This window comes from Pagrus major, chromosome 19, assembly GCF_040436345.1.
Source record: "Pagrus major chromosome 19, Pma_NU_1.0".
Taxonomy (NCBI): domain Eukaryota; kingdom Metazoa; phylum Chordata; class Actinopteri; order Spariformes; family Sparidae; genus Pagrus; species Pagrus major.
This window is the reverse complement of record NC_133233.1, coordinates 28,087,395-28,213,150: the sequence shown is the minus strand read 5'-3', so window position 1 is coordinate 28,213,150 and position 125,756 is coordinate 28,087,395. Positions and strand designations below refer to the sequence as shown.

General features: G+C 41.8%; 6 protein-coding genes across 8 annotated transcripts in view; all 6 read right to left on the bottom strand.

Moving 5' to 3' along the window:
* Window positions 1-20,190: 20,190 nt before the first annotated feature.
* On the bottom strand, window positions 20,191-24,372 carry LOC141014125 (protein NLRC3-like). Of its 2 annotated transcripts, XM_073487784.1 has the most exons (4): window positions 24,181-24,372; window positions 23,721-23,837; window positions 22,179-22,411; window positions 20,191-22,066 (listed from the first exon to the last, which is right to left on the bottom strand). In XM_073487784.1, the coding sequence occupies exons 1-4, from the start codon at window positions 24,351-24,353 to the stop codon at window positions 20,205-20,207; spliced, it is 2,385 nt and encodes a 794-aa protein (XP_073343885.1). In that variant the 5' UTR covers window positions 24,354-24,372; the 3' UTR covers window positions 20,191-20,204. The 2 variants fall into 2 exon arrangements, with proteins under 2 accessions (XP_073343885.1, XP_073343884.1); XM_073487783.1 differs by lacking the exons at window positions 23,721-23,837; window positions 24,181-24,372 and adding an exon at window positions 23,967-24,080.
* Window positions 24,373-31,104: 6,732 nt separating this feature from the next.
* On the bottom strand, window positions 31,105-48,286 carry LOC141014365 (protein NLRC3-like). Its single transcript, XM_073488104.1, has 10 exons — window positions 48,118-48,286; window positions 45,835-45,985; window positions 45,621-45,740; window positions 45,375-45,494; window positions 42,730-42,809; window positions 40,784-42,617; window positions 39,210-39,383; window positions 33,874-34,047; window positions 33,025-33,198; window positions 31,105-31,990 (listed from the first exon to the last, which is right to left on the bottom strand). The coding sequence occupies exons 1-10, from the start codon at window positions 48,284-48,286 to the stop codon at window positions 31,984-31,986; spliced, it is 3,003 nt and encodes a 1,000-aa protein (XP_073344205.1). The 3' UTR covers window positions 31,105-31,983.
* Window positions 48,287-52,618: 4,332 nt separating this feature from the next.
* LOC141014364 (protein NLRC3-like) lies at window positions 52,619-65,884 on the bottom strand. Its single transcript, XM_073488103.1, has 9 exons — window positions 65,817-65,884; window positions 65,571-65,690; window positions 64,386-64,465; window positions 62,416-64,273; window positions 60,624-60,797; window positions 57,759-57,932; window positions 57,243-57,267; window positions 53,347-53,462; window positions 52,619-52,631 (listed from the first exon to the last, which is right to left on the bottom strand). The coding sequence occupies exons 1-9, from the start codon at window positions 65,882-65,884 to the stop codon at window positions 52,619-52,621; spliced, it is 2,628 nt and encodes an 875-aa protein (XP_073344204.1).
* A 7,976-nt stretch (window positions 65,885-73,860) lies between these two features.
* Window positions 73,861-91,996, bottom strand: LOC141014276 (protein NLRC3-like). The gene is made up of 10 exons (XM_073488013.1): window positions 91,928-91,996; window positions 90,990-91,140; window positions 90,174-90,253; window positions 88,192-90,061; window positions 87,097-87,270; window positions 82,393-82,569; window positions 77,016-77,189; window positions 76,066-76,248; window positions 75,224-75,388; window positions 73,861-74,189 (listed from the first exon to the last, which is right to left on the bottom strand). Exons 2-10 carry the CDS (start codon window positions 91,118-91,120, stop codon window positions 74,183-74,185), a joined length of 2,961 nt encoding a protein of 986 aa, XP_073344114.1. The 5' UTR covers window positions 91,121-91,140; window positions 91,928-91,996; the 3' UTR covers window positions 73,861-74,182.
* A 6,720-nt stretch (window positions 91,997-98,716) lies between these two features.
* The window catches only part of LOC141014275 (protein NLRC3-like), a 59,052-nt gene continuing 32,012 nt past the window's right edge, over window positions 98,717-125,756 (bottom strand). The window contains 1 exon segment of the mRNA XM_073488012.1: window positions 98,717-98,867. Coding sequence (XP_073344113.1) covers window positions 98,846-98,867 — 22 coding nt within the window. The 3' untranslated portion in view covers window positions 98,717-98,845.
* Window positions 111,787-116,931, bottom strand: LOC141014250 (protein NLRC3-like). 2 transcript variants are annotated; one of them, XM_073487971.1, is made up of 4 exons: window positions 116,896-116,931; window positions 115,074-115,224; window positions 113,788-113,867; window positions 111,787-113,675 (listed from the first exon to the last, which is right to left on the bottom strand). In XM_073487971.1, exons 2-4 carry the CDS (start codon window positions 115,202-115,204, stop codon window positions 111,787-111,789), a joined length of 2,100 nt encoding a protein of 699 aa, XP_073344072.1. In that variant the 5' UTR covers window positions 115,205-115,224; window positions 116,896-116,931. The 2 variants fall into 2 exon arrangements, with proteins under 2 accessions (XP_073344072.1, XP_073344071.1); XM_073487970.1 differs by lacking the exon at window positions 116,896-116,931 and having other exon boundaries at window positions 115,074-115,385.

Here is a 125,756-nt window from a genome sequence, read left to right as displayed (position 1 = left end):
TCTTTATTGTTGTCCTGTACCTGGATCACTGCTCAGGTTTTTAGTGAGGTCACTTTATGACAATAATTGTTTTGTCTACTTTAAATGTGTTGAATAGTCCTACAATAAATAACAGCTTTTAATACGTTTTTAAATACAAACAAGTTTTATAACAACTCATGTTAAATTGGAAATTATGTAAATAAAATCTAATAAAATGATTGTTCTGGCATCTTTCACTTGAGATTTCTACAGAAAACATTTTGTGTCTTTGCAACTGGGTTTCATCTTTTAAATGTCAGAGGTTAAATGTCTAACAGAATCTAGTTCTTAGTGTTAAGTTATAACAAAATATGTTAATACTTAAATAGCAATCTGGATCCTTCTGACCAACAGGACAGTACAGGATCTACTGTGGTACAACACAATATCTTCAATGAGTGAACAGTGAAGTCCAAGTCCATGAAACAGACTTTAATCGAGGCTTCATTAGTGAAAACTTTTACTCTTAAACTATTTTGTCAGGTGAACCTGAAGTGGGAGACAAAATATTGACAATAAAATTCATAAAACAAAACTGCTGTCGTCTTCTGGACTTGAGTCAGTCTGAGAAATAAGCAACATAACACTGACTGAGCTCAGAGCACAAGAGTCACGAGAAAAGTCTGTCAAGTTTTAATCATTTCATACTTCTTCTTTTCTCAACCCAGACTGAGAAAAGAGGAAGCAACACACACAGACACAGTAAAAAACATCCAGCCTCTTGTCAGTTTTCTTTAAATATGAGCTTGTTGTCTCTTGTTCAATGTGAATTTTGTAGCCGATCCCGCTGTTCTCACAGATGAATCAGAGACTTTGACTGTAAAACAATAATGTAGAAATAAAACTCACCTCTGCCTCAGACGTCTTTTCCTCCTCCTGCTGCTGTCGATGCAAAATGGAGTCTGAACACTTTCACTTTCATATCTCCTCCCTGTTCTCAGGTGTTGCTCCTCCTCTTGTCATTTACCTGAAGTCACATGTACTTTATCTGTTGAGGTGTCTCCATGATGACCTCCCTCTGCTTGAACAGCTCAGACTAACACAGATAAACCAAACACAGCAAACTGAGTTCAGATCAGTGTCAGACAAACTTCCCCTGGTCAGCTGAGTTCACCTCCCTTGAACAATGTTTGTGGTTGTGGATCAGCTGAAGAAGTGTTTGGTACCGTTCAGCTCTTCAACGTGAGCTTTGTCCTGGAGCAGCTTCTTCACAGACATGTTGCTGCTGCAGTCGTCTTTGTGACACCAGAACAACTTTGTCACTTTCCTGATCGACTCTTTCCATAAAAACACACATCATCACAAACTCATGTGGAAGATGGAAGCTACGTTTCAGGACATCTCTTCACGTTTCACTCAGATAACTAAACTAAATAAACTCAAAAATATGCGGAGAAGAGAAACATTCACATATATGTTTTATCTATTTTAAATAAAGAGAGAAATCCAACCGTCCAGCTTCTGGGTTCAAGTTTCTCTCTTCTCCAGAACTGAGGCGACCGCCGGTGGCGCCAGAGCCTGACGCAGGCTACAGCTAGCTAGCTAGCTAGCAGCACCCGCAGCCGCTGACGGCTTTTTCTACATGTTGAACTAAAAACAGACGCTTTGTCGCTAAACGTCCATCAGCTGGTGAGCACTGCATCACTTCACATCACCTGGTTCTGGTTCTGGTGCTTCCTCAGCCTCTTCCTCCTCCTTTTCTCGCCGCCTGACGCTTTGATCCTTCGACGCATCTTCGCCGTCCAACTCGGACAGACGTTGACGCTCTGGCCCCGCCCACCGGCCACGGGCCACGTTACGTACGTACGTCACCGTCACGGTCATTGTTGCCAGGTTTGGATGAGACAAACATGATGAGCCTGTCAACAACAAGCAGCTCCGGTGATGAGGTGCAGATCAGACGGAGGAGAAACATTTCAATCCCTCTCCCTCCTCAGCTGAAGGAGCTGAACTTCAACATCTTCACTGAGATTCATCAAACAAACCGATTCTTGAGACTGAGGTTTAACTTTGATGTGAATAACTGTGGTTTGAACGTTTGGATCACATGTTGTTTCACTGTGAATCAGTCCAACTGTTCTGGACCGACATGCAGGGCTGGCTACAGTCCAAGAGGACCGAACCATCACCACTGACACAGGAAACTGTCAAGTCTGGACTTTCTGACCAAAGTCGGGATTTGGATTTTGTTATCGATATTTTACTGTTATTAAGTCAATTCTTGAAACATAAATGCAGATACTTCAAAACTAAACCCTGTCTGATAAACATGAAGAATGAGTTAAAAGTGCAAAGTAAATCTGTCGATTATGAAGATAAAACAGCTGTCAAAGTTTCTCTTTATTCACTCTGTACACATTCATTTGAGATGAGCCTGCTTCCTTTATTCTTTATCTTATCTATTTATTATGATTATTTTACATTTGTTATTTGTTTTATTCATCTGCGTCCTTTTTACTCGTCTCTGAACGAGTTGTATTTCATTTCATACACTCTGAACCTTTTCTCTGTCTCTCTTGCTCAAACAGAAACTGAATTTGTGACATGATGGTTGAAAGTGTCTTTTTATGTCTACATTTGCCTTGTTGAATAAATATATATAAAAATTAAAAATAAAAACAAGCAGGCTGCGGGTCACTGTAGATACCTGGGTTGCCAGGTCAGAGCAGAGGTCAGACGTTCAGTCAGTTCAGTAAATGTTGACATGGTCCAAGTCTCTGATATGAAATCAATCAAATGATTCATGTTGAAACTATAAATACATGTCCATGTTGATCTGAAAGTTCATTCATCCTTAAAGGCACCCTGTGGTGTTTGTGACCACTCGTAGTGCAATGGGCCGATGTTTCTACAAGTGGGCCGCATGAGGAAGTAAATACATGTGTGCTGACTGACACTTTCTGGTGGTAACACACCAACAGATGCAGCCATGTGTCAGGAAACACAGTTGTAGGTGCAACAAGCTGTGCAACAAGCTGAGATGTTGATGTTTCTGACACAGCCTCCACCCAGTCTGACTCTGAACAACAAAGATCTTCCTCAGAGCAGGAGAATGGAGTGGTCAAAGACCTGGCATTGAGAGGTTTGCTCACAGTAGATGAATTGCTGGATGCTGAGAAGGAAATCATCAGATTTTGTCAGAAGAAGAGGTTTCCTGATGAACCTTCTAGTCTACAGAATGGCATAAGTGTGAAAAAGAATAGTCACATCTTCAAGCTTTCTCCTGTGTTGGAGGATGGTATTCTGAGGGTTGGTGGACGATTAGGTAGGGCAGCTCTACCTGAAGATGCAAAACACCCTGCTATCCTGGCCAAAGAGCTTCACATCTCAGATATTCTCCTAAGGCACGTACATCAACAAGTTGGTCATGGAGGACGCAACTACATGTTGTCCAAATTGCGTCAAAGGTACTGGATTCCAGGGGTTGGCACAGCCATAAGGAGGATTTTGTGTTGTCTGCCGTAGGCTGCAAGCTGCTCCAGGGTGCCAGCTGATGGCGGATCTCCCAGTTGACAGGGTCTGCGCCCAGACAAAGCTCCATTCACCAGAGTCGGCGTGGACTACTTTGGACCCTTTGAGGTCAAGAGCCGGAGGAGCGTAGTAAAAAGATATGGAGTCATATTCACCTGTTTGGCAATGCGAGCTATCCATATCGAAGTGGCTTCTTCTCTGGATACAGATTCTTTTATCAACGCACTACGACGATTCATAACAAGGCGTGGCCAAGTCCAGGAAATACGGTCTAATGGAACAAACTTCATTGGAGGAGAACGTGAGTTGAGAGAGGCCATTAAAGGTTGGAATCAAGGCCAGATAAATGACGTTCTTCTTCAGAAAGAGATAAAGTGGATTTTCAACCCTCCAGCTGGATCCCACCATGGTGGTGCCTGGGAAAGATTGATCAGATCTGTGCGGAAGGTCTTGAATGCCATCCTTAAAGTGCAACATCTTGATGAGGAGGGACTGCACACTGTCCTCTGCGAGGTAGAAGCCATCATTAATGGTCGTCCAATCACCAAGGCCTCAACTGACCCGAATGATCTGGAAGCTTTAACACCTAATCATCTCTTGCTGTTGAAAACCTCCCCTTCCCTACCACCAGGGGAATTTCAAAGAAATGACATCTACGCTCATCGACGCTGGAAGCAAGTCCAGTATATGTCCAATTTATTCTGGAAGCGATGGACCAAGGAATATTTACCACAGTTGCAGGAACGTCAGAAGTGGACTGGTATCAAGCGCAACTTTGTGGTTGGGGACATCATGCTTATTGTGGATGAGACAGCACCGCGGAACTCATGGGTCATGGGAAGAGTCATCCAAACGTTCCCAGACAGAAGAGGATTCGTGCGACGGTTGCTGATCAAAACCAAGACCAGCACCTTGGAAAGACCCATAACTAAAATCTATCTTCTGCAGGAAGCAGAAGCCTGACCCCTCAGTTCTGAGAGGACAATTGTGCTGGGACAGTTAGACTGACTTTACTGACTGACAGTGTGACATGGTCAAGATTACTCCATGAAGCTGTAAACTGTTGGACTCGACTAGACTTGACTTGTGTTCCAGGTAGAAGAGCACATTAATGAACTATACTGATGGACTATAAACAAGGACAAGTATGGATTTCGTGCTTTCATGTTTCTTGTTTATTTGTTATAATGTAATTATTACAGTGATAATAATTAGGGGCTGGGTTGTAGGTGCAACAAGCTGAGATGTTGATGTTTAGGTTTGTGTTGGCATCAGCTGTTTGACACATTTCACCTATGTCACGGGGGGTGTGCTTAAGGAGCAGCGATTGATTGAGTGAATGAATGAGCATATATTCACCTGTTCACCGCGGCGGCTGCATGGAGAGGGGGTGAGTAGGGAGAGCATATTTTTTGTTGACCGCTTAATCCTACTGAAAACTGAGTAGTTTGAACACCTTGCCTTGCTTGTATGTTTGTTGGCGTTGGAAATAAATACGGGCAGACTCGAAAATTACGGAATGGCTTTGTCGTTTGTGTTGCGAGTCAGCAGGCAATGCTCCCTCACTTAGCCTCTCAGTGACTTCGCTTCTTTGTTTGAGGTCACTATACTATGTTTTATTGTTGATGGTCCCAGTGGGACTGAAACTGTAACTGCATCACAACCTTGTTCTGTGTTGTTGGACACATTTGAAGTGTGTTTCTGCTGTGAGGAAATCAAGTTTTTTAAATGCTCACTTTGTCTACATGGAAACAATGTTTTTCAATTCAATTCAAAGCAGAGCTGAGACAGAATTTACAGCATTAATAAAAGACATTACCACCAAAATATGTGACTCTGGGGTTTAATATTTGTGCATTGTTTGTTTGTTTTACAACATTTCCATCATATGAGAAGACTGTGTTACAAAACTATAAAAATACTAAATAACATCGGTGAAATCAACATGTTCTTCCTTTCATGGTCATCAGTTACAGCAACAAAACAATGCCATCATTTATTACATCATAAATTCATCTGTTAAATGTTGATTTTACATTAAAATGAATGTCAGTTAACATCTACAACATCTCTGATGTCTTATTCAGTGGCAGTACACACAGAGTACTGCATTAATCTCCACTGTTACTCAGGAATATGTGGAGATGAACTGCACCAAGGAAATATCCAATTAAAAGTGTCAATGTACGATTATGTGGTGATAAACACGCCTCGATAGATTAATCTGTTGAGGCTCTTTGTGTTGAGAAGATGTGAGTGAATAAAAGAATAAAGATCCAGGTTCCAGGTGGAGGAGGTGTCTGAGTGTGGAGCAGAAGGAGTGGAGGAGCGTCAGTGTGTCTGCAGAGACTGTGTAGAAGGACAGAGCAGCAGCAGAGCAGTCCAGATACACTGATGATACTCTGTCACATCCAGAGGAACACAGGGACGATGCTGGACTGGACATTGTGTGTGACAGTGGAGCTGATCTCAGAGCAGTTCACACTGCAGCACTGACAGTCATCTCCACTTGTTGTGATTGGTCCGTCAGTCACTGCTGGATGAAGCTCTCCTCTCCACTCCACCTCCCAGTAACACGGCCCAGTCAGAGCCTCTCCACCCACCAGCTGATGGTGCTGCTTCAACCTCTCTGGATCATCAGGACACAGCTGATCCTCTCAACACCTCCACCTTCCTCATCACTCTGACTGAGATCACGGCCTCCAGCTGATGAGAGAAGCAGAGAGACAGTAAAGTGATAAATGAGTGTTGACAGAGACTCCCTCCTGCAGACACTTTGGACATCAAGTCTGTTTACTCTGCAGGTTTCACTGAAGGACACAGTGGAAATAAACTGCTGACAGTCCCTGAACGCATCATGACTGCAGGAACAGAGAGATTCTCACAGCTCACTTTAATGGTGATTTACTGCTGTTAAAAACCAGAGTCTCACTCACATTTAAATATTTCATCTACTTTGGAAACATCACATGACAAATATGTAAATATGGAGTCTGTTATAAAAATATTTGGACAAATCAAATGACACATGGGCAGATATAAATATAACGTTAAAGGTCCTACACTGAACAGTCAAACATCAGCTGTGGTTTGTGGACTTCAGCAGAGGTTCTGGTCCGTATACAGACCACATGGTTACTAAATGTAATGATGGTTCTCTGAAATAAGAGCCAGTGATTTGCAGGCTTCAGTCAGACTGATCTGAGAGCTGTGACAAAGATGAACTGATCAGTTGTTCAGTGTTGAAATGAGAGAGGCTGACGGCTCTCTCTCTGTCTTTCTGTCCAATCATGAAGCCTGTCACCGTTCTCCTCTCACAGCTTCACTGAGGAAAGCAGGAAATACTGGATCTTTACTTTTTGATACTGTGTTTAGTACAATACTGCTGAAACCAGCATGAACTGACTCCAACCCTCTACTGACCTCAGAGTCTTCAGTCTACAGTCTGGACTCTCCTTCAGATCACACAGCAGCTTCATGTCTGAATCCTTCAGGTTGTTGTTCCTCAGCTCCAGCACTCTCAGATGGGAGGGGTTGGACTTCAGAGCTGAGGCCAGAGAAGCACAGCTGATCTCTGACAAACTGCATCTCCACAAACTGTATAAAGAATAAATGACGGAGATAAAAATCCATTTATAATCCAATCAGATTTGTTCAGGTTTTAAATGTGTAGCTCAACATTACTGTGTCCTCATCAATGAGCTTTTCTCTAAAATGAGCGGAGTGACTTTGTCATTGTGTTATTGTGGATCATCATCAGCCTTCTACAGACATCATCCACATGTCAGCACAACATTCATACAGCTGTTCATGTCAACACAGATTAATAACATGCTGCTGATCTCAGTCAGGTCTGTTATTAGAGGAGAAAAAACTGAATTCTCTTTTAAACATCTTCTTTTGAAAATATGCTTTGATCTGTGTGTGTTCTGTAGGATCAATATCAATGATCAGACATTATTTGTGAAAACACATTGACATCAACAGAAATCTAAATATTTCTACTTCAGCTTCTCAACTTTATCAATTTAAATCAAATGTTAGTTCAGTTCTTCTGTTAACAGATTAAATTATAAACATTAATTAACTTTAACAACTAACTGAACATTTTCTACAGTTTCTTGAAGAAACAGAAGTCTTTTGTGACTGAAGAAGAAATTTATTTAAGAAAATTGAAAATATGAACCAAAGGAAATCTATAACTTTATCAATGTAAGTTATGTATGATTGTAAACTCAAATATTAGTTAGCAGTAACAGAGTCAGTGAACTGACCTCAGACTCTCCAGTCTACAGTTTGGACTCTGCAGAAAATCACACAGCAGCTTCACTCCTGAATCCTGCAGCTTGTTGTTATTCAGGTTCAGATGTCTCAGATGGGAGGAGTTGGACTTCAGAGCTGAGGCCAGAGAAGCACAGCTGATCTCTGACAAACTGCAGCCACTCAATCTGAATAAAGAATAAATGATGTAAGTTTAGAAGACAATGTTCCTGCTTGAAATCATTCAGTGTTTAATAATCTGTTCAGAGCTGAAGAAGGTTCAGAATGTAGAAGTTTAGAAAATGGAAACTCCAAACACCTGAACCCAACAGGATGCAGGTTCAATACTGTCAAATACACAAAGTGACAAAACAAGTAAATGGTTACTCAAGGTGCCTAAATGTGTCCAGTTCATTACTGAGGAAGTCAGTGGTAGAGTTTATGATTTGAATTCTTGGATATTAAAAAAGCTGGTGTGCAAATTTTTATTATGGTCCCAGTAATATTTGTTGTTAGCGTGCACTGAAGTAGCAGATCACATGATATTTTAATGCAGTTTTAATCAGAAAGGTTATATCCTGACACGTCAGAGTGAGTAAAAAGACTTCATGTAAGTCTTCAAGTCAAAAAAGTCAAACTAAGTCCACAAAAGTGATCAAAAGTCAACATGTTACATTTCAAGCACATAAAATGTCTTTCACTTAAATTCTGCTCCTCGGCTCTTTTCTAATTAGACGTACACGTAGAGCATCTTTATAATAAAGATCATGAATTGATAACATGAAGCCTTTTATGTGATAAGCAGGACGCTGCTTCTTCTGTAACAGTGAAGTTAAAAGGACCATAGACTTGTGTGATTATATGTGGGGAGGGGTTTTCTTAAGCCTGTGGTCTGTGCCTGTGTGTGTTTGCTGCACATCTCTGAGGAACAAATACAGAAAAACACAATCACAAACAGCAGCGACACTATTTCTAGTAAATTACCAGTGTTTTGTCAGATTCACTCACAGAATCCTGCCAAAATAGGACAGATGGTGAAAGGATATGGAGCCAGTTCAAGGCCAAAAGGTTTGTTCATTTGGAGAAAAATAATAAAATTTGAACTTGAAAGTTTAAGTTTTGATCTTGAATCATAAAAAAATCAAAAACATTTTCAAAATAAAAATAAGTGAAGGAAAAGGTTCATTTCAATCTAAATGATTTGGATTTAATTCTGATATTCTTTTGAATAAATTATTTATTTTCTATTTTCACTTATATCATTTCATATTTGAGGTGTTATTTTTTCATCTGGCTCCATAAAAGGATCAGTAGAAATCATAAGCTGGCCATGGAGGACCACAGCACGGGGCACTCTGTCTGGACAGCCCAGTTGGACACCTAAAACAAGCAGGTAGCACTTGGCAGCACGTCAGCCTCCTGCGTGTCCCACACAAGTGAGAGAGGAGACAATTATCAATAAAGGGGAAAGTTTCACACAAAGTTATGTGAATTTTGGAAGCAATGTTTTCTTTTGGCAGCTGTTTCACCCATTTTCAGGGGCAAAGTGAGTGGAGCAGAGCATTAGTGACACAGGGACGAGTGGCAAACGTCAGGCAGGGTTGTTTGCACATGCTCAACTCTCCCTCTGAGTTGGGTTGCCAGGTACCACAACACATACCCCCACACAGGACCTGAGAAGACCTTTTTGATCTGTATCACTATGAAAATGGGAGATTAATAGAGGCGTGACGATACACTCAGCTCACGAGATGAGATGACATACGATGTTGGGTTCATGAGAACGAGATGAGATTTTAACACCAATTTTAAAAAAAACTCTTAAAAATTTAATTTGATCAAAAGTTACAAAATGCAAAACAATGCAGGTCCATTTTGAAATGTTTTAACTAGTAATCATCTTGTAATGAATGTGACTTCAGCTCTACTTTGTGACTGAGTATGAATTATCATATGCAGTAAAAGACACAAACAATATGTAAGAACTGTAAAAGGTTTCACCACAAACTCAACTGACTGGCTTCTCTCCTGTATGATTTCTCATGAGTCTCTTCAGACCTTATAACTGTGCATGAACTATGTGTGAGCTTCTAACTTCTAATTGAAGCTGTGTGACCTTCTAACTGAACTCCTCTCCACAAATTCAAAGTGAAAAATAAAAACAGTATAAATAACAATAATGAATAACAAAGTTTTTCTTAGTCTTCTTGTTTTAAGTGCAAACAATAATCAAAGTAGTTCTCTCTCAATACTTAAAGTGCAAACAGAGACTGACATGATTTCCCTCCAAGCATGATACAGAGCTGAGAGCTGGCTACAACTACACTGCCCAGCCTAAGATATGGTCACGTTCTTGTTCAAGAATATGAGCATGTCTACGTTTCCTGGCAGCAGTTGAGACCTTTGGGCACTAACTATGTCTCCTGCAGTTGAAAAGACACGCTCACTTGGAGCGGAGGTAGCAGGGATGGAAAGGTATGCTATCTGTGTAGAGGTTCAGGACCACTGGGATGGTGAACTTTGATTCCAATGTGTGGAGGAGTCGCCAGTTTTCCACCATGGGAAATGGCCTCATGTCAGCTGCAATGAAAACACTGATGTCTTTTGTTATTGCTGTGGCTCGAGCACTTGACTGTGGAAGTTGAGATGTAAAAGCATTTGTCAGTGTTGTCCGGCCTTTCAGTGTTTTCTTCACAGGCACGGTTGATTTCAGTAGAGAGCTGTGGTGGTGCTGTAGGTGTCTTTGCATAGTGCTCGTGTTAGCCGCGGTGTACGGCACTATTTTCTTACAGTTCTTACATATTGTTCGTGTCTTGTCTGTAAGTCTGTCGCCGTTTATTGTTTCCATCAGGCACCAAAATGCTGCCACACAAACGATTTAAAAGTGGCGGGGGCATCTTCTATGTTAATTTCGAGTTCAGCGTCAGACACGTTTTAATATCATGAGATCTCGTGCCACAAGATCTCGTCACACCCCGAGATATTAACAGGAGAAATGACCAAACGGCAGCACAGCAGGTGAAAGGCTTAAAAATAGGGAAAGACTCCTGTCTCACTTCCTGGTAGACAGGACGTAGACACCTGAACACAACAAGATGGAAGTTAAAATACAACTATTAGTTATGTAAAGATATAGTGGAGTCATGGTGTCCTGAACACAGAATGACGTCACACTCTCAGTGTGTGTGTTGTGATCTGAGCTGTGTGCATGTTAGTGCCTCCCTGTCGCCTCATTTTGGATCCCACTGCTTATCTTGCTAAGATTGGCCCTAGTCTGCCTCTGATTATCTTACCCTGATATTCTTACCCTAACCCAAACCAGTCTCACTCCTCATGTCTAAACCAACAAAGGCAACAGCAGTAGGATCCATAATAACGCCTCTCTGTCGTCCCTGGTACTTTCTTAACATGGTGGCAGGGACACAAACTTTATCATATTACAGCTAAACAGTGAAAATATATTTCTGAGAGAACGAGGAACTTGATTCATATTTGGTCAACACTGCCTCAACACTGACAAACTGCAGCCCCTCAATCTGAATAAAGAATAAATGATGGAGATGAAAATTAATTTATAATCCAATCAGATGTGTTCAGATTTTAAATGTGTAGCTCAACATTACTGTGTCCTCATCAATGAGCTTTTCTCTAAAATGAGTACAGATGAGATGAACCTTTCTTGATCCCTGTAGGAGAAATTCAATTTGACACGGCAGCACAAAGGAACAGTGTGCAAACAATAACAGATAATAGCAGCTCGAGGTCGGAAGTGACTAAGAAAAATAAAATAGAGTAAAATGAAAACATACTTCAAAACACACACACACGCACACACACACACAATGTATCTTTGTCATTGTGTTATTGTGGATCATCATCAGCCTTCTACAGACATCATCCACATGTCAGCACAACATTCATACAGCTGTTCATATCAACACAGATTAATAACATGCTGCTGATCTCAGTCAGGTCTGTTATTAGAGGAGAAAAAACTGAATTGTCTTTTAAACATCTTTTGAAAATATGCTTTGATCTGTGTGTGTTCTGTAGGATCAATATCAATGATCAGACATTATTTGTGAAAACACATTGACATCAACAGAAATCAAAATATTTCTACTTCAGCTTCTCAACTTCATCAATTTAAATCAAATGTTAGTTCAGTTCTTCTGTTAACAGATTAAATTATAAACATGAATTAACTTTAACAACTAACTGAACATTTTCTACAGTTTCTTGAAGAAACAGAAGTCTTTTGTGACCGAAGAAGAAATTTAGTTCAAGAAAACTGAAAATATGAACCAAAGGAAATCTATAACTTTATCAATGTAAGTTATGTATGAATGTAAACTCAAATATTAGTTAGCAGTAACAGAGTCAGTGAACTGACCTCAGAGTCTCCAGTCTACAGTTTGGACTCTGTAGAAAATCACACAGCAGCTTCACTCCTGAATCCTGCAGCTTGTTGTTATTCAGCTCCAGCGCTCTCAGATGGGAGGGGTTGGACTTCAGAGCTGAGGCCAGAGAAGCACAGCTGATCTCTGACAAACTGCAGCCAAACAATCTGAATAAAGAATAAACGATGTAAGTTTAGAAGACAATGTTCCTGCTTGAAATCATTCAGTGTTTAATAATCTGTTCAGAGCTGAAGAAGGTTCAGAATGTAGAAGTTTAGAAAATGGAAACTCCAGACACCTGAACTCAACAGGATGCAGGTTCAACACTGTCAAATACTCAAAGTGACAAAACAAGTATATGGTTACTCAAGGTGCCTAAATGTGTCCAGTTCATTACTGAGGAAGTCAGTGGTAGAGTTTATGATTTGAATTCTTGGATATTAAAAAAGCTGGTGTGCAAATTTTTATTATGGTCCCAGTAATATTTGTTGTTAGCGTGCACTGAAGTAGCAGATCACATGATATTTTAATGCTGTTTAAATCAAAAAGGTTATATCCTGACACGTCAGAGTGAGTAAAAAGACTTCATGCAAGTCCTCAAGTCAAACAAGTCAAACTAAGTCCACAAAAGTGATCAAAAGTCAACATGTAACATTTCAAGCACATCAAATGTCTTTCACTTAAATTCTGCTCCTCGGCTCTTTTCTAATTAGACGTACACGTAGAGCATCTTTATAATAAAGATCATGAATTGATAACATGAAGCCTTTTATGTGATAAGCAGGACGCTGCTTCTTCTGTAACAATGAAGTTAAAAGGACCATAGACTTGTGTGATTATATGTGGGGAGGGGTTTTCTTAAGCCTGTGGTCTGTGCCTGTGTGTGTTTGCTGCACATCTCTGAGGAACAAATACAGAAACACACAATCACAAACAGCAGCGACACTATTTCTAGTAAATTACCAGTGTTTTGTCAGATTCACTCACAGAATCCTGCCAAAATAGGACAGATGGTGAAAGGATATGGAGCCAGATCAAGGCCAAGAGGTTTGTTCATTTGGAGAAATAAATGTATTGAAAAAATTAAATTTGAACTTGAAAGTTCAAGTTTTGATCTTGAATCATAAAATGTTTTTAAAACATTTTCAAAATAAAAGAAGTGAAGGAAAAGGTTCATTTCAATCTAAATTATTTGGATTTAATTCTGATATTCTTTTGAATAAATTATTTATTTTCTGTTTTCACTTCTATCATTTCATATTTGAGGTGTTGTTTTTTCATCTGGCTCCATGAAAGGATCAGTAGAAATCATAAGCTGGCCATGGAGGACCACAGCACGGGGCGCTCGGTCTGGACAGCCCAGTTGGACACCTAAAAGAAGCAGGTAGCACTTGGCAGCACGTCAGCCTCCTGCGTGTCCCACACAAGTGAGAGAGGAGACAATTATCAATAAAGGGGAAAGTTTCACACAAAGTTATGTGAATTTTGGAAGCAATGTTTTCTTTTTGGCAGCTGTTTCACCCATTTTCAGGGGCAAAGTGAGTGGAGCAGAGCATTAGTGACACAGGGACGAGTGGCAAACGTCAGGCAGGGTTGTTGGCACATGCTCAACTCTCCCTCTGAGTTGGGTTGCCAGGTACCACGACACATACCCCCACACAGGACCTGAGAAGACCTTTTTGATCTGTATCACTATGAAAATGGGAGATTAATTGAGATGTGACGATACACTCAGCTCATGAGTTGAGACGTTAACACTATTTATTTTTTTTAAGTTACAAAATGCAAAACAATGCAGGTCCATTTTGAAATGTTTTAACTAGTAATCATCTTGTAATGAATGTGACTTCAGCTCTACTTTGTGACTGAGTATGAATTATCATATGCAGTAAAAGACACAAACAATATGTAAGAACTGTAAAAGGTTTCACCACAAACTCAACTGACTGGCTTCTCTCCTGTATGATTTCTCATGAGTCTCTTCAGACCTTATAACTGTGCATGAACTATGTGTGAGCTTCTAACTTCTAATTGAAGCTGTGTGACCTTCTAACTGAACTCCTCTCCACAAACTGAAAGTGAAAAATAAAAACTGCATAAATGACAAAAATTAATTACAGTAAGCTTTTCTTAGTCGTCTTGTTTTAAGTGCAAACAATAATCAAAGTAGTTCTCTCTCAATACTTAAAGTGCAAACAGAGACTGACATGATTTCCCTCCAAGCATGATACAGAGCTGAGAGCTGGCTACAACTACACTGCCCAGCCTAAGATATGGTCACGTTCTTGTTCAAGAATATGAGCATGTCTACGTTTTCTGGCAGCAGTTGAGACCTTTGGGCACTAACTATGTCTCCTGCAGTTGAAAAGACACGCTCACTTGGAGCGGAGGTAGCAGGGATGGAAAGGTATGCTATCTGTGTAGAGGTTCAGGACCACTGGGATGGTGTACTTTGATTCCCATGTGTGGAGGAGTCGCCAGTTTTCCACCATGGGAAATGGCCTCAAGTCTGCTGCAATGAAAACACTGATGTCTTTCGTTATTGCTGTGGCTCGAGCACTTGACTGTGGAAGTTGAGATGTAAAAGCATTTGTCAGTGTTGTCCGGCCCTTCAGTGTTTTCTTCACAGGCACGGTTGATTTCAGTAGAGAGCTGTGGTGGTTCTGTAGGTGTCTTTGCATAGTGCTCGTGTTAGCCGCGGTGTACGGCACTATTTTCTTACAGTTCTTACATATTGTTCGTGTCTTGTCTGTCAGTCTGTCACCACTTATTGTTTCCATCAGGCACCAAAATGCTGCCACACAAACGATTTAAAAGTGGCGGGGGCATCTTCTATGCTAATTTCGAGTTCAGCGTCAGACACGTTTTAATATCTCGAGATCTCAGGTCACAAGATCTCGTCACACCCCGAGATATTAACAGGAGAAATTACCAAACGGGAGCACAGCAGGTGAAAGGCTTAAAAATAGGGAAAGACTCCTGTCTCACTTCCTGGTAGACAGGACGTAGACACCTGAACACAACAAGATGGAAGTTAAAATACAACTATTAGTTATGTAAAGATATAGTGGAGTCATGGTGTCCTGAACACAGAATGACGTCACACTCTCAGTGTGTGTGTTGTGATCTGAGCTGTGTGCATGTTAGTGCATGTGAGTGCCTCCCTGTCGCCTGATTTTGGATCCCACTGCTTATCTTGCTAAGATTGGCCCTAGTCTGCCTCTGATTATCTAACCCTGATATTCTTACCCTAACCCAAACCAGTCTCACTCCTCATGTCTGAACCAACAAAGGCAACAGCAGTAGGATCCATAATAACGCCTCTCTGTCGTCCCTGGTACTTTCTTAACATGGTGGCAGGGACACAAACTTTATCATATTACAGCTAAACAGTGAAAATATATTTCTGAGAGAACGAGGAACTTGATTCATATTTGGTCAACACTGCCTCAACACTGACAAACTGCAGCCCCTCAATCTGTATAAAGAATAAATGATGGAGATGAAAATTAATTTATAATCCAATCAGATGTGTTCAGGTTTTAAATGTGTAGCTCAACATTACTGTGTCCTCATCAATGAGCTTTTCTCTAAAATGAGTACAGATAAGATGAACTTTTCTTGATCCCTGTAGGAGAAATTCAATTTGACACTGCAGCACAAAGGAACAGTGTGCAAAAAATAACAGATAATAGCAGCTCGAGGTCGGAAGTGACTAAGAGAAAAATAAAATAGAGTAAAATGAAAACATACTCCAAACACACACACACACACACACACACACACACACACACACAGTAACTTTGTCATTGTGTTATTGTGGATCATCAGACTTCTACAGACATCATCCACATGTCAGCACAACATTCATACAGCTGTTCATGTCAACACAGATTAATAACATGCTGCTGATCTCAGTCAGGTCTGGAACTAGAGATCATCATTAAATAAGACATGTAGGGCTGTATAGCCTGTGTAATTAAAGGAGAGGTCCACATTCACTCAAGTCTGTATAAAATAAAAAAAAGCCCTTAAAGCAACACTAGGTAGTTTGGACTCATTACTACCCCAAGATGGTTGAGAAGCACAATCATCTGTTACCAGTGTTGTAAATACTATGACTGTATGAGCATCCCTGGGGAAATGAATACACGTGAATTTGTTGACGGAACCAGCGAATCACGAAATCGTCTGAAAAAACCTCAATTGAGTGCCAACAACAAGCTAGATTCAGAGATAGCAGTTGGTAGTTTGTTAGCATATAGGCTGCACAGCACATTAGCATGCTGGAATTATTCTCATACTGAGTTGGTTATAGTGACTGCACCGACTAAGTTACTTCCAAAACACGACGCTTGGGCGTGAATGTGTTTAGTAATGTCTGAAAATATAACTATGTTTTCGAGAGTTACTAAATACAATCGCAAGTTGATGTTGTGTTCAGTCAACTCAGTACGACAACAGTAAGTAGCATGCTAACGTTACCAATAACAACAATAGCCTAACGTTACCTCCCGACCACACTGTTCAACAATTACATTGATTATCTGCATGAACTAAGGAATCTGCAACTTTTCAAGACAAGACGTTCATAGTGTTTTAGTAAGTTAGTCATCGTTTACAGTCACTACATGAAAACGTTCAAGCTATCGAAACGGACAGCATTAGATTATCTCCTGGCTTTATTACGGTTATAAACTGTGGACAAATAGAGCCCCAATGAACACCACATAACAACAAATCAACTCAAAGTAAAAGTTGGTAAGATAATAAATATGTATATATGTAATATATGACTTACAAATCCAGTAGCATCAAGACTAGGTCGCCATCAGTCTTGAAACCCATTTCTTCTTTCAGCTCGTGCCACCAAGTGTAAGCTGGTCCAATATTTATCTGTGTCCGGGCTCCTGTTCTATCACTTTCTCTTTTTCTTTTCTTCACCTCCTCAGACAATACCTTCTTGGCTTTTTTAGCTGGCTCGGCCATGGCGTTGGTTTATGAAAAATCCAAGTAGCTGCTGGCTAATCCACCGATGAATAAACGTTTGACGTATGCCGTAAAGCAGGTCGCACTAGACGCCTTTACGTCAGATAGGTTCCTACCCGCTCTGGGAAGTTACACAGTGTGGTTTCTGCCGGCGCGACCCCCCCTCAGGCTGCAGAGACGTCACCGTTCATCCTATTAACCGTTTTTCTACCACTTAACTGAATTTAGAAACATTATTTTAAGGTTGAAAAACTACCTAGTGTTGCTTTAAAAGTAAAGTTGGTGATTTAGGTAATTTGTTAAAAGTTCAAAAGTGAGTTGTGTGAGTTAAAATACACCTTAAAACATTTACAAACATTTGATTTATTTGCAATGAATCATATTTAATGTTGCACTGGTCAGCAGTAATTCACAGTCAACAAAATTCTTCAGCCTTGGAGACAATTAGTCTGTAAGTAATGTGTATAAATAATTATCAAACATTTTTAAAGGAATGTCAGGTAACACATGAACTGGTAAGAAATCTTTTTTCTTTTTTTTGAGGGTCGCTTTGGTTTCAGAACAAACTGAACTGAACTGTCTACTGTAGCACTTGATCAATAGCCATGTTTCCATCCAAAGTGATTCGCATTACTGGGCAATGCGCATTAAAAGAAATTCGAATCATGTGTGTTTCCATCAAAAGAACGGACTTTGGTGAAAACTACAAATTCGCGCGAGTTTTCTAAGTCACGCGAGATTTTCCGCGGGTTGGCATGGCAACCAGCCTGTAAACATTCCGTCGTCTTCCTGCCGGTGTTTTGATGTGGTGTTTTAATGGTTTACAATGGAGAGAGGACTTCAGTCATTAATTAATTACACTCATTAATTACACTCGCTCAAGTGGTGCTCGATCTTTCGGCGCAGTTGGTCCTGGCCATTAGAGGGGCTGTCAGGAGGAGAAGACAGCAAGCTGCCTTAATTAATGCCCTGGCCCAGCGAGAGAACCGTCTCCGCCGCCGACGGCCCTATGAGTGGGAAAGGAGGCGTCAGAGGGACTTTTGGAGTGTGGTGGTGGGCCAGCATTTCACACCTAACCTTTGGCTGTCACACTTTCTTGTATCCGCCATGTTGTTTGTTGTCTTCTGAGTGACCCGCAAACACCGGAAGCAGTCGGGGTGAAAGTGCGCTACGTCACTCTTGATTCGCATACAGCTGTTTCCATCCCATTCGAATCAACCAAAACCCGGCCATAGCGAGCGTATTTCATTTTGTGCGAATCAGGGGATTTTAATGCGAATCACGGCGTTTCCATCACCATTTTCCCGATGCGATACATCTAGATGCGCATCTAAACAGCTGATGGAAACGCACCTAATGACTATTACTTTGACTTAAACTTAAAAAAGAAACCTGGAAAAAAAGTCCTTTGTTTTGTGGATTTTGTGTGTTTTTATGAGTATTTAAATATATGCATGAGAACGAGCTCGACCCTCCCTACACACTCAAAACTCCTCAACACTGAACGGACAGTGACTGATGTCAGTCTGATGTTTCCATAAACTTTTGGTATACCAACACCTCTGGAAGTACTCGAGTAGTTCCAGTGAAACTGTCCGTTCTAAATTAATGATCCTGTTTCTAAAATGAGTGGGACTGGCATCAGCTGGATGCTAACACTTACAAGTTAGAAATAAACTGAATAAAATAAATAAAAACACTGAATAGAGTCCTTCAGTGCAGCCTCCTCTGAACACCACAGGATGGAGCCACTTGGATACACAGAAAATGTCTCAAAGAACATTTCTTCAGATTTATGCTGCTGCTAATCTTCAGAGTTAATTAACTAAACTGTTTAAGTCTCAGTGAAGGGATTGAATTGAATATATGGAAAAACAAGACAATGAACTGACCTCAGACTCTCTAGAGCACAGTTTTGACTCTTCAGTCCAACAGACAGGAGCTTCACTCCTGAATCCTTCAGGCTGTTGAAACTCAGGTTCAGCTGTCTCAGATGGGAGGGGTTGGACTTCAGAGCTGAGGCCACAACTTCACAGTGAGTCTCCGAGAGTCCACAGCGATAAAGTCTGTCATGACACAGATATTACAAAAATGTTATTATGAAAGAGGAAACTTTATATTTACTACATGCATTTGATGTCAAAACAGAAACAGACATCTACATTTAAATGATTAATATTTTGCCAGCTAATTCAGATGTGATTCAGAACAGTTGACTTCTATAAAGACTTGTATGATTTACACTTTTATGGTGTTGCCATTGGTGATTTTGATTTATACACCTTCTGTCTTTTCAGATGCTATTGTACATTGCAGTCCTGACCATTCACAATTCTTTATTCTTCACGTTTCATCTAGTTGTTGGTTCAGTTTTGGTGTTTTCCTTTCTAGCTGTATGTCTCTTCTGTGTAACTACACTGAGAGCAATGATGAACTGGAGTCAGATTCCTTGTATGTCAACACATATTTGGCCGAATAAAGCTGATTCTGATTCTACAGAACAAAAATACATAAAGATTAAAACTAAATAAGAGTCAATCCAGAAAAAGATCTCATGTCATGTATAAAAGGTAAAGTAGAAGCTTTAATTTGAGCTGGAACTTTTTGGTCCATTTGCTCACTGTGAAATGTCTCTAAACCGACATAATGATTACAATAACTGCATGAAAGAAATTCTCAAGGACTTTAGAAACATCACATGAAAAATGATACAGATCTTATTTTAAACTCTTCAGTATAGTGGTTAAAAAACCTCTTTCATTAGTTTCACCAGGGTTTCTTCTGTCACCCAAAGAAAGATTCATAGAAGAAAAACTGTCACATTTAATGATCATTAGAAATAAATGGAATAACTGAGTTCAACAACCTGACAGCTATAAACACATCCAACTGAAACATCTACATTGTTGCACTCATGGTAAGTGAAACATTTTTTAAAAATAATCACAATTGTATTTAAAAATGTAAGAGCTATTTCAAAATAAATTATTTTATAGTTTGTATATCTGAAGAATTAAACTGCTAATCTACACTGATTTATAATGTTGATAATCACATCTGGACTCACACAGCCGTCCTGCAGTTCCTCACAGCTGGAATCAGTCTCAGTCGTCCCTCCTCTGATGTGTTGTACTTCTGCAGGTCAAACTCATCCAGAACCTCCTCTGACATCTGCAGCATGTAGGCCAGAGCTGAGCAGTGGATCACAGAGAGTTTCTTCTCTGATCTGTTCTCTGACTTCAGGAACTCTTGGATCTCCTGATGAACTGAGTGGTCGTTCATCTCCATCAGACAGTGGAAGATGTTGATGCTTCTGTCAGGAGAGACATCATCTCTGTTCATCTCCTTCAGGTTGTTGATGGCTCTCTGGATGATTTCTGGACTCTTGTGTGTCTGACCCAGCAGACCTCCTAAGAGACTCTGGTTGGACTTCAGAGAAAGGCCATGAAGGAAGCGAACAAACAGGTCCAGGTGGCCATTTTTACTGTCGAGGGATTTCTCCATGGCGCTCCTCAGGAAGTCACCCAGGGATAATCCAAAAAAACCCTCAGAAATCTTCCCCAAAACAGATTTTGGTTTTGAGTCCCTGAGTGTTAAGTCTTTTAGAAAAGCCTTCAGGACCTTTGTGTTCCTGTTGGTGTAACAGTGGAACATGTAGACTGCAGCCAGAAACTCCTGAACGCTCAGATGAACAAAGCAGTAGACTGTTTTCTGGAAGATCACACTCTCTCTTCTGAAGATCTCTGTACAAACTCCTGAGTACACCGAGGCCTCTGTGACATTAAGACCACACCGCTCCAGGTCTTCTTGGTAGAACATGATGTTTCCTGTCTCCAGATGTTCAAACGCCAGCCTCCCCAGCTTCAGAAGAACTTCCCTGTCAGCTTTCGTCAGCTCCTGTGGACTCTTCTCACGTCGCTCATCGTACTTCTGCTTCTTCCTCTTTGTCTGAACCAGCAGGAAGTGTGAGTACATGTCAGTCAGGGTCTTGGGCAGCTCTCCTCTCTGGTCTGTAGTCAACATGTGCTCCAGAACTGTAGCAGTGATCCAGCAGAAGACTGGGATCAGACACATGATGTGGAGGCTCCTGGAGGTCTTGATGTGTGAGATGATTCTGCTGGACAGATCTTCATCACTGAACCTCCTCCTGAAGTACTCCTCCTTCTGGGCGTCAGTGAAGCCTCGTACTTCTGTTACCCTGTCAACACATGAAGGAGGGATCTGATTGGCTGCTGCAGGTCGGGAAGTTATCCAGACGAGAGCCGAGGGAAGCAGCTTCCCCTCGATGAGGTTTGTCAGCAGCACGCTGACTGATGACTTCTGTGTGACATCAGACACGACCTCATGGTTCTTGAAATCCAGTGAAAGTCTGCTTTCATCCAGGCCGTCAAAGATGAACAGAAGTTTACAGACAGCGAGCTTCTCTGCTGTCACCTTCTGTAATGTTGGATGGAAAACATGGAGCAGCCTGAGAAGACTGTACTGCTCATCTCTGATCAGGTTCAGCTCCCTGAACGAAAACAGTACCAGCAGACGGACATCTTGGTTTTCGGAGCCCTCTGCCCAGTCCAGAGTGAACTTCTGCACTGAGAAGGTTTTTCCAACTCCAGCGACGCCGTTGGTCAGAACGACTCTGATGCGTCTCTGTTGGTCAGGTGAGGCTTTAAAGATGTCGCTGCACTTGATTGGATCGTCATGGAGGGTCTCCATCTTGGAAGCTGTCTCTAGCTGTCTCACCTCATGTTGGGTATTAACCTCTTCACTCTGTCCCTCTGTGATGTAGAGCTCAGTGTAGATCCTGTTGAGGAGGGTTCCACTTCCTGTTTCATCACTTCCTGTTTCATCACTTCCTTCAGTCACATGTTCACATCTCCTCCTCAGACTGATCTTATGTTCATCTAAAGCCTCCTGCAGAACACTATCAGCTGAAAGAGAAGAAAATATTCTGGGATTAAATTGAGAGCAAGAATCTTGATTAAATCAAAACGTTCCTGTTTTCAGACATGAAGACATCAGCAGACAGATGTTCAGTCTTACTTTGTACAGTGTTGGTCTGACTGACTGTCTGCAGTCCAGCTCTTGTCCTGGATCTTTCTCCACACTGGGGACAGGAGGAGTCTCCTGATGAAGCAGACTGGTCCCAGTATGAGGTGATGCACTGTCTGCAGAACCAGTGTCCACAGCTGGTAGAGACTGGATCCCTCAGGACGTCCTCACACAAAGTACAGCAGGACAGCTGCTCCTCCACAGAAACACTTCCCTCTGTCTTTCTGAAGAGATAAAGGAAAATCAACCTGATTAGAAACCATAGTTTTATTAATGTTTAGCTTTGACTAAATCAAACTAGGAGATACTCTCCTCTTGATAAGACAACAATCTCAGTCACAGCAGGTCGAGCCTCACAACGCAGTGACTGATGTTTCAAACTGTAAATGCTTTTATTGATAAAGATGTTTAACCTCATTAGTCACAACAGATCTATGTTGAGGATGACAGAAGCTGAAACCTGTTTTCTGTAGGATGGCTTTGGGTTTTGTAAACAGCAGGGTGACTGACTTTGGCTGCGTCTGATATTTACTGACCACCCTGCTGTTTAGTTCACTAACATAGTGGGCAGTGATTTTTAGGATGTCTCAAACCTTTGTAGAAAACCAATAACCCGTGAACTTCATACTGTCTGAGGAAATATTAAAGCATGCATTCTTTGATTCCCAAATTATTATTAATTATAATATTTTGTATAACAAGCGCTTTGCTTGTTAGCTCGATGCTAAGACATAATGGATAATTATATTAATTACTTAATGCAGCAGGAACAGCTTAATGTCGCTGTTTACTTGAAAAATAGTCTATTTACGCAGTATAGCAAGACACTGCTGAAATAAAACTGACTCACATCAACGTACATTGCTATTGGAAATATGACTCATGATATATTGTCTCTAAAGTGACTCGATTTAACAGCTTAGAACTGAATTTACATGTTTTGTTATTAGATAGAGAGTAAAGTATCAAAAGGTACCGTTGGGTCCTGGTATCGGTTCAGATGTGAACAGTATCCTACTCTTGTCAGACTTGCAGAAGCAAACAAATACATTTTCTCTGGCCGCATGACATCATTTTTCAGACTTTATCTTTGTGCTCGTCCTCATCCGGACGTTCCAGTGGTGATTCTCGGCTTTTCAACAGATCATTTGATCCTTTGACAGTAAAGATGTTGGGAAACTTTCTGGCTCGTTGTCAAACTCAGGAATTTATTTCTTCCATCGCAAAAAAACACACTGTATGAGTCATCATCAACGTTTAGGACTGACTGACTAACAAACACCATGAATGGACTTGAGCAACTCAGTATCCAACATTAACACTACAGACAACCCATAATGCAACACTCTGTAGGAGCCACTGTCACACCAGTTCATTCAAGAACAATCTGATGCTGCTGATATGTAATTGTATAAAGTATAAAACACAAACCACTTTTTCTAATGTAATGTCCAGTAAAACAAATAATTCACTACAACCATTTAATGGTAATAATAAAACTATATAATATATATATTTATACACATCTCTTACTGTGTGTCTGAGGGTCCAGGTTCATTACTGAAGTTCAGAGGAAAACCTTTGGACCAGTCACTCTTCATAGACAGACAGCTGGAGACTGGAGACTCTTCTCTCCGTCTGTGGTACTGACTTCTGGAAACACCAACATCTTTTTATTCATTTCATGTGAATCACTGTTAATTATCAATACACATCTAAATACACAAACTGGTGATACTGAAAGTTTGGTGGTTAAAAAGTAACTGGCAGTCTTCTTACTGTGTGTCTGAGGGTCCAGGTTCAGTACTGAAGTCTGGAACTAAACCTTTGGACCGGTCACTCTTCATAGACAGACAGCTGGAGACTGAAGACTCTTCTCTCCGTCTGTGGTACTGACTTCTGGAAACACCAACATGTTTGTATTTATTTCATGTCAATACATAAATTGCTGATACTGACAGTTTGGTGATTAAAAACATGGCAGTCTTCTTACTGTGTGTCTGAGGGTCCAGGTTCAGTCCTGAAGTCTGGAGGTAAACTTCTGGACCAGTCACTCTTCATAGACAGACAGCTGGAGACTGGAGACTCTGCTCCGTCCTCCTCTTCCTCCACACAATCACTCATCTTCTGCACTTCAGAAAGCACTGAGGTAAATATGTAGCACATGGAAGGAGAACAACATGAAGACAAGGAGGACAAACAGGTGAAACAAGATGCAGAGGAGGAGGCTGTAAAATGGAGATGGTGAAGCCTGCAGACTCATCACCCAATGTGACGCTAAACAAAAGTGACATTTACAAAGATCGGCCTTGTCTCTGTCTAATTAAAGGGACGTCGCTCAGTATGATGTCCTGCTCTGTCCACTCAAAGTCTCCACTTCCTGCCTGCAGACGTTATTTCTTTATTGTTGTCCTGTACCTGGATCACTGCTCAGGTTTTTAGTGAGGTCACTTTATGACAATAATTGTTTTGTCTACTTTAAATGTGTTGAATAGTCCTACAATAAATATATTGTAATATTATTGTTAAGTTATAACAAAATATGTTAATACTGAAACAGCAATCTGGATCCTTCTGACCAACAGGACAGTCCAGGATCTACTGTGGTACAACACAATATCTTCAATGAGTGAACAGTGAAGTCCAAGTCCATGAAACAGACTTTAATCGAGGCTTCATTAGTAGAGGTGGGAATCTCTCATCACCTCACGGTTCGATTACGATGATAAAACGATAATCGATGCATCTTTTTTTTCTATACAGGATTTCTGTTTTCCTCACTGTGACTACTAAAGCAAAGTATCTGTAATGATCCATTCTGAATTAAATCCAATATCTTTTAATAATAAAACAAATGGAAGAGATGTGCCAAGTCAATTGGAAGGTTACATTTGCGAGCAGATCCCCAGCTTTGACCCAACAGGAAAAGAAAAGTGTGCCTGCAGCAGCAAACGTGTAGTAAATTAATACAGCTTCAGCATATTCTGAATCACTAACATAAAAAAACAGACCAACATCCTGTTATGTGCAATGAACAATATAATTCTTCAGACAAAAACCCCAAAACATTTTGCTTTAACCAAAATCACAAACAGCTCTCAAACAAAAATAAGTAAATAAACAACATCTGAGCATAAAATCCCTCAGACCAAAAAACAAACAAAACATTTTGACAACACTTTTAATGCAGAGGGTGACGGTCTGATTTCGCGCCGTGTCCTTGTTATGTGCAGCCATCGACTGTCCGGGCGCTGCACTTCCGCACTTCTGCGTTCCGTCAACATGACGTCATCATTTAACATTTAGAAAATCGATTTTTGACATTTGAGAATCGATTCAGACTCGTCCACGTCCGCATTGCGATGCACATGAGAAGCGATTCGTTTTCAGCCATCAGTACTGAACTGCAGTGAAAACTTTTACTGAAAACTTTTTAAAACTATTTTGTCAGGTGAACCTGAAGTGGCAGAGAAAATATTGACAATAAAATTCATAAAACAAAACTGCTGTCGTCTTCTGGACTTGAGTCAGTCTGAGAAATAAGCAACATAACACTGACTGAGCTCAGAGCACAAGAGTCACGAGAAAAGTCTGTTGAAGAGTCTGTAAACACACACACACACACACACACACACACACACACACACACACACACACACACACACACACCGTAAAAAACATCCAGCTCCTGGTCAGTTTTCGTTAAATATGAGCTTGTTGTCTCTTGTTAAAGAGAATAAAACTCACCCTGCCTCAGACGTCTTTTCTCTGTTGGCTCAAAATGGAGTCTGAACACCTTTCTTGTCCCCACATGAGAATCAAGACAAACCAGTTTGTTGAGGATGAAACAAACACACACACACACACACACACACACACACACACACACACACACCGTATACAGTATAAAGAAACAGTCCAGCATCTTGTCAGTTTTCTTGAATCTGGGCTTGTTTTCTAGCGTTCTCACAGATAAATCAGAGACTTTGACTGTAAAACAATAATGTAGAAATAAAACTCACCTCTGCCTCAGACGTCTTTTCCTCCTCCTGCTGCTGCTGTCGACTCAAAATGGAGTCTGAACACTTTCACTTTCATGTCTCCTCCCTGTTCTCAGGTGTCTTACCTGAACCACCTGGTCAGTGTTGCTCCTCCTCTTGTCATTTACTGGAAATCACATGTGAACTTTAATCACAGTTTCTCCGTGACTGTCTCCCTCATAAGTAAGATACATAAACCAAACACAGCAAACTGAGTTCAGATCAGTGTCAGACAAACTTCCCCTGGTCAGCTGAGTTCACCTCCCTTGAACAATGTTTGTGGTTGTGGATCAGCTGAAGAAGTGTTTGGTACCGTTCAGCTCTTCAACGTGAGCTTTGTCCTGGAGCAGCTTCTTCACAGACATGTTGCTGCTGCAGTCGTCTTTGTGACACCAGAACAACTTTGTCACTTTCCTGATCGACTCTTTCCATAAAAACACACATCATCACAAACTCATGTGGAAGATGGAAGCTACGTTTCAGGACATCTCTTCACGTTTCACTCAGATAACTAAACTAAATAAACTCACAGAGTTATTTTCTGGACTAAACAGAACAATTCACCCGTCCAGCTTCTGGGTTCAAGTTTCTCTCTGACAGAACCGAGACGAGCTTCATCACCTTGTTAACTCTGTTAAAACACTTCATTCAAACTGGACACACATGAAATCAAACTCACCAAGTCTCGCTTTGTCTTTGCACAACCACGTCTGCTTTGGTGAAAATCAATCATCAGCTCACAGAGTAAAAATGTGGAAATATTCAGGCTCCGCGCCGTTTTCGTTTCGCCGCCACTGATGCCCGACTCGTCCTCTCTCCTCTGCCGCTTCACGTCTCTCCTGTCCCCGCCTGTCGTCTCTTCTCGTCCCCGGAGTCATAGTCCTGATCGGATCCACACCGTCCCCCCTGTCTTCACACTGACCTCTGTCGGCCTCAGAGCTTGTGTCTGGTCCCGGTCCGGTGTTCACTGGGAGGTGGTTGAGCCCGGTTGAACTGAGCCCCGTTGCCCGCAGCGACTCCCCTCGTGCCCCGCGGTCCAGGCAGTAACGGCCCGCTGAGCTAATGAGCTAACGGCAGCGAGCTAAAGCCAAGAACAGCTGCTACAGCCGCTGCTGCTCACTCCGCTGCTGCTGTCTGACTATATTTGTTGAGCCGTCTTACAATTCTGCTCATATTTTACAAAAATCACACGTTTATCTGCGCAGCGACCAGAGTTTGTTGGTTAATGCTACAACGGTTATTTCAGCCGCTCGGCCGCCATCTTGGCCGCAGCCGCCGGTTCAGTCCCGTCTCATCCAGCCAGCGAGCGAGTCACGAATACAGTCCTGAATTAGTTTTCCTCCGAGTCACACTGAGCTCAGCTTTAATAGAATAAAACAGCAGCGGACTCACAGCAGCCTCGTTTCTTTCTGTCAGCACGAAGCTTCAAATGTTGAACTTTCTCTCATCTTTTCTTCTGTCAGTCCAGAGGCAGCAGGGGAGAGGAGCTGCGCATGCGCGTCACCTGCACCTGCAGGAACAGGAAGTAATAATTACTAAATAAAATGAAAACAGTCTTTCTGTCGACTCAATATTTCTTTTGATCATTTGTATTTTATTATAATACAGTCTGTGTTATTTTCAGTGGGTGCTGATTGTTTGAGGAAAGGATTTATGTGTTAAAAGGCCTCATAACTGAGGCGATGAAGGCAGCAGCCACTGTGGTAACAAGCAGCAGTTTGAAGGATTGTTACTGTGAACCAGCAAAGTCCAACAAAGCCTCCACCACATTTCTGAACCCTGGTTTCGGTCCGGTGCCTCTTTATCCACCGACAGATTCTCTGAGAAATTATAAAAGAGGACGACATCGATTTTGTTTTTTGTCTCACTTGATGTTCTTCATGGTGTTGGTGACACACATCAGTCATTTGAAGTAAATACATGTGTGCTGACCGACACTTTCTGGTGGTAACACACCAACAGATGCAGCCACGTGTCAGGAAACACAGTGAAGAAGACGACTGGCAGCGAGCAAACATGGATATTGTTGTGGAGACAGAATGAAGACTGAGGAACCAGAGAAAACATCAACATGTTTTGTATTTAAGAAACAAACAGGAGAGAGAAATATTATTTTAAGATGCCACAAATGTCCACCAGACTAATTCCTGCTGAGTGTTCTGGTGTCTGAACAAGATTGATGTGAAACATTTCTTTAAATCTTTAGTTTTCTCTAAACAGTTTAGTGTCAGCTGCTGCTCCACACTTTTACTCTCATGTTGGATCGAGCTCAAAATGACAGTCCAGCTGCTTTTATTTGACACAAACTGATCTTTCATGTGGATTTAGCAAAGTGACACTTGGCCTGCTCAAGTTTTATTAAAAGTCAGAACAAACCCAGAGAATAGTCCAGTCACTTTTATTTCTATAGAGACAGATGATAACAGAAGTGATCTCAGGGCTCTTTTCATACAGAGCAGGTCTGAACTGGCTCTTTATAACATTAACAAAGACTCAATAGTTCATAAAAACAGTGGCAACACTTTACACTTGATCTCAGTTCTCATGTAACTGCATGTAGTGATCACGGCTCCATACTGATCATTTCAACTGGGACTTTAACTTTGTTGTTGTTGTGAAGGGAAAAAGCCTGAAGAAGCACTCAACACAAACAGACGTGAACATAAAACACATCAAAATATAATAAAAAGATGTCAAACAAACACTAAAACCCAGCACGAGCTCACCAAAACAATCTGTATCGAAAGACGGTTAAAAAATCATTTTAAATCAAGTTCAATTAAATTACAATGACACTTGAGATGTTTGTAAAATGACGTCAGTCAGAAAGAAAGTACTGACGTCACCAGTTCAGTTCTCACCGCACACAGAACCTGGATCCATTCACACAAACCAGTCTGGGTCCAAACAGTGGAAATGGTGACATCTGCTGGCAGGAAGCAGCTCCAGCAGGACCAGCAGAACATGAACGGTGCTGATGACGTCAGCTTCAACAATGATTTGTGAGAGAAAAAGCTCCACAGGTTGACTTCATGTGTCTGTGCTGATCATGTGATGTGAAAACCAGCAGGGTCTCACACAAAACTCTGATCAACTTCACATACTTTACAGTCAAACACAGGATTTGTTTGTTTTCTGTCAAAATCCAGACAGTTTTATATTTCTGTGTACTTGTAATTGTTTTACAGACATGATTAATGAACATAAAGTGTAGAATCAGCATGTTAAACACATCTTTTTAATATCAAACGTTATAGAAAGATGAAATATGAAGCTGCTGACTTTGCACCAAAATCCAGACACAAGTCAGTCCAGAAGATTCAGTAAAGCCTCGATTGAATCAGACTGTGTTCAGATTTGATCCACTTCATTTATTATGAAATGACAAACAGCTGATATTAGTGGTAATAAGCAGAACTTCACTCTGCAACATCAACTTCTACTGTTCATCAGAAACATGTGGAAATTAACTGCACTACTCCATCGCTCCACAGGGTGGAGCTGCAACAGGAAGCAGAACACAAAGATCCAATTAAATGTGTTAATCTGCAGTTATGTTGTCATAAAGACAGCTGATCTGGAGACAGTGAGGGATGTAACTAAGTACATTTACTCAACAACTTTAGTTACTTTGCAGATTACATGCTGCATCAGAGCCAAAGAGGAAGCTGCATGTAATCTGATAAACTGCCTCCAGTGATGTCACTCAGTGGCTAAGTTGCATTGTGGGTAATGTAGGCACCAGGTTTAGAGAAGGAAGAAGAACGTGTGGAATAAAAAAGGTGATATCTCTGGTTCTGCTGGGTCGATTTGGATCAGTTGTCTTTTAAACTGTCCATAATGAGTCCAGCAGTGTCATTACCCACAATGCCACTTTCCACTCTTTACACTAAGATGACAACTGCTGGTGAGAAAGCACATTTCCCAAAATGTTGAACCATTTTCTATTAGTCTTTGTTTAATTTTCCATTTCAGGAGTTCCTCCCATTTACAAATTACATCTAACTAATTTAAATGCAATTTGTCAAATTTCCTTTTTAAGGTTGTTTTTTCTCTTCAACATGTAATTATGAGCCAAATATCTGACTAATACAATAAAACAACTGTTTATGTGCCACTTTGTGTTTAATTGTAATTCTTGGTGAAATCATGGTCCATAGAAAAAGCTTCAGCTCTCAGTGACACAGTAGATCTGGAAGATGAGTCTGATGAACTGGTAGATTTGTCTGTTTTATGGCCTCATGCAGAACTTAATATCACATGTGCTGATCTTTAAATTTAACTTCAGACTTGTGTGCGTGAGAACGAGCAGTAAAGGACATCCTCCACATTTCTAGATTCAGTCCTGAACTGTAAGTTCACTTCTCACTGTTCATATTACACCAGGTTGTGCTGTCCCTCAATCTGTCATCATTTATGTCGATATATTTTACAGGTTCGATGTTTCCACCAAACATTTGTGATATAAAATGGCCCCATACAGCTCGTCTGTCCTGATCCAAGTCTCCAGATTCCTGCTCTTTCCTGCTGATTTCTTCTTCTGGAAAATGACAATATTTAGCAAAATATTCCTGAAAACAAAAGTCTTCCCATAAAAACTTTATAATGTAAAATAAATATAATCAGGTTTCTACGTTTACACACTTTTTTCATGCTCCTATGTTTTATTGTTGATGGTCCCAGTGGGACTGAAACTGTAACTGTGCATCACAACCTTGTTCTGTGTTGTTGGACACATTTGAAGTGTGTTTCTGCTGTGAGGAAATCAAGTTTTTTAAATGCTCACTTTGTCTACATGGAAACAATGTTTTTCAATTCAATTCAAAGCAGAGCTGAGACAGAATTTACAGCATTAATAAAAGACATTACCACCAAAATATGTGACTCTGGTGTTTAATATTTGTGCATTGTTTGTTTGTTTGACAACATTTCCATCATATGAGAAGACTGTGTTACAAAACTATAAAAATACTAAATAACATCAGTGAAATCAACATGTTCTTCCTTTCATGGTCATCAGTTACAGCAACAAAACAATGCCATCATTTATTACATCATATATTACATCATAAATTCATCTGTTAAAATGTTGATTTTACATTAAAATGAATGTCAGTTAACATCTACAACATCTCTGATGTCTTATTCAGTGGCAGTACACACAGAGTACTGCATTAATCTCCACTGTTATTCAGGAATATGTGGAGATTAACTGCACCAAGGAAATATCCAATTAAAAGTGTCAATGTACGATTATGTGGTGATAAACACGCCTCGATAGTTTAATGTGTTGAGGCTCTTTGTGTTGAGAAGATGTGAGTGAATAAAAGAATAAAGATCCAGGTTCCAGGTGGAGGAGGTGTCTGAGTGTGGAGCAGAAGGAGTGGAGGAGCGTCAGTGTGTCTGCAGAGACTGTGTAGAAGGACAGAGCAGCAGCAGAGCAGTCCAGATACACTGATGATACTCTGTCACATCCAGAGGAACACAGGGACGATGCTGGACTGGACATTGTGTGTGACAGTGGAGCTGATCTCAGAGCAGTTCACACTGCAGCACTGACAGTCATCTCCACTTGTTGTGATTGGTCCGTCAGTCACTGCTGGATGAAGCTCTCCTCTCCACTCCACCTCCCAGTAACACGGCCCAGTCAGAGCCTCTCCACCCACCAGCTGATGGTGCTGCTTCAACCTCTCTGGATCATCAGGACACAGCTGATCCTCTCAACACCTCCACCTTCCTCATCACTCTGACAGAGATCACAATCTGATGAGAGAAGCAGAGAGACAGTAAAGTGATAAATGAGTGTTTACAGAGACTCCCTCCATCAGCTGTCAGTCAGTGATATAAAGACCAGCAGGACTTCAGTCCTGTTCAGACCACAAGTGGAGCGGCTGTGTAGCGTAGCCAGCTTCCTTTCAGCTCTCATGTTAACGTGTTGGAGTGAAGCTCACAGACCTGCAGACACTTTGGACATCAAGTCTGTTTACTCTGCAGCTTTCACTGAAGGACACAGTGGAAATAAACTGCTGACAGTCCCTGAACGCATCATTACTGCAGGAACAGAGAGATACTCACAGCTCACTTTAATGATGATTTACTGCTGTTAAAAACCAGAGTCTCACTCACATTTAAATATTTCATCTACTTTGGAAACATCACATGACAAATATGTAAATATGGAGTCTGTTATAAAAATATCTGGACAAATCAAATGACACATGGGCAGATATAAATATAACGTTAAAGGTCCTACACTGAACAGTAAAACGTCAGCTGTGGTTTGTGGACTTCAGCAGAGGTTCTGGTCCGTATACAGACCACATGGTTACTAAATGTAATGATGGTTCTCTGAAATAGGAGCCAGTGATTTGCAGGCTTCAGTCAGACTGATCTGAGAGCTGTGACAAAGATGTACTGATCAGTTGTTCAGTGCTGAAATGAGAGAACAAACACTTTGAGATCAGATTTGATGCTCCGACAGTTTGATGAATGAGGACACTGTCTCTATACATCCTGTGATGCTGTCAGCTGTGATCCAGCTTTATTTCCTGTAGACATGAACACAACAACAACAGTCGTCTTCACATCTACTCAAACACACGATCACAACAAGCTTCTGGCTCGTCTGATTGGCTGACTGCTCTCTCTCTGTCTTCCTGTCCAATCATGAAGCCTGTCACCGTTCTCCTCTCACAGCTTCACTGAGGAAAGCAGGAAATACTGGATCTTTACTTTGATACTGTGTTTAGTACAATACTGCTGAAACCAGCATGAACTGACTCCAACCCTCTACTGACCTCAGAGTCTCCAGTCTACAGTCTGGACTCTCCTGCAGATCACGCAGCAGCTTCACGTCTGAATCCTGCAGGTTGTTGTTCCTCAGGTCCAGCACTCTCAGATGGGAGGGGTTGGACTTCAGAGCTGAGGCCAGAGAAGCACAGCTGATCTCTGACAAACTGCAGCTCCACAAACTGAATAAAGAATAAATGATGGAGATGAAAATTAATTTATAATCCAATCAGATGTGTTCAGGTTTTAAATGTGTAGCTCAACATTACTGTGTCCTCATCAATGAGCTTTTCTCTAAAATGAGTAGAGTAACTTTGTCATTGTGTTATTGTGGATCATCATCAGCCTTCTACAGACATCATCCACATGTCAGCACAACATTCATACAGCTGTTCATGTCAACACAGATTAATAACATGCTGCTGATCTCAGTCAGGTCTGTTATTAGCGGAGAAAAAAATGAATTTTCTTTTAAACATCCTCTTTTGAAAATATGCTTTGATCTGTGTGTGTTCTGTAGGATCAATATCAATGATCAGACATTATTTGTGAAAACACATTGACATCAACAGAAATCAAAATATTTCTACTTCAGCTTCTCAACTTTATCAATTTAAATCAAATGTTAGTTCAGTTCTTCTGTTAACAGATTAAATTATAAACATTAATTTACTTTAACTAACTGAACATTTTCTACAGTTTCTTGAAGAAACAGAAGTCTTTTGTGACTGAAGAAGAAATTTAGTTCAAGAAAATTGAAAATATGAACCAAAGGAAATCTATAACTTTATCAATGTAAGTTATGTATGAATGTAAACTCAAATATTAGTCAGCAGTAACAGAGTCAGTGAACTGACCTCAGAGTCTCCAGTCTACAGTTTGGACTCTGTAGAAAATCACACAGCAGCTTCACTCCTGAATCCTGCAGCTTGTTGTGGCTCAGCCACAGCTCTCTCAGATGGGAGGGGTTGGACTTCAGAGCTGAGGCCAGAGAAGCACAGCTGATCTCTGACAAACTGCAGCTCATCAATCTGAATAAAGAATAAATGATGTAAGTTTAGGAGACAATGTTCCTGCTTGAAATCATTCAGTGTTTAATAATCTGTTCAGAGCTGAAGAAGGTTCAGAATGTAGAAGTTTAGAAAATGGAAACTCCAAACACCTGAACCCAACAGGATGCAGGTTCAACACTGTCAAATACACAAAGTGACAAAACAAGTATATGGTTACTCAAGGTGCCTAAATGTGTCCAGTTCATTACTGAGGAAGTCAGTGGTAGAGTTTATGATTTGAATTCTTGGAAATTAAAAAAGCTGGTGTGCAAATGTTTATTATGGTCCCAGTAATATTTGTTGTTAGCGTGCACTGAAGTAGCAGATCACATGATATTTTAATGCAGTTTTAATCAAAAAGGTTATATCCTGGGGCGTCAGAGTGAGTAAAAAGACTTCATGTAAGTCTTCAAGTCAAAAAAGTCAAACTAAGTCCACAAAAGTGATCAAAAGTCAACATGTAACATTTCAAGCACATCAAATGTCTTTCACTTAAATTCTGCTCCTCGGCTCTTTTCTAATTAGACGTACACGTAGAGCATCTTTATAATAAAGATCATGAATTGATAACATGAAGCCTTTTATGTGATAAGCAGGACGCTGCTTCTTCTGTAACAATGAAGTTAAAAGGACCATAGACTTGTGTGATTATATGTGGGGAGGGGTTTTCTTAAGCCTGTGGTCTGTGCCTGTGTGTGTTTGCTGCACATCTCTGAGGAACAAATACAGAAAAACACAATCACAAACAGCAGCGACACTATTTCTAGTAAATTACCAGTGTTTTGTCAGATTCACTCACAGAATCCTGCCAAAATAGGACAGATGGTGAAAGGATATGGAGCCAGATCAAGGCCAAAAGGTTTGTTCATTTGGAAAAAATAAATGTATTGAAGAAATAAAACTTGAAAGTTCAAGTTTTGATCTTGAATCATAAAATGTTTTAAAAACACTTTCAAAATAAAAACAAGTGAAGGAAAAGGTTCATTTCAATCTAAATGATTTGGATTTAATTCTGATATTCTTTTGAATACATTATTTAATTTAAATTTTCACTCATATCATTTCATATTTGAGGTGTTATTTTTTCATCTGGCTCCATGAAAGGATCAGTAGAAATCATAAGCTGGCCATGGAGGACCACAGCACGGGGCGCTCGGTCTGGACAGCCCAGTTGGACACCTAAAACAAGCAGGTAGCACTTGGCAGCACGTCAGCCTCCTGCGTGTCCCACACAAGTGAGAGAGGAGACAATTATCAATAAAGGGGAAGTTTCACACAAAGTTATGTGAATTTTGGAAGCAATGTTTTCTTTTTGGCAGCTGTTTCACCCATTTTCAGGGGCAAAGTGAGTGGAGCAGAGCATTAGTGACACAGGGACGAGTGGCAAACGTCAGGCAGGGTTGCTGGCACATGCTCAACTCTCCCTCTGAGTTGGGTTGCCAGGTACCACGACACATACCCCCACACAGGACCTCAGAAGGCCTTTTTGATTTGTATCACTATGAAAATTGGAGATTAATAGAGGCGTGACGATACACTCGGCTCACCAGATGAGACGATACACGATATTGGGTTCATGAGAACAAGACTAACATTTTTTTTAAGTTACAAAACGCAAAACAATGCAGGTCCATTTTGAAATGTTTTAACTAGTAATCATCTTGTAATGAATGTGACTTCAGCTCTAATTTGTGACTGAGTATGAATTATCATATGCTGTAAAAGACACAAACAATATGTAAGAACTGTAAAAGGTTTCACCACAAACTCAGCTGACTGGCTTCTCTCCTGTATGATTTCTCATGAGTCTCTTCAGACCTTATAACTGTGCATGAACTATGTGTGAGCTTCTAACTTCTAATTGAAGCTGTGTGGCCTTCTAACTGAACTCCTCTCCACAAATTGAAAGTGAAAAATAAAAACAGTATAAATAACAAAAATGAATAACACAAAGTTTTTCTTAGTCTTCTTGTTTTAAGTGCAAACAATAATCAAAGTAGTTCTCTCTCAATACTTAAAGTGCAAACAGAGACTGACATGATTTCCCTCCAAGCATGATACAGAGCTGAGAGCTGGCTACAACTACACTGCCCAGCCTAAGATATGGTCACGTTCTTGTTCAAGAATATGAGCATGTCTACGTTTCCTGGCAGCAGTTGAGACCTTTGGGCACTAACTATGTCTCCTGCAGTTGAAAAGACACACTCACTTGGAGCGGAGGTAGCAGGGATGGAAAGGTATGCTATCTGTGTAGAGGTTCAGGACCACTGGGATGGTGTACTTTGATTCTCATGTGTGGAGGAGTCGCCAGTTTTCCACCATGGGAAATGGCCTCATGTCAGCTGCAATGAAAACACTGATGTCTTTCGTTATTTCTGTGGCTCGAGCACTTGACTGTGGAAGTTGAGATGTAAAAGCATTTGTCAGTGTTGTCCGGCCTTTCAGTGTTTTCTTCATAGGCATGGTTGATTTCAGTAGAGAGCTGTGGTGGTTCTGTAGGTGTCTTTGCATAGTGCTCGTGTTAGCCGCGGTGTACGGCACTATTTTCTTACAGTTCTTACATATTGTTCGTGTCTTGTCTGTCAGTCTGTCGCCGTTTATTGTTTCCATCAGGTATCAAAATAATATCAGACGAATGATTTAAAAGTGGTGGGGGCATCTTCTATGTTAATTTCGAGTTCAACGTCAGACACGTTTTAATAACATGAGATCTCGGGTCACAAGATCTCGTCACACCCCGAGATATTAACAGGAGAAATTACCAAACGGCAGCACAGCAGGTGAAAGGCTTAAAAATAGGGAAAGGCTCCTGTCTCACTTCCTGGTAGACAGGACGTAGACACCTGAACACAACAAGATGGAAGTTAAAATACAACTATTAGTTATGTAAAGATATAGTGGAGTCATGGTGTCCTGAACACAGAATGACGTCACACTCTCAGTGTGTGTGTTGTGATCTGAGCTGTGTGCATGTTAGTGCATGTGAGTGCCTCCCTGTCGCCTCATTTTGGATCCCACTGCTTATCTTGCTAAGATTGGCCCTAGTCTGCCTCTGATTATCTCACCCTGATATTCTTACCCTAACACAAACCAGTCTCACTCCTCATGTCTGAACCAACAAAGGCAACAGCAGTAGGATCCATAATAACGCCTCTCTGTCGTCCCTGGTACTTTCTTAACATGGTGGCAGGGAAACAAACTTTATCATATTACAGCTAAACAGTGAAAATATATTTCTGAGAGAACGAGGAACTTGATTCATATTTGGTCAACACTGCCTCAACACTGACAAACTGCAGCCCCTCAATCTGTATAAAGAATAAATGATGGAGATAAAAATCTATTTATAATCCAATCAGATGTGTTCAGGTTTTAAATGTGTAGCTCAACATTACTGTGTCCTCATCAATGAGCTTTTCTCTAAAATGAGTAGAGTGACTTTGTCATTGTGTTATTGTGGATCATCATCAGACTTCTACAGACATCATCCACATGTCAGCACAACATTCATACAGCTGTTCATGTCAACACAGATTAATAACATGCTGCTGATCTCAGTCAGGTCTGGAACTAGAGGATCATCATTAAATAAGACATGTAGGGCTGTATAGCCTGTGTAATTAAAGGAGAGGTCCACATTTGCTCAAGTCTGTATAAAAAAAAACAGCTCTTAAAAGTAAAGTTGGTGATTTAGATCATTTGTTAAAAAGTAAAAAGTGAGTCGTGTGAGTTAAAATACATCTTAAAACATTTACGAACATTTAATTGTGTTGCCATCTACTGGTCAGCAGTAATTCACAGTCAACAAAATTCATCAGCCTTGGAGACAATTAGTCTGTAAGTAATGTGCATAAATAATTATCAAACACATTTTTAAAGGAATGTTAGGTAACACTTTACAGTACAGTACACAAAACTGTGACAAGTTACTAAGAAACGAGTGAGGAATGAATCAAATGATCAATAATCAATGAACTGGTAAAAAATCTTTTTTCTTTTTTTTGAGGGTCGTTTTGGTTTCAGAACAAACTGAACTGAACTGTCTACTGTAGCACTTGATCAACGACTATTACTTCGACTAAACATAAAAAAGAAACCTGAAAGAAATGTCCTTTGTTTTGTGGATTTTGTCTGGACTGTGGATTTTGTGTGTTTTTATGAGTATTTAAATATATGCATGAGAACGAGCTCGACCCTCCCTACACACTCAAAACTCCTCAACACTGAACAGACAGTGACTGATGTCAGTCTGATGTTTCACTTCACTTGTTGGGGAACTCAGAAAGTAACTAAGCATTAAGTAATTAGTACGAATGAATCATCACTAGTGTTTGTCCTCTAAGCAGCTGGTTTATCAGGAACGACTCATGAAGAAAGTGGTCAGTGTGTTGATTCATGGATATTTATGAACTAATCATGACATCATTTTTTATTAATATAGTATCTCCCAGTCTGTTCTTCAGAAACTCATTATCTATTAAATATAGTAGTAACTACTCTCATTTTGTGTAGAACGTTGTAAAGAGTTATTGAATGTCATTTAATAAACTTTTCTATTGTTTTGGTCAAACTATGAGTATAATACTGATAATGTTTGTCAAATGATGAAGTCAAAACAGTTTGAAACATTCTGTTCTGATTAACATTTGATATTTACATCAGTGGTCCAGCTGATCTACAGCAGATGGATAAATACCACCACAGGTAAGAGGAAAAATTATATTTTATACCATGGTCTGGGTGAAAACTGGATCCTGATTGGCTGCAGGCTGTCCATAAACTTTTGGTATACCAACACCTCTGGAAGTACTCGAGTAGTTCAAGTGAAACTGTCCGTTCTAAATTAATGATCCTGTTTCTAAAAGGAGTGGGACTGGCATCAGCTGGATGCTAACAGTCAAAAGCTAGAAATAAATTAAATGAATGAAAAAATAAATAAAAACACTGAATAGAGTCCTTCAGTGCAGCCTCCTCTGAACACCACAGGATGGAGCCACTTGGATACACAGAAAATGTCTCAAAGAACTGACATTTCTTCAGATTTATGCTGCTGCAAATCTTCAGAGTTAATTAACTAAACTGTTTAAGTCTCAGTGAAGGGTTTGAATTGAATATATGGAAAAACAAGACAATGAACTGACCCCAGAGCCTCTAGAGCACAGTTTTGACTCTCCAGTCCAACAGACAGGAGCTTCACTCCTGAATCCTTCAGGCTGTTGTCACTCAGGTCCAGCACTCTCAGATGGGAGGGGTTGGACTTCAGAGCTGAGGCCACAACTTCACAGTGAGTCTCTGAGAGTCCACAGTCAGAAAGTCTGTCATGACACAGATATTACAAAAATGTTATTATGAAAGAGGACACTTTATATTTACTTCATGCATTTGATGTCAAAACAGTTTGAAACATTCTGTTCTGATTGACATTTGCTATTTACATCAGTGGGTCAGCAAACCTTCATCTTATCTGTGTTTGACATGAAACAGTTATTCTCATCACTCTCTAAAACCTGCAGACTTTAAATCTTTGTTTTTATTTTAATCTTGCAGATGAAGGAAGAGAAAATGTAGTTACATTTGGGTTTCCATGATGTCCACAGTCTGTCAGTGTGGTCTGATCCTGTGTCTTTTGCCAAAAAGTTAGATTAGTTTATGCCCAACACAGTGTTAGCATGAGGGTGAGTGCCAAAATTAACATTATCGCATGTCTTGTGTCGAGCGTGTGGGCTCCACAAATCATGTTGCTGAATGATCGTGCACCTCCCGAATTCAACATGGATGAGCTTGAAGTTTGAAAAACCATCTTAGAAATCTACATTTACATGATTAATATTTTGCCAGCTAATACAGATGTGATTCAGAACAGTTGACTTCTATGAAGACTTGTATGATTTACACTTTTATGGTGTTGCCATTGGTGATTTTGATTTATACACCTACTGTCTTTTCAGATGCTATTGTACATTGCAGTCCTGAACATTCACAATTCTTTATTCTTCACGTTTCATCTAGTTGTTGGTTCAGTTTTGGTGTTTTCCTTTCCAGCTGTATGTCTCTTCTGTGTAACTACACTGAGAGCAATGATGAACTGGAGTCAGATTCCTTGTATGTCAACACATATTTGGCCAAATAAAGCTGATTCTGATTCTACAGAACAAAAATACATGAAGATTAAAACTAAATAAGAGTCAAGTCAGAAAAAAATCTCATGTCATGTATAAAAGGTAAAGTAGAAGCTTTAATTTGAGCTGGAACTTTTTGGTCCATTTGCTCACTGTGAAATGTCTCTAAACCGACATAATGAGAACAATAACTGCATGAAAGAAATTCTCAAGGACTTTAGAAACATTACAGGAAAAATGATACAGATCTTATTTAAAACTCTTCAGTATAGCGGTTAAAAAAACCTCTTTCATTAGTTTCACCAGGGTTTCTTCTGTCACCCAAAGAAAGATTCATAGAAGAAAAACTGTCACATTTAATGATCATTAGAAATAAATGGAATAACTGAGTTCAACAACCTGACAGCTATAAACACATCCAACTGAAACATCTACATTGTTGCACTCATGGTAAGTGAAACACTAAAAATAATCACAATTGTATTTAAAAATGTAAGTGCTATTTCAAAATAAATGATTTTATAGTTTGTATATCTGAAGAATTAAACTGCAAATCTACACTGATTTATAATGTTGATAATCACATCTGGACTCACACAGCCGTCCTGCAGTTCCTCACAGCTGGAATCAGTCTCAGTCGTCCCTCCTTTGATGTTTTGTACTTCTGCAGGTCCAACACATCCAGAACCTCCTCTGACATCTGCAGCATGTAGGCCAGAGCTGAGCAGTGGATCACAGAGAGTTTCTTCTTTGATCTGTTCTCTGACTTCAGGAACTCTTGGATCTCCTGATGAACTGAGTGGTCGTTCATCTCCATCAGACAGTGGAAGATGTTGATGCTTCTGTCAGGAGAGACATCATCTCTGTTCATCTCCTTCAGGTTGTTGATGGCTCTCTGGATGATTTCTGGACTGTTGTCTGTCTGACCCAGCAGACCTCCTAAGAGTCTCTGGTTGGACTTCAGAGAGAGGCCATGAAGGAAGCGAACAAACAGGTCCAGGTGGCCATTTTTACTTTCAAGGGATTTCTCCATGACGCTCCTCAGGAAGTCATCCAGGGATGGGTAACGGGCCTCATGGCCCGAAAAAAACTTTGGCTTTGAGTCTTTTAGGAAAGCCTCCAGTACCTCTGTGTTCCTGTTGGTGTGACAGTGGAACATGTAGACTGCAGCCAGAAACTCCTGAACGCTCAGATGAACAAAGCAGTAGACTGTTTTCTGGAAGATCACACTCTCTCTTCTGAAGATCTCTGTACAAACTCCTGAGTACACCGAGGCCTCTGTGACATTAAGACCACACCGCTCCAGGTCTTCTTGGTAGAACATGATGTTTCCTGTCTCCAGATGTTCAAACGCCAGCCTCCCCAGCTTCAGAAGAACTTTCCTGTCAGTTTTCGTCAGCTCCTGTGGACTCGTCTCACGTCGCTCATCGTACTTCTGCTTCTTCCTCTTTGTCTGGACCAGCAGGAAGTGTGAGTACATGTCAGTCAGGGTCTTGGGCAGCTCTCCTCTCTGGCCTGTAGTCAACATGTGCTCCAGAACTGTAGCAGTGATCCAGCAGAAGACTGGGATCAGACACATGATGTGGAGGCTCCTGGAGGTCTTGATGTGTGAGATGATTCTGCTGGACAGATCTTCATCACTGAACCTCCTCCTGAAGTACTCCTCCTTCTGGGCATCAGTGAAGCCTCGTACTTCTGTTACCCTGTCAACACATGAAGGAGGGATCCGATTGGCTGCTGCAGGTCGGGAAGTTATCCAGACGAGAGCCGAGGGAAGCAGCTTCCCCTCGATGAGGTTTGTCAGCAGCGCGCTGACTGATGACTCCTGTGTGACATCAGACACGACCTCATGGTTCTTGAAATCCAGTGAAAGTCTGCTTTCATCCAGGCCGTCAAAGATGAACAGAAGTTTACAGACAGCGAGCTTCTCTGCTGTCACCTTCTGTAATGTTGGATGGAAAACATGGAGCAGCCTGAGAAGACTGTACTGCTCATCTCTGATCAGGTTCAGCTCCCTGAACGAGAGCAGAACCAGCAGACGGACATCTTGGTTTTCGGAGCCCTCTGCCCAGTCCAGAGTGAACTTCTGCACCGAGAAGGTTTTTCCAACTCCAGCGACACCGTTGGTCAGAACCACTCTGATGTGTCTCTGTTGGTCAGGTGAGGCTTTAAAGATGTCGCTGCACTTGATTGGAGTGTCATGGAGGGCCTCCATCTTGGAAGCTGTCTCTAGCTGTCTCACCTCATGTTGGGTATTAACCTCTTCACTCTGTCCCTCTGTGATGTAGAGCTCAGTGTAGATCCTGTTGAGGAGGGTTCCACTTCCTGTTTCATCACTTCCTGTTTCATCACTTCCTTCAGTCACACGTTCACATCTCCTCCTCAGACTGATCTTATGTTCATCTAAAGCCTCCTGCAGAACACTATCAGCTGAAGGAGAAGAAAATATTCTGGGATTAAATTGAGAGCAAGAATCTTGATTAACTCAAAAAGTTCCTGTTTTCAGACATGAAGACATCAGCAGACAGATGTACAGTCTTACTTTGTACAGTGTTGGTCTGACTGACTAACACTGGACAGCAGGACAGCTGCTCCTCCACAGAAACACTTCCCTCTGTCTTTCTGAAGAGATAAAGGAAAATCCCTCAGATTAGAAATCACAGATCGGTCTGACAAAAGAGAAGACAGACTGTAAACATAAGTATGTCTTCTCCAAGCTCTGAATCTGGACTGAACTCCCAATCACTAACAGTTTGTTTTTGTCTGAGTCACAGTGGAGCAGTTTGCATCATTTGATTTCAGTAAACAAACTTATTTTAATGGGAAATTTTATTACACAAACAAAAAGGACCACAAAACATGACCTCATTGGCAGCTATTAAAAACTTAAGCCATACTGGACAAAGTACATGGCCACACTTAGTACAATATACCCTCCTCTTTTTTCAACAACTGTGTTTGATAAAAAAGGTTTGATGAAGATAAAAACAATGTCAGAGAGAAGATTTTGGGACAGTTTCCATGAGATACTTCCAGCCCTCATCAATGGAGCCTTTTCCTTTGCAAAGATGTAGAAGAAATCCTCACTTGTCATTAAAGCAGAACATAAATCCCTCATTTGTGTAATTTATCTATCTGTAAAATACTTCGTGCTCCTCATCCTGACATTCAGTGAAAGTTGTAATTCTTGGCTTTTTAACAGATCATTTGATCATCTGCGGTAAAGACATTGGGACGATTTCTGCTCGTTTTCATTCATCAGTTATTCTTCCATCGCAGCAAAACACGTTGCATCAGCCATCAAACTCCTGAAGGTTTAACTGAGCAAACTAAACACTTTTAAGTAGGGATAGACCGATTATCGGCCGGGCCGATTATCGGCGCCGATATTCGGCATTTTGAAGCATATCGGCATCGGCCTTTTTTTTAATCCGACGGCCGATAAGAGATCAATTTAAAACTGGGTTATTTTGGCTCTGATGTAGCCGCGCCTCTCTGTCTGCTGTCACTACTCTGTCTCCAGCATTGTCCCACCCACAGCACCATCTGATTGGTTACAGGCAGAGCCACGGCACAGGTAACAGCCAATCAGCAGTGAAAGCTGTGCATGCACAGTGCTCACGTGAGTTGTAGAGTTTCGCTACAGTCTGCTGAGCGTGTAGAGCCAGAAGGAGAAAGCGGACCGGTGGGCTAACGTTACGCTAATGCTAATCAGCCTTCACCTCAACGTGCTTCCCTGCACTAAAACTGGACTGAATTGAGTTCATTAGGTTTTTACTCTCTCACTCTCTCACACACACAGACTTCTACTATCACGGACTATTTCCATATCGATATTATCAGCAACCTTGTTTCGAGTGATTAACACGCACGTCTGGAGGGACCGCGAGCGAGCAGAGCTGCCGCTTATGTTTATATAACGTTAATGGGCTCAGTCATGTTACTAGTAGTTGTTGAGTGTAGAGGACCGGGATGTTTATTACAATTTCGGGAGAGTCTGCTGCCTTAACTTACCTTCGAAACCGAGCCCCCAGGAACAGCGCCGGTTCCGTTCGGCAAAACTTTTTCTCCTCTCCGCTCGCGGTCACTCCAGACGTGCGTGTTAATCACTCGAAACAAGGTTGCTGATCATATCGATATGGAAATAGTCCGTAATAGTAACGTAGCCCCACCGGTCCGCTTTTTCCTTCTGGCTCTAGACGCTCAACAGACTGTAGCGAAACTCTACAACTCTACAGTAACTACTGACGTTACTGTGAGGCCCAATACGTTAGCGGCGGCTGCCTGTTCCTATGATAAACACTGATTATTAAAGTGAAGATGCTGCAGGCTATTTAGTGTTTTTAACGGTTTAATCACTTGAAACAAGGTTGCTGATAATATTGATAGGGAAATAGTCAGTGATCAAAGTAAGAAGTGTTTGTGTGTGTGTGTGTGTGTGTGTGTGTGAGTAAAATTCAGTTAGTTTTATTGCAGGGAAGCACGTTGAGGGGATGGCTAGAGAATTAAGAAAACTAAATAAAAGTTTATTAATAAAGAGTGTGCCACATTAGAAGCTGCAGAAACTGACAGCAAAGCACCGTCTGTCTGAGAGAAAGCTGCAGGGCAATAATGGCTGTTTAACTACCAAGTTATTTTACTCTACCTTTTTTTGTGTTGATTGAGATCCCAAGCAGCAGAAAATGACATATTGTTAGATGAAGTGTGTCCTGAAGCTGTCTTTCACAGTTTCTTGTAGAGAGGAGCAGGATATTGCTGTTCAAGACTTAAGACATAATGTAACTGCATCAAGGCCAATATTTTCCCTTTTACTGCAAATTAATATCGGCTCCAAATATCGGTTATCGGCCTCCTTGACTACTAATAATCGGTATCGAACCTGAAAACCATATCGGTCTATCTCTACTTTTAAGACTAAATTTCTCTAACAGACAAACAATGAATGAACCTGAAGTATCTCACTAGTCAACAATATTTAGGCTACACCCCATGATGCAACACTCCGGTGTATTCAAAAAGAATATCTGATGTTGACACATAATTGTCTCGTCCCTGCGTATAAAACAAATCACAAAGTTTTAAAATGTAATTTCCAGAAAAAGTATTTTGTTCTTTATTTGGGCAACTACAGTCATATAATGGTAATGATTTAAATGTATAAACTGAAGTTAGTATCAGTTCTCTTACTGTGTGTCTGAGGGTCCAGGTTCTTTACTGAAGTTCAGAGGAAAATCTTTGGACCAGTCACTCTTCATAGACAGACAGCTGGAGACTGAAGACTCTTCTCTCCGTCTGTGGTACTGACTTCTGGAAACACCAACATCTTTTTATTCATTTCATGTGAATCACTGTTAATTATCAATACACATCTTAATACACAAACTGGTGATACTGGAAGTTTGGTGGTTACAAAATAACTGGCAGTCTTCTTACTGTGTGTCTGAGGGTCCAGGTCCATCACTGAAGTTCAGAGGAAAACCTTTGGACCGGTCACTCTTCATAGACAGACAGCTGGAGACTGGAGACTCTTCTCTCCGTCTGTGGTACTGACTTCTGGAAACACCAACATGTTTTTATTTATTTCATGTCAATACACAAATTGCTGATACTGACAGTTTGGTGATTAAAAACATGGCAGTCTTCTTACTGTGTGTCTGAGGGTCCAGGTTCATCACTGAAGTTCAGAGGTGTTTCTTTGGACCAGTCACTCTTCATAGACAGACAGCTGGAGACTGGAGACTCTGCTCCGTCCTCCTCTTCCTCCACACAATCACTCATCTTCTGCACTTCAGAAAGCACTGAGGTAAATATGTAGCACATGGAAGGAGAACAACATGAAGACAAGGAGGACAAACAGGTGAAACAAGATGCAGAGGAGGAGGGTGTAAAATGTAATAAAATGATTGTTCTGGCATCTTTCACTTGAAATTTCTACAGAAAACATTTTGTGTCTTTGCAACTGGGTTTCATCTTTTAAATGTCAGAGGTTAAATGTCTAACAGAATCTAGTTCTTAGTGTTAAGTTATAACAAAATATGTTAATACTGAAACAGCAATCTGGGTCCTTCTGACCAACAGGACAGTCCAGGATCTACTGTGGTACAACACAATATCTTCAATGAGTGAACAGTGAAGTCCAAGTCCATAAAACAGACTTTAATCGAGGCTTCATTAGTGAAAACTTTTACTCTTAAACTATTTTGTCAGGTGAACCTGAAGTGGGAGACAAAATATTGACAATAAAATTCATAAAACAAAACTGCTGTCGTCTTCTGGACTTGAGTCAGTCTGAGAAATAAGCAACATAACACTGACTGAGCTCAGAGCACAAGAGTCACGAGAAAAGTCTGTTGAAGAGGCTCAACCCAGACTGAGGAAGGAAGTAACACACACACACACACACACACACAGTATAAACAAACATCCTGCCTCTCGTCAGTTTTCTTTAAATATGAGCTTGTTGTCTCTTGTTCAATGTGAATTTTGTAGCCGATCCCGCTGTTCTCACAGATGAATCAGAGACTTTGACTGTAAAACAATAATGTAGAAATAAAACTCACCTCTGCCTCAGACGCCTTTTCCTCCTCCTGCTGCTGCTGCTGTCGATGCAAAATGAAGTCTGAACACTTTCACTTTCATGTCTCCGCCCTGCAGGCCGCAGACCTCAATGTGGGCGGAGTCAAACGTTTAACTCCGCCCACTCTCCAACATTTGACGTCACCGTGATTCTTCCTGCTCGGTTTTCCTGTTTTCCTGTCTCTTTCCTCGGTTCTGTTTCCGCTTCGGTATAAATAATGGAAGGAAGTGTGACTTTTATAATGTTGTTCATATAATTTTAGGTGTATCGTTAGGTCATGTGAATTAGCTGCAAACTTTATATTTACATGTACAGTAAATATGCTCTATGAATATATCAGTGATTTTTTTGTTTTGTTATTAAGAGCATATCTTGTCTTTTTGATTTTAAAATCACAACTATACAACTCAGAAATAGGATGCTTTATGAGCCTCTGGTCATATTTTATCATTTTTCTATATGTAATATTATTATATGGTATTATAATAAACGCATTGTGCGTGTTTTCTTTTCAGTTTTACTTATAGTTCCTCTATGCATATATTCAGCCTATATTTCTCTGGACTATGAGTAACTAACATGAACCAATTTCACATTTGTGTTAATTTTTCTTAATGTTGGAGTAATTGCCCTACAGCCCTACACTGTAATATAACTCTCTCCTGCCCTTGTCCACCCTGAACTCCTCGTCTCCTCAGCTTTCCAAATTGATATTGAATAAAAACAAGACACATTTTTTGATTTGACATTTTTCCCTTATTTATAGCGCAATGTATTTCATTTAATCTTATAATGTTACTTTACTGTTGTGTCTCTTTCAGAGTTCACAATCATCAAATGTGGCTTGAGTTGTCGAAAGACAACACACTTTCATTGCTGCTATTGCGAAGCAACAATAATCAGCAGGGCTCGATTTCTCCCTGATTAGGAGCTGCTGGACGATCTTGGTCCATGATCCCGGTCCATCAGGTGCTGAGAACTTGAGCCCTGTTGATCATCACAAACTCATGTGGAAGATGGAAGCTACGTTTCAGGACATCTCTTCACGTTTCACTCAGATAACTAAACTAAATAAACTCAAAAATATGCGGAGAAGACAAACATTCACATATATGTTTTATCTATTTTAAATAAAGAGAGAAATCCAACCGTCCAGCTTCTGGGTTCAAGTTTCTCTCTTCTCCAGAACTGAGGCGACCGCCGGTGGCGCCAGAGCCTGACGCAGGCTACAGCTAGCTAGCTAGCTAGCAGCACCCGCAGCCGCTGACGGCTTTTTCTACATGTTGAACTAAAAACAGACGCTTTGTCGCTAAACGTCCATCAGCTGGTGAGCACTGCATCACTTCACATCACCTGGTTCTGGTTCTGGTGCTTCCTCAGCCTCTTCCTCCTCCTTTTCTCGGCGCCTGACGCTTTGATCCTTCGACGCATCTTCGCCGTCCAACTCGGACAGACGTTGACGCTCTGGCCCCGCCCACCGGCCACGGGCCACGTTACGTACGTACGTCACCGTCACGGTCATTGTTGCCAGGTTTGGATGAGACAAACATGATGAGCCTGTCAACAACAAGCAGCTCCGGTGATGAGGTGCAGATCAGACGGAGGAGAAACATTTCAATCCCTCTCCCTCCTCAGCTGAAGGAGCTGAACTTCAGCATCTTCACTGAGATTCATCAAACAAACCGATTCTTGAGACTGAGGTTTAACTTTGATGTGAATAACTGTGGTTTGAAAGTTTGGATCACATGTTGTTTCACTGTGAATCAGTCCAACTGTTCTGGACCGACATGCAGGGCTGGCTACAGTCCAAGAGGACCGAACCATCACCACTGACACAGGAAACTGTCGAGTCTGGACTTTCTGACCAAAGTCGGGATTTGGATTTTGTTATCGATATTTTACTGTTATTAAGTCAATTCTTGAAACATAAATGCAGATACTTCAAAACTAAACCCTGTCTGATAAACATGAAGAATGAGTTAAAAGTGCAAAGTAAATCTGTCGATTATGAAGATAAAACAGCTGTCAAAGTTTCTCTTTATTCACTCTGTACACATTCATTTGAGATGAGCCTGCTTCCTTTATTCTTTATCTTATCTATTTATTATGATTATTTTACATTTGTTATTTGTTTTATTCATCTGCGTCCTTTTTACTCGTCTCTGAACGAGTTGTATTTCATTTCATACACTCTGAACCTTTTCTCTGTCTCTCTTGCTCAAACAGAAACTGAATTTGTGACATGATGGTTGAAAGTGTCTTTTTATGTCTACATTTGCCTTGTTGAATAAATATATATAAAAATTAAAAATAAAAACAAGCAGGCTGCGGGTCACTGTAGATACCTGGGTTGCCAGGTCAGAGCAGAGGTCAGACGTTCAGTCAGTTCAGTAAATGTTGACATGGTCCAAGTCTCTGATATGAAATCAATCAAATGATTCATGTTGAAACTATAAATACATGTCCATGTTGATCTGAAAGTTCATTCATCCTTAAAGGCACCCTGTGGTGTTTGTGACCACTCGTAGTGCAATGGGCCGATGTTTCTACAAGTGGGCCGCATGAGGAAGTAAATACATGTGTGCTGACTGACACTTTCTGGTGGTAACACACCAACAGATGCAGCCATGTGTCAGGAAACACAGTTGTAGGTGCAACAAGCTGTGCAACAAGCTGAGATGTTGATGTTTCTGACACAGCCTCCACCCAGTCTGACTCTGAACAACAAAGATCTTCCTCAGAGCAGGAGAATGGAGTGGTCAAAGACCTGGCATTGAGAGGTTTGCTCACAGTAGATGAATTGCTGGATGCTGAGAAGGAAATCATCAGATTTTGTCAGAAGAAGAGGTTTCCTGATGAACCTTCTAGTCTACAGAATGGCATAAGTGTGAAAAAGAATAGTCACATCTTCAAGCTTTCTCCTGTGTTGGAGGATGGTATTCTGAGGGTTGGTGGACGATTAGGTAGGGCAGCTCTACCTGAAGATGCAAAACACCCTGCTATCCTGGCCAAAGAGCTTCACATCTCAGATATTCTCCTAAGGCACGTACATCAACAAGTTGGTCATGGAGGACGCAACTACATGTTGTCCAAATTGCGTCAAAGGTACTGGATTCCAGGGGTTGGCACAGCCATAAGGAGGATTTTGTGTTGTCTGCCGTAGGCTGCAAGCTGCTCCAGGGTGCCAGCTGATGGCGGATCTCCCAGTTGACAGGGTCTGCGCCCAGACAAAGCTCCATTCACCAGAGTCGGCGTGGACTACTTTGGACCCTTTGAGGTCAAGAGCCGGAGGAGCGTAGTAAAAAGATATGGAGTCATATTCACCTGTTTGGCAATGCGAGCTATCCATATCGAAGTGGCTTCTTCTCTGGATACAGATTCTTTTATCAACGCACTACGACGATTCATAACAAGGCGTGGCCAAGTCCAGGAAATACGGTCTAATGGAACAAACTTCATTGGAGGAGAACGTGAGTTGAGAGAGGCCATTAAAGGTTGGAATCAAGGCCAGATAAATGACGTTCTTCTTCAGAAAGAGATAAAGTGGATTTTCAACCCTCCAGCTGGATCCCACCATGGTGGTGCCTGGGAAAGATTGATCAGATCTGTGCGGAAGGTCTTGAATGCCATCCTTAAAGTGCAACATCTTGATGAGGAGGGACTGCACACTGTCCTCTGCGAGGTAGAAGCCATCATTAATGGTCGTCCAATCACCAAGGCCTCAACTGACCCGAATGATCTGGAAGCTTTAACACCTAATCATCTCTTGCTGTTGAAAACCTCCCCTTCCCTACCACCAGGGGAATTTCAAAGAAATGACATCTACGCTCATCGACGCTGGAAGCAAGTCCAGTATATGTCCAATTTATTCTGGAAGCGATGGACCAAGGAATATTTACCACAGTTGCAGGAACGTCAGAAGTGGACTGGTATCAAGCGCAACTTTGTGGTTGGGGACATCATGCTTATTGTGGATGAGACAGCACCGCGGAACTCATGGGTCATGGGAAGAGTCATCCAAACGTTCCCAGACAGAAGAGGATTCGTGCAACGGTTGCTGATCAAAACCAAGACCAGCACCTTGGAAAGACCCATAACTAAAATCTATCTTCTGCAGGAAGCAGAAGCCTGACCCCTCAGTTCTGAGAGGACAATTGTGCTGGGACAGTTAGACTGACTTTACTGACTGACAGTGTGACATGGTCAAGATTACTCCATGAAGCTGTAAACTGTTGGACTCGACTAGACTTGACTTGTGTTCCAGGTAGAAGAGCACATTAATGAACTATACTGATGGACTATAAACAAGGACAAGCATGGATTTCGTGCTTTCATGTTTCTTGTTTTATTTGTTATAATGTACAGTGATAATAATTAGGGGCTGGGTTGTAGGTGCAACAAGCTGAGATGTTGATGTTTAGGTTTGTGTTGGCATCAGCTGTTTGACACATTTCACCTATGTCACGGGGGGTGTGCTTAAGGAGCAGCGATTGATTGAGTGAATGAATGAGCATATATTCACCTGTTCACCGCGGCGGCTGCATGGAGAGGGGGTGAGTAGGGAGAGCATATTTTTTGTTGACCGCTTAATCCTACTGAAAACTGAGTAGTTTGAACACCTTGCCTTGCTTGTATGTTTGTTGGCGTTGGAAATAAATACGGGCAGACTCGAAAATTACGGAATGGCTTTGTCGTTTGTGTTGCGAGTCAGCAGGCAATGCTCCCTCACTTAGCCTCTCAGTGACTTCGCTTCTTTGTTTGAGGTCACTATACTATGTTTTATTGTTGATGGTCCCAGTGGGACTGAAACTGTAACTGCATCACAACCTTGTTCTGTGTTGTTGGACACATTTGAAGTGTGTTTCTGCTGTGAGGAAATCAAGTTTTTTAAATGCTCACTTTGTCTACATGGAAACAATGTTTTTCAATTCAATTCAAAGCAGAGCTGAGACAGAATTTACAGCATTAATAAAAGACATTACCACCAAAATATGTGACTCTGGTGTTTAATATTTGTGCATTGTTTGTTTGTTTTACAACATTTCCATCATATGAGAAGACTGTTACAAAACTATAAAAATACTAAATAACATCGGTGAAATCAACATGTTCTTCCTTTCATGGTCATCAGTTACAGCAACAAAACAATGCCATCATTTATTACATCATAAATTCATCTGTTAAATGTTGATTTTACATTAAAATGAATGTCAGTTAACATCTACAACATCTCTGATGTCTTATTCAGTGGCAGTACACACAGAGTACTGCATTAATCTCCACTGTTACTCAGGAATATGTGGAGATGAACTGCACCAAGGAAATATCCAATTAAAAGTGTCAATGTACGATTATGTGGTGATAAACACGCCTCGATAGATTAATCTGTTGAGGCTCTTTGTGTTGAGAAGATGTGAGTGAATAAAAGAATAAAGATCCAGGTTCCAGGTGGAGGAGGTGTCTGAGTGTGGAGCAGAAGGAGTGGAGGAGCGTCAGTGTGTCTGCAGAGACTGTGTAGAAGGACAGAGCAGCAGCAGAGCAGTCCAGATACACTGATGATACTCTGTCACATCCAGAGGAACACAGGGACGATGCTGGACTGGACATTGTGTGTGACAGTGGAGCTGATCTCAGAGCAGTTCACACTGCAGCACTGACAGTCATCTCCACTTGTTGTGATTGGTCCGTCAGTCACTGCTGGATGAAGCTCTCCTCTCCACTCCACCTCCCAGTAACACGGCCCAGTCAGAGCCTCTCCACCCACCAGCTGATGGTGCTGCTTCAACCTCTCTGGATCATCAGGACACAGCTGATCCTCTCAACACCTCCACCTTCCTCATCACTCTGACTGAGATCACGGCCTCCAGCTGATGAGAGAAGCAGAGAGACAGTAAAGTGATAAATGAGTGTTGACAGAGACTCCCTCCTGCAGACACTTTGGACATCAAGTCTGTTTACTCTGCAGGTTTCACTGAAGGACACAGTGGAAATAAACTGCTGACAGTCCCTGAACGCATCATTACTGCAGGAACAGACAGATTCTCACAGCTCACTTTAATGGTGATTTACTGCTGTTAAAAACCAGAGTCTCACTCACATTTAAATATTTCATCTACTTTGGAAACATCACATGACAAATATGTAAATATGGAGTCTGTTATAAAAATATTTGGACAAATCAAATGACACATGGGCAGATATAAATATAACGTTAAATGTCCTACACTGAACAGTCAAACATCAGCTGTGGTTTGTGGACTTCAGCAGAGGTTCTGGTCCGTATACAGACCACATGGTTACTAAATGTAATGATGGTTCTCTGAAATAAGAGCCAGTGATTTGCAGGCTTCAGTCAGACTGATCTGAGAGCTGTGACAAAGATGAACTGATCAGTTGTTCAGTGTTGAAATGAGAGAGGCTGACGGCTCTCTCTCTGTCTTTCTGTCCAATCATGAAGCCTGTCACCGTTCTCCTCTCACAGCTTCACTGAGGAAAGCAGGAAATACTGGATCTTTACTTTGATACTGTGTTTAGTACAATACTGCTGAAACCAGCATGAACTGACTCCAACCCTCTACTGACCTCAGAGTCTTCAGTCTACAGTCTGGACTCTCCTTCAGATCACACAGCAGCTTCATGTCTGAATCCTTCAGGTTGTTGTTCCTCAGCTCCAGCACTCTCAGATGGGAGGGGTTGGACTTCAGAGCTGAGGCCAGAGAAGCACAGCTGATCTCTGACAAACTGCATCTCCACAAACTGTATAAAGAATAAATGACGGAGATAAAAATCCATTTATAATCCAATCAGATTTGTTCAGGTTTTAAATGTGTAGCTCAACATTACTGTGTCCTCATCAATGAGCTTTTCTCTAAAATGAGCGGAGTGACTTTGTCATTGTGTTATTGTGGATCATCATCAGCCTTCTACAGACATCATCCACATGTCAGCACAACATTCATACAGCTGTTCATGTCAACACAGATTAATAACATGCTGCTGATCTCAGTCAGGTCTGTTATTAGAGGAGAAAAAACTGAATTCTCTTTTAAACATCTTCTTTTGAAAATATGCTTTGATCTGTGTGTGTTCTGTAGGATCAATATCAATGATCAGACATTATTTGTGAAAACACATTGACATCAACAGAAATCTAAATATTTCTACTTCAGCTTCTCAACTTTATCAATTTAAATCAAATGTTAGTTCAGTTCTTCTGTTAACAGATTAAATTATAAACATTAATTAACTTTAACAACTAACTGAACATTTTCTACAGTTTCTTGAAGAAACAGAAGTCTTTTGTGACTGAAGAAGAAATTTATTTAAGAAAATTGAAAATATGAACCAAAGGAAATCTATAACTTTATCAATGTAAGTTATGTATGATTGTAAACTCAAATATTAGTTAGCAGTAACAGAGTCAGTGAACTGACCTCAGACTCTCCAGTCTACAGTTTGGACTCTGTAGAAAATCACACAGCAGCTTCACTCCTGAATCCTGCAGCTTGTTGTTATTCAGGTTCAGATGTCTCAGATGGGAGGAGTTGGACTTCAGAGCTGAGGCCAGAGAAGCACAGCTGATCTCTGACAAACTGCAGCCACTCAATCTGAATAAAGAATAAATGATGTAAGTTTAGAAGACAATGTTCCTGCTTGAAATCATTCAGTGTTTAATAATCTGTTCAGAGCTGAAGAAGGTTCAGAATGTGGAAGTTTAGAAAATGGAAACTCCAAACACCTGAACCCAACAGGATGCAGGTTCAATACTGTCAAATACACAAAGTGACAAAACAAGTAAATGGTTACTCAAGGTGCCTAAATGTGTCCAGTTCATTACTGAGGAAGTCAGTGGTAGAGTTTATGATTTGAATTCTTGGATATTAAAAAAGCTGGTGTGCAAATTTTTATTATGGTCCCAGTAATATTTGTTGTTAGCGTGCACTGAAGTAGCAGATCACATGATATTTTAATGCAGTTTTAATCAGAAAGGTTAAATCCTGACACGTCAGAGTGAGTAAAAAGACTTCATGTAAGTCTTCAAGTCAAAAAAGTCAAACTAAGTCCACAAAAGTGATCAAAAGTCAACATGTTACATTTCAAGCACATAAAATGTCTTTCACTTAAATTCTGCTCCTCGGCTCTTTTCTAATTAGACGTACACGTAGAGCATCTTTATAATAAAGATCATGAATTGATAACATGAAGCCTTTTATGTGATAAGCAGGACGCTGCTTCTTCTGTAACAGTGAAGTTAAAAGGACCATAGACTTGTGTGATTATATGTGGGGAGGGGTTTTCTTAAGCCTGTGGTCTGTGCCTGTGTGTGTTTGCTGCACATCTCTGAGGAACAAATACAGAAAAACACAATCACAAACAGCAGCGACACTATTTCTAGTAAATTACCAGTGTTTTGTCAGATTCACTCACAGAATCCTGCCAAAATAGGACAGATGGTGAAAGGATATGGAGCCAGTTCAAGGCCAAAAGGTTTGTTCATTTGGAGAAAAATAATAAAATTTGAACTTGAAAGTTTAAGTTTTGATCTTGAATCATAAAAAAATCAAAAACATTTTCAAAATAAAAATAAGTGAAGGAAAAGGTTCATTTCAATCTAAATGATTTGGATTTAATTCTGATATTCTTTTGAATAAATTATTTATTTTCTATTTTCACTTATATCATTTCATATTTGAGGTGTTATTTTTTCATCTGGCTCCATAAAAGGATCAGTAGAAATCATAAGCTGGCCATGGAGGACCACAGCACGGGGCACTCTGTCTGGACAGCCCAGTTGGACACCTAAAACAAGCAGGTAGCACTTGGCAGCACGTCAGCCTCCTGCGTGTCCCACACAAGTGAGAGAGGAGACAATTATCAATAAAGGGGAAAGTTTCACACAAAGTTATGTGAATTTTGGAAGCAATGTTTTCTTTTGGCAGCTGTTTCACCCATTTTCAGGGGCAAAGTGAGTGGAGCAGAGCATTAGTGACACAGGGACGAGTGGCAAACGTCAGGCAGGGTTGTTTGCACATGCTCAACTCTCCCTCTGAGTTGGGTTGCCAGGTACCACAACACATACCCCCACAGAGGACCTGAGAAGACCTTTTTGATCTGTATCACTATGAAAATGGGAGATTAATAGAGATGTGACGATACACTCAGCTCACGAGGATGAGACGATACACGATATTGGGTTCATGAGATCGAGACGAGATTTTAACACCATTTTTAAAAAAACTTCTTAAAAACATTTTTTGATCAAAAGTTACAAAAAGGAAAACAATGCAGGTCCATTTTGAAATGTTTTAACTAGTAATCATCTTGTAATGAATGTGACTTCAGCTCTACTTTGTGACTGAGTATGAATTATCATATGCAGTAAAAGACACAAACAATATGTAAGAACTGTAAAAGGTTTCACCACAAACTCAACTGACTGGCTTCTCTCCTGTATGATTTCTCATGAGTCTCTTCAGACCTTATAACTGTGCATGAACTATGTGTGAGCTTCTAACTTCTAATTGAAGCTGTGTGACCTTCTAACTGAACTCCTCTCCACAAATTGAAAGTAAAAAATAAAAACAGTATAAATAACAATAATGAATAACACTAAGTTTTTCTTAGTCTTCTTGTTTTGAGTGCAAACAATAATCAAAGTAGTTCTCTCTCAATACTTAAAGTGCAAACAGAGACTGACATGATTTCCCTCCAAGCATGATACAGAGCTGAGAGCTGGCTACAACTACACTGCCCAGCCTAAGATATGGTCACGTTCTTGTTCAAGAATATGAGCATGTCTACGTTTTCTGGCAGCAGTTGAGACCTTTGGACACTAACTATGTCTCCTGCAGTTGAAAAGACACGCTCACTTGGAGCGGAGGTAGCAGGGATGGAAAGGTATGCTATCTGTGTAGAGGTTCAGGACCACTGGAATGGTGTACTTTGACTCCAATGTGTGGAGGAGTCGCCAGTTTTCCACCATGGGAAATGGCCTCATGTCAGCTGCAATGAAAACACTGATGTCTTTCGTTATTGCTGTGGCTCGAGCACTTGACTGTGGAAGTTGAGATGTAAAAGCATTTGTCAGTGTTGTCCGGCCTTTCAGTGTTTTCTTCACAGGCACGGTTGATTTCAGTAGAGAGCTGTGGTGGTTCTGTAGGTGTCTTTGCATAGTGCTCGTGTTAGCCGCGGTGTACGGCACTATTTTCTTACAGTTCTTACATATTGTTCTTGTCTTGTCTGTCAGTCTGTCGCCGTTTATTGTTTCCATCAGGTACCAAAATGCTGCCACACAAACGATTTAAAAGTGGCGGGGGCATCTTCTATGTTAATTTCAAGTTCGACGTCAGACACGTTTTAATAACATGAGATCTCGTGCCACAAGATCTCGTCACACCCCAAGATATTAACAGGAGAAATTACCAAACGGGAGCACAGCAGGTGAAAGGCTTAAAAATAGGGAAAGACTCCTGTCTCACTTCCTGGTAGACAGGACGTAGACACCTGAATACAACAAGATGGAAGTTAAAATACAACTATTAGTTATGTAAAGATATAGTGGAGTCATGGTGTCCTGAACACAGAATGACGTCACACTCTCAGTGTGTGTGTTGTGATCTGAGCTGTGTGCATGTTAGTGCATGTATTCTGTAGAATCAATATCAATGATCAGACATTATTTGTGAAAACACATTGACATCAACAGAAATCAAAATATTTCTACTTCAGCTTCTCAACTTTACCAATTTAAATCAAATGTTAGTTCAGTTCTTCTGTTAACAGATTAAATTATAAACATTAATTAACTTTAACAACTAACTGAACATTTTCTACAGTTTCTTGAAGAAACAGAAGTCTTTTGTGACTGAAGAAGAAATTTAGTTCAAGAAAATTGAAAATATGCAACCGAAGGAAATCTATAACTTTATCAATGTAAGTTATGTATGAATGTAAACTCAAATATTAGTTAGCAGTAACAGAGTCAGTGAACTGACCTCAGAGTCTCCAGTCTCCAGTTTGGACTCTGTAGAAAATCACACAGCAGCTTCACTCCTGAATCCTGCAGCTTGTTGTAACTCAGGTTCAGCTCTCTCAGATGGGAGGGGTTGGACTTCAGAGCTGAGGCCAGAGAAGCACAGCTGATCTCTGACAAACTGCAGTCCATCAATCTGAATAAAGAATAAATGATGTAAGTTTAGAAGACAATGTTCCTGCTTGAAATAATTCAGTGTTTAATAATCTGTTCAGAGCTGAAGAAGGTTCAGAATGCAGAAGTTTAGAAAATGGAAACTCCAAACACCTGAACCCAACAGGATGCAGGTTCAATACTGTCAAATACACAAAGTGACAAAACAAGTATATGGTTACTCAAGGTGCCTAAATGTGTCCAGTTCATTACTGAGGAAGTCAGTGGTAGAGTTTATGATTTGAATTCTTGGATATTAAAAAAGCTGGTGTGCAAATTGTTATTATGATCCCAGTAATATTTGTTGTTAGCGTGCACTGAAGTAGCAGATCACATGATATTTTAATGCAGTTTTAATCAAAAAGGTTATATCCTGACACGTCAGAGTGAGTAAAAAGACTTCATGTAAGTCTTCAAGTCAAAAAAGTCAAACTAAGTCCACAAAAGTGATCAAAAGTCAACATGTAACATTTCAAGCACATAAAATGTCTTTCACTTAAATTCTGCTCCTCGGCTCTTTTCTAATTAGACGTACACGTAGAGCATCTTTATAATAAAGATCATGAATTGATAACATGAGGCCTTTTATGTGATAAACAGGACGCTGCTTCTTCTGTAACAATGAAGTTAAAAGGACCATAGACTTGTGTGATTATATGTGGGGAGGGGTTTTCTTAAGCCTGTGGTCTGTGCCTGTGTGTGTTTGCTGCACATCTCTGAGGAACAAATACAGAAACACACAATCACAAACAGCAATGACACTATTTCTAGTAAATTACCAGTGTTTTGTCAGATTCACTCACAGAATCCTGCCAAAATAGGACAGATGGTGAAAGGATATGGAGCCAGATCAAGGCCAAAAGGTTTGTTCATTTGGAAAAAATTATGTGTTGAAAAAATAACATTTGAACTTGAAAGTTCAAGTTTTGATCTTGAATCATAAAAAAAATCAAAAACATTTTCAAAATAAAAATAAGTGAAGGAAAAAGGTTCATTTCAATTTAAATATGATTTGGATTTAATTCTGATATTCTTTTTACGAAATTATTTATTTTCAATTTTCACTTCTATCATTTCATATTTGAGGTGTTATTTTTTCATCTGGCTCCATGAAAGGATCAGTAGAAATCATAAGCTGGCCATGGAGGACCACAGCACAGGGCGCTCTGTCTGGACAGCCCAGTTGGACACCTAAAACAAGCAGGTAGCACTTGGCAGCACGTCAGCCTCCTGTGTGTCCCATACAAGTGACAGAGGAGACAATTATCAATAAAGGGGAAAGTTTCACACAAAGTTATGTGTCCAATCAGTGGTCCAGCTGATCTACAGTAGATGGATAAATACCACCACAGGTAAGAGGAAAACATATATTTTATACCATGGTCTGGGTGAAAACTGGATCCTGATTGGCTGCAGGCTGTCCATAAACTTTTGATATACCAACACCTCTGGAAGTACTCGAGTAGTTAGTAAGTGAAACTGTCCGTTCTAAATTAATGATCCTGTTTCTAAAATGAGTGGGACTGGCATCAGCTGGATGCTAACACTTACAAGTTAGAAATAAACTGAATGAAAAAAATAAATAAATAAAAACACTGAATAGAGTCCTTCAGTGCAGCCTCCTCTGAACACCACAGGATGGAGCCACTTGGATACACAGAAAATGTCTCAAAGAACTGACATTTCTTCAGATTTATGCTGCTGCTAATCTTCAGAGCTAATTAACTAAACTGTTTAAAGGGGAACTACCGTTTTTTACAACCTGGACCTTATTTCTAGCATGAAATACAATCATTTACTCACCCAGATAACTTTGGTGTCATTTGGAGTCGTTCGGACGAAATTAGATCCAGTGGAGCGCCGCATATATCCATATAATGCGAGTGATTGGGGCACCGAAGCGCAGCCTCTATATAACGCATTATCTGCCATGAAACTAGTTCATTTCACCAATATTTTGTTATGATACGCTAGGGCTATTCCCCTCTGAGTCCGGGGTCACCTGTTATCAACATCCGGGATCTGTAGGTTGACCTACTAACCTCTGACCTGGATGATGTCATCTCTGAGCACCGCGCGCACCCGTGACAGCCGGCTTGTTTGCCTGTAGTTTGCTGCTGCTAGTTTTTTGCAACATGGCTGAATATTTTTCTGATTCTGAGGTGGTGGACGATGACTTTGTTTATGATGGACGTCCTTACCGTTTTGAGCCAGAGTACACGGATGAGGAGCTCGTTGAAAGGAGGATGCGGAGGCAGAGAGAGGAACAGCTGGCAGAAGAACAACAAACGGCTGCGGCTAGGCTAAACGGCTAGGTCAGCCTACAGACCCCGGATGTTGATAACAGGCAACTCAGAGGGGAATAGCACTAGCGTATCATAACAAAATATTGGTGAAATGAACTAGTTTCATGGCAGATAATGCATTATATAGAGGCTGCGCTTCGGTGCCCCAATCACTCGCATTATTATTATTCATAATATATGAATACGCGGCGCTCCACTGGATCTAATTTCGTCTGAACGACTCCAAATGACACCAAAGTTATCTGGGTGAGTAAATGATCGTATTTTTGCTAGAAATAAGGTCCAGGTTGTAAAAAACGGTAGTTCCCCTTTAAGTCTCAGTGAAGGGCTTGAATTGAATATACGGAAAAACAAGACAATGAACCGACCTCAGACTCTCTAGAGCACAGTTTTGACTCTCCAGTCCAACAGACAGGAGCTTCACTCCTGAATCCTTCAGGCTGTTTAAACTCAGGTTCAGCTGTCTCAGATGGGAGGGGTTGGACTTCAGAGCTGAGGCCACAACTTCACAGTGAGTCTCTGAGAGTCCACAGTCAGAAAATCTGTCATGACACAGATATTACAAAAATGTTATTATGAAAGAGGACACTTTATATTTACTTCATGCATTTGATGTCAAAACAGATTGAAACATTCAGTTCTGATTGACATTTGCTATTTACATCAGTGGTTCAGCAAACCTTCATCTTATCGGTGTTTGACATGAAACAGTTATTCTCATCACTCTCTAAAACCTGCAGACTTTAAATCTTTGTTTTATTTTAATCTTGCAGATGAAGGAAGAGAAAATGTAGTTACATTTGGGTTTCCATAATGTCCACAGTCTGTCAGTGTGATCTGATCCTGTGTCTTTTGCCAAAAAAGTACAGGACAGGACAGTAAACAGACAAGATGACTTTAGTTTATTATAATACAATAATTTACGCTCCCAGGTCAACACCGACATCCAGGTGACAGGTGAAATTATATAGGTTAATTAAGTCACCAAAATAGGTCAAAATAAACAAAAAACTAATCTCACACAAATACATGGCTCCTACATTCCGGCCCCTAATTATTATGAAAGTATAATTAATAATTTAATAATTAATTAATTAATAAATATAGGAGACATTCCAAAACATCCAAAAGTAAATTACACTCTAAATTAGTGTATGATTAAAGTTCATTTTCTTCTTTCGGGCCTTAAGTGGTCAGTCAGTCTGATTAAACTCCATTCTTTGTTAAGTCCAGTAAAAAAGGTCCAAGTCCACGTCAAATTATTAAACCATCTTAGAAATCTACATTTACATGATTATTTTTTGCCGGCTAATACAGATGTGATTCAGAACAGTTGACTTCTATAAAGACTTGTATGATTTACACTTTTATGGTGTTGCCATTGGTGATTTTGATTTATACACCTACTGTCTTTTCAGATGCTATTGTACATTGCAGTCCTGACCATTCACAATTCTTTAATCTAGCTGTTGGTTCAGTTTTGGTGTTTTCCTTTCCAGCTGTATGTCTCTTCTGTGTAACTACACTGAGAGCAATGATAAACTGGAGTCAGATTCCTTGTATGTCAACACATATTTGGCCAAATTCTGATTCTACAGAACAAAAATACATAAAGATTAAAACTAAATAAGAGTCAATTCAGAAAAAAATCTCATGTCATGTATAAAAGGTAAAGTAGAAGCTTTAATTTGAGCTGGAACTTTTTGGTCCATTTGCTCACTGTGAAATGTCTCTAAACCGACATAATGAGAACAATAACTGCATGAAAGAAATTCTCAAGGACTTTAGAAACATCACATGAAAAATGATACAGATCTTATTTTAAACTCTTCAGTATAGTGGTTAAAAAACCTCTTTCATTAGTTTCACCAGGGTTTCTTCTATCAGCCAAAGAAAGATTCATAGAAGAAAAACTGTCACATTTAATTAGAAATAAATGGAATAACTGAGTTCAACAACCTGACGGTTATAAACACATCCAACTGAAACATCTACATTGTTGCACTCATGGTAAGTGAAACACTTTTTAAAAATAATCACAATTGTATTTAAAAATGTAAGCGCTATTTCAAAATAAATTATGTTATAGTTTGTATATCTGAAGAATTAAACTGATAATCTACACTGATTTATAATGTTGATAATCACATCTGGACTCACACAGCCTTCCTGCAGTTCCTCACAGCTGGAATCAGTCTCAGTCGTCCCTCCTTTGATGTGTTGTACTTCTGCAGGTCCAACTCATCCAGAACCTCCTCTGACATCTGCAGCATGTAGGCCAGAGCTGAGCAGTGGATCACAGAGAGTTCCTTCTCTGATCTGTTCTTTGACTTCAGGAACTCTTGGATCTCCTGATGAACTGAGTGGTCGTTCATCTCCATCAGACAGTGGAAGATGTTGATGCTTCTGTCAGGAGAGACATCATCTCTGTTCATCTCCTTCAGGTTGTTGATGGCTCTCTGGATGATTTCTGGACTGTTGTCTGTCTGACCCAGCAGACCTCCTAAGAGTCTCTGGTTGGACTTCAGAGAGAGGCCATGAAGGAAGCGGACAAACAGGTCCAGGTGGCCATTTTTACTTTCAAGGGATTTCTTCATGACTCTCCTCAGGAAGTCATCCAGGGACGGGTAACGGGCTTCATGGCCCGAAAAAAACTTAGAAATCTTCTCAAAAACAGACTTTGGCTTTAAATCTTTTAGAAAAGCCTCCAGGACCTCTGTGTTCCTGTTGGTGTAACAGTGGAACATGTAGACTGCAGCCAGAAACTCCTGAACGCTCAGATGAACAAAGCAGTAGACTGTTTTCTGGAAGATCACACTCTCTCTTCTGAAGATCTCTGTACAAACTCCTGAGTACACCGAGGCCTCTGTGACATTAAGACCACACCGCTCCAGGTCTTCTTGGTAGAACATGATGTTTCCTGTCTCCAGATGTTCAAACGCCAGCCTCCCCAGCTTCAGAAGAACTTCCCTGTCAGCCTCCGTCAGCTCCTGTGGACTCGTCTCACATCCCTCATCGTACTTCTGCTTCTTCCTCTTTGTCTGAACCAGCAGGAAGTGTGAGAACATGTCAGTCAGGGTCTTGGGCAGCTCTCCTCTCTGGTCTGTAGTCAACATGTGGTCCAGAACTGTAGCAGTGATCCAGCAGAAGACTGGGATCAGACACATGATGTGGAGGCTCCTGGAGGTCTTGATGTGTGAGATGACTCTGCTGGACAGATCTTCATCACTGAACCTCCTCCTGAAGTACTCCTCCTTCTGGGCGTCAGTGAAGCCTCGTACTTCTGTTACCCTGTCGACACATGAAGGAGGGATCCAATTGGCTGCTGCAGGTCGGGAAGTTATCCAGACGAGAGCCGAGGGAAGCAGCTTCCCCTCGATGAGGTTTGTCAGCAGCGCGCTGACTGATGACTCCTGTGTGACATCAGACACGACCTCATGGTTCTTGAAATCCAGTGAAAGTCTGCTTTCATCCAGGCCGTCAAAGATGAACAGAAGTTTACAGACAGCGAGCTTCTCTGCTGTCACCTTCTGTAATGTTGGATGGAAAACATGGAGCAGCCTGAGAAGACTGTACTGCTCATCTCTGATCAGGTTCAGCTCCCTGAACGACAGCAGAACCAGCAGACTGACATCTTGGTTTTCGGAGCCCTCTGCCCAGTCCAGAGTGAACTTCTGCACTGAGAAGGTTTTTCCAACTCCAGCGACGCCGTTGGTCAGAACCACTCTGATGCGTCTCTGTTGGTCAGTTGAGGCTTTAAAGATGTCGCTGCACCTGATTGGAGTGTCATGGAGGGTCTCCATCTTGGAAGCTGTCTCTAGCTGTCTCACCTCATGTTGGGTATTAACCTCTTCACTCTGTCCCTCTGTGATGTAGAGCTCAGTGTAGATCCTGTTGAGGAGGGTTCTACTTCCTGTTTCATCACTTCCTGTTTCATCACTTCCTTCAGTCACACGTTCACATCTCCTCCTCAGACTGATCTTATGTTCATCTAAAGCCTCCTGCAGAACACTATCTGCTGAAAGAGAAGAAAATATTCTGGGATTAAATTGAGAGCAAGAATCTTGATTAAATCAAAAGGTTCCTGTTTTCAGACATGAAGACATCAGCAGACAGATGTACAGTCTTACTTTGTACAGTGTTGGTCTGACTGACTAACACTGGACAGCAGGACAGCTGCTCCTCCACAGAAACACTTCCCTCTGTCTTTCTGAAGAGATAAAGGAAAATCAACCTGATTAGAAACCATAGTTTTATTTATGTTTAGCTTTGACTAAATCAAACTAGGAGATACTCTCCTCTTGATAAGACAACAATCTCAGTCACAGCAGGTCGAGCCTCACAACGCAGTGACTGATGTTTCAAACTGTAAATGCTTTTATTGATAAAGATGTTTAACCTCATTAGTCACAACAGATCTATGTTGAGGATGACAGAAGCTGAAACCTGTTTTCTGTAGGATGGCTTTGGGTTTTGTAAACAGCAGGGTGACTGACTTTGGCTGCGTCTGATATTTCCTGACCACCCTGCTGTTTAGTTCACTGACATAGTGGGCAGTGATTTTTAGGATGTCTCAAACCTTTGTAGAAAACCAGTAACACGTGAACTTCATACTGTCTGAGGAAATATTAAAGCATGCATTCTTTGATTCCCAAATTTATTTTGTATAACAAGTGCTTTGCTTGTTAGCTCGATGCTAAGACATAATGGATAATTATATTAATTACTTATCTTAGTATCAAAAGGTACCGTTGGGTACTGGTATCGGTTCAGATGTGAACAGTATCCTACTCTTGTCAGACTTGCAGAAGCAAACAAATACATTTCCTCTGGCAGCCTGACATCATTTTTCAGACTTTATCTTTGTGCTTGTCCTCATCCGGACGTTCCAGTGGTGATTCTCGGCTTTTCAACAGATCATTTGATCCTTTGACAGTAAAGATGTTGGGATACTTGGGATACTTTCTGGCTCGTTGTCAAACTCAGGAATTTATTTCTTCCATCGCAAAAAAACACACTGTGAGAGTCATCATCAACTTTCAGGACTGACTGACTAACAAACACTATGAATGGACTTGAGCAACTCACTATCCAACGTTAACACTACAGACAACCCATAATGCAACACTCTGTAGGAGCCACTGTCACACCAGTTCATTCAAGAACAATCTGATGCTGCTGATATGTAATTGTATAAAGTATAAAACACAAACCACTTTTTCTAATGTAATGTCCAGTAAAACAAATTATTCACTACAACCATTTAATGGTAATGATAAAACTATATAATATATATATTTATACACATCTCTTACTGTGTGTCTGAGGGTCCAGGTTCATTACTGAAGTCTGGAGGTAAACTTCTCGACCAGTCACTCTTCATAGACAGACAGCTGGAGACTGAAGACTCTTCTCTCCGTCTGTGGTACTGACTTCTGGAAACACCAACATGTTTGTATTTATTTCATGTGAATCACTGTTAATTATCAATACACATCTAAATACACAAACTGGTGATACTGAAAGTTTGGTGGTTAAAAAGTAACTGGCAGTCTTCTTACTGTGTGTCTGAGGGTCCAGGTTCATTACTGAAGTCTGGAGGTAAACTTCTGGACCAGTCACTCTTCATAGACAGACAGCTGGAGACTGGAGACTCTTCTCTCCGTCTGTGGTACTGACTTCTGGAAACACCAACATGTTTGTATTTATTTCATGTCAATACACAAATTGCTGTTACTGACAGTTTGGTGATTAAAAACATGGCAGTCTTCTTACTGTGTGTCTGAGGGTCCAGGTTCATTACTGAAGTTCAGAGATGGTTCTTTGGACCGGTCACTCTTCATAGACAGACAGCTGGAGACTGGAGCCTCTGCTCCGTCCTCCTCTTCCTCCACACAATCACTCATCTTCTGCACTTCAGAAAGCACTGAGGTAAATATGTAGCACATGGAAGGAGAACAACATGAAGACAAGGAGGACAAACAGGTGAAACAAGATGCAGAGGAGGAGGCTGTAAAATGGAGATGGTGAAGCCTGCAGACTCATCACCCAATGTGATGCTAAACAAAAGTGACATTTACAAAGATCGGCCTTGTCTCTGTCTAATTAAAGGGACGTCCCTCAGTATGATGTCCTGCTCTGTCCACTCAAAGCAGAGACTCAACTAACTGCCTGCACACTTTCTCTGTCAGTTGTTGGTTGCTTCCTCCATTTTTCATGTACCTGGATCACCTGCTCAGGTTTGTGCTGAGATCAACTTATGAGCTTCTCTGTTATTCTTTGCTCAATAAAATGTAACTTCACTGAATAGTCCTGCAATAGATGACATGTTTTCATAAGCTTCTAAAATACATACATGTTTTGTGATACCTCATTTAAATTGGTGTTTATCAAATACAATGATTGATTATTTTGAAATCTTTTGCTTGAAATTAGCAAAACTAACAAAAAAAAGCTTTGCAATATGGTTTCAACCTCAAACAATAGAGGCTCATAGTCCTTAGTGTTAAATATTAACACATTATATTAATATTTAACAGCAACCCTGATCCATTTGACGAATTCATTTTATCTACACTGATACAACACAATATCTTGAATGCGTGTGCAGTTTGATCCAAGTCTATAAAAACAGACCTTTGACCGTTAGATGTTTATTAAAGGCTGAACCTGCTGATAATGATTCACCGTGTAACTATTAAATCATTTTGTCAGCTGTACCTGAAGTGGTGGACAAAATATTGAATATAAAATTCAATCCAGTAAAACAAAACCACTGTCGTCTTCTGGACTTCAGTCAGTCTGAGAGGTGACCAGTAACACTGACAGTGAGCTCACAACATGAGAATCAAACGAGTCTGTTCAAGAGTCTCAACCAAGACTGAGGAGAGGAAAGTATCACATATACACCACATACAGTCAAAAGTACTGATCCAGATCAGAGACTTTGACCACAGAACAATATTTATGTAGAAATAAAACTCACCCTGTCTCTGACTTCTTTTCCTGCTGCTGCTGCTCCGTCGACTCAAAATGAAGTCTGACTGACTGAACACATTCACTTTTATTGTTTTATTGTCCCTGTCCTGTTTTCACATACTGAACCTGAACCACCTGGTCAGTGTTGCTCCTCCTCTTGTCATTTACTGGAGATCACATGTGAACTTTAATCAAAGTTTCTCCGTGACTGTCTCCCTCATAAGTAAGATACATAAACCAAACACAGCAAACTGAGTTCAGATCAGTGTCAGACAAACTTCCCCTGGTCAGCTGAGTTCACCTCCCTTGAACAATGTTTGTGGTTGTGGATCAGCTGAATAAGTGTTTGGTACCGTTCAGCTCTTCAACGTGAGCTTTGTCCTGGAGCAGCTTCTTCACAGACATGTTGCTGCTGCAGTCGTCTTTGTGACACCAGAACAACTTTGTCACTTTCCTGATCGACTCTTTCCATAAAAACACACATCATCACAAACTCATGTGGAAGATGGAAGCTACGTTTCAGGACATCTCTTCACGTTTCACTCAGATAACTAAACTAAATAAACTCAGAGTTATTTTCTGGACTAAACAGAACAATTCACCCGTCCAGCTTCTGGGTTCAAGTTTCTCTCTGACAGAACCGAGACGAGCTTCATCACCTTGTTAACTCTGTTAAAACACTTCATTCAAACTGGACACACATGAAATCAAACTCACCAAGTCTCGCTTTGTCTTTGCACAACCACGTCTGCTTTGGTGAAAATCAATCATCAGCTCACAGAGTAAAAATGTGGAAATATTCAGGCTCCGCGCCGTTTTCGTTTCGCCGCCACTGATGCCCGACTCGTCCTCTCTCCTCTGCCGCTTCACGTCTCTCCTGTCCCCGCCTGTCGTCTCTTCTCGTCCCCGGAGTCACAGTCCTGATCGGATCCACACCGTCCCCCCTGTCTTCACACTGACCTCTGTCGGCCTCAGAGCTTGTGTCTGGTCCCGGTCCGGTGTTCACTGGGAGGTGGTTGAGCCCGGTTGAACTGAGCCCCGTTGCCCGCAGCGACTCCCCTCGTGCCCCGCGGTCCAGGCAGTAACGGCCCGCTGAGCTAATGAGCTAACGGCAGCGAGCTAAAGCCAAGAACAGCTGCTACAGCCGCTGCTGCTCACTCCGCTGCTGCTGTCTGACTATATTTGTTGAGCCGTCTTACAATTCTGCTCATATTTTACAAAAATCACACGTTTATCTGCGCAGCGACCAGAGTTTGTTGGTTAATGCTACAACGGTTATTTCAGCCGCTCGGCCGCCATCTTGGCCGCAGCCGCCGGTTCAGTCCCGTCTCATCCAGCCAGCGAGCGAGTCACGAATACAGTCCTGAATTAGTTTTCCTCCGAGTCACACTGAGCTCAGCTTTAATAGAATAAAACAGCAGCGGACTCACAGCAGCCTCGTTTCTTTCTGTCAGCACGAAGCTTCAAATGTTGAACTTTCTCTCATCTTTTCTTCTGTCAGTCCAGAGGCAGCAGGGGAGAGGAGCTGCGCATGCGCGTCACCTGCACCTGCAGGAACAGGAAGTATTACTAAATAAAATGAAAACAGTCTTTCTGTCGACTCAATATTTCTTTTGATCATTTGTATTTTATTATAATACAGTCTGTGTTATTTTCAGTGTGTGCTGATTGTTTGAGGAAAGGATTTATGTGTTAAAAGGCCTCATAACTGAGGCGATGAAGGCAGCAGCCACTGTGGTAACAAGCAGCAGTTTGAAGGATTGTTACTGTGAACCAGCAAAGTCCAACAAAGCCTCCACCACATTTCTGAACCCTGGTTTCGGTCCGGTGCCTCTTTACCCACCGACAGATTCTCTGAGAAATTATAAAAGAGGACGACATCGATTTTGTTTTTTGTCTCACTTGATGTTCTTCATGGTGTTGGTGACACACATCAGTCATTTGAAGTAAATACATGTGTGCTGACCGACACTTTCTGGTGGTAACACACCAACAGATGCAGCCACGTGTCAGGAAACACAGTGAAGAAGACGACTGGCAGCGAGCAAACATGGATATTGTTGTGGAGACAGAATGAAGACTGAGGAACCAGAGAAAACATCAACATGTTTTGTATTTAAGAAACAAACAGGAGAGAGAAATATTATTTTAAGATGCCACAAATGTCCACCAGACTAATTCCTGCTGAGTGTTCTGGTGTCTGAACAAGATTGATGTGAAACATTTCTTTAAATCTTTAGTTTTCTCTAAACACAGTTTAGTGTCAGCTGCTGCTCCACACTTTTACTCTCATGTTGGATTGAGCTCAAAATGACAGTCCAGCTGCTTTTATTTGACACAAACTGATCTTTCATGTGGATTTAGCAAAGTGACACTTGGCCTGCTCAAGTTTTATTAAAAGTCAGAACAAACCCAGAGAATAGTCCAGTCACTTTTATTTCTATAGAGACAGATGATAACAGAAGTGATCTCAGGGCTCTTTTCATACAGAGCAGGTCTGAACTGGCTCTTTATAACATTAACAAAGACTCAATAGTTCATAAAAACAGTGGCAACACTTTACACTTGATCTCAGTTCTCATGTAACTGCATGTAGTGATCACGGCTCCATACTGATCATTTCAACTGGGACTTTAACTTTGTTGTTGTTGTGAAGGGAAAAAGCCTGAAGAAGCACTCAACACAAACAGACGTGAACATAAAACACATCAAAATATAATAAAAAGATGTCAAACAAACACTAAAACCCAGCACGAGCTCACCAAAACAATCTGTATCAAAAGACGGTTAAAAAATCATTTCAATTAAATTATAATGACACTTGAGATGTTTGTAAAATGACGTCAGTCAGAAAGAAAGTACTGACGTCACCAGTTCAGTTCTCACCGCACACAGAACCTGGATCCATTCACACAAACCAGTCTGGGTCCAAACAGTGGAAATGGGGACATCTGCTGGCAGGAAGCAGCTCCAGCAGGACCAGCAGAACATGCACGGTGCTGATGACGTCAGCTTCAACAATGATTTGTGAGAGAAAAAGCTCCACAGGTTGACTTCATGTGTCTGTGCTGATCATGTGATGTGAAAACCAGCAGGGTCTCACACAAAACTCTGATCAACTTCACATACTTTACAGTCAAACACAGGATTTGTTTGTTTTCTGTCAAAATCCAGACAGTTTTATATTTCTGTGTACTTGTAATTGTTTTACAGACATGATTAATGAACATAAAGTGTAGAATCAGCATGTTAAACACATCTTTTTAATATCAAACGTTATAGAAAGATGAAATATGAAGCTGCTGACTTTGCACCAAAATCCAGACACAAGTCAGTCCAGAAGATTCAGTAAAGCCTCGATTGAATCAGACTGTGTTCAGATTTGATCCACTTCATTTATTATGAAATGACAAACAGCTGATATTAGTGGTAATAAGCAGAACTTCACTCTGCAACATCAACTTCTACTGTTCATCAGAAACATGTGGAAATTAACTGCACTACTCCATCGCTCCACAGGGTGGAGCTACAACAGGAAGCAGAACACAAAGATCCAATTAAATGTGTTAATCTGCAGTTATGTTGTCAGAAAGACAGCTGATCTGGAGACAGTGAGGGATGTAACTAAGTACATTTACTCAAGAGCGTTAGTTACATACTTACTTAATAACCTTTTACAAAAACATGAGCTTTAACTTCATGAGCCCTCTGTTTGTTAGAGCGTCAGTGTGAGGCTGAACTGGAAATATCAACTTCACTTTCACTTTTTGAAGAGCTCACATATCTTAGTAAAAGATCAATCATCCCTGCATTAGCTTCTCCTCGCTAACCAAGAGGGTGGAGCACATTACACCAGTCCTTAAATCAGCGCAGAGGTTTCCTGTGTCAGAGGAGAGATTTTAAAATATCACACATAACTTTATTTAAACCTGTCACTATGTATCTGCTTCTTGTTTTCATGGTCTTTTAAATGCATGTGAAGTCTCATTCTGCTGTATTTCTGTGCTCCTGTGAAGCACTTGGTGTCGCCTTGTGTGTGAATGCTGCTGTAGAAATAAACCTGCCGTGTCTTCTGCAGGTGTGGCATCAGGTGGAAGCTCATCTGGCATCCTGTCAAAAATGTCAAGTAGCAGAGAAACCGGTTGTTTCCAGTCGAGCTGAAAGGAAACAAACAGTGAGGACTGGACTCTCTGATTTCACTCTGCCATGACGGAGGAGGAGCTGAAGTCCAGACGACAGCAGACGGTGGGTGTTGGTGAAGGTGCTGTTACTCTGAGTGGTTTGAATGTGGTGTGTGCTTAATGTGATCCAGTTCACTGGAGTAAATGCTTGTTGTCAGGACGGCACCAAGACCGGATCACAAACCAGGCCCAGGCCAAAGGGCCCAGAGAAACCCAGACTCACTGCACGTCTGCTGGTTTTTGAGAGAAAATGAAATGAAGCTCACGTTCCTTCATTAATCTGATCAATAAAGAACAATAACAACTTCTTCCACTTATCAGCAGCGTTACTTCATTTCATGGCCCAGGCTTGTAGCAACCCGTCTCCAAGACGTGACATTTATAAACTCCTGATGTGTTTCAGCAGTTCTGTGTTCAGAGACATATTCACTGGATGGATGACATTAAAGGGACAGTTCACTCAAAGCTGACCCACTTCAGACGGGGTGCATGCTAACGCTTTTAGCTCAGCAGCTACAGGGAAGATTTCAGTTGAAATAAAGTGTGTAAATAACATCTTCTCAGATCAGTTTGTGATCTCGGGGCTTCTGCAGACTTGGATTACAGCAGACGAGCTGTTTGGAGACATCTGATGTGTTTTGGTTTTAAAACAAGTCGTGATGACTGAAGTGACATTGTTGGGTGAACTGTTCCTTAAAGTGGAGGTTTGTACCTATGAGGGAAGATGGAGGGCAAACAAACAGTCATCTCAGCAGAGGAAACTTACAGCAGTGTTTCCATTTTACTGAAGTGACGCTGGTGAACAGAACTCAGACAGGAAGTGTTTGATTTCAATCTTGTGAGAGGCATCACGACCCTTTAACAAAGACTTACTATATGTTTTAGTGACTGTAAAACCAATTTATTCATGTAACACATGGACACTTTCTTTTTCTTCATTCAATTAAACTGCAGCATTACAGTTAAACTTAGCTTCGGCTGCGTCGGACCCGAGTCACCAACCCAAAGCGTCAGTATGTGACGACCTGAGGATGAGACTCAACAATCAACCATCTGTCTCCAAAAAAACCACATATTGTTGCTTTAAATAATGTTTCTGCACGCTGGAGTTCATCTTGTGTGCAGAGGAAAGAATCTGGAGGCCACAAGATGTTTTGGAGTGGAAACTATGTGTGCAGGCGCAAACTGGAAATGTTGGATGAAAATGTTGAGGCGGACAAACAGGAAGCTTCTCTCTTATCAGATGGAAATATGGATGATTGACAGCAGAGGAAAGATCATTCAGCAACAAGGTCATTGGAGAGTTTCACATGAGACACAGAAAGGCATCAAGACAAGATCCATAAAACACAAGACAGGCTCTATAAAATAATACAGTCATTAATAAACAGACTTTATTTGCAGATACGAGAGGACAAAGTTGAGCAGAGAACAGGAGGAAGACAAACGTATCTGAAGCTCAGGAGACGTTTTCATCTGCAGAGTGTGTTGAAGCAACTTTTTAAAGAAGGATCGGTCTCCATGCAGCTACTGTCTGAATCCTCCACCACAAGAAAAGCCTTTTAAAATCTGCACTGATGAATGATCCGTATCTGGAGGCAAAGGGAAACAGCTACTGACAATTAAATGTGACACTTTGAAGTTGGTTTTATAAAAGCGTGACATGAAGTCACCTCAGAGTGTTAATGTGTGGTTTGATTTCAGATCTCAGCTCAGAGCTACATTTGGCTGCAGCAGCAGAAGCGTGTGCAGGTTACTGCTGTTATTCTGCTCACACTCAGAGTCAAGAGTCATAATAAGTTCACCAAGCTGCCAACTGACAGAAGATACGAGCTGTTCCTACGAGCTGAAGATCGCACACAAACAGCTGCTTGAACAAACTTTTAAAAGTCACTCAAAGTGCTCATAAAGGAACAAGTAGCCACTTTCTGTCAATCCAGAATAAATGTTGAGACTTAACATATCTTTAGGTTCAGTTTTCAGTTTCATCTTGTGACGATGCATCATTTATGTTCTGGTGAGGTTTAGGCACAAAAACCACTGGGTTTTGGTTTTGGTCGCCACCAACATGAAGGAGAGGTCCCGAGGTCTCGTCACATCTACAAGTTATTTAGTCCTGCATTCACAATTCAGTGTCACAGATCTTTATAAATAAACTGCAGCTTCAGAGCTAAAAAACACTTGTTGGGTCATTTTGACAGAATTAAAAAAAAAGGACATCCTCCACATTTCTAGATTCAGTCCTGAACTGTAAGTTCACTTATCTTTGTTCATATTACACCAGGTTGTGCTGTCCCTCAACCTGTCATCATTTATGTTGATATATTTTACAGGTTCGATGTTTCCACCAAACATTTGTGATATAAAATGGCCCCATACAGCTCGTCTGTCCTGATCCAAGTCTCCAGATTCCTGCTCTTTCCTGCTGATTTCTTCTGATGGAAAATAACAATATTTATGATGATACTGATGATACTCTGTCACATCCAGAGGAACACAGGGACGATGCTGGACTGGACATTGTGTGTGACAGTGGAGCTGATCTCAGAGCAGTTCACACTGCAGCACTGACAGTCATCTCCACTTGTTGTGATTGGTCCGTCAGTCACTGCTGGATGAAGCTCTCCTCTCCACTCCACCTCCCAGTAACACGGCCCAGTCAGAGCCTCTCCACCCACCAGCTGATGGTTCTGCTTCACCCTCTCTGGATCATCAGGACACAGCTGATCCTCTCAACACCTCCACCTTCCTCATCACTCTGACAGAGATCACCACCTGATGAGAGAAGCAGAGAGACAGTAAAGTGATAAATGAGTGTTTACAGAGACTCCCTCCATCAGCTGTCAGTCAGTGATATAAAGACCAGCAGGACTTCAGTCCTGTTCAGACCACAAGTGGAGCGGCTGTGTAGCGTAGCCAGCTTCCTTTCAGCTCTCATGTTAACGTGTTGGAGTGAAGCTCACAGACCTGCAGACACTTTGGACATCAAGTCTGTTTACTCTGCAGGTTTCACTGAAGGACACAGTGGAAATAAACTGCTGACAGTCCCTGAACGCATCATGACTGCAGGAACAGAGAGATACTCACAGCTCACTTTAATGATGATTTACTGCTGTTAAAAACCAGAGTCTCACTCACATTTAAATATTTCATCTACTTTGGAAACATCACATGACAAATATGTAAATATGGAGTCTGTTATAAAAATATTTGGACAAATCAAATGACACATGGGCAGATATAAATATAACGTTAAAGGTCCTACACTGAACAGTAAAACATCAGCTGTGGTTTGTGGACTTCAGCAGAGGTTCTGGTCCGTATACAGACCACATGGTTACTAAATGTAATGATGGTTCTCTGAAATAAGAGCCAGTGATCTGCAGGCTTCAGTCAGACTGATCTGAGAGCTGTGACAAAGATGAACTGATCAGTTGTTAAGTGTTGAAATGAGAGAACAAACACTTTGAGATCAGATTTGATGCTCCGACAGTTTGATGAATGAGGACACTGTCTCTATACATCCTGTGATGCTGTCAGCTGTGATCCAGCTTTATTTCCTGTACACATGAACACAACAACAACAGTCGTCTTCACATCAACTCAAACACACGATCACAACAAGCTTCTGGCTCGTCTGATTGGCTGACTGCTCTCTCTCTGTCTTTCTGTCCAATCATGAAGCCTGTCACCGTTCTCCTCTCACAGTTTCACTGAGGAAAGCAGGAAATACTGGATCTTTACTTTGATACTGTGTTTAGTACAATACTGCTGAAACCAGCATGAACTGACTCCAACCCTCTACTGACCTAAGATGCTTCAGTCTACAGTCTGGACTCTCCTTCAGATCACACAGCAGCTTCATGTCTGAATACTGCAGGTTGTTTCCACTCAGGTACAGCTCTCTCAGATGGGAGGGGTTGGACTTCAGAGCTGAGACCAGAGAAGCACAGCTGATCTCTGATAAACTGCATCTCCACAAACTGTATAAAGAATAAATGATGGAGATAAAAAACAATTTATAATCCAATCAGATGTGTTCAGGTTTTAAATGTGTAGCTCAACATTACTGTGTCCTCATCAATGAGCTTTTCTCTAAAATGAGTAGAGTAACTTTGTCATTGTGTTATTGTGGATCATCATCAGCCTTCTACAGACATCATCCACATGTCAGCACAACATTCATACAGCTGTTCATGTCAACACAGATTAATAACATGCTGCTGATCTCAGTCAGGTCTGTTATTACAGGAGAAAAAACTGAATTTTCTTTTAAACATCTTCTTTTGAAAATATGCTTTGATCTGTGTGTGTTCTGTAGGATCAATATCAATGATCAGACATTATTTGTGAAAACACATTGACATCAACAGAAATCAAAATATTTCTACTTCAGCTTCTCAACTTTATCAATTTAAATCAAATGTTAGTTCAGTTCTTCTGTTAACAGATTAAATTATAAACATTAATTAACTTTAACAACTAACTGAACATTTTCTACAGTTTCTTGAAGAAACAGAAGTCTTTTGTGACGAGGAAGAAATTTAGTTCAAGAAAATTGAAAATATGAACCAAAGGAAATCTATAACTTTATCAATGTAAGTTATGTATGAATGTAAACTCAAATATTAGTTAGCAGTAACAGAGTCACTGAACTGACCTCAGAGTCTCCAGTCTACAGTGTGGACTCTGTAGAAAATCACACAGCAGCTTCACTCCTGAATCCTGCAGCTTGTTGTCATCCAGCTGCAGCTCTGTCAGATGGGAGGGGTTGGACTTCAGAGCTGAGGCCAGAGAAGCACAGCTGATCTCTGACAAACTGCAGCGCTCCAATCTGAATAAAGAATAAATGATGTAAGTTTAGAAGACAATGTTCCTGCTTGAAATCATTCAGTGTTTAATAATCTGTTCAGAGCTGAAGAAGGTTCAGAATGAAGAAGTTTAGAAAATGGAAACTCCAAACACCTGAACCCAACAAGATGCAGGTTCAACACTGTCAAATACACAAAGTGACAAAACAAGTATATGGTTACTCAAGGTGCCTAAATGTGTCCAGTTCATTACTGAGGAAGTCAGTGGTAGAGTTTATGATTTGAATTCTTGGATATTAAAAAAGCTGGTGTGCAAATGTTTATTATGGTCCCAGTAATATTTGTTGTTAACGTGCACTGTAAAAGGTTTCACCACAAACTCAACTGACTGGCTTCTCTCCTGTATGATTTCTCACGAGTCTCTTCAGACCTTATAACTGTGTTCTGTAGGATCAATATCAATGATCAGACATTATTAGTGAAAACACATTGACATCAACAGAAATCAAAATATTTCTAATTCAGCTTCTCAACTTTATCAATTTAAATCAAATGTTAGTTCAGTTCTTCTGTTAACAGATTAAATTATAAACATTGATTAACTTTAACAACTAACTGAACATTTTCTACAGTTTCTTGAAGAAACAGAAGTCTTTTGTGACGGAAGAAGAAATTTAGTTCAAGAAAATTGAAAATATGAACCAAAGGAAATCTATAACTTTATCAATGTAAGTTATGTATGAATGTAAACTCAAATATTAGTCAGCAGTAACAGAGTCAGTGAACTGACCTCAGAGTCTCCAGTCGACAGTTTGGACTCTGTAGAAAATCACACAGCAGCTTCACTCCTGAATCCTGCAGCTCGTTGTTGTCCAGCTGCAGCTCTCTCAGATGGGAGGGGTTGGACTTCAGAGCTGAGGCCAGAGAAGCACAGCTGATCTCTGACAAACTGCAGCTCCACAATCTGAATAAAGAATAAATGATGTAAGTTTAGAAGACAATGTTCCTGCTTGAAACCATTCAGTGTTTAATAATCTGTTCAGAGCTGAAGAAGGTTCAGAATGTAGAAGTTTAGAAAATGGAAACTCCAAACACCTGAACCCAACAGGATGCAGGTTCAACACTGCAAAATACACAAAGTGACAAAACAAGTATATGGTTACTCAATGTGCCTAAATGTGTCCAGTTCATTACTGAGGAAGTCAGTGGTAGAGTTTATGATTTGAATTCTTGGACATTGAAAAAGCTGGTGTGCAAATTTTTATTATGGTCCCAGTAATATTTGTTGTTAGCGTGCACTGAAGTAGCAGATCACATGATATTTTAATGCAGTTTTAATCAAAAAGGTTATATCCTGACACGTCAGAGTGAGTAAAAAGACTTCATGTAAGTCTTCAAGTCAAAAAAGTCAAACTAAGTCCACAAAAGTGATCAAAAGTCAACATGTAACATTTCAAGCACATAAAATGTCTTTCACTTAAATTCTGCTCCTCGGCTCTTTTCTAATTAGACGTACACGTAGAGCATCTTTATAATAAAGATCATGAATTGATAACATGAAGCCTTTTATGTGATAAGCAGGACGCTGCTTCTTCTGTAACAGTCAAGTTAAAAGGACCATAGACTTGTGTGATTATATGTGGGGAGGTGTTTTCTTAAGCCTGTGGTCTGTGCCTGTGTGTGTTTGCTGCACATCTCTGAGGAACAAATACAGAAACACACAATCACAAACAGCAGTGACACTATTTCTAGTAAATTACCAGTGTTTTGTCAGATTCACTCACAGAATCCTGCCAAAATAGGACAGATGGTGAAAGGATATGGAGCCAGATCAAGGCCAAGAGGTTAATTAATTTGGAAAAAATTATGTGTTGAAAAAATAACATTTGAACGTGAAAGTTCAAGTTTTGATCTTGAATCATAAAAAAATCAGAAACATTTTCAAAATAAAAATAAGTGAAGGAAAAGGTTCATTTCAATTTAAATATGATTTGGATTTAATTCTGATATTCTTTGGAATAAATTATTTATTTTCAATTTTCACTTCTATCACTTCATATTTGAGGTGTTATTTTTTCATCTGGCTCCATGAAAGGATCAGTAGAAATCATAAGCTGGCCATGGAGGACCACAGCACGGGGCGCTCGGTCTGGACAGCCCAGTTGGACACCTAAAACAAGCAGGTAGCACTTGGCAGCACGTCAGCCTCCTGCGTGTCCCACACAAGTGAGAGAGGAGACAATTATCAATAAAGGGGAAAGTTTCACACAAAGTTATGTGAATTTTGGAAGCAATGTTTTCTTTTTGGCAGCTGTTTCACCCATTTTCAGGGGCAAAGTGAGTGGAGCAGAGCATTAGTGACACAGGGACGAGTGGCAAACGTCAGGCAGGGTTGTTGGCACATGCTCAACTCTCCCTCTGAGTTGGGTTGCCAGGAACCACGACACATAACCCCACACAGGACCTCAGAAAATGTTTTTGATCTGTATCACTATGAAAATGGGATATTAATAGGGGCGTGACGATACACTCAGCTCACGATATTTTAACACCATTTTTAAAAAAACGTCTTAAAAATTTTATTTGATCAAAAGTTACAAAAAGCAAAACAATGCAGGTCCATTTTGAAATGTTTTGACGAGTAATCATCTTGTAATGAATGTGACTTCAGCTCTACTTTGTGACTGAGTGAATTATCATATGCAGTAAAGGACACAAACAATATGTAAGAACTGTAAAAGGTTTCACCACAAACTCAACTGACTGGCTTCTCTCCTGTATGATTTCTCATGAGTCTCTTCAGACCTTATAACTGTGCATGAACTATGTGTGAGCTTCTAACTTCTAATTGAAGCTGTGTGACCTTCTAACTGAACTCCTCTCCACAAATTGAAAGTAAAAAATAAACACAGTACAATAAACAATAATGAATAACACAAAGTTTTTCTTAGTCGTCTTGTTTTAAGTGCAAACAATAATCAAAGTAGTTCTCTCTCAATACTTAAAGTGCAAACAGAGACTGACATGATTTCCCTCCAAGCATGATACAGAGCTGAGAGCTGGCTACAACTACACTGCCCAGCCTAAGATATGGTCACGTTCTTGTTCAAGAATATGAGCATGTCTACGTTTTCTGGCAGCAGTTGAGACCTTTGGGCACTAACTATGTCTCCTGCAGTTGAAAAGACACGCTCACTTGGAGCGGAGGTAGCAGGGATGGAAAGGTATGCTATCTGTGTAGAGGTTCAGGACCACTGGGATGGTGAACTTTGATTCCAATGTGTGGAGGAGTCGCCAGTTTTCCACCATGGGAAATGGCCTCATGTCAGCTGCAATGAAAACACTGATGTCTTTCGTTATTGCTGTGGCTCGAGCACTTGACTGTGGAAGTTGAGATGTAAAAGCATTTGTCAGTGTTGTCCGGCCTTTCAGTGTTTTCTTCACAGGCACGGTTGATTTCAGTAAAGAGCTGTGGTGGTTCTGTAGGTGTCTTTGCATAGTGCTCGTGTTAGCCGCGGTGTACGGCACTATTTTCTTACAGTTCTTAGATATTGTTCGTGTCTTGTCTGTCAGTCTGACGCCGTTTATTGTTTCCATCAGGCACCAAAATGCTGCCGCACAAACGATTTAAAAGTGGCGGGGGCATCTTCTATGCTAATTTCGAGTTCAGCATCAGACACGTTTTAATATCTCGAGATCTCGGGTCACAAGATCTCGTCACACCCCGAGATATTAACAGGAGAAATGACCAAACGGGAGCACAGCAGGTGAAAGGCTTAAAAATAGGGAAAGACTCCTGTCTCACTTCCTGGTAGACAGGACGTAGACACCTGAACACAACAAGATGGAAGTTAAAATCTGTAGATGTCAGCATACAAAGATTAGTTATGTAAAGATATAGTGGAGTCATGGTGTCCTGAACACAGAATGATGTCACACTCTCAATGTGTGTGTTGTGATCTGAGCTGTGTGCATGTTAGTGCATGTGAGTGCCTCCCTGTCGCCTCATTTTGGATCCCACTGCTTATCTTGCTAAGATTGGCCCTAGTCTGCCTCTGATTATCTCACCCTGATATTCTTACCCAAACCAGTCTCACTCCTCATGTCTGAACCAACAAAGGCAACAGCAGTAGGATCCATAATAACGCCTCTCTGTTGTCCCTGGTACTTTCTTAACATGGTGGCAGGGACACAAACTTTATCATATTACAGCTAAACAGTGAAAATATATTTCTGAGAGAACGAGGAACTTGATTCATATTTGGTCAACACTGCCTCAACACTGACAAACTGCAGCCCCTCAATCTGTATAAAGAATAAATGATGGAGATGAAAATTAATTTATAATCCAATCAGATGTGTTCAGGTTTTAAATGTGTAGCTCAACATTACTGTGTCCTCATCAATGAGCTTTTCTCTAAAATGAGTAGAGTAACTTTGTCATTGTGTTATTGTGGATTAGAGGCTGACATTTGTTCGGGAATCCCACGGGTCACGGGATTCCCGCGGGATGGGAGTCAACCTTACTATTAATCACGTGATTGGGACGGTACAGGATAAAAAAGTTAACGGGAGCAGACGGGAGCAGGAACCAACCAATAGGACAACAACAACAAAAAAACATAGGACAGGCGCACCGCCACTTTGTAGTTTTCTTTCCATAAGCCTACACTGTTACGCAAGTCAAAAGAACTACACGGCCCCAAAGCCAACACTGCTTCCGGCCGCCGCTTTCCGCCGGAATTCAAAAGAAGAACAGCAATGGAGGGAGCAAACACCAGCGGAGAAACCGATGTGGTGAGGTGGGCTAGTGCCAGTTACCAAGAGGCTGCTGGCAATCCCAGCAACAAGTACTCCTTCTGAGCGTAGTTTCTGTGTTGCTGGGAGACTGATTGAGGAGAGGCGTTCCACCCTCAATCCAGAAAATATTGATGCACTTTTGTTCTTATATAGCAACATATAAGGTTCCTGGAGTCAACGTGTTAGATGATTCTGATAGTCAGCCCTAATAAATTTCTAGGCAGTGTTTTCTTGCAAATGTGTTCAAATGTGTCATATGGCAGTTGTATTTTTATTTAGTATGTGAATTGTGAACTGCTCAATAAATTAGTAAAATGCAACATTATATGTTCTGTTTGGGTTTATTCAACTAAGGTAGGCATGGTGTGACCCATGTATTGTTTTCTTGTTTGTTTGTTGTATTGTTACTGTAACTGACCTCCACAAGAGCTAGAAACAGGGACTTAGCAGGTGGTCCTCCATAGAAAAACTATAGGGACCACAGGCCATGTATTATTTATGTTTTGTGCCCTTTTGTGAAGGTTTTTTGTTTGGATTAAGGCAATAAATGCCTCCTTATATTACCACAGATGAACTGTTGCCATATCTTTTGAAATAACACTGCAGAAAGTAATCTAAAAAGAATGGGGAGAAGATCAAATCAAATTCAATGTATTGCCTAAAGACTAGAAGAAAAAAAAAATGGGAGCGGGATGCGAGTGGGAGTCATTTTACCAGGAGTGGGATGGGACAGGATTTTTTTTTTTTTAACTCTGGCCCGGGATTGGGACGGGACAAGATTTTTTTCTGTGGGAGTGGGATGGGACAGGAATGAAAATCCACTCCTGTGTCACCCTCTATTGTGGAACATCATCAGCTTTCTACAGACATCATCCACATGTCAGCACAACATTCATACAGCTGTTCATGTCAACACAGATCGATAACATGATGCTGATCTCAGTCAGGTCTGTTATTAGAGGAGAAAAACTGAATTTTCTTTTAAACATCTTCTTTTGAAAATATGCTTTGATCTGTGTGTGTTCTGTAGGATCAATATCAATGATCAGACATTATTTGTGAAAACACATTGACATCAACAGAAACCAAAATATTTCTACTTCAGCTTCTCAACTTTATCAATTTAAATCAAATGTTAGTTCAGTTCTTCTGTTAACAGATTAAATTATAAACATTAATTAACTTTAACAACTAACTGAACATTTTCTACAGTTTCTTGAAGAAACAGAAGTCTTTTGTGACTGAAGAAATGTAGTTCAAGAAAACTGAAAATATGAACCAAAGGAAATCTATAACTTTATCAATGTAAGTTATGTATGAATGTAAACTCAAATATTAGTTAGCAGTAACAGAGTCAGTGAACTGACCTCAGACTCTCCAGTCTACAGTTTGGACTCTGTAGAAAATCACACAGCAGCTTCACTCCTGAATCCTGCAGCTCGTTGTTGTTGTCCAGCTGCAGCTCTTTCAGATGGGAGGGGTTGGACTTCAGAGCTGAGGCCAGAGAAGCACAGCTGATCTCTGACAAACTGCAGCCCTCCAATCTGAACAAAGAATAAACGATGTAAGTTTAGAAGACAATGTTCCTGCTTGAAATCATTCAGTGTTTAATAATCTGTTCAGAGCTGAAGAAGGTTCAGAATGTAGAAGTTTAGAAAATGGAAACTCCAAACACCTGAACCCAACAGGATGCAGGTTCAACACTGTCAAATACACAAAGTGACAGAACAAGTATATGGTTACTCAAGGTGCCTAAATGTGTCCAGTTCATTACTGAGGAAGTCAGTGGTAGAGTTTATGATTTGAATTCTTGGATATTAAAAAAGCTGGTGTGCAAATTTTTATTATGGTCCCAGTAATATTTGTTGTTAGCGTGCACTGAAGTAGCAGATCACATGATATTTTAATGCAGTTTTAATCAAATTAGTGACACAGGGACGAGTGGCAAACGTCAGGCAGGGTTGTTGGCACATGCTCAACTCTCCCTCTGAGTTGGGTTGCCAGGTACCACGACACATACCCCTACACAGGACCTGAGAAGACCTTTTTTATTTGTATCACTATGAAAATGGGAGATTAATAGAGGCGTGACGATACACTCAGCTCACCAGACGAGATGATACATGATATTGGATTCATGAGAACGAGACGTTAACACTATTTATTTTTTTAACTTACAAAATGCAAAACAATGCAGGTCCATTTTGAAATGTTTTAACTAGTAATCATCTTGTAATGAATGTGACTTCAGCTCTACTTTGTGACTGAGTATGAATTATCATATGCAGTAAAAGACACAAACAATATGTAAGAACTGTAAAAGGTTTCACCACAAACTCAACTGACTGGCTTCTCTCCTGTATGATTTCTCATGAGTCTCTTCAGACCTTATAACTGTGCATGAACTATGTGTGAGCTTCTAACTTCTAATTGAAGCTGTGTGACCTTCTAACTGAACTCCTCTCCACAAATTGAAAGTAAAAAATAAAAACAGTATAAATAACAAAAAATAAATAACACTAAGTTTTTCTTAGTCGTCTTGTTTTAAGTGCAAACAATAATCAAAGTAGTTCTCTCTCAATACTTAAAGTGCAAACAGAGACTGACATGATTTCCCTCCAAGCATGATACAGAGCTGAGAGCTGGCTACAACTACACTGCCCAGCCTAAGATATGGTCACGTTCTTGTTCAAGAATATGAGCATGTCTACGTTTTCTGGCAGCAGTTGAGACCTTTGGGCACTAACTATGTCTCCTGCAGTTGAAAAGACACGCTCACTTGGAGCGGAGGTAGCAGGGATGGAAAGGTATGCTATCTGTGTAGAGGTTCAGGACCACTGGGATGGTGAACTTTGATTCCAATGTGTGGAGGAGTCGCCAGTTTTCCACCATGGGAAATGGCCTCATGTCAGCTGCAATGAAAACACTGATGTCTTTCGTTATTGCTGTGGCTCGAGCACTTGACTGTGGAAGTTGAGATGTAAAAGCATTTGTCAGTGTTGTCCGGCCTTTCAGTGTTTTCTTCACAGGCATGGTTGATTTCAGTAGAGAGCTGTGGTGGTTCTGTAGGTGTCTTTGCATAGTGCTCGTGTTAGCCGCGGTGTACGGCACTATTTACTTACAGTTCTTACATATTGTTTGTGTCTTGTCTGTCTGTCTGTCGCTGTTGATTGTTTCCATCAGGCACCAAAATGCTGCCACACAAACCATTTAAAAGTGGTGGGGGCATCTTCTATGTTAATTTCGAGTTCAGCGTCAGACACGTTTTAATAACATGAGATCTCGTGCCACAAGATCTCATCACACCCCGAGATATTAACAGGAGAAATGACCAAACGGGAGCACAGCAGGTGAAAGGCTTAAAAATAGGGAAAGACTCCTGTCTCACTTCCTGGTAGACAGGACGTAGACACCTGAACACAACAAGATGGAAGTTAAAATACAACTATTAGTTATGTAAAGATATAGTGGAGTCATGGTGTCCTGAACACAGAATGACGTCACACTCTCAGTGTGTGTGTTGTGATCTGAGCTGTGTGCACGTTAGTGCATGTGAGTGCCTCCCTTTTCTCTAAAATGAGTACAGATGAGATGAACCTTTCTTGATCCCTGTAGGAGAAATTCAATTTGACACTGCAGCACAAAGGAACAGTTTACAAACAATAACAGATAATAGCAGCTCGAGGTAGGAAGTGACTAAGAGAAAAATAAAATAGGATAAAATGAAAACATACTGGAAAACACACACACAAAAAGTAACTTTGTCATTGTGTTATTGTGGATCATCATCAGCCTTCTACAGACATCATCCACATGTCAGCACAACATTCATACAGCTGTTCATGTCAACACAGATTAATAACATGCTGCTGATCTCAGTCAGGTCTGGAACTAGAGGATCATCATTAAATAAGACATGTAGGGCTGTATAGCCTGTGTAATTAAAGGAGAGGTCCACATTCACTCAAGTCTGTATAAAAAAAAACAGCTCTTAAAAGTAAAGTTGGTAATTTAGGTAATTTGTTAAAAGTGAGAGTCGAGTGAGTTAAAATACATCTTAAAACATTTACAAACATTTGATTTATTTGCAATATATCATATTTTGTGTTGCCATCTACTGGTCAGCAGCAATTCACAGTCAACAAAATTCTTCAGCCTTGGAGACAATTGGTCTGTAAGTAATGTGCATAAATAATTATCAAACACATTTTTAAAGGAATGTCAGGAAAGACTTTACAGTACAGTACACAAAAATGTGACAAGTTACTAAGAAACGAGTGAGAAATGAATCAAACGCCCTGATAATCAATGAACTGGTAAGAAATCTCTCTTTTTCTTTTTTTTGAGGGTCGTTTTGGCTTCAGAACAAACTGAACTGAACTGTCTACTGTAGCACTTCATCAATGACAATTACTTTGACTAAACTAAAAAAAGAAACCTGAAAGAAATGTCCTTTGTTTTATGGATTTTGTGTGTTTTTCTAAGTATTTAAATATATGCATGAGAACGAGCTCGACCCTCCCTACACACTCAAAACTCCTCAACACTGAACAGACAGTGACTGATGTCAGTCTGATGTTTCACTTCACTTGTTGGGGAACTCAGAAAGTAACTAAGCATTAAGTAATTAGTGCGAATGAATCATCACTAGTGTTTGTCCTCTAAGCAGCTGGTTTATCAGGAACGACTCATGAAGAAAGTGGTCAGTATGTTGATTCATGGATATTTATGAACTGATCGTGACATCATTTTTTATTAATATAGTATCTCCCAGTCTGTTCTTCAGAAACTCATCATTATCTATTAAATATTGTAGTAACTACTCTCATTTTGTGTAGAACGTTGTAAAGTGTTATTGAATGTCATTTCATAAACTTTTCTATTGTTTCAGTCAAACTATGAGTATAATACTGATAATGTTTGTCAAATGATGAAGTCAAAACAGTTTGAAACATTCTGTTCTGATTAACATTTGCTATTTACATCAGTGGTACAGCTGATATACAGTAGATGGATAAATACCACCACAGGTAAGAGGAAAAAAATATATATTTTATACCATGGTCTGGGTGAAAACTGGATCCTGATTGGCTGCAGGCTGTCCATAAACTTTTGGTATACCAACACCTCTGGAAGTACTCGAGTAGTTCCAGTGAAACTGTCCGTTCTAAATTAATGATCCTGTTTCTAAAATGAGTGGGACTGGCATCAGCTGGATGCTAACACTTACAAGTTAGAAATAAACTGAATGAAAAAAGTTAATAAATAAAAACACTGAATAGAGTCCTTCAGTGCAGCATCCTCTAAATAAACAAAATACTAAATTGTGGCCATGAAGTAGGTATAATGTGTGCACGAAATACTAATTAAAAATGTTAATATAATTTCTGGACAGCTGGGTAAGCAAATCGAGCGCACCTTCTCTAGAAACTGCAATAGCCTACGTGATGTCCTAAAGGTGAGTGTCTTTTCTTATTCTGTTCTAGTCAATATCTTGTTATCCCGCATTTAGGCAGTTATTTAATTAGGCCTATGTTTGATACTTTACTTGTTACAACAGGTAGCCTATCTGCTGACATCTCACCCGACTTACAAACTGCAATGTCAGGCTTTTCAGACTATCTTTGTAGCTCATTCCCAGCCTAAAATAAAATTCAATCATACTATCCCTGTCCATCATGTAGCTTAAGCCCCTCTACTGCCTCTACCTTAGACCTTAGAGAAGGTGTGCTCGATTTGCTTACCCAGCTGTCCAGGAATGATATTAATATTATTAATTGGTATTTCATGCGCACATTATACTTATTTCGTGGCCACAAATTAGTATTTTGTGGCCAGGAATTAGTATTTCGTGCGCATGTTATAGCTATATTGTGGCCACAATTAAAATTTATTTTTGACCATGTCATGTCTGGGGCTACGTACATTTAGATTCACGGAAAATGTCTCAAAGAACTGACATTTCTTCAGATTTATGCTGCTGCTAATCTTCAGAGTTAATTAACTAAACTGTTTACGTCTCAGTGAAGGGCTTGAATTGAATATATGGAAAAACAATACAATGAACTGACCTCAGAATCTCTAGAGCACAGTTTTGACTCTCCAGTCCAACAGACAGGAGCTTCACTCCTGAATCCTTCAGGCCGTTGAAACTCAGGTCCAGCTGTCTCAGATGGGAGGGGTTGGACTTCAGAGCTGAGGCCACAACTTCACAGTGAGTCTCTGAGAGTCCACAGTCAAAAAGTCTGTCATGACACAGATATTACAAAACTGTTATTATGAAAGAGGACACTTTATATTTACTTCATGCATTTGATGTCAAAACAGAAACAGAAATCTACATTTAAATTATTAATATTTTGCCAGCTAATACAGATGATACAGTGATTTTGATTTACACATCTTCTGTCTTTTCAGATGCTATTGTACATTGCAGTCCTGACCATTCACACTTCTTTATTCTTCACGTTTCATCTAGTTGTTGGTTCAGTTTTGGTGTTTTCCTTTCCAGCTGTATGTCTCTTCTGTGTAACTACACTGAGAGCAATGATAAACTGGAGTCAGATTCCTTGTATGTCAACACATATTTGGCCAAATAAAGCTGATTCTGATTCTACAGAACAAAAATACATAAAGATTAAAACTAAATAAGAGTCAAGTCAGAAAAAAATCTCATGTCATGTATAAAAGTTAAAGTAGAAGCTTTAATTTGAGCTGGAACTTTTTGGTCCATTTGCTCACTGTGAAATGTCTCTAAACCGACATAATGAGAACAATAACTGGACTTTAGAAACATCACATGAAAAATGATACAGATCTTATTTTAAACTCTTCAGTATAGTGGTTAAAAAACCTCTTTCATTAGTTTCACCAGGGTTTCTTCTATCACCCAAAGAAAGATTAATAGCAGAAAAACTGTGACATTTAATGATCATTAGAAATAAATGGAATAACTGAGTTCAACAACCTGACAGCTATAAACACATCCGACTGAAACATCTACATTGTTGCACTCATGGTAAGTGAAACATTTTTTAAATGATCACAATTGTATTTAAAAATGTAAGCGCTATTTCAAAATAAATTATTTTATAGTTTGTATATCTGAAGAATTAAACTGCTAATCTACACTGATTTATAATGTTGATAATCACATCTGGACTCACAGAGCCTTCCTGCAGTTCCTCACAGCTGGAATCAGTCTCAGTCGTCCCTCCTTTGATGTGTTGTACTTCCTCAGGTCCAACTCATCCAGAACCTCCTCTGACATCTGCAGCATGTAGGCCAGAGCTGAGCAGTGGAACACAGAGAGTTCCTTCTCTGATCTGTTCTTTGACTTCAGGAACTCTTGGATCTCCTGATGAACTGAGTGGTCGTTCATCTCCGTCAGACAGTGGAAGATGTTGATGCTTCTGTCAGGAGAGACATCATCTCTGTTCATCTCCTTCAGATTCTTGATGGCTCTCTGGATGTTTTTTGGACTCTTGTGTGTCTGACCCAGCAGACCTCCTAAGAGTCTCTGGTTGGACTTAAGAGAGAAGCCATGAAGGAAGCGAACAAACAGGTCCAGGTGGCCATTTTTACTTTCAAGGGATTTCTCCATGGTGCTCCTCAGGAAGTCATCTAGGGATGGGTAAGGGGTCTCATGGCCAAAACACTCAGAAATCTTCTCAAAAACAGACTTTGGTTCTAAGTTATTGAGCATGAAGTCTTTTAGGAAGTCCTCCAGGACCTTTGTGTTCCTGTTGGTGTAACAGTGGAACATGTAGACTGCAGCCAGAAACTCCTGAACGCTCAGATGAACAAAGCAGTAGACTGTTTTCTGGAAGATCACACTCTCTCTTCTGAAGATCTCTGTACAAACTCCTGAGTACACCGAGGCCTCTGTGACATTAAGACCACACCGCTCCAGGTCTTCTTGGTAGAACATGATGTTTCCTGTCTCCAGATGTTCAAACGCCAGCCTCCCCAGCTTCAGAAGAACTTCCCTGTCAGCCTCCGTCAGCTCCTGTGGACTCGTCTCACGTCCCTCATCGTACTTCTGCTTCTTCCTCTTTGTCTGAACCAGCAGGAAGTGTGAGTACATGTCAGTCAGGGTCTTGGGCAGCTCTCCTCTCTGGCCTGTAGTCAACATGTGGTCCAGAACTGTAGCAGTGATCCAGCAGAAGACTGGGATCAGACACATGATGTGGAGGCTCCTGGAGGTCTTGATGTGTGAGATGACTCTGCTGGACAGATCTTCATCACTGAACCTCCTCCTGAAGTACTCGTCCTTCTGGGCGTCAGTGAAGCCTCGTACTTCTGTTACCCTGTCAACACATGAAGGAGGGATCTGATTGGCTGCTGCAGGTCGGGAAGTTATCCAGACGAGAGCCGAGGGAAGCAGCTTCCCCTCGATGAGGTTTGTCAGCAGCGCGCTGACTGATGACTCCTGTGTGACATCAGACACGACCTCATCGCTCTTGAAATCCAGTGAAAGTCTGCTTTCATCCAGGCCGTCAAAGATGAACAGAAGTTTACAGACAGCGAGCTTCTCTGCTGTCACCTTCTGTAATGTTGGATGGAAAACATGGAGCAGCCTGAGAAGACTGTACTGCTCATCTCTGATCAGGTTCAGCTCCCTGAACGAGAGCAGAACCAGCAGACGGACATCTTGGTTTTCGGAGCCCTCTGCCCAGTCCAGAGTGAACTTCTGCACTGAGAAGGTTTTTCCAACTCCAGCGACGCCGTTGGTCAGAACGACTCTGATGCGTCTCTGTTGGTCAGGTGAGGCTTTAAAGATGTCGCTGCACCTGATTGGAGTGTCATGGAGGGTCTCCATCTTGGAAGCTGTCTCTAGCTGTCTCACCTCATGTTGGGTATTAACCTCTTCACTCTGTCCCTCTGTGATGTAGAGCTCAGTGTAGATCCTGTTGAAGAGGGTTCCACTTCCTGTTTCATCACTTCCTGTGTCATCACTTCCTTCAGTCACACGTTCACATCTCCTCCTCAGACTGATCTTATGTTCATCTAAAGCCTCCTGCAGAACACTATCAGCTGAAAGAGAAGAAAATATTCTGGGATTAAATTGAGAGCAAGAATCTTGATAAAATCAAAAAGTTCCTTTTTTCAGACATGAAGACATCAGCAGACAGATGTACAGTCTTACTTTGTACAGTGTTGGTCTGACTGACTAACACTGGACAGCAGGACAGCTGCTCCTCCACAGAAACACTTCCCTCTGTCTTTCTGAAGAGATAAAGGAAAATCCCTCAGATTAGAAATCACAGATCAGTCTGACAAAAGAGAAGACAGACTGTAAACATAAGTATGTCTTCTCCAAGCTCTGAATCTGGACTGAACTCCCAATCACTAACAGTTTGTTTTTGTCTGAGTCACAGTGGAGCAGTTTGCATCATTTGATTTTAGTAAACAAACTTATTTTAATGGGAAATGTTATTACACAAACAAAATGGACCACAAAACATGTCCTCATTAGCAGCTATTAAAAACTTAAACCATACTGGACAAAGTACATGGCCACGCTTAGTACAATATACCCTCCTCTTTTTTCAACAACTGTGTTTGATAAAAAGGTTTGATGAAGATAAAAACAATGTCAGAGTGAAGATTTTGGGACAGTTTCCATGAGATACAAAGTTTTAAAATGTAATTTACAGAAAAAGAATTGTGTAATGTATTTGGGCAGCTACAGTCATATAATGGTAATGATTTAATTGTATAAACTGAAGTTAGTATCAGTTCTCTTACTGTGTGTCTGAGGGTCCAGGTTCATTACTGAAGTCTAGAGGAAAACCTTTGGACCGGTCACTCTTCATAGACAGACAGCTGGAGACTGGAGACTCTTCTCTCCGTCTGTGGTACTGACTTCTGGAAACACCAACATGTTTGTATTTATTTCATGTCAATACACAAATTGCTGATACTGACAGTTTGGTGATTAAAAACATGGCAGTCTTCTTACTGTGTGTCTGAGGGTCCAGGTTCATTACTGAAGTCTGGAGGTAAACTTTTGGACCAGTCACTCTTCATAGACAGACAGCTGGAGACTGGAGCCTCTGCTCCGTCCTCCTCTTCCTCCACACAATCACTCATCTTCTGCACTTCAGAAAGCACTGAGGTAAATATGTAGCACATGGAAGGAGAACAACATGAAGACAAGGAGGACAAACAGGTGAAACAAGATGCAGAGGAGGAGGGTGTAAAATGGAGATGGTGAAGCCTGCAGACTCATCACCCAATGTGACGCTAAACAAAAGTGACATTTACAAAGATCGGCCTTGTCTCTGTCTAATTAAAGGGACGTCCCTCAGTATGATGTCCTGCTCTGTCCACTCAAAGCAGAGACTCAACTAACTGCCTGCACACTTTCTCTGTCAGTTGTTGGTTGCTTCCTCCATTTTTCATGTACCTGGATCACCTGCTCAGGTTTGTGCTGAGATCAACTTATGAGCTTCTCTGTTATTCTTTGCTCAATAAAATGTAACTTCACTCAATAGTCCTGCAATAGATGACATGTTTTCATAAGCTTCTAAAATACATACATGTTTTGTGATATCTCATTTAAATTGGTGTTTATCAAATACAATGATTGAGTATTTTGAAATCTTTTGCTTGAAATTAGCAAAACTAACAAAAACAGCTTTGCAATATGGTTTCAACCTCAAACCTTAGAGGCTCATAGTCCTTAGTGTTAAATATTACACATTATGTTAATATTTAACAGCAACCCTGATCCTACAATATTTATTTTATCTACACTGATACAACACAATATCTTGAATGCGTGTGCAGTTTGATCCGAGTCTATAAAACAGACCTTTGACCGTTAGATGTTAAATAAGGCTGAACCTGCTGATAATGATTCACTGTGTAACTATTAAATCATTTTGTCAGCTGTACCTGAAGTGGTGGACAAAATATTGAATATAAAACTCAATCCAGTAAAACAAAACCACTGTCGTCTTCTGGACTTCAGTCAGTCTGAGAGGTGACCAGTAACACTGACAGTGAGCTCACAACATGAGAATCAAACGAGTCTGTTCAAGAGTCTCAACCAAGACTGAGAAGAGGAAAGTATCACATATACACCACATACAGTCAAAAGTACTGATCCAGATCAGAGACTTTGACCACAGAACAATATTTATGTAGAAATAAAACTCACCCTGTCTCTGACTTCTTTTCCTGCTGCTGCTGCTCCGTCCACTCAAAATGAAGTCTGACTGACTGAACACATTCACTTTTATTGTTTTATTGTCCCTGTCCTGTTCTCACATACTGAACCTGAACCACCTGGTCAGTGTTGCTCCTCCTCTTGTCATTTACTGGAAATCACATGTGAACTTTAATCAAAGTTTCTCCGTGACTGTCTCCCTCATAAGTAAGATACATAAACCAAACACAGCAAACTGAGTTCAGATCAGTGTCAGACAAACTTCCCCTGGTCAGCTGAGTTCACCTCCCTTGAACAATGTTTGTGGTTGTGGATCAGCTGAAGAAGTGTTTGGTACCGTTCAGCTCTTCAACGTGAGCTTTGTCCTGGAGCAGCTTCTTCACAGACATGTTGCTGCTGCAGTCGTCTTTGTGACACCAGAACAACTTTGTCACTTTCCTGATCGACTCTTTCCATAAAAACACACATCATCACAAACTCATGTGGAAGATGGAAGCTACGTTTCAGGACATCTCTTCACGTTTCACTCAGATAACTAAACTAAATAAACTCACAGAGTTATTTTCTGGACTAAACAGAACAATTCACCCGTCCAGCTTCTGGGTTCAAGTTTCTCTCTGACAGAACCGAGACGAGCTTCATCACCTTGTTAACTCTGTTAAAACACTTCATTCAAACTAGACACACATGAAATCAAACTCACCAAGTCTCGCTTTGTCTTTGCACAACCACGTCTGCTTTGGTGAAAATCAATCATCAGCTCACAGAGTAAAAATGTGGAAATATTCAGGCTCCGCGCCGTTTTCGTTTCGCCCGCCACTGATGCCCGACTCGTCCTCTCTCCTCTGCCGCTTCACGTCTCTCCTGTCCCCGCCTGTCGTCTCTTCTCGTCCCCGGAGTCATAGTCCTGATCGGATCCACACCGTCCCCCCTGTCTTCACACTGACCTCTGTCGGCCTCAGAGCTTGTGTCTGGTCCCGGTCCGGTGTTCACTGGGAGGTGGTTGAGCCCGGTTGAACTGAGCCCCGTTGCCCGCAGCGACTCCCCTCGTGCCCCGTGGTCCAGGCAGTAACGGCCCGCTGAGCTAATGAGCTAACGGCAGCGAGCTAAAGCCAAGAATAGCTGCTATAGCCGCTGCTGCTCACTCCGCTGGTGCTGTCTGACTATATTTGTTGAGCCGTCTTACAATTCTGCTCATATTTTACAAAAATCACACGTTTATCTGAGCAGCGACCAGAGTTTGTTGGTTAATGCTACAACGGTTATTTCAGCCCGCTCGGCCGCCATCTTGGCCGCAGCCGCCGGTTCAGTCCCGTCTCATCCAGCCAGCGAGCGAGTCACGAATACAGTCCTGAATTAGTTTTCCTCCGAGTCACACTGAGCTCAGCTTTAATAGAATAAAACAGCAGCTGACTCACAGCAGCCTCGTTTCTTTCTGTCAGCACGAAGCTTCAAATGTTGAACTTTCTCTCATCTTTTCTTCTCGTCAGTCCAGAGGCAGCAGGGGAGAGGAGCTGCGCATGCGCGTCACCTGCACCTGCAGGAACAGGAAGTAATAATTACTAAATAAAATGAAAACAGTCTTTCTGTCGACTCAATATTTCTTTTGATCATTTGTATTTTATTATAATACAGTCTGTGTTATTTTCAGTGTGTGCTGATTGTTTGAGGAAAGGATTTATGTGTTAAAAGGCCTCATAACTGAGGCGATGAAGGCAGCAGCCACTGTGGTAACAAGCAGCAGTTTGAAGGATTGTTACTGTGAACCAGCAAAGTCCAACAAAGCCTCCACCACATTTCTGAACCCTGGTTTCGGTCCGGTGCCTCTTTATCCACTGACAGATTCTCTGAGAAATTATAAAAGAGGACAACATCGATTTTTTGGGGCCGGTGCGGTGCGATTTGGGTGGCTGTCCTGGGCGGGTGCCCCGGCGACCCAATCCCCGGACGGTGACTCTAGCCATGGGGACATGGAATGTCACCTCGCTGAGGGGGAAAGAGCCTGAACTGGTGCGGGAGGTTGAGCGCTACCGGCTAGAGATAGTCGGGCTCTCCTCCACGCACAGTCTGGGCTCTGGAACCCAACTCCTTGAGAGAGGCTGGACTCTCTTCTACTCTGGAGTTGCCCGCGGTGAGAGGCGGCGAGCTGGTGTGGGCTTGCTCATAGCTCCCCAGCTCAGCCGCCATGTGTTGGAGTTTTCCCCGGTGAACGAGAGGGTCGTTTCCCTGCGCCTCCGGGTCGGGGATAGGTCTCTCACTGTTGTTTTGGCCTACGGGCCAAACGGCAGTGCAGAGTACCCGGCCTTCTTGGGGTCCCTGGGAGGGGTACTGGAGAGTGCTCCAACTGGGGACTCCATCGTTCTGCTGGGGGACTTCAACGCTCACGTAGGCAGCGACAGTGTTGCCTGGAGGGGAGTGATTGGGAGGAACGGCCTCCCTGATCTGAACCCGAGTGGTGTTCTGTTGTTGGACTTCTGTGCCAGTCACAGTTTGTCCATAACGAACACCATGTTCAAGCATAAGGGTGTTCATCAGTGCACATGGCACCAGGACACCCTAGGCCGGAGGTCGATGATCGACTTTGTGGTCGTGTCATCTGACCTCCGGCCGTATGTCTTGGACACTCGGGTGAAGAGAGGGGCTGAGCTGTCAACTGATCACCACCTGGTGGTGAGTTGGTTTCGCTGGCAGGGGAGGAAGCTGGACAGACTTGGCAGACCCAAACGTACTGTGAGGGTCTGCTGGGAACGTCTGGTGGAACCCTCTGTCGGGGAGGTCTACAACTCCCACCTCCGGGAGAGCTTTGACCAGATCCCGAGGGAGGCTGGGGACATTGAGTCCGAATGGGCCTTGTTCTCCGCCTCCATTGTTGACATGGCTGTTCGGAGCTGTGGCCGTAAGGTCTCCGGTGCCTGTCGTGGCGGCAATCCCCGAACTCGGTGGTGGACACTGACAGTAAGGGATGCTGTCAAGCTGAAGGAGGAGTCCTATCGAGCCTGGCTGGCTCGGGGGACTCCTGAGGCAGCTGACGGGTACCGGCAGGCCAAGCGTGCTGCAGCACGGGCGGTCGCGGAAGCAAAGACTCGGGCCTGGGAAAAGTTCGGGGAGGCCATGGAGAAGGACTACCGGTCGGCCTCGAGGAAATTCTGGCAAACCATCCGGCGCCTTAGGAAGGGGAAGCAGCACCCCGCCAACACTGTTTACGGTGGAGGCGGGGAGCTGTTGACCTCGACTGGGGATATCGTCGGGCGGTGGAAGGAGTACTTCGAGGATCTCCTCAATCCCACTGACACGTCTTCCATAGAGGAAGCAGAGGCTGGGGACTCGGAGGTTGATCCATTCATCACCCAAGCCGAAGTCACCGAGGTAGTCCGGAAGCTGCCCGGTGGCAAAGCACCGGGGGTGGATGAGATCCGCCCTGAGTACCTCAAGTCTTTGGATGTTGTGGGGCTGTCTTGGCTGACACGTCTCTGCAACATCGCGTGGCAGTCGGGGACAGTGCCTCTGGACTGGCAGACCGGGGTGGTGGTCCCTCTATTCAAAAAGGGGGACCGGAGGGTGTGTTCCAACTACCGGGGGATCACACTCCTCAGCCTCCCTGGTAAAGTCTATTCCAGGGTACTGGAGAGGAGAATTCGGCCGATAGTCGAACCTCGGATTCAGGAGGAACAATGCGGTTTTCGTCCTGGCCGTGGAACACTGGACCAGCTCTATACCCTCAGCAGGGTGCTGGAGGGTTCATGGGAGTTTGCCCAACCAGTCCACATGTGTTTTGTGGACTTGAAGAAGGCATTCGACTGTGTCCCTCGTGGCATTCTGCTTCGGGAGTACGGGGTCGAGGGCCCTGTACTAAGGGCTGTACGGTCCCTGTACGACCGGAGCAGGAGCTTGGTTCGCATTGCCGGCAGTAAGTCAGACCTGTTTCCAGTACATGTTGGACTCCAGCAGGGCTGCCCTTTGTCACCGGTTCTGTTCATTATTTTTATGGACAGAATTTCTAGGCGCAGTCATGGGCCGGAGGGGATCTGGTTCGGGAGCCACCGGATTTCATCCCTGCTTTTTGCAGATGATGTTGTCTTGCTGGCTCCTTCGAGCCGGGACCTCCAGCATGTTCTGAGGTGGTTTGCAGCCGAGTGTGAAGCAGCTGGGATGAGAATCAGCACCTCCAAGTCTGAGGCCATGGTTCTCGACCGGAAAAAGGTGGCTTGTTCCCTCCAGGTTGGGGGAGAGTTCCTGCCTCAAGTGGAGGAGTTTAAGTATCTCGGGGTCTTGTTCACGAGTGAGGGAAGGATGGAGCGTGAGATTGACAGGCGGATCGGTGCGGCGGCCGCAGTAATGCGGTCGTTGTATTGGTCTGTCGTGGTGAAGAGAGAGCTGAGCCGAAAGGCGAAGCTCTCGATTTACCGGTCAGTCTACGTTCCTACCCTCACCTATGGTCATGAACTTTGGGTCATGACCGAAAGAATAAGATCCCGGATACAAGCGGCCGAAATGAGTTTCCTCCGCAGGGTGGCAGGGCGCTCCCTTAGAGATAGGGTGAGGAGCTCTGTCACGCGGGAGGAGCTCGGAGTGTCCGGGGAGAGGGAAGTCTGGGTATCCCTGCTCAGGCAGCTGCCCACGCGACCCGGCCCCGGATAAGCGGCAGATAATGGATGGATGGACATCGATTTTGTTTTTTGTCTCACTTGATGTTCTTCATGGTGTTGGTGACACACATCAGTCATTTGAAGTAAATACATGTGTGCTGACCGACACTTTCTGGTGGTAACACACCAACAGATGCAGCCACGTGTCAGGAAACACAGTGAAGAAGACGACTGGCAGCAAGCAAACATGGATATTGTTGTGGAGACAGAATGAAGACTGAGGAACCAGAGAAAACATCAACATGTTTTGTATTTAAGAAACAAACAGGAGAGAGAAATATTATTTTAAGATGCCACAAATGTCCACCAGACTAATTCCTGCTGAGTGTTCTGGTGTCTGAACAAGATTGATGTGAAACATTTCTTTAAATCTTTAGTTTTCTCTAAACACAGTTTAGTGTCAGCTGCTGCTCCACACTTTTACTCTCATGTTGGATTGAGCTCAAAATGACAGTCCAGCTGCTTTTATTTGACACAAACTGATTTTTCATGTGGATTTAGCAAAGTGAGACTACACTTCACAAACTTTAAAGTCAAACACAGGATTTGTGTGTTTTCTGTAAAAATCAAGATAGTTTTATATTTCTGTGTACTTGTAATTGTTTGACAGACATGATTAATGAACATAAAGTGTAGAATCAGCATTTTAAACACATCTTTTTAATATCAAACGTTATAAAAAGATGAAATATGAAGCTGCTGACTTTGCACCAAAATCCAGACACAAGTCAGTCCAGAAGATTCAGTAAAGCCTTGATTGAATCCTGATCCAAGTCTCCAGATTCCTGCTGATTTCTTCTTATGGAAAATGACAAAATTTAGCAAAATATTCCTGAAAACAAAAATCTTCCCTTAAAAACTTTATAATGTAAAATAAATATAATCAGGTTTCTACGTTTACACACTTTTTTCATGCTCCTATGTTTTATTGTTGATGGTCCCAGTGGGACTGAAACTGTAACTGTGCATCACAACCTTGTTCTGTGTTGTTGGACACATTTGAAGTGTGTTTCTGCTGTGAGGAAATCAAGTTTTTTAAATGCTCACTTTGTCTACATGGAAACAATGTTTTTCAATTCAATTCAAAGCAGAGCTGAGACAGAATTTACAGCATTAATAAAAGACATTACCACCAAAATATGTGACTCTGGTGTTTAATATTTGTGCATTGTTTGTTTGTTTTACAACATTTCCATCACATGAGAAGACTGTGTTACAAAACTATAAAAATACTAAATAACATCAGTGAAATCAACATGTTCTTCCTTTCATGGTCATCAGTTACAGCAACAAAACAATGCCATCATTCATTACATCATATATTACATAATAAATTCATCTGTTAAAATGTTGATTTTAGATTAAAATGAATGTCAGTTAACATCTACAACATCTCTGATGTCTTATTCAGTGGCAGTACACACAGAGTACTGCATTAATCTCCACTGTTATTCAGGAATATGTGGAGATTAATGCACCAAGGAAATATCCAATTAAAAGTGTCAATGTACGATTATGTGGTGATAAACAGGCCTCGATAGATTAATGTGTTGAGGCTCTTTGTGTTGAGAAGATGTGAGTGAATAAAAGAATAAAGATCCAGGTTCCAGGTGGAGGAGGTGTCTGAGTGTGGAGCAGAAGGAGTGGAGGAGCGTCAGTGTGTCTGCAGAGACTGTGTAGAAGGACAGAGCAGCAGCAGAGCAGTCCAGATACACTGATGATACTCTGTCACATCCAGAGGAACACAGGGACGATGCTGGACTGGACATTGTGTGTGACAGTGGAGCTGATCTCAGAGCAGTTCACACTGCAGCACTGACAATCATCTCCACTTGTTGTGATTGGTCCATCAGTCACTGCTGGATGAAGCTCTCCTCTCCACTCCACCTCCCAGTAACACGGCCCAGTCAGAGCCTCTCCACCCACCAGCTGATGGTGCTGCTTCAACCTCTCTGGATCATCAGGACACAGCTGATCCTCTCAACACCTCCACCTTCCTCACCACAAAGAAGACTTCCATCTGATGAGAGAAGCAGAGAGACAGTAAAGTGATAAATGAGTGTTTGCAGAGACTCCCTCCATCAGCTGTCAGTCAGTGATATAAAGACCAGCAGGACTTCAGTCCTGTTCAGACCACAAGTGGAGCGGCTGTGTAGCGTAGCCAGCTTCCTTTCAGCTCTCATGTTAACGTGTTGGAGTGAAGCTCACAGACCAGCAGACACTTTGGACATCAAGTCTGTTTACTCTGCAGGTTTCACTGAAGGACACAGTGGAAATAAACTGCTGACAGTCCCTGAACGCATCATTACTGCAGGAACAGAGAGATACTCACAGCTCACTTTAATGATGATTTACTGCTGTTAAAAACCAGAGTCTCACTCACATTTAAATATTTCATCTACTTTGGAAACATCACATGACAAATATGTAAATATGGAGTCTGTTATAAAAATATCTGGACAAATCAAATGACACATGGGCAGATATAAATATAACGTTAAAGGTCCTACACTGAACAGTAAAACATCAGCTGTGGTTTGTGGACTTCAGCAGAGGTTCTGGTCTGTATACAGACCACATGGTTACTAAATGTAATGATGGTTCTCTGAAATAAGAGCCAGTGATTTGCAGGCTTCAGTCAGACTGTTCTGAGAGCTGTGACAAAGACGAACTGATCAGTTGTTCAGTGTTGAAATGAGAGAACAAACACTTTGAGATCAGATTTGATGCTCCGACAGTTTGATGAATGAGGACACTGTCTCTATACATCCTGTGATGCTGTCAGCTGTGATCCAGCTTTATTTCCTGTAGACATGAACACAACAACAACAGTCGTCTTCACATCAACTCAAACACACGATCGCAACAAGCTTCTGGCTCGTCTGATTGGCTGACTGCTCTCTCTCTCTGTCTTTCTGTCCAATCATGAAGCCTGTCACCGTTCTCCTCTCACAGCTTCACTGAGGAAAGCAGGAAATACTGGATCTTTACTTTGATACTGTGTTTAGTACAATACTGCTGAAACCAGCATGAACTGACTCCAACCCTCTACTGACCTCAGAGTCTCCAGTCTACAGTTTGGACTCTCCTTCAGATCACACAGCAGCTTCATGTCTGAATCCTTCAGGTTGTTGTCACTCAGCCACAGCTCTCTCAGATGGGAGGGGTTGGACTTCAGAGCTGAGGCCAGAGAAGCACAGCTGATCCCTGTCAAACTGCAGCTCCTCAATCTGAACAAAGAATAAATGATGGAGATAAAAATCCATTTATAATCAGATGTGTTCAGGTTTTAAATGTGTAGCTCAACATTACTGTGTCCTCATCAATGAGCTTTTCTCTAAAATGAGTAGAGTAACTTTGTCATTGTGTTATTGTGGATCATCATCAGCCTTCTACAGACATCATCCACATGTCAGCACAACATTCATACAGCTGTTCATGTCAACACAGATTAATAACATGCTGCTGATCTCAGTCAGGTCTGTTATTAGAGGAGAAAAACTGAATTTTCTTTTAAACATCTTCTTTTGAAAATGTGCTTTGATCTGTGTGTGTTCTGTAGGATCAATATCAATGATCAGACATTATTTGTGAAAACACATTGACATCAACAGAAATCAAAATATTTCTACTTCAGCTTCTCAACTTTATCAATTTAAATCAAATGTAAGTTCAGTTCTTCTGTTAACAGATTAAATCATAAACATTAATTAACTTTAACAACTAACTGAACATTTTCTACAGTTTCTTGAAGAAACAGAAGTCTTTTGTGACTGAAGAAGAAATTTAGTTCAAGAAAATTGAAAATATGAACCAAAGGAAATCTACAACTTTATCAATGTAAGTTATGTATGAATGTAAACTCAAATATTAGTTAGCAGTAACAGAGTCAGTGAACTGACCTCAGAGTCTCCAGTCTACAGTTTGGACTCTGTAGAAAATCACACAGCAGCTTCACTCCTGAATCCTGCAGCTTGTTGTTACTCAGGTCCAGCTCTCTCAGATGGGAGGGGTTGGACTTCAGAGCTGAGGCCAGAGAAGCACAGCTGATCTCTGACAAACTGCAGCCCTCCAATCTGAATAAAGAATACATGATGTAAGTTTAGAAGACAATGTTCCTGCTTGAAATCATTCAGTGTTTAATAATCTGTTCAGAGCTGAAGAAGGTTCAGAATGTAGAAGTTTAGAAAATGGAAACTCCAAACACCTGAACCCAACAGGATGCAGGTTCAACACTGCAAAATACACAAAGTGACAAAAACAAGTATATGGTTACTCAAGGTGCCTAAATGTTGATTCATGCATGTTTATGAACTGAGTATAATGCTTATAATGTCTGTTAAATGATGAAGTCAAAACAGTTTGAAACATTCTGTTCTCATTAACATTTGCTATTTACATCCGTGGTCCAGCTAATCTACAGTAGATGGAAAAATACCACCACAGGTAAGAGGAAAAAATATATTTATAGATCATGGTCTGGGTGATAACTGGAGTCTGTTTGGCTGCAGGCTGTCCACTTCATAAACTTTTGATATAGCAACACCTCTGGAAGTAATCGAGTGGTTCATAAACAAATAAATAAAAACACTGAATAGAGTCCTTCAGTGCAGCATCTTCTGAACACCACAGGATGGAGCCATTTAGATACACAGAAAATGTCTCAAAGAACTGACTTTTCTTCAGATTTATGCTACTGCAAATCTTGAAAGTTAACTAACTAAACTGTTTAAGTCTCAGTGAAGGATTTTAATTTAATATGGAAAAACAAGACAATGAACTGACCTCAGACTCTCCAGAGCACAGTTTTGACTTTCCAGTCCAACAGACAGGAGCTTCACTCCTGAATCCTTCAGGCTGTTGTCACTCAGGTCCAGCTGTCTCAGATGGGAGGGGTTGGACTTCAGAGCTGAGGCCACAACTTCACAGTGAGTCTCTGAGAGTCCACAGTTATAAAGTCTGTCATGACACAGGTATTACAAAAATGTTATTATGAAAGAAGACACTTTATATTTACTTCATACATTTGATGTCAAAACCGTTTGAAACATTCTGTTCCGATTAACATTTGCTATTTACATCAGTGGTTCAGCAAACCTTCATCTTATCTCATCTCTTATCTAAAACCTGCAGACTTTAAATCTTTGGCTGTTTTCGAAACCGCATACTACCGTACTGCCTACTACATACTGTGTTAGTATATACTGCATACTGAATGTGGGATTCAGTATGCTACTTCAGCAGACTGACGCTGTTCACACCGCAGTATGCAGTATGCAGTATGCAGTATGCAAGTTTCCCAGAATGCATTTCGTGGCGACCGGCAGCGGTAGTTGTAAAACAGGCGCAAAGCTGTTTTATTCCCACTGTAGCGCTGTTATTATGTCACTTTATTAAGTTTTAATATTTTTTCATGCGAGAAAGTAACTGTTTAGATCCCCAATGTGCGGTTAGTTTACCCAAATAACGGCTGTTTAGTAATTTGCCTCAATGTTTTCGGAGAAGTGAAGCTCCACCTGAGGGACTAACCCTCCGGAAGGAGCAGGTCGTCTCAGAGGCAGCAGCCCCGCCTCCAGAGGTGTTCCGCCGGCCAACATGCGTCGTCGTCCGCGGGGAGACAGCAAGCCAGTTACCTTAACCGCTGCTCTTTTAAGATTAACCGCTAGAGGGAAGCTTCATGTTTGTAGTGGACAGTATACAGTATAGCGCTGTCTCGGGAGCTCTGTATGTACCGAAATCACCAAATATTAATTAAAAAAAATTCATTTCATATGTACAACAGCCTGTATTTCTATTGTACCTATTTTAAATGTGGTACTTTATATTTGTATTCCTCGGGGACGGTCCTTTGCGCCGCCATTACGTTTTTTAATCCAGGCTCCAGCGCATTGCATTGTGGGAAACAGTAGGCAGAGTAGACTGGTCGGATGCATACTGGAAATATTTTCCGAATCAGTACGACATCCGGGAACTTTTCACATACTGCAGATTTTGCTTTTGTTTGCATACTGCATACTACATACTACATTTTGGCCAAATCAGTAGTACTAGCAGTATAGTATGCAGTTTCGAATACAGCCTTTGTTTTATTTTACTCTTGATTCTTAATATTCGTCCGAGACGTCCACCTCCATCCCCTCATCCCCGACTGTAAGGAATGCGTCGTCCACGTGAGAGAGGGGGTTATCATTGTACCTATTGTCAGTGTCGGACTCGTCATCCGATGGTTCTGATCAATGGGATGGCCGGGGGGGTGGAGTCCATGGTCTGGGGATATAATTGGTTCTGGTGGGTTGATCGGGGTGACGCTGATGAAAGTCCCTGATAAGATGGTGATCCAATACGTGATTGGCAGGGACCCAGGATCTCTCCTCGGGGGCCATATCCCTCCCAGTCCACCAGGTATTGGCGACCCTTCCCACGTCGGCGGGATAGCAGGAGACGGCGGACCGTGTATGTGAGGCCGCCGTCGATGAAACCTCTCTCGAACCGGCTTGATTCTGGAGACATGGAATGTGGGATGGACGCGCATGGATCTGGGGAGTTTGAGTCTCCCTGCTGCTGGGTTGATGATCTTGACAACCTCAAAGGGACCAATGAAGCGAGGGTCCAGCTTCTTTGACTCCAGCCTCAGGGGAAGGTCACGGGTGGAGAGCCAAACCTTTTGACCTTGCTGATATTCTGGAGCCTGGGAGCGGTGGCGGTTGGAGGCAGAGGTGAAGGAAGCTGAACTGCTGCTGGTGAGCAAAGAGAATTTGTAGACTCAGTGTTTAGGCATTCTGTGAAGAAAGTTAGTTGAAATATTTAATCTTGTCTAGATACTTTTTGTGTCAGTTGTTGTGAGACCATTGTAGTTCTCAAGTGAGTTTCTGTCAAGCCAGGTGTGTTGAATAGGAGTGATTACAGGGCGGAGCTATGTCCGCATGAGGTAAATCTAGCCCGTAAAGGCTAGTCACTAGAGTGACACTTTCCACCAACATTCCCAGCCATGGGTCCCTGCCAATCCCAGTCAGGACATCTAACCGGAGAAGATTTCACTTGAAGTACTAGGAGGACTATGGAATTGCCAGTCTGCAGTCAAGAAGGTGGATACCATTTCAGCCTATGCCTCCCTGCAGACTCTCCAATTCCTGGCCCTCACGGAGACCTGGATCACTCCAGAAAACACTGCCACTCCAGCTGCCCTCTCAACTGCCTACTCATTCTCACACTCCTCGAGACAAACAGGTCGAGGAGGAGGAACTGGACTCCTCATCTTACCCACGTGGACCTGTTTCACTATACACTAGATCACTAGGCTCTGCAATCAAATCACATGGATTCTCTTACCACTGTTATGCTGATGACACCCAGCTGTTCCTCTCCTTTCCTCCATCCTCCAACACCCACGTTGCCACGCGCATCTCGGAATGTCAGGCAGACATCTCCACTTGGACAACTGCCCATCATCTCAAGCTCAACCTTAGTAAAACTGAACTCTTCATCCCGGGGAAAGACTGCCCTCACTTGGACCTGTCAGTCACTGTAGAGAATGTCACAGTCTCGCCTTCACTGACTGCGAGGAACCTGGGTGTAATCCTCGACGACGGACTATCCTGCACCCCCAACATCACCGCAGTGGCCCGATGCTGCAGATTTGCCCTCTACAACATCCGCAGGATCCGGTCTTTCCTCACAAAGGAAGCAACACAACTCCTGGTTCAATCGCTGGTCATCTCCCGCCTCGACTACTGCAACTCGCTCTTGGCTCGCATCAGATTAAAGACCATGGTGCTGGCCTTTAAGGCCGTCAACCGAACTGCACCTGTCTATCTCCAAGCACTGATCAGACCACATGCCCCTTCGCGAGCACTTCGCTCTACTACATCAGCTGGCCAGCTGGTACAGCCATCGCCGAGAGCAAACAACAGCTGCTCAGCGAAGTCTCAACTCTTCTCTATTCTGGCGTCTCAGTGGTGGAGCGAACTCCCGACCAATGTCAGGACAGCAGAATCGCTTTCCATCTTTCGCAAAAGACTCAAGACTCACTTGTTCAGACTTCTTGTGACAAATGTACTTATTGTAAGTCGCTTTGGACAAAAGCGTCTGCTAAATGCGCTAAATGTAAATCTAAAATGTAGTCTCTCTCTCTAGACACAGAGCAAGTAGATCAGCTCAGGAAGGATGTAGTCAGTGGGCTGGAGAACATCGACAGAAACGCACGACTTCTCCCAACTCAACGAATCTACTCCTCCGGCATTTAGTTACACCTGTCAACCCCGTGGCACCAGCCGGGGAGGGGGTCTCGCAATAATCCATCACAAGAAGTGGAAAGTCTCGCCGGTGCCTACCCCTGCTTTCACCTCCTTCGAATCCACAGTTTGTCAGCTCTCTGGATCTACTCCCACCATCATTGCAACTGTTTACCGGCCCCCAGAACCAAACAATGACTTTCTACATGACTTTGCTGCTCTGGTCACCCATCTATCCACCCTTTCACCTAACAACATAGTACTGGGAGATTTTAACATTCACATGGACAATACCAACAACCCACTAACCAAAGACTTTGCATCCTGCCTCGACAGTTTTGGATTTCAACAGCACACCGATACCCCCACTCATTCCAAGGGTCACATTCTGGACTTAATCTGCTGCTCTGGTGTTACCCCTTCTGATCTAACTGCAGTTGAACTCCCCATAACCGACCATTTCCTCCTCTCATTTAATGTAAAACTCCCTCTCTCCACTACCAAGCTCCCCCATCTCATTTCTTTTCGCGATATTAAGGACATTGACTTAGATTCCCTCTCCTCCAGCATCGACTCCCTCATGGCCACTCACAACTCAGTCACCCTCGAACAGCTGGTTTCACACTACAAAACTGGACTCCAACACATACTCAACTCCCTTGCTCCGCTAAAAACCAGATCTGTCTCCTTTTCCCTTTCCGCTCCCTGGTTTACCCTCGAACTTCGACTCATGAAAGCCAAAGGATGACAACTCATGCGGCTATACAGGAAAACTGGACTTCGTATTCACAAAGACATTTACAAAAATCATATGTTACATTACAAGAACTGCATTACCCAAACCAAATCCAATTATTACACTGGCATAATCTGTTCCAACAAAGGTAACACCAAATCACTCTTCTCACTGTACAAGAATATCACCCAAACCCCGGAATCTCTGCCATCTCACCTCTGTTCCACTGCTTTCTGTAACTCCGTTATGTCATTCCTCAGTCAGAAAATCCAGATGATCCACCAACATCTCAGCTCACAAACCACCCTCAATGTCGTATCCGAACTTCCTCCTCCTACCCACTCTTTCTCCTCCTTCCAGCTCCTCACCACCTCAGAAATTTCAGATCTTATCCGCAAGTCCAAGCCATCCACCTGTCAGCTCGACCCTCTCCCCACAGTTCTGGTCAAAGCCTGCCTCTCTTCCCTGGTCCCTCTCATCTCTGCCATCATCCACTCCTCTCTCTCCACTGGAACTGTTCCTACACCATTCAAGACTGCTGCAATTACCCCAATTTTGAAAAAACCCGGTGCAGATCCCACAAGCTTCAATAACCTACGTCCAATCTCTAATCTCCCCTTCATCTCCAAGATTCTTGAAAAAACAGTAGCAATTCAACTCCATTCCCATTTATCCAACAACAACCTGTACGAAGAGTTCCAGTCTGGTTTCTGCCCTCTCCATAGCACAGAAACTGCACTCATAAAAATAACCAACGACCTCATCATGGCAGCTGATTCTGGTTTACTCTCCATTCTCATCCTTCTCGACCTCAGTGCAGCCTTCGACACCATCTGTCACACCACCCTCCTCCAGAGACTATCCTCCCTCGGCATCACTCATACTCCTCTAAACTGGTTCAAATCATATCTCTCCTGCCACACTCAGTTCATCCAGCTAAAAACCTTCGCATCCCAACCATCCCCTGTCACCTCGGGTGTGCCTCAGGCCTCTGTCCTGGGGCCCCTCCTCTTTATCATTTATCTCCTTCCCCTTGGCAATATCTTCCGCAAACATAACATCACTTTTCACTGTTATGCAGATGACACCCAGCTCTACCTCGCCAGCAAGCCCACTTCCAACCACCCGCCCTCCTCCCTTACCGACTGCTTAACTGAAATAAAATCCTGGTTCACTTCAAATCTACTAAAACTCAACTCTGACAAAACTGAGATTCTTCTCATTGGCACACAATCAACACTTTCCAAAACCAACAGATTCCCCCTCATCATTGATAACTGCTCCGTTTCCCCCTCCCCACAGGTTAAGAGTCTGGGTGTCATCCTCGACAGCACACTTTCCTTCCAGTCTCACATCAACAACATCACCCGGTCTGCTTACTTCCACCTATGCAACATCAACCGCCTCCGCCCCTCCATTACTCCCCATACCACTGCTATCCTTGTCCATAGTCTCATCACTTCCCGCCTAGATTACTGCAACTCCCTCCTCTCCAGTCTCACCCACAAATCCCTGCACAAACTTCAACTGGTCCAGAATTCAGCTGCCTGTGTCATCACCAGAACCCCCTCCATCCACCACATCACTCCCGTCCTACAGCAGCTCCATTGGCTCCCGGTTAAGTCCCACATTGACTTCAAAATCCTTCTGCTAACATTCAAGGCCATTCACAATCTTGCCCCCGCATATCTTTCCAATCTTCTCCATATCGCCACTCCCTCTCGCACCCTCCGTTCATCCTCCTCCATTCTGCTGACTGTCCCCCCGGCCCGTCTCACCACCTTTGGGAGCAGAGCTTTCAGCCGCTCTGCTCCCCGGCTCTGGAACTCTCTGCCACCCGAAATAAGGAACATCAGTACACAAGTCCCGACTCAAAACACACCTGCTTAAGATTACTTTTTCCCTTTTTTCCACTTTTTTACTTTTGTGGCTTTCTTTTTATTTATTTATTTATTTTTATTTTTAACTTTTTTCTAACTTTTATTCTATTGTGTACTGTGCATTGTTTCTTTTTTACTGTAAGGTGTCCTTGAGTGACAGAAAGGCGCCTATGAAATAAAATGTATTATTATTATTATTACTTCCTGGCAAGTTGAAGCTCTGGTGCATGCAGTTTGGTCTACTTCCACTCCTCATGTGGCCACTCACCATATATGAAGCGCCACTTTCTAAGGTGGAAAAACTGGAGAGACTGATCAGCTCCTATGCAAGGAAGTGGCTTGGTCTTCCCAGGTGCCTCAGCAGCATAGGGCTCTATGGCAAAGGAGTTTTAGAGCTACCCATTTCTAGTCTCTCAGAGGAGTACAAGTGTGCCAAAGTCAGACTGGAGATGATGCTAATGGATTCCAGAGATCCATTTGTAGCCAAAGCTGCCCCCAGACTGACCACTTGGAGGAAATGGACACCTTCTGTAGCATCCAAGCAGGCAACAGCAGAACTCCAGCACAGGGACATCATGGGCCAAGTGCAGCAAGGAAGGAGCGGTCTTGTCGTGGACAGATCGAGGCTGGACAGCAAAGGTCCGACCGGTGGAAGTAGGCTGCAGAGGGTTTGTAGCCTCATCAACATTGAGGCTACTACGGGAGATGGGAGTGCGAGGGAAGCCCCATCGGCAGGCAGTCCAAGGCATCTCCAGAGGTGTGGAAAAGGGGAGTCAGTGGCTGTGGATGAGAAGAAAGGACGTCACCTGGGCCCTCAAGTGAGCAGATGGGGGTGAGCCAAGAAGCACAAGAACGCCAGGATTCACAGCTGAACCCTCTGGAGGTGTCGTGGGTCTGTCCCGGAGAACGTCATCTCTCACTTGACCATGCCACAGAGTCTTGTAGCAGCTAGGCTCAATATGCAACTAGGGATATTATCATCTAGTCCTACAAAACAGATCTCTAGGGTCGGGAACAGAGGTGGCTGGTGGCCGTAGACGCATTGGAAGGGAGAGAGGCCTGTGGCGGAACTGGTCAGGGTGGTTTGGGACTATTCCACCCACAGGAGCTGTTTGGACCAAGACGAAGGGGATTGTGATGACATGCAGCGGAGTGCCGTCTCCATCTCCTGATTCTTGTGCTCCGTCTGACTGCTTGACTGGGGATGGTATCCTGACGAGAGACTGACGGTGGCCCCCAGAAGCGAGCAGAATTCTCTCCAGAAACCAGAGGCGAACTGGAGGCCCCGATCAGAAACCACGTCCACTGGGATGCCATGGAGACGGACCACATGCTTCAGCAACAGTTTAGCAGTTGCCTTGGCTGAAGGGAGCTTGGGCAGGGGCACGAAGTGGGCCATCTTGCTATACCGGTCCACCACCGTCAGGATGGTGTGTTGCCGCTGGACAGTGGTAGACCCGTGACGAAGTCCACAGAGATGTGTGACCATGGACGATGAGGACCTCGGAACATAGGTCAGGTAGAACGTACAGGCGTTCTGGTGGACAGGAACTGGGTCCGGGCTGGTCCTGGATGGCGGCTTTGACCCTCTCCTCCACCTCCCAGGTAAATGTGGTGATGAGACGTGAGGCTGGAAGAATGGTATCGGGTTCGCCAGCCTCCCTCTCCTCTTCCTGGAACTGCCAAGACAAGGCATCAGGGTTTGACGTTGCGGGACCACGGCCAATATGAGAGGGAGAAGTTGAATCTGGTCAGGAAGAGTGACCACCGGGCCTGGCAGGAGTTCAGTCTCTTGGCTGACTGGATGTGCTCAAGGTTCTTGTGATCTGTCCACACCAGGAACGGCATTTGGTCCCCTCTAACCAGTGTCGCCACTCCTCCGATAGTAACTCTCTGGAAAGCCTCATTGCCAGCCGAAGACCACCGGAAGGGCACCTTGGAGGAGGTGAGGGCCTTGAGGGGGGGGGGGGGAGAGTTGGCAATGCCCAGAAAATGTTGAAGATGCTTACGAAGATGCCCCCTCCCTATGACGTACCCCAGGAAGGAGACGGACGTAACGTGGAATTCACACTTCTGAGCCATGACTAAGAGTGAATTCTCCAGGAGGCGTTGGAGAACCCTCTGGACATGGTGAATGTGTTCGTCCTTGGATCGGGAGAAGATCAGGATGTCATCGAGGTAGACGAAAACAAACTTGTTGAGCATGTCTCTGAGTATGTCGTTAACAAGGGCCTGGAAGTCGGCAGGAGCATTGGTGAGGCCAAAAGGCATCACCAGGTACTCGTAGTGGCCGGTGGGGGTATGAACGCAGTCTTCCATTCGTCTCCCTCTCGGATCCGGACCAGGTGGTAGGCGTTGCATAGATTGAGTTTGGTGAAGACTGTGGCTCCCTCCAGGAGCTCGAACGCTGAGGCGATGAGGGGCAGGGGGTAACGGTTTTTCACCGTAATGTCATTCAGTCCTCGATAGTCGATACAGCGTCTTGTCCTTCTTTGCCACAAAGAAGAAGCTCGCCCTTGCCAGTGATGACGAGGGTCGGATGATGCCTGCGGCCAATAAGTCATTAATGTGTGTGTCCATGTCCCCTCTCTCGGAAATGGAGTATAGGCGGGCTCTGGGTGGAGCAGAACCGGGCTGGAGGTCGATGGCGCAGTCGTAGGGTCTATGCAGGAGAAGAGAGGTTGCTTTGGCTTTGCTGAAGACTTCTCTGAAGTCTAGGTATTCGGCAGGGACCCCCGACATATCTGGAGCAGGACTGGAACAGGTAGATGACCGGGAAGAGGTGGTTTGCTTAATCCTCTTGGCGCCAAAATCGCATTATTGCGAGTGGGAGAGGAGAGAGCAGCGGAGCGGTAGCAGGAGGGTGCTGGACAGATAGAGAGACAGATAGCGATTTTTGTAATAAAAAACAAAATGCCCGGAGGACTTTACAGTGTGGATGAGGTGCTTGCACAGATCTTTGCTGATCGCGATTCAGAAGGGGACGATTTGCCCTCTGATGATGCTGCAGCTGCACACAAGCAACACACACTGATCACGGCAAGAGTGAGAGTGATTAGGAAATTTACTCCCATCAGATTCCTGTTCATTTACTCTAAAGGTTGAGAGGATGAAAAAAATCTATGAAAAAATGAAATTAAAAAAAATCTACTGTGTAAATATGTTAAGAATTCCGTTTTACTGAATTTTACCTGGTGATATACAAATTAGATTAGTAAATTTACTCCAATCAAACTCCTGTTCCTTTATTTTGAGGATGAGATGACAATATAAATATATGTTTTTTCTATGTAAATATGTTCAAAAATCAGTTTTACTGAAAGTTACGTAATCCAATATGACTGCCACCTGGTGACATCACAATATGCAAATTAGATGAGTAAATTTACTCCCATCACAAACTTTAGGTCATTATAAATATTTTTTTAATATTTATCTCTCACCACTATAGCTACAGCCTTTTGAAATCTTAAAATCCAAACAAATTTTTTCCTAAATAAACTCTGGCGCCTGGAGGGTTAAGACAGACCTGATGACAAGTTGGACTGCAACCCAGGATCGCCTTCGTGGTCCAGTCTGTGTATAAAAATGTATAAAAGGTAAAGTAGATCCTTTAATTTGAGCTGGAACTTTTTGGTCCATTTGCTCACTGTGAAATGTCTCTAAACCGACATAATGAGAACAATAACTGCATGAAAGAAATTCTCAAGGACTTTAGAAACATCACATGAAAAATGATACAGATCTTATTTTAAACTCTTCAGTATAGTGGTTAAAAAACCTCTTTCATTAGTTTCACCAGGGTTTCTTCTATCACCCAAAGAAAGATTCATAGAAGAAAAACTATCAGATTTAATGATCATTAGAAATAAATGGAATAACTGAGTTCAACAACCTGACAGCTATAAACACATCCAACTGAAACATCTACATTGTTGCACTCATGGTAAGTGAAACACTTTTTAAAAATAATCACAATTGTATTTAAAAATGTAAGCGCTATTTCAAAATAAATGATTTTATAGTTTGTATATCTGAAGAATTAAACTGCTAATCTACACTGATTTATAATGTTGATAATCACATCTGGACTCACAGAGCCGTCCTGCAGTTCCTCACAGCTGGAATCAGTCTCAATCGTCCCTCCTTTGATGTTTTGTACTTCCACAGGTTCAACTCATCCAGAACCTCCTCTGACATCTGCAGCATGTAGGCCAGAGCTGAGCAGTGGATCACAGAGAGTTTCTTCTCTGATCTGTTCTCTGACTTCAGGAACTCTTGGATCTCCTGATGAACTGAGTGGTCGTTCATCTCCATCAGACAGTGGAAGATGTTGATGCTTCTGTCAGGAGAGACATCATCTTTGTTCATCTCCTTCAGGTTGTTGATGGCTCTCTGAATGTATTTTGGACTCTTGTGTGTCCGACCCAGCAGACCTCCTAAGAGTCTCTGGTTGGACTTCAGAGAGAGGCCATGAAGGAAGCGAACAAACAGGTCCAGGTGGCCATTTTTACTTTCAAGGGATTTTTCGATGACTTTCGTCAGGAAGTCATCCAGGGATGGGTAACGGGTCTCCACGCCATCAACGCCTCTACCAAAAAACGTAGAAATCTTCTCAAGACCAGACTTTGGTTTTGAGTCCCTGAGTGTGAAGTCTTTTAGAAAAGCCTCCAGGACCTCTGTGTTCCTGTTGGTGTAACAGTGGAACATGTAGACTGCAGCCAGAAACTCCTGAACGCTCAGATGAACAAAGCAGTAGACTGTTTTCTGGAAGATCACACTCTCTCTTCTGAAGATCTCTGTACATACTCCTGAGTACACCGAGGCCTCTGTGACATTAAGACCACACCGCTCCAGGTCTTCTTGGTAGAACATGAGGTTTCCTGTCTCCAGATGTTCAAACGCCAGCCTCCCCAGCTTCAGAAGAACTTCCCTGTCAGCCTCCGTCAGCTCCTGTGGACTCGTCTCACGTCCCTCATCGTACTTCTGCTTCTTCCTCTTTGTCTGAACCAGCAGGAAGTGTGAGTACATGTCAGTCAGGGTCTTGGGCAGCTCTCCTCTCTGGTCTGTAGTCAACATGTGCTCCAGAACTGTAGCAGTGATCCAGCAGAAGACTGGGATCAGACACATGATGTGGAGGCTCCTGGAGGTCTTGATGTGTGAGATGACTCTGCTGGACAGATCTTCATCACTGAACCTCCTCCTGAAGTACTCCTCCTTCTGGGCGTCAGCGAAGCCTCGTACTTCTGTTACCCTGTCAACACATGAAGGAGGGATCTGATTGGCTGCTGCAGGTCGGGAAGTTATCCAGACGAGAGCCGAGGGAAGCAGCTTCCCCTCGATGAGGTTTGTCAGCAGCACGCTGACTGATGACTTCTGTGTGACATCAGACACGACCTCATGGTTCTTGAAATCCAGTGAAAGTCTGCTTTCATCCAGGCCGTCAAAGATGAACAGAAGTTTACAGACAGCGAGCTTCTCTGCTGTCACCTTCTGTAATGTTGGATGGAAAACATGGAGCAGCCTCAGAAGACTGTACTGCTCATCTCTGATCAGGTTCAGCTCCCTGAACGACAGCAGAACCAGCAGACTGACATCTTGGTTTTCGGAGCCCTCTGCCCAGTCCAGAGTGAACTTCTGCACTGAGAAGGTTTTTCCAACTCCAGCGACACCGTTGGTCAGAACCACTCTGATGTGTCTCTGTTGGTCAGGTGAGGCTTTAAAGATGTCGCAGCACTTGATTAGAGTGTCATGGAGGGTCTCCATCTTGGAAGCTGTCTCTAGCTGTCTCACCTCATGTTGGGTATTAACCTCTTCATTCTGTCCCTCTGTGATGTAGAGCTCAGTGTAGATCCTGTTGAGGAGGGTTCCACTTCCTGTTTCATCACTTCCTGTGTCATCACTTCCTTCAGTCACACGTTCACATCTCCTCCTCAGACTGATCTTATGTTCATCTAAAGCCTCCTGCAGAACACTATCAGCTGACAGAGAAGAAAATATTCTGGGATTAAATTGAGAGCAAGAATCTTGATTAAATCAAAAAGTTCCTGTTTTCAGACATGAAGACATCAGCAGACAGATGTACAGTCTTACTTTGTACAGTGTTGGTCTGACTGACTAACACTGGACAGCAGGACAGCTGCTCCTCCACAGAAACACTTCCCTCTGTCTTTCTGAAGAGATAAAGGAAAATCCCTCAGATTAGGAATCACAGATCAGTCTGACAAAAGAGAAGACAGACTGTAAACATAAGTATGTCTTTCCAAGCTCTGAATCTGGACTGAACTCCCAATCACTAACAGTTTGTTTTTGTCTGAGTCACAGTGGAGCAGTTTGCATCATTTGATTTTAGTAAACAAACTTATTTTAATGGGAAATTTTATTACACAAACAAAAAGGACCACAAAACATGACCTCATTAGCAGCTATTAAAAACTTAAACCATACTGGACAAAGTACACGGCCACGCTTAGTACAATATACCCTCCTCTTTTTTCAACAACTGTGTTTGATAAAAAGGTTTGATGAAGATAAAAACAATGTCAGAGTGAAGATTTTGGGACAGTTTCCATGAGATACTTCCAGCCCTCATCAATGGAGCCTTTTCCTTTGCAAAGATATAGAAGAAATCCTCACTTGTCAGTAAAGCAGAACATAAATCCCTCATTTGTGTAATTTATCTATCTGTAAAATACTTCGTGCTCCTCATCCTGACATTCAGTGAAAGTTGTAATTCTTGGCTTTTTAACAGATCATTTGATCATCTGCAGTAAAGACATTGGGACGACTTCTGCTCGTTTTCATTCATCAGTAATTCTTCCATCGCAGCAAAACACGTTGCATCAGCCATCAAACTCCTGAAGGTATAACTGAGCAAACTAAACACTTTTAAGACGAAATTTCTCTAACAGACAAACAATGAATGAACTTGAAGTATCTCACTAGCCAAGAATATTTAAGCTACACCCCATGATGCAACACTCCGGTGTATTCAAAAAGAATATCTGATGTTGACACACAATTGTCTCGTCCCTACGTATAAAACAAATCAAAGTTTTAAAATGAAATTTACAGAAAAAGAATTGTGTAATGTATTCAGGCAACTACAGTCATATAATGGTAATGATTTAATTATATAAACTGAAGTTAGTATCAGTTCTCTTACTGTGTGTCTGAGGGTCCAGGTTCATCACTGAAGACCAGAGGCGGTTCTTTGGACCAGTCACTCTTCATAGACAGACAGCTGGAGACTGGAGACTCTTCTCTCCGTCTGTGGTACTGACTTCTGGAAACACCAACATGTTTGTATTTATTTCATGTCAATACACAAATTGCTGATACTGACAGTTTGGTGATTAAAAACATGGCAGTCTTCTTACTGTGTGTCTGAGGGTCCAGGTTCAGTCCTGAAGACCAGAGGCGGTTCTTTGGACCAGTCACTCTTCATAGACAGACAGCTGGAGACTGGAGCCTCTGCTCCGTCCTCCTCTTCCTCCACACAATCACTCATCTTCTGCACTTCAGAAAGCACTGAGGTAAATATGTAGCACATGGAAGGAGAACAACATGAAGACAAGGAGGACAAACAGGTGAAACAAGATGCAGAGGAGGAGGGTGTAAAATGGAGATGGTGAAGCCTGCAGACTCATCACCCAATGTGACGCTAAACAAAAGTGACATTTACAAAGATCGGCCTTGTCTCTGTCTAATTAAAGGGACGTCCCTCAGTATGATGTCCTGCTCTGTCCACTCAAAACAGAGACTCAACTAACTGCCTGCACACTTTCTCTGTCAGTTGTTGGTTGCTTCCTCCATTTTTCATGTACCTGGATCACCTGCTCAGGTTTGTGGTGTGATCAATTTATGACCTTCTCTCCAAATATTAACATTATGTTGATATTAAACAGCAATCCTGATCCTTTTGATGAACATTTAGTCTAATTGAGGCTGAACCTACTGATAACGATTTACTGTGTAACTATTAAATCATTTTGTCAGCTGTACCTGAAGTGGTGGACAAAATATTGAATATAAAATTCAATCCAGTAAAACAAAACCACTGTCGTCTTCTGGACTTCAGTCAGTCTGAGAGATAACCAGTAACACTGACAGTGAGCTCACAACATGAGAATCAAGACAAACCAGTCTGTTGAGGAACAAACACACACACACACACACACACACACACACACACACACACACACACACTGTTTCACAGTATAAAGAAACAGTCCAGCATCTTGTCAGTTTTCTTTAAATATGAGCTTGTTGTCTCTTGTTCAATGTGAATTTTGTAGCCGATCCCGCTGTTCTCACAGATGAATCAGAGACTTTGACTGTAAAACAATAATGTAGAAATAAAACTCACCTCTGCCTCAGACGTCTTTTCCTCCTCCTGCTGCTCTGTCGACTCAAAATGGAGTCTGAACACTTTCACTTTCATGTCTCCTCCCTGTTCTCATATACTGAACCTGAACCACCTGGTCAGTGTTGCTCCTCCTCTTGTCATTTACCTGAAGTCACATGTACTTTATCTGTTGAGGTGTCTCCATGATGACCTCCCTCTGGTTGAACAGCTCAGACTAACATAGATAAACCAAACACAGCAAACTGAGTTCAGATCAGTGTCAGACAAACTTCCCCTGGTCAGCTGAGTTCACCTCCCTTGAACAATGTTTGTGGTTGTGGATCAGCTGAAGAAGTGTTTGGTACCGTTCAGCTCTTCAACGTGAGCTTTGTTCTGGAACAGCTTCTTCACAGACATGTTGCTGCTGCAGTCGTCTTTGTGACACCAGAACAACTTTGTCACTTTCCTGATCGACTCTTTCCATAAAAACACACATCATCACAAACTCATGTGGAAGATGGAAGCTACGTTTCAGGACATCTCTTCACGTTTCACTCAGATAACTAAACTAAATAAACTCAAAAATATGCGGAGAAGAGAAACATTCACATATATGTTTTATCTATTTTAAATAAAGAGAGAAATCCAACCGTCCAGCTTCTGGGTTCAAGTTTCTCTCTTCTCCAGAACTGAGGCGACCGCCGGTGGCGCCAGAGCCTGACGCAGGCTACAGCTAGCTAGCTAGCTAGCAGCACCCGCAGCCGCTGACGGCTTTTTCTACATGTTGAACTAAAAACAGACGTTTTGTCGCTAAACGTCCATCAGCTGGTGAGCACGGCATCACTTCACATCACCTGGTTCTGGTTCTGGTGCTTCCTCAGCCTCTTCCTCCTCCTTTTCTCGCCGCCTGACGCTTTGATCCTTCGACGCATCTTCGCCGTCCAACTCGGACAGACGTTGACGCTCTGGCCCCGCCCACCGGCCACGGGCCACGTTACGTACGTACGTCACCGTCACGGTCATTGTTGCCAGGTTTGGATGAGACAAACATGATGAGCCTGTCAACAACAAGCAGCTCCGGTGATGAGGTGCAGATCAGACGGAGGAGAAACATTTCAATCCCTCTCCCTCCTCAGCTGAAGGAGCTGAACTTCAACATCTTCACTGAGATTCATCAAACAAACCGATTCTTGAGACTGAGGTTTAACTTTGATGTGAATAACTGTGGTTTGAAAGTTTGGATCACATGTTGTTTCACTGTGAATCAGTCCAACTGTTCTGGACCGACATGCAGGGCTGGCTACAGTCCAAGAGGACCGAACCATCACCACTGACACAGGAAACTGTCAAGTCTGGACTTTCTGACCAAAGTCGGGATTTGGATTTTGTTATCGATATTTTACTGTTATTAAGTCAATTCTTGAAACATAAATGCAGATACTTCAAAACTAAACCCTGTCTGATAAACATGAAGAATGAGTTAAAAGTGCAAAGTAAATCTGTCGATTATGAAGATAAAACAGCTGTCAAAGTTTCTCTTTATTCACTCTGTACACATTCATTTGAGATGAGCCTGCTTCCTTTATTCTCTATCTTATCTATTTATTATGATTATTTTACATTTGTTTATGTGTTTTATTCATCTGCGTCCTTTTTACTCGTCTCTGAACGAGTTGTATTTCATTTCATACACTCTGAACCTTTTCTCTGTCTCTCTTGCTCAAACTGAGTTTGTGACATGATGGTTGAAAGTGTCTTTTTATGTCTACATTTGCCTTGTTGAATAAATATATATAAAAATTAAAAATAAAAACAAGCAGGCTGCGGGTCACTGTAGATACCTGGGTTGCCAGGTCAGAGCAGAGGTCAGACGTTCAGTCAGTTCACTAAATGTTGACATGGTCCGAGTCTCTGATATGAAATCAATCAAATGATTCATGTTGAAACTATAAATACATGTCCATGTTGATCTGAAAGTTCATTCATCCTTAAAGGCACCCTGTGGTGTTTGTGACCACTCGTAGTGCAATGGGCCGATGTTTCTACAAGTGGGCCGCATGAGGAAGTAAATACATGTGTGCTGACTGACACTTTCTGGTGGTAACACACCAACAGATGCAGCCATGTGTCAGGAAACACAGTTGTAGGTGCAACAAGCTGTGCAACAAGCTGAGATGTTGATGTTTCTGACACAGCCTCCACCCAGTCTGACTCTGAACAACAAAGATCTTCCTCAGAGCAGGAGAATGGAGTGGTCAAAGACCTGGCATTGAGAGGTTTGCTCACAGTAGATGAATTGCTGGATGCTGAGAAGGAAATCATCAGATTTTGTCAGAAGAAGAGGTTTCCTGATGAACCTTCTAGTCTACAGAATGGCATAAGTGTGAAAAAGAATAGTCACATCTTCAAGCTTTCTCCTGTGTTGGAGGATGGTATTCTGAGGGTTGCTGGACGATTAGGTAGGGCAGCTCTACCTGAAGATGCAAAACACCCTGCTATCCTGGCCAAAGAGCTTCACATCTCAGATATTCTCCTAAGGCACGTACATCAACAAGTTGGTCATGGAGGACGCAACTACATGTTGTCCAAATTGCGTCAAAGGTACTGGATTCCAGGGGTTGGCACAGCCATAAGGAGGATTTTGTCAAAGTGTGTTGTCTGCCGTAGGCTGCAAGCTGCTCCAGGGTGCCAGCTGATGGCGGATCTCCCAGTTGACAGGGTCTGCGCCCAGACAAAGCTCCATTCACCAGAGTCAGCGTGGACTACTTTGGACCCTTTGAGGTCAAGAGCCGGAGGAGCGTAGTAAAAAGATATGGAGTCATATTCACCTGTTTGGCAATGCGAGCTATCCATATCGAAGTGGCTTCTTCTCTGGATACAGATTCTTTTATCAACGCACTACGACGATTCATAGCAAGGCGTGGCCAAGTCCGGGAAATACGGTCTAATGGAACAAACTTCATTGGAGGAGAACGTGAGTTGAGAGAGGCCATTAAAGGTTGGAATCAAGGCCAGATAAATGACGTTCTTCTTCAGAAAGAGATAAAGTGGATTTTCAACCCTCCAGCTGGATCCCACCATGGTGGTGCCTGGGAAAGGTTGATCAGATCTGTGCGGAAGGTCTTGAATGCCATCCTTAAACGTCAGAAGTGGACTGGTATCAAGCGCAACTTTGTGGTTGGGGACATCATGCTTATTGTGGATGAGACAGCACCGCGGAACTCATGGGTCATGGGAAGAGTCATCCAAACGTTCCCAGACAGAAGAGGATTCGTGCGACGGTTGCTGATCAAAACCAAGACCAGCACCTTGGAAAGACCCATAACTAAAATCTATCTTCTGCAGGAAGCAGAAGCCTGACCCCTCAGTTCTGAGAGGACAATTGTGCTGGGACAGTTAGACTGACTTTACTGACTGACAGTGTGACATGGTCAAGATTACTCCATGAAGCTGTAAACTGTTGGACTCGACTAGACTTGACTTGTGTTCCAGGTAGAAGAGCACATTAATGAACTATACTGATGGACTATAAACAAGGACAAGCGTGGATTTCGTGCTTTCATGTTTCTTGTTTATTTATTATAATGTAATTATTACAGTGATAATAATTAGGGGCTGGGTTGTAGGTGCAACAAGCTGAGATGTTGATGTTTAGGTTTGTGTTGGCATCAGCTGTTTGACACATTTCACCTATGTCACGGGGGGTGTGCTTAAGGAGCAGCGATTGATTGAGTGAATGAATGAGCATATATTCACCTGTTCACCGCGGCGGCTGCATGGAGAGGGGGTGAGTAGGGAGAGCATATTTTTTGTTGACCGCTTAATCCTACTGAAAACTGAGTAGTTTGAACACCTTGCCTTGCTTGTATGTTTGTTGGCGTTGGAAATAAATACGGGCAGACTCGAAAATTACGGAATGGCTTTGTCGTTTGTGTTGCGAGTCAGCAGGCAATGCTCCCTCACTTAGCCTCTCAGTGACTTCGCTTCTTTGTTTGAGGTCACTATACTATGTTTTATTGTTGATGGTCCCAGTGGGACTGAAACTGTAACTGTGCATCACAACCTTGTTCTGTGTTGTTGGACACATTTGAAGTGTGTTTCTGCTGTGAGGAAATCAAGTTTTTTAAATGCTCACTTTGTCTACATGGAAACAATGTTTTTCAATTCAAAGCAGAGCTGAGACAGAATTTACAGCATTAATAAAAGACATTACCACCAAAATATGTGACTCTGGTGTTTAATATTTGTGCATTGTTTGTTTGTTTTACAACATTTCCATCATATGAGAAGACTGTGTTACAAAACTATAAAAATACTAAATAACATCGGTGAAATCAACATGTTCTTCCTGTCATGGTCATCAGTTACAGCAACAAAACAATGCCATCATTTATTACATCATATATTACATCATAAATTCATCTGTTAAAATGTTGATTTTAGATTAAAATGAATGTCAGTTAACATCTACAACATCACTGATGTCTTATTCAGTGGCAGTACACACAGAGTACTGCATTAATCTCCACTGTTATTCAGGAATATGTGGAGATGAACTGCACCAAGGAAATATCCAATTAAAAGTGTCAATGTACGATTATGTGGTGATAAACAGGCCTCGATAGATTAATGTGTTGAGGTTCTTTGTGTTGAGAAGATGTGAGTGAATAAAAGAATAAAGATCCAGGTTCCAGGTGGAGGAGGTGTCTGAGTGTGGAGCAGAAGGAGTGGAGGAGCGTCAGTGTGTCTGCAGAGACTGTGTAGAAGGACAGAGCAGCAGCAGAGCAGTCCAGATACACTGATGATACTCTGTCACATCCAGAGGAACACAGGGACGATGCTGGACTGGACATTGTGTGTGACAGTGGAGCTGATCTCAGAGCAGTTCACACTGCAGCACTGACAGTCATCTCCACTTGTTGTGATTGGTCCGTCAGTCACTGCTGGATGAAGCTCTCCTCTCCACTCCAGCTCCCAGTAACACGGCCCAGTCAGAGCCTCTCCACCCACCAGCTGATGGTGCTGCTTCAACCTCTCTGGATCATCAGGACACAGCTGATCCTCTCAACACCTCCACCTTTCTCATCACTCTGACAGAGATCACCACCTGATGAGAGAAGCAGAGAGACAGTAAAGTGATAAATGAGTGTTGACAGAGACTCCCTCCATCAGCTGTCAGTCAGTGATATAAAGACCAGCAGGACTTCAGCCCTGTTCAGACCACAAGTGGAGCGGCTGTGTAGCGTAGCCAGCTTCCTTTCAGCTCTCATGTTAACGTGTTGGAGTGAAGCTCACAGACCTGCAGACACTTTGGACATCAAGTCTGTTTACTCTGCAGGTTTCACTGAAGGACACAGTGGAAACAAACTGCTGACAGTCCCTGAACGCATCATGACTGCAGGAACAGAGAGATACTCACAGCTCACTTTAATGATGATTTACTGCTCACTCACATTTAAATATTTCATCTACTTTGGAAACATCACATGACAAATATGTAAATATGGAGTCTGTTATAAAAATATTTGGACAAATCAAATGACACATGGGCAGATATAAATATAACGTTAAAGGTCCTACACTGAACAGTATCATCAGCTGTGGTTTGTGGACTTCAGCAGAGGTTCTGGTCCATATACAGACCACATGGTTACTAATTGTAATGATGGTTCTCTGAAATAAGAGCCAGTGATTTGCAGGTTTCAGTCAGACTGATCTGAGAGCTGAGACAAAGATGAACTGATCAGTTGTTCAGTGTTGAAATGAGAGAACAAACACTTTGAGATCAGATTTGATGCTCCGACAGTTTGATGAATGAGGACACTGTCTCTATACATCCTGTGATGCTGTCAGCTGTGATCCAGCTTTATTTCCTGTAGACATGAACACAACAACAACAGTCGTCTTCACATCAACTCAAACACACGATCACAACAAGCTTCTGGCTCGTCTGATTGGCTGACTGCTCTCTCTCTGTCTTCCTGTCCAATCATGAAGCCTGTCACCGTTCTCCTCACACAGCTTCACTGAGGAAAGCAGGAAATACTGGATCTTTACTTTGATATTGTGTTTAGTACAATACTGCTGAAACCAGCATGAACCGACTCCAATCCTCTACTGACCTCAGAGTCTCCAGTCTACAGTCTGGACTCTCCTTCAGATCACACAGCAGCTTCACTCCTGAATCCTGCAGCTCGTTGTTACTCAGGTTCAGCTGTCTCAGATGGGAGGGGTTGGACTTCAGAGCTGAGGCCAGAGAAGCACAGCTGATCTCTGACAAACTGCAGCTCCACAATCTGAATAAAGAATAAATGATGGAGATAAAAATCAATAAGTCAATTAATCATACGATAAATTAAAATGAGCTCGATAATTTTGCCGACCTCGATAATTTCCATTTGCATGCTTGTTTGTTTTCCTCGTGTCTCTCACTAGAACCCTCTTGCCAGTCACTAGTCCCATTCACACATCCGTTTGCATGCGGGGTTCCTGCGCCAATTCTCCGCAACCGCCTTTGTGTGAAAGTTTCAGAGGTAGCATCAGAGGCGAACTGAGCCGGCGGCGCGGAGCGAGGGCGTGTCGATCTGATGGTGTTGGTGTCTGATAACTCTACAGATGCTTCACTCAACAAAATAAAAATAAATGTCCCACAAAGCAACGTTACAGGACCAAACAACAGGAACGTAGTAACTGGTCAAGTCTTTGGCAGCTTATATGAGGAAAAAAATACCGCAGTTAATCGTGGAGAAGCGTCTGTCAGCCTGTCGGTCTGACCGACTCTTCGTCACATTTCTGCCCAAAAAAACGTGTCTGTCCCCGGCAAAAAACTTTAACTCACCATGTGATTGTCGCGCGACGGTCAGTTACTGTTGTCATGGTGACGGTCAGCCCTCCCGACAAGGCTCAGTGAACTTAGTGAACCCCGAGAGTGAAATAGTCAGACAGCATCCAGTTTACTGATGGCGATTATGTAATTATGTAAATTATAGAAAAACGTAACTTTGTCACTTTCCAGGATGTTTGGTGTGTCAGGATCTCAATTACAACACATTATAACAGCATCCATATGATTATAAACAGTCAGCGGGTACATGTTTAGATTAACAGGGGGACACCGGGGAAACACCTTGAAAAAAAACACATACGTCATCATCATCACGTGTACCGTCACGCCTCCACATCACTACAGACAATGGTGCTAACATTGTTGCTGCAATAAGGAACCATAGCTGGCCATGGCTCAATTGCTTTGGCCACAGCCTCCATCTTTATTTATTTTGGATATTTAAAATGTCTTTTTCACATTCCAATGTTACATATTCTTTAGAAATAAAGGTTTATTGATCTTTGAAAGGGTGTACTTGCATTATTATGCCATTATCATTATATTAGTTGAAAAATGGTCTCACAGCGACAATATTATCGTTTATCGCAATAATTTCTAGGACAATTTATCGTCCAGCAAAATTTGTTATCGTGACAGGCCTAGTGTAGCTCAACATTACTGTGTCCTCATCAATGAGCTTTTCTCTAAAATGAGTAGAGTAACTTTGTCATTGTGTTATTGTGGATCATCATCAGTCTTCTACAGACATCATCCACATGTCAGCGCAACATTCATACAGCTGTTCATGTCAACACAGATTAATAACATGCTGCTGATCTCAGTCAGGTCTGTTATTAGAGGAGAAAAAAATGAATTTTCTTTTAAACATCTTCTTTTGAAAATATGCTTTGATCTGTGTGTGTTCTGTAGGATCAATATCAATGATCAGACATTATTTGTGAAAACACATTAACATCAACAGAAATCTAAATATTTCTACTTCAGCTTCTCAACTTTATCAATTTAAATCCAATGTTAGTTCAGTTCTTCTGTTAACAGATTAAATCATAAACATTAATTAACTTTAACAACTAACTAAACATTTTCTAGTTTCTTGAAGACACAGAAGTCTTTTGTGACTGAAGAAGAAATTTAGTTCAAGAAAATTGAAAATGTGAACCAAAGGAAATCTATAACTTTATCAACGTAAGTTATGTATGAATGTAAACTCAAATATTAGTTGGCAGTACCAGAGTCAGTGAACTGACCTTAGAGTCTCCAGTCTACAGTTTGGACTCTGTAGAAAATCACACAGCAGCTTCACTCCTGAATCCTGCAGCTTGTTGTCACTCAGCTCCAGCTCTCTCAGATGGGAGGGGTTGGACTTCAGAGCTGAGGCCAGAGAAGCACAGCTGATCTCTGACAAACTGCAGCCCTCCAATCTGAATAAAGAATAAATGATGTAAGTTTAGAAGACAATGTTCCTGCTTGAAATCATTCAGTGTTTAATAATCTGTTCAGAGCTGAAGAAGGTTCAGAATGTAGAAGTTTAGAAAATGGAAACTCCAAACACCTGAACCCAACAGGATGCAGGTTCAACACTGTCAAATACACAAAGTGACAAAACAAGTATATGGTTACTCAATGTGCCTAAATGTGTCCAGTTCATTACTGAGGAAGTCAGTGGTAGAGTTTATTATTTGAATTCTTGGATATTAAAAAAAGCTGGTGTGCAAATGTTTATTATGGTCCCAGTAATATTTGTTGTTAGCGTGCACTGAAGTAGCAGATCACATGATATTTTAATGCAGTTTTAATCAGAAAGGTTATATCCTGACACGTCAGAGTGAGTAAAAAGACTTCATGTAAGTCTTCAAGTCAAAAAAGTTATCAAAAGTCAACATGTAACATTTCAAGCACATAAAATGTCTTTCACTTCAATTCTGCTCCTCGGCTCTTTTCTAATTAGACGTACACGTAGAGCATCTTTATAATAAAGATCATGAATTGATAACATGAAGCCTTTTATGTGATAAGCAGGACGCTGCTTCTTCTGTAACAATGAAGTTAAAAGGACCATAGACTTGTGTGATTATATGTGGGGAGGGGTTTTCTTAAGCCTGTGGTCTATGCCTGTGTGTGTTTGCTGCACATCTCTGAGGAACAAATACAGAAAAACACAACCACAAACAGCAGTGACACTATTTCTAGTAAATTACCAGTGTTTTGTCAGATTCACTCACAGAATCCTGCCAAAATAGGACAGATGGTGAAATGATATGGAGCCAGATCAAGGCCAAGAGGTTTATTAATTTGGAAAAAATAAATGTATTGAAAAATATAATTTGAATGTGAAAGTTCAAGTTTTGATCTTGAATCATAAAAAAATCTAAAACATTTTCAAAATAAAAATAAGTGAAGGAAAAGGTTCATTTCAATTTAAATATGATTTGGATTTAACTCTGATATTCTTTTGAATAAATTATTTTCAATTTTCACTTCTATCATTTCATATTTGAGGTCTTATTTTTTCATCTGGCTCCATGAAAGGATCAGTAGAAATCATAAGCTGGCCATGGAGGACCACAGCACGGGGCGCTCGGTCTGGACAGCCCAGTTGGACATCTAAAACAAGCAGGTAGCACTTGGCAGCACGTCAGCCTCCTGCGTGTCCCACACAAGTGAGAGAGGAGACAATTATCAATAAAGGGGAAAGTTTCACACAAAGTTATGTGAATTTTGGAAGCAATGTTTTCTTTTTGGCACCTGTTTCACCCATTTTCAGGGGCAAAGTGAATATGGGAGATTAATAGAGATGTGACGATACACTCAGCTCACAAGATGAGATGATACACGATATTGGGTTCATGAGAACGAGACGTTAACACT

Coding starts and splice junctions, on each gene's coding strand:
- LOC141014125 (XM_073487784.1), bottom strand. CDS start 24,353: ATGTGCTACATATTTACCTCAGTGCTTTCTGAAGTGCAGAAGATGAGT. Junction 23,838..24,180: donor CCTGGACCCTCAGACACACA/GTAAGAAGACTG, acceptor TGTTTCCAGAAG/TCAGTACCACAGACGGAGAG. Junction 22,412..23,720: donor CCTGGACCCTCAGACACACA/GTAAGAGATGTG, acceptor TTATCTCTTCAG/AAAGACAGAGGGAAGTGTTT.
- LOC141014250 (XM_073487970.1), bottom strand. CDS start 115,246: ATGTGCTACATATTTACCTCAGTGCTTTCTGAAGTGCAGAAGATGAGT. Junction 113,868..115,073: donor CCTGGACCCTCAGACACACA/GTAAGAAGACTG, acceptor TTATCTCTTCAG/AAAGACAGAGGGAAGTGTTT. Junction 113,676..113,787: donor TCAGACCAACACTGTACAAA/GTAAGACTGTAC, acceptor CTTCTCTGTCAG/CTGATAGTGTTCTGCAGGAG.
- LOC141014365 (XM_073488104.1), bottom strand. CDS start 48,286: ATGACCGTGACGGTGACGTACGTACGTAACGTGGCCCGTGGCCGGTGG. Junction 45,986..48,117: donor AGCACCAGAACCAGAACCAG/GTGATGTGAAGT, acceptor TATTTACCTCAG/TGCTTTCTGAAGTGCAGAAG. Junction 42,618..42,729: donor TCAGACCAACACTGTACAAA/GTAAGACTGTAC, acceptor CTTCTCCTTCAG/CTGATAGTGTTCTGCAGGAG.
- LOC141014364 (XM_073488103.1), bottom strand. CDS start 65,884: ATGAAGAGTGACTGGTCCAGAAGTTTACCTCCAGACTTCAGTAATGAA. Junction 64,466..65,570: donor CCTGGACCCTCAGACACACA/GTAAGAGATGTG, acceptor TTATCTCTTCAG/AAAGACAGAGGGAAGTGTTT. Junction 57,268..57,758: donor TGGAGACTGGAGACTCTGAG/GTCAGTTCACTG, acceptor TGTTGTATTCAG/GTGTCTACGTCCTGTCTACC.
- LOC141014276 (XM_073488013.1), bottom strand. CDS start 91,120: ATGAGTGATTGTGTGGAGGAAGAGGAGGACGGAGCAGAGGCTCCAGTC. Junction 87,271..88,191: donor AGGAACTGCAGGAAGGCTCT/GTGAGTCCAGAT, acceptor GTGTCATGACAG/ACTTTTTGACTGTGGACTCT. Junction 77,190..82,392: donor TGTAGACTGGAGAGTCTGAG/GTCAGTTCACTG, acceptor TTCTTTATTCAG/ATTGTGGAGCTGCAGTTTGT.